Source organism: Macaca fascicularis, chromosome 10 (genome assembly GCF_037993035.2).
Source record: "Macaca fascicularis isolate 582-1 chromosome 10, T2T-MFA8v1.1".
NCBI classification, from domain to species: Eukaryota; Metazoa; Chordata; class Mammalia; order Primates; family Cercopithecidae; genus Macaca; species Macaca fascicularis.
In genome coordinates this window covers 114864953-115007633 of record NC_088384.1, presented here as the reverse complement: position 1 = coordinate 115007633, position 142681 = coordinate 114864953, and the positions used below count along the sequence as shown (strand labels likewise).

The following is a 142681-nucleotide window of genomic DNA, read 5'->3' as shown; positions in this document are numbered from 1 at the left end:
GTTCTAGACCAACCAGGCCAACATGGTGAAACCCCATTTCTACTGAAAATACAAAAATTAGCTGGGCATAGTGGCACATGCCTGTAATCCCAGCTACCTGAGAGGCTGAGGCAGGAGAATCGCTTAAACCCAGGAGGCAGAGGAGGCAGAGGGTGCAGTGAGCCGAGATTGCGCCACTGCACTCCAGCCTGGGTGACAGAGCGAGACTATGTCTCAAAAACGAACAAAACAAACAACAACAGCAAAAAAAAAACAAACAAACAAAAACCTGTTATCAGCCTGGATTGTTTGCCCAGTCCTGTGGCCACACGTGCAAGGTGATCTGATTGGTGCCTTCTTTGGTATTGCACGACTAAAGTTGCGGGTAACTTTTCTCCAAAGGCATTTATTTGGGCTGCTGGCCAGACAAAAACAATAAATGCTCACTGCAGTCCACCCTTTGACTTTCTTTTTTTCTAATTTTTAATTTTAACTTTAAAAAATTATTTATTTATTTTATGGAGACGGAGTTTCCCCATGTCGCCCAGGCTGGTCTCAAACTCCCTGACTTAGGCAAACTCCTGGACTCAAGCTATCCACCAGGCTTGGCCTTCCAAAGTGCTGGGATTGCAGGTGTGAGCCACTGTTCCTGGCCTATGCTTTGACTTTCAAGGGCTCATGCACACCTATACCTGTGCACAGACACATGTTCATAATCCCAACGTGCACAAAGTTGAAAATTTTTCCCATATGCATCTTTTAAATAACTCAAAACCTGCCTTCTTTTACAAATTAAGACCATGTTCAGTCACATTCAGTTAAAACAGCTCCAAGCCCAGCTTCTCTGTGTGAGATGTATACTCCTTTTGATCATGTTTGAACATTATTCCTCCTGTTTCAGGAGCCTATGTGCTAGATAATAAATGAACACACTTCTACCCATCCAAGGAGGCTGTGGTGCAGAACAGCCAGAAAAAGTATCCTCTGTTGGGTGTGATGGCTCAAGCCTATAATCTCAGCACTTTGGGAGGCTGGGACAAGAGGACTACTTAAGTCCAGCAGTTTGACTCCTGGGCAACATAGTGAGATCCTGTCTGTACAAAAAATTTTTTAATTAGTCAAGTGTGATGGTGTGTACCTGTAGTCCCAGCTACTCAGGAGGCTGAGGTGAGAGGATTGCTTGTGCCTGGGAGGTAGAGGCTGCAGTGACTGTGCCACTGCATTCCACCCTGGGCAACAGAGCGAGACCCTGCCTAAATATACTATATATGAAATATACATGATGAATGAAATATATATATGGAGTATTATATATAATATGTGGAATATATATGATCTATATTATATATGGAGTATAATATATTATATTTGAAATATATAGCTAATATATATAAATAAATATATACAATATTTTTATATAGTATATTTGGAATATATTATATATTATGTTATATATTCTATATATTCTGGTTGGTGCAATAGTAATTACCGTTTTGGACTGTGATTTTAAAATTCTAACTAGACTCAAGCACATCTTTATTAATCAAAATAGGAACCATTACAATCAACACATTTTTGCCAATGAGAAATAAGTTTGTTTATTCCTGTAATGTAAAAATCTGTGCTTCGGGATTTGACGAACTCTTGGAAAGCATTTTCTGCATCCTGCTGGTTGTGGACGCATTTTCTCTGGAAAAAGTTGTCAAGATGGTTGAAGAAGCAGTAGTTGATTGGCGAGAGGTCAGGTGAATATGGCAGATGAGACAAAACTTTGTAGCCCAATTTGTTCAACTTTTGAAGCGTTGGTTGAGGGACCTACGGTCGGAGTTGTCCTGGAGAAGAATTGGGTCCTTTCTGTTGACCAGTGCTAGCTGCAGGCATTGCAGTTTTTGGTGCATCTCATCGATTTGCTTACCATAATTCTCAGATGTGATAGTTTTGCCGGGATTCAGAAAGCTGTAGTGGATCAGACCGTCAGCAGGCCACCAAACAGTGACCATAACCTTTTTTTGGTGCAAGTTTGGCTTTGGGAAGCACTTTGGAACTTCTTCTCAGTCCAGCCACCAAGCTGGTCATCACTGGTTGTATAAAATCCACTTTTTGTGGCACATCACAATCCAATGGAGAAATGGTTCATTGTTGTTGTGTAGAATAAGAGAAGACGACACTTCAAAATGACAACGTTTGTGATTTTTGCTCAGCTCATGAGGCACCCACTTATCAAGCTTTTTCACCTTTCCAGTTTGCATCAAATGCCGAACGACCGTAGAATGGTGGACGTTGAGTTCTTCAGCAGCTTCTGGTATAGTTGTAAGAGGACCAGCTTCCATGATTGCTCTCAGTTGGTCGTTGTCAACTTCCGACGACTGGCCACTACGCTCCTCATCTTCAAGGCTCTCCTCTCTTTTGCAAAACTTCTTGAACTCCCACTGCACAGTATGTTCATTAGCAGTTCCTGGGCCAACTGCATTATTGATGTTGTGAGTTGTCTCCACTGCTTTACAATCCATTTTGAACTCGAATAAGAATATTGCTTGAATTTGCTTTTTGTCTAACATCATTTCCATAGTCTAAAATAAATAAAAAATAAACAGCAAGTAATAAGTCATTAGCAAAAATAAATAAAGAGAGAAATGCTTATTAAGATGATGTATGACATAATCAAATTTAAGAATGTATTCCTGTCCTGTAATGGCTGCTTCCTGGAAGGTAGTGTCACGTGGAACTTCTTCATGTCAGCATCCGGAGCTCCAGGAGGGGAAAATTTCAAGTCAGATAGAATTCTGTATATACCATTTCTTTAGAAGCTTCAGCCCTCAAGATTCCAACATCATGACCTCAGTTTCAACACAGTTGTCCTTAGTCCTCATGTCACTGCTTTTGGTGCTGCCTGTTGTCGAAGCAGTAGAAGCCGATGATGCAATCGCCCTCTTGTTAGGTGTGGTTCTCAGCATTACAGGCATTTGTGCTGCTTGGGGGTATATGCACGAAAAAGAAATGGACAGATGTGACTTTGAAAGGCCTACTGAATCAAACCTCACCCTGAAAACCTTTGTGCTATAGAGGCTAAACCTTAGCTTTGGTGTCTGAAAGTTTCCAAGAATCAGTAAATAAGGGAGTTTTACATTTTTCATTGTTTCCATGAAATGGGAACAGACACACATATATAAATTGGGAAAAAAAAGTTTTCTTTACAACAAATAATACACAGAAAAATGGAGCCTATAATTTGTATTTGCTAGTTAGAAAGGAGGTCAAAGAAGTAGGATGGCTGAAATGTACGTAAGTAATATTTCATAGTTTTAGAATTCTCAAAGAACGTGAAATAGCAAGAAGGAAGTTCTTGCTCAGAATCTTAGGAAGTCACCACTGTTTAGTTATAATCACTGCCTCCTGAATCGCTGGGGAGTTTTCTCCGTCTTTTTATTAGATTTTTGTTTTGTTGTCTCCCAAGTTAATATTGTATTTGGATATCAGAGGGTCAGTCAAAAAGGGAAACTTTTTTCTCTGGAGAAAAAACATTTAGAAAAATGTATTCAGTGTATCCAACACTGAAATGCAGAAAAAAATTAATGTTAAAAAAACTATAGACATTGACATGGAAAAGAGATTTAACATTAAGAAAAAACTTTACATTAACTAAGTAACATCCTCCTGATAAGTACTATATTAAGTATAAATCCATTATGTTGTTTAAAAAAAAGAATGTATTCCAATATCAAACAACAAATTTCAACAATGCAAAAACTACAATTACTTTTGCACCAACCATATATTATCTATCCATATAATATATATCCATATACATGAGATTATGATTATATATTCCATATACATAATTTAAAATATATATATATGTATCTTCAAGGTAGCTGTTCCTCTATTTTTCCTGTTCTATCAACATGTTGCTTTCAATGTAATAGACCAGTTAGCTGTTATGTGCAATGTTCTATTTCACTGGGAACAACTTACATTCCAAAAGGAGAGAGGACTCTGAGGAAGACCTGTAAAGGAGTAAAAGGAAACATCGTCTGGTATTTTCTCTTTCATGATGGAGAAAAATGCGTTTGCTCAATCAAAAATGCATACCAGGTTCAGGCACAGTGGCTTATGCCTGTAATCCCAGCATTTTGGGAGGCCGAGGTGGAAGGGTCACTTGAGTCCAGGAGTTCAAGACCAGACTGGCCAACATGGCAAAACCCCATCTTTACTAAAAATACAAAAATTAGCTGGGTGTGGCGGCACATGCCTGTAGTCCCAGCTACTCAGGAGGCTGAGAATCACTTGAACTCGGGAGACAGAGGTTGCAGTGAGCCAGGATCGCACAACTGCATTCCAGGCAGGGCAACAGGCTGAGACTCTTGTCTCAAAAAAAAAAAGAAGTGCATACCAGGCTAAGCGCGATGGTTCTTGCTTGTAATCCCAGCACTTTGGGAGGCCAACGCGGGCAGATCACTTGAGGTCGGGAGTTCGAGACCAGCCCGGCCAACATGGTGAAACCCTGTCTGTACTAAAAACACAAAAATTAGCCAGGCGTGGTGGTGCATGCCTGTAATTCCAGCTACTCGTGAGGCTGGGGCAGGAGAATCACTTGAACCTAGAAGGCGGAGGTTGCAGTGAGCTGGGGTCACGCAATATTACACCAGCCTGGGTGACAGAGAGAGACTCCGCCTCAAAAAAAAAAAATATATTGCACACCAGTTTCCAGGCACTGTATTGATTTTGCCCAGTGAGAAGAAAATGGGAGTTGGGTTGGGATGGACAGTTGGAGAACCACCTGATTAAGCTAAGGCTAATTCAACTGACACCCTGTGCAGCGGCTGAATTGCAGATTCAGTGGGGATGCCACGGGGGTCACCAAGCACACCCTTTCCAACTTTCCAAGTGTTTGATGTTTGGGACTATCTACAATATACTACAACCCCTGAAATGTGTACTTGAAACATTTTTTAGAGATAACAATGCTTTTGATTGCTATTTTGGAGGAAAGAGGAAGTTCCAGCGTCTCGTTTTTGGCCCTGCCCACCATGGTGGCATTTACTTCAGGGCTTAACAAGCCAGTGGAGGATGATGCCTGATTCTGAGGAGATCCATCAACGATCTACCTCTGGACAGAAAAGATCCTTGGGATGGGCTTGCTGTTGGTGGACTCGATCCCAACTCCATCTCTGGATCCACATAGACCTCACTCCAAAGGGCAGACCACGGTGATGTTGAGGCTCCTAGGATCCCAATAATTAGCATTAATTAGACTGGATCCAGTATCTAGTAGACCAAAGGTTTTGGTATGTTCTTTCTCCCAGGGCACATTCCTCTTTGGGGAAATGTGAGGAAGAAGCCCTTCAGGTTGCCTTGGTAATCATGTGGGTCTCAAGGCTACCTAGACCATATTACTTAACGGTCTCCAGTCTCTAGACGAGAGACTCTGGATCGATGAAGTGACCCAGTGTACAGAATTAGACACCAGTTCATACCAGTTCTTGACTTCCTTGTGTCTTGATTTTCATTAGACCTGGACTTATTTTATTTTATTTTTTGAGACGGAGTCTCATTCTGTTACCCAAGCTGGAGTGCAGTGTCATGATCTCAGCTCACTGCAACCTCTGCCTCCCAAGTTCAAGCAATTCTTCTGCCTCGGCCTCCTGAGTAACTGGGACTACAGGCGCCCACCACCATGCCCGGCTAATTTTTGTATTTTTAGTAAAGTTGGGGGTTTCACCATGTTGATCAGGTTGGTCTCGAACTCCTGACCTCAGGTGATCCGCCCGCCTCGGCCTCCCAAAGTGTTGGGATTACAGGCGTGAGCCACCTAGCCTGGTCTATGTTATTCTGTTTTTATTTTATGGTTTCGTACAAAAGGATGGAGCACCTGTCACTTTAATTCCTGGGAACCCACTAATTAACCATAACTAAAGATCTCTGGGCCTTACACCAACCATGTTGTGAAACTTAATAAGCACGCTTGCCTTATTGCCTATTATGATCACCCGGTCTACTTGGCTTCTGGCAGGTAACTGCGGCCACGTGGACCAAGCCAACGCCTGCTCCTCTCATCCCCGCTGAGATCAGCAAGGCAATTCCAGCCCGTACCACCAACATCCCCAGGCCAGGAGAACAGCTAGTGAAAGCCCATTTGAAAGACTGCCATCTTCCTCGCCAATCCGTTTCTCAAGACCTCGGTGAGTGGAGAGCCTTCCAGCCCTGATGGAAGCCACATGGATGCGGGAGGAGCCGGTAAGGGGGCAACCCACTGCAGTTCCAGGGCAGCATTCCTATCTCCTGAAGTCTTTGAATTCTTTCTCTGTCTTATGCCAAAGTGTCTCTGGCTTTGCCATGTCATTTTGCACAGAGCAGCATTCAGAACATTAGCCAAAGCTGCAAACTGCTAAAGCAGCTGCCCACACCCCCTGAAAGAATGCACCTAAATCAATAACTTCATTCCAGCTGAGAAACAAACTCCGCCCTCTGTGCCCAGGGACCCTAAGTCCCTTCTCATGATGACTATACGTATCTTTGTTTTTGTTTTTATTTACAGTATGACTGTACACGCTGGTGCAGCCATGCTCTGCCTTCAAGAAGTCATTCTTCATTCTCCTTCCATAATAATGCATTTCACTCCCAGGCCTTGTTGAATTTCAATTCTGGTTACCAGCCACGTAAAAACGTGTAGTAGCAGGGCATGAGAGTGTGGTTATTTTCCCTCAAAGGGCGAGGACTCTTCCTAAGGCAGGAGAGGCACAGTGGGAGTATTGCACAGTGGTAGGGCCGGGGGAGTCTCAGAATATTTCTGGATATTTTTATTCCAGTTCCATCTTGTCAGGCTTGCTTTCTTTCTCAACCATTGCCCTCACTTTTCATTAAAAGTACTATAGGCCGGGTGTGGTGGCCTATGCCTGCCTGTAATCCCAGCACTTTGGGAGGCTGAGGCGGTTGGATCATGAGGCCAGGAGTTCAAGACCAGCCTGAACAAAACGGTGAAACCCCATCTCTACTAAAAATACAAAAATTAGCTGGGCGTGGTGGCAGACGCCTGTAATCCCAACTACTCAGGAGGCTGAGACAGGAGAATCACGTGAACCCAGGCAGCAGAGGTTGCAGTGAGCCAAGATTGCGCCACTGCACTCCAGCCTGGGTGACAGAGCGAGATTCCGTCTCAAAAAAAAAAAAAACAAAAAAGTACTGTAGGCTGTGAATTCAACTGTGTTAATACACAAGCTGCAGGTTCAGCCTCGGATGGGTTCGGTTTTCAGCCTACTGGTAACCAGTTACAGAGTTTTTAAAAACTTAGTTGTAGAAATACTTGAATATTCTCTTTTTTTTTTCTTTTTCTTTTCTTTTCTTTTTTTTTTTTCTTTCTTTTTTTTTTTCTTTTTGGCTACACAGTTGCACTCTGTTGCCCAGGCTGAAGTGCAGTGCCGCAATCTCGGGCAACCTCTGCCTCCCAGGTTCAAGTGATTCTGCAGCCTCAGCCTCCCAAGTAGCTGGGATTACAGGCACCTGCCACCACACCTGGCTAAATTTTGTATTTTTAGTAGAGATGGGGTTTCACCATGTTGGCCAGGCTGGTCTCAAAGTCCTGACCTCAAGTGATCCGCCCGCATTGGCCTCCCAAAGTGCTGGGATTACAGGGATGAGCCACCTTGCCCAGCCAATATTCTCTTTTTTGAGGCAAGTATTTTTAGATTTGGGTTACTATCATTTTTAATTTGGCCAGTGCTCACAGAAACCACCACTGTATTTCATATTGCTTTTGCATGTCTCATCCCCTTTTAATTGGTCTCTAGATGATGACAAGGGAAAAAGGCAAGGCATATGTATAATATACTACTAATTTTATCGAGAAGTAATTCCCATATTATAGAATACATTTTTTAAGTACACAATTCAGTGGTTGTAGTATATTCACAAGGTTGTACAACCATCACCATTATCCAGTTCCAGAACATTCTTATCACTCCAAAAAAAAAAAAAAAAAATCCTGTTCTCGTTAGCTGTCACTTCCCATTCTTTCCTCCTCCAGCAATCTGTTTTCTGTCTCTATGAATTTGCCTCTTCTAGGCATTTCATATACATGAAATGATACAATGCATTGACTTTGGTGTCCAGCTTCTTTCGTTTAGCATGGTGCTTTCAAGGCTTAGTGTGTTGTGGCATTTATCAGTATTTCATCTTTATGGCTGAATAGTATTCTATTGTATATATTTTTAACAGAGTTTATCTGTTAACCAGTGGATAGACATTTGAATTGTTTCCATTTTGGGCTATTATGAATAACATGAACACTGGAGTACAAGTTTTTGTGTGAATTTGTGTTTTCCTTTCTCCTGGGTATACGCCTGGGGGAGAAGTGCTGGCTGATATGGTAAGTGGCTGCAGTATTTTACATTCCTTCCAGCAATCTGCAGAGGTTTCAATTTCTCCATATCCTTGCCAATATTGCTATCTTCGATTATAGCCATGTGAGTGAGTCTGAAGTAGAGTATGTTGCCTTTTATGTAAACACAAAGAGGAAAAAAATATATATCCGTGCGTAATTGCTTAGATGTTCACAGAGTGTCTCTGGAAGATTACGTGAGAAACTGGCAACACTGGATGCCTCCAGGGAGAGGAACTGGGTAGCTGGTGGCTGATGCAGAAGGGAAATTTTATGCCAACCACCCTTCTCTAAGAAATCAAGTTTAGAGCATGTGCAAGTATTACCTATACAAATAATTAAATTAATATGAACTTAAAATTAAGTTAAATTTGGCTGGGCACGGCAGTTCACACCTGTAATCCCAGCATTTTGGGAGGCTGAGGTAGGCGGATCACCTGGGGTCAGGAGTTCAAGACCAGCCTGGTCAACACGGCAAAACCCTGTCTCTACTGAAAATACAAAAACTAACTGGGCGTGGTGGCATGCACCTGTAATCCCAGCTACTCGGGAGGCTGAGGCAAGAGAATTGCTTGAACCTAGGAGGTGGAGGTTGCAGTGAGCGGAGATCGTACCACTGCACTCTGGCCTGGGCAACAGAATGAGACTCTGTCTCAAAAAAAAAAAAAAAAAAAATTAAGTTAAAGGTATTATAGCAGGGATTGGCTAACTATAGCCTGTGTACCAAATCTGGCCTGCCACCTGTTTCTGTATGGCCCATGAGTTAAGAATGGTTTTTACATTTTTAAATAGTTGAACAATCAAAAGAAGAATATTTTGTAGCACATGAAGTGATATGAAAGTCAAATTGTATTATCCATAAATAAGCTTTTATGGGGACACAGCCATGCTAATTTGTTTACTTTTTTCCATGGGTGATTTTGTGCTGCACTGGCAAAAGTGAGGAATTGTGCCAGGGGCTGGATGTAGCATTCTCATTGCCTTAAACTGCTACTTGGCACAATGAGAATTGCAGTTACACAGTTAAAAAACAACAGGATTTTGAGTGCTACATATATTGCCACACTCTAACTTTAAAAAATTATGAGTACATCTCTTTCATGTTAAAAAAACAAGGTAGAATTAGACTTTGAATGTCTGTTTTGAAGGCATAATGGGGTGAGAATTATTTTGCTATCACATCACATGACGAAACGTGTTTATTGTGCAATGACATTATAGCTCTTCTAAAAGAGGATGATATGCATCAATATTGCAGGGATCATGGCAGAATTTCTTCACAAAAATTAAAAATGACAAAGAATCCATAACTAAATTATCAAGTAGTTCATTTGTTAACCAAGAAAGAAATCTGTTTATAAACGGTAAGTTAATTACATGATGTTTGATTACAGCGGCTGAATAAATGTACCCAGAAAAAATTAACTTGTTTAAGAATATTAGCCTTGCATTGAGGATAGCTGGTTGAAGAGTTTGGGACAAATCCTTGCCTCCTAGGTTCAAGTGATTCTCCTGTCTTAGCCTCCTGAGTAGCTGCGACTACAGGTGCACACTACCACACCTGGCTAATTTTCTTGAGGTTTTTTGTTTTTTGTTTTTGAGACGGAATCTTTCTCTGTTGTCCAGGCTGGAGTGCAGTGGCACAATCTCTGCTCACTGCAACCTCCACCTCCTGGCTTCAAGCGATTCTTCTGCCTCAGCCTCTGAGTATCTGGGACTACAGGCAAGCACCACCACACCCAGCTAATTTTTGAATTTTTAGTAGAGATGGGGTTTCACTATATTGGTCAGGCTGGTCTCAAACTCCTGACCTCAGATGATCCACCCGCCTCAGCCTCCCAAAGTGCTGGGATTACAGGTGCGAGCCACCGTGCCTGGCCAACAGGCAGTTTTTTAAAAACTTGAGAAGTCAATGCCAAATTTGAAGTGGCTGCAGGAGTAGCTTTTATGCATGTAATAACTGTAGGGGAGAATATTTTTAAAGAAGTTGAAAAAACATTAATTCATTACAATCAGAAATGGAATCTATTAAGATGTGTTACAACTGATGACAGTAAAAATATGTGTGGAGCAGCAAGAGGCTTAGCTGGACAACTCTATAAAGCGTGCAGAAATGTAAGAGGTTTAAAGCCTGTGAAATTCGTTGTATTATATATCGATATTTTCAGGAAAATATTTGAATTATGTGTTATTGAATGAGTACTGTTAACACTGAACTTGACTCTTGTGGACTTAATCATCAGTTCCATGAATTTTTATCAGAAATAGATGATAAATACCTTGACTTGTTCTACCACACAGAAATTTGAAGGCTCATTGGTAGTGAAGTTTAATTGAGGTATTTTGAGCTCAGGGCCAAGATTTAAGTTTTTCTGAATAAGAATAGCCTCTGTCAACCACTATTATACTATAGTATAATAGTGCTTAGAATTTGCTGTGAATTTGAAAGTATTTCTTAATAAATTCAAGCTAATATTAAAAGGCAAAACAGTGCTTATATGCAAAACTTATATTGTGGTAAAGTCATTTTGCCTTTCTAATATTGTTTGGGTCACAGCTGATGTTGTGTCACTTTAAATACTTCCCATGCTGTCGAAAGTTGAAACAAAAAGGAAGATCTCCATTTCCATACAAATTTCCTGTGGAATTGTTTTTGAAATTCAAGCTACAGTGTAAGCAACGTTTCTTAGAATGTGGTGTATGCTGAAAGGAAACTTACATGCTTCAAAGTCTATTTAACTGTGCAATAGAAGAGTTTCCAAATAACCTTCAATTCGAAATGATTAATACATAATGAAATGACATGCTAAAAGGCAAATATCAAGGAAACAATCTAATAGAATTCTGTAAATGCCTTACATGTGATGAATATAAATTACATTTAAATCACAACTGAATTCAATTCAGTCACAATTAAATTCAATTAAAATCACATGCTTGTGGACTGATATCTTATTGGCAGTACCTATCTTTTGCGAAAGGACATTTTCAAAGATGAAATATGTAAAATCTCTTTACAGATCAGCATTGACAGATGAAAATTTGCCATTGGTTATGATAATAACCAACTTTGACCACCAAATAAGTAAAATGTTACCTCCCCCCAAAGAGCTTCAATCTTCTCATTAGTAGAGCTATAAAACAAAAAAGTACTTATTATCGTAGTTTGAATTTCATCAGTTAAAATTTTGTGAAAAACCTTTTTTCCTCTCTTGTTACATAATTGCCTCTATAACATCCTTGAGTTTGCCCACAAAGCCTAAAATATTTACTGCCAGGCATTTACTTTAAAAGTTTACTGGAGTAATGTTAGTGACAATTTCTGAGTAAGAACCTCTAAAAATTCTCTTCCCCAGAAAAACAATGAGAAAACTGACAAAATAGTCAAAGTCAACAATTTTAGAACTTTGAAAATTAACCAAAGGTTTGCAGCCATTAGGAAAGCATGTATTTAAGAAAAATGGCTGAATTTTGATAAGAATAGTGAGCTTTGTGGTATCTTAACTTCCCGTATTTCTATTTCCCTTTCTCCAGTTTTCTGGCAGCCTTGAAAACCAATAGCCTGCATTCAAAGTGAAAACCAGAGCTGGTAGTTACCAGAGAGAATGAAATGAGGTTGAAGCTCCTTCGAAGCCTCCTTCACAGGAATTATCATTATTTTACCTATCTGGTTTGTTTGCCATGACTGAAAGCTTGCCTAGTGTTAAAAGTCTTTTCCTTGGGGACATTTGTCTAAACAATTAGGAGCAATTGTTTAATTTTATGCCTGCTTGAGGCAGTAGGTGACAGCTGGGACAAACAATAGGCTAACCCAAAAGCTGAAAAGGAAAAGTTGGGGAATGAAATGTCATGAAAAGCCACAGGATCTTTGGAAAGCATAGGCCCAAGGTGATGCATGGGCTCATGATGAACCAGTGAGGTTCTTTCATCTCTGGGTCACCTTGAGGCTCTATGCAAGAAAGAAGTAAAGACGAAGGCAGATTTGTCAGCTGCCTGGTTCAGTATTGAAGGCATGCTCCAACATATGCACAAAGCTCCCTGGCAAAGACTGGGAGAGTTGTTGATGACAAGAATTTAAGAAAATGTCTTTCTAATAATTAGCTGACCACTAAGCTAACAGAGCAGAGACTTCAGTGGCCACACATGACAAGAAATGCAGATTTTACAGAATTTATTCAGAAAAGTCACAAACGATGACAACAAGTAGCAATAACAATAAATAGCAACATCAACAAATCCTGGGGAAGGGAGAGAATTTGATTTTCAGAGTTGACATAATATGTTAAGAGGCTGGTTTTTAACAAAAAATTATGAGATGTGCAAGGAAATGAAGTATTACCAATACATAGAAAAAAGGAGCAATCAGCTGGGTATGGTAGCTCACTTCTGTAATCCCAGCACTTTGGGAGGCTGAGGTTGGTGAATTACCTGAGGTCAGGGGTTCAAGACCAGTCTGGCCAATATGATGAAACCTCGTCTCTACTAAAATACAAAAACTAGCTGGGCATGATGGGCAGGTGCCTGTAATCCCAGCTACTCGAGAGGCTGAGATGGGAGAATCGCTTGAACCTGGGAGGCAGAGGTTGCAGTCTGCCGAGGTCGCACCATTGTACTCTAGCCTGGGTGACAGAGTGAGGCTCTGTCTCAAAAAAACTTCTGAGGAAGCCTATGTAATCCCTGTCAATATCAACACTATCAATATCCAGCAAACATTTTTTGTGGAAATTGACAAGCTGATACCAAAATTCATAAGGAAATGCAACAAGCCCAAATAATGAAAACAATCTTGAAAAAGAACAACAAAATTGGAGGACTCACTTTCTAGTTTCAAAACTTACTACAAAGCTACACTAATGAAGACTATGTGGATACATCACATCATGTGTAATAGAATTGGGAGCTCAAAAGTAAACTCATGCATTCATGGTCAATTGATTCCGCAACCCCTTCCCACCCCAGCTTTCCTTCACTGTAAGAGTCAATTGATTTTTGACAAGAGTGCTAAGACAATTCAGTGGTGGAAAGAATAGTCTTTAAAAACAAATGGTGGTAGAACAACTGGATATCCATACCAAAAAGAAGGAAGTTGGATCCTCTTTTGAGGAAATATCCGAAATATCATTGTCCAGATCAATGTCATGGAGCTTTTACCCTATGTTTTCTTCTAGTAGTTTTACAGTTTCACATCCTTTTTTTTTTTTTTTTTTTTTTTAAGACAGAGTCTCACTCTGTCTCCCAGGTTGGAGTGCAGTGGCATGGTCTTGGCTCACTGCAACCTCTGCCCGCTGGGTTCAAGCAATTCTCCTGCCCCAGCCTCCCAAGTAGCTGGGACTACAGGTGCATGCCATTACGCCTGGCTAATTTTTTTGTATTTTTAGTAGAGATGGGGTTTCACTATGTTGGCTAGGCTGGTCTCGAACTTCTGACCTCAGGTGATCCACCCGCCTTGGCCTCCCAAAGTGCTGGGATTACAGGTGTGAGCCACCACACCTGGCTGTGAAATGTGAAAATTGTTTCACATTTTTAATCCATTTTTTTGTTTGTTTTTTATACATGAAGTAAGGTCTAATTTCATTATTCTTCATATGGCTATCCAGTTTCCCCAACACCATTTATTGAAGAGATTGTTTTCCCCATTGTATGTTCTTGGCATCTTTGCCAGAAGTCAATTGACCATTAATGCACGGCTTTATTTCTGGGCTTTTAATTTTGCTTCATTGGCCTGTGTGTCTGTTTTTATCCCAGTACCATGCTGTTTTGGTTAACATAGTTTTGTAGTGTATTTTGAAGTCAGGTAGTATGATGCCTCCAGCTTTGTTCTTTTGGCTCAAGATTGCTGTGGCTATTTGGGGTCTTTTATGGTTCCATACAAATTTTAGGATTATTTTTTCTGTTTCTGTGAAAATTTCATTGGGATTTTTATAGTGATTGCATTGGACCTATAAAAATCTTTGGGTAGTATGAATATTTAGAAAATCAACTAAAACAACTGTTTATTTTAGAAGATCAATAACATTGATAATTCTCTACCCAGGATAACAAAGACCAAAAAAACAGAAGATACATGTTAGTAAAATCAGAAGTGATAGTGGATGCATCATCACTGAGACACTTAGAGGATATGCATTGATAATAAAGCCTTGCCAGTTGAAAAAGAACTGCTGCTGGTTGCCTTTATTAACAGATATTGAGGTGGAAACAAAACATTTACCAGGTCAATAGCTGCATATGAGGTACCAGGAGATGTGGTACCAGGAGATGGATATTTAAACAATATTAGTTCTTCTAAACTATGAACACCAGATATTTGTCCATCTATTTGTGTATTCTTCAATTTCTTTCATCAGCAATTTATAGTTTTCAGTATACAGATCTTTCACTTCCTTGATCACATTTATTCCTAAGTATTTTTGTTTTGTAACTATTGTAAATTGGTTATTTTCTTGATTCCTTTTTGAGATAGTTATTGTTAGTATGTAGAAATGCTACTACTAATTTTTGTATGTTGACTTTCTTTTCTTTCTCTCTCTTTTTTTTTGAGATTGAGTTTCGCTCTTGTTGCCCAAGCTAGAGTGCAATGGCACGATTTCAGCTCACTGCAACCTCTGCCTCCCAGGTTCAAGCGATTCCTGCCTCAGCCTCCTGAGTAGCTGGGATTACAGGCATGCGCCACTATGCCCAGCTAATTTTTTGTGGTTTTAGTAGAGACAGAGTTTCACCATGTTGGCCAGGCTGGTCTCGAACTCCTGACCTCAGGTGATCCACCCACCTCGACCTCCCAAAGTGCTGGGATTACAGGTGTGAGCCATCGCGCCTGGCCTGCATGTTGACTTTCTAACCTGCAACTTTACTAAATTCACGTATTAGTTATAACAGTTTTTTCAATGGAGTCTTTAGGATCTTCCATATATAAGATCATGTCACCTGCTAACAAAGACAATTTAACTTCTTCCTTTCCAATTTGGATGGCTTTTTTTTTCCCCCTTGCCTACTTGCTCTGGCTAGAACTCAGTATTGTGTTGAATAGAAGTGGCAAGAGCAGGCATCCTTGTCTTATTCCTGATCTTAGAGAAAAAGCTTCCAACTTTTTACCATTAAGTAGAACATTCGCTGTGGACTTGTGATATAGGGCCTTGATTATATTCAGATACATTCTTTCTATACCTAGTTTGTTGAGATTTTTATTCTGAAGCAATGTTTAATTTTGTCTAATACTTTTTCTGTACCTATTGAGATAATGATATGTTTTTTGTCTTTTATTCTGTTAATGTGTTATATCACATTTATTGATTTGCATATGTGGAATTACCCTTGCATCCCGAGGGAAAATCTCATTTCATCATGGTGAAGGATCTTTTTAATGTGCTGTTGAGTTCAGTTTGCTTAGATTTTGTTGAGAATTGTAATGCGCTGTTGAGTTCAATTTGCTTAGATTTTGTTGAGAATTTTTGCATCTGTGTTCATCAAGGATGCTGGCCCACAATTTTCTTTATTTGTGGTGTTCTTGTCTGGCTTTGGTATCAGTAAAACTGGCTTTGTAAAATGAGTTTGGAAGTATTCCCTCTCTTCAATTTTTTGGAAGAGTTTGAGATGGGTTGGTATTAGTTCCTCAAATGTTTGGTAGAATTCACCTATGAAGCCATCAGGTCCTGGGCTTTTCTTTAGTGGGAGATTCAATCTCTTTTGTTATTGGTCTGTTCAGATTTTCTCTTTCTTCATGATTCAGTCCTGGTAGGTTGTATGTTTCTAGGAATTTATCCATTTCTTTTAGGTTCCCCATTTTGCTAGTATATAACTATTTATAATAATATCTTATGATCCTTTGTATTTCTGTGCTATTGATTGTAATTCTTCCTCTTTCATTTCTGGTTTTACTTACTTTAATCTTCTCTCTTTTCTTTCTTAGCCTAGCTAAAGGTTTGTCGATTATGTTTGTCTTTTCAAGAATCCAACTCTTAGTTTCACTGATCTTTTTTATTATTTTTCTAGTCCCTATTTCATTTATTTCTGCTCTGATCTTTATTATTTTCTTCCTTCTACTAACTTTGGACTTAGTGTGTGTTTCTTTTTCTAGTACCTTGGGGTATGATGTTACATTGTTTATTTGAAATCTTTCTTCTTTTTTGATATAGGTATTTATTGCTATAAACTTCCCTCTTAGAACTGCATCCCATAAGTTTTGGTATGTTATGTTTTTATTTTCGTTAGTCTCAAAATATTTTATTTATTTTTAGAGACAGTGTGTCACTCTACTGCCCAGGCTGGAGTGCAGTGGCATGCTCATAGCTCACTCACTGTAATTTTGCACACCTGGACTCAAGTGATCTTCCCATCTCAGCCTCCCAAGCAGCTGGGACTACTGGCATGCACCACCACACCTGGCTAATTTTTCTATTTTTTATAGAGACAGGATCTCACCATGTTGCCTGGGCTCAGACAATCCTCCCACCTTGGCCTCCCAAAGCGCTAGGATTATAGGTGTCAGCCACCGTGCCCAGCCCTCAAGATAATTTTAAATTTCTTTTTAGCCTCATTTGTTGTTAAGGAGCATGTTGCTTAATTTCCACATACCTGTGAATTTTCTGAAATTCTTTCTGTTAATGATTTCTAGTTTCATACCATTGTGGAAAAGATAAGACACTTGATATGATTTCAATCTTCTTAATTATGTTAAGATTTGGTTTTTGGCCTCGCATATGACCTATCCTAGAGGACATTCTATGTGTGCTTGAGAAGAATGTGTTTTCTGTTGCTATTGGATGAAATGGTCTGTATATGTCAGTTAGGTGGAACTTCGTTTGTTTGTTTTTGAGATGAAGTTCTGCTCTCATTGCCCAGGCTGGAGTGCAGTGGCACGGTCTCGGCTTACTGCAACCTCCACCTCCTGGGTTCAAGCGATTCTCCTGCCTCAGCCTCCCAAGTATCTGGGTTTACAGGTATGTGCCAACATGCCCTGCTAATTTTTGTATTTTTAGTAGAGACCGGGTTTCACCATGTTGGGCAGGCTGGTCTCGAACTCCTGACCTCAAGTGATCCACCTGCCTCAGCCTCCCAAAGTGCTGGGATCTACAGGCATGAGCCACCATGCCAGGCTTGGACCTTTTTTTTGAGACAGGGTCTCACTTTGTCACCCAGGCTGGAGTACAGTGGTGCCATCTCAGCTCACTGCAGCCTCGACCTTTCTGGTTCAAGTAATCCTCCTGCCTCAGCCCTGCAAGTAGCTGGAACTACAGACGTGCAGGCCGACACCTGGCTCAATTTTGGAATTTTAGTAGAGATCATGTTTCACCATGTTGCTCAGACTGGTCTTGATCTCCTGAGCTCAAGTAATCTGCCCACCTTGGCCTCTCAGAGTGTTGGAATTATAGGGGTGAGGCACCAGCCAACCGAACTCTTTTTTTCCTTCTGCATTATTTATTTTTTATTTTAATTTTAAGTTCTGGGATACATGTGTGGGATGTGCAGTCTTGTTACATAGTCAACGTGAGCCGTGGTGGTTTGCTGCACCTATCAACCCATCACCTAGGTATTAAGCCCAGCATGCATTAGCTGTTTTCCCTAATGCTCTCCCTCCCTCCTCCCTGACAGGCCCCAGGGTGTGTTGTTCCCCTCCCTGTGTCCATGTGTTCTCAAAACCAGCCGGACTCTTCAAATATTAATAAGAATAAACCTGCAATAGACTGAAGCACATATCAAAAATGTTAGTATAAATAAATTATAATTAATAATGACAGTAATAATTGATCACTGTTGGAAGATGCTAGGGGATCTATACATTGTTTTGAAGATGAGTAAAGAGAGGGGGTCAAGCACTTATCTTGCCTTTCCTATACCAACTGTATATTCTTGTAACCAAATGGTGGATGCGAGGAAGTTTCTTTTTCAAGAAGCATAATACATGGAAAGAGAATGCTAACATTGGAATTTGACCATTTTTCAGCCTCTGGTGAATTACTGAATGCAGATATTGAATATCAATGGTTGTTCACAATAAAAGGAGAGAAAGCAAGATGTTATGTTTTTCCCAAAGGAAGTACACAGCACCACCTGTAAAGTCATCTTGTAACAAAATCAGACTTGAATCTGATGAAGCCTCGAGGCCCAACAGCCAATCTTTGTTATTGAATTCAGGAATCCAATAAACGAATTCCAGACCGTGGGAAATAAACCATTTTAAGGAAGAAAAAAAGGGAGATAGAGGAGGACCTACAAATTCAGAGACTTGGAAGTCATATCAAGGAACCTTATATTTTGAATTCTTATCTTTTTAATGCTAAAATAATTCATGAGACAATTTTAAATTGAAAATGGATAAGTGAGTGGTTATTTGATGATATTAAGGGAATGTTGTTGACACTTGTAGGTGTGATAATGATATTGTGGTATTCTAAAAGTACTTATCTTCTAGGATAAATAATATTTTCCAACAGAGACAGAGACTGATTTGCCAACCTTTTAGTGGTAGAGAGGTGCTGTGATTAATGCGTCCATTAGTTTTGCTACAAACAGAGAAGGAGAAATCCTTCAGATGGAAGGTGGGAAGCCCTATGAAGCTGTCAACCCTCCAATAGTCTGATATTTTTCTGCCAATTTACCTGAAGGTCCAACTTCAGTGGTACCTAATTCTCACAAGCAAGCAGACGGAGTTTAATACCAGCTTATCTACTGCATCATAATATTTCCAACCCACCTCATCTCACTTCAGCCTGTGCCACGTTTTAAGATTCTGCTGCTTTTAATATCCTACTTGGATTAGCAACTTTCATTTTAGTTGAGACCTGGGGGTGGGGAGTAGTTTCTTAGTCTCTTAGTCTCTTGGTCTGTTCAGGCTGCTATAACAACATACTATAGACAGGGTGGTTTGTGAACAACAGATATTTATTGCTCACAGTTCTGCAGGTTGAGAAGTCCAAGATTAAGGCACACGTGCAGCGTCTGGTGAGGGCTTCTTCCTTATAGATGGTGCCTTCTTACTGTATCTGTACACGATGGAAGGGGCAAGGCAGCTCCTTGGGGCCTCCTATTTTATGAAGGTGCTAATCCCATGCATGGGGGAAGCTCTCATGATCTAATTACCCCTCAAAGTCCCCACCTCCTAATACCCTTGCCTTGGGGGTTAGGGTTTGCACCTATGAATTTGAGGAGAACACATTCAAACCATAGCAGGGTGCTTTGAATTGCAAACCTCAGAAACCTTATTCAAATTAGATTGGTCAAAAGAGAGGATTACCTGTCTCATGTAACTGGGGAATCCAGAAGCTCATTTTACACGTAACCGAAATGAGACATCCAAGTTATCAGGATCAGACTAGGTCTCCTGCCTCCCCGCTCTCTCTGTGCCACCTCCTCCTGTCCCTTTGTCAATGTGCTTTCTTTGTGACAAAGAGGATGGCTTCCGGGACCCTACAATTCCCATTTTTCCCATGTCTGCATCCCAAAAGGCATTTAGGTGGCTAGATAGTGTTCTGTTTTATTTAAGCAATACTCAATTAATGAATATTTGCCTAGTTTCAAATCTTTCACTATTTTATGTGATTCTGTGATGCAGGTTGTTGCACGTAGGGCCAGTGGCACAATATGCTCTTTTTCAGATACAGTCCTAGAAGTAGAAATGCTGAATCCAAGTTTATACATTAGTCCCCCACCAACCCCCGCCACCACACACACACACACACACACACACACACACACACACACTGATTGTTCTCTATCCCCAGTTTCAGTTTCATGGTCCATCCTGTCAACCACCCTGTTGCTAACACCCTAAACCCATTGCTGTTTACCCTCTGATCACGTGTTGGCAGAACCCCAGTCTGGGCTGAATCAAGTATGTATCATGCATATACCTGAGTAGCTAAGTTCTGAGGACAAAAGCCCACAACAGGATAACCTGATTTCCCAGCAATTCCTGATCACCAGTATCAACTAAACCATCTGTTTTCAAATCCTTCTTTCCTCAAGTCAACACATTCTCTCTTTCTCTACAAAGATGTGTCAAACTTTCTGTTCTCTCCTCAAACCTCTGACTTCACCATTTCCTACCCTCACCCTTCCCACCTTCTATTGCAGAGAGAAAACAGTCCATGTGCAAGCACCCTGTCACCTGCCTAGCACTGAAAGTTCACCCCGTCAGCATCGGGCTGTCCCTCCCCGGGCCCCACCTGTGCTGAGGATCCTCTGCACTCTGCCCTCTCTGGAGTCTTCTTCTTTGGATAATTCTCCTTTCTGCATATTCAGCCTTTCCCTCCTTTACCCTCAACATTGAAACACTCAGATTGCTTCAGTCTTAAAAAGCAAGGCCAGGCATGGTGGCTCACGCCTGTAACCCCAGCACTTTGGGAGGCTGAGGTAGGCAGATCACCTGAGGTCAGGAGTTTGAGACCAGCCTGACCAATATGATGAAACCCCATCTCTACTAAAAATTCAAAAATTAGCCAGGCATGGTGGCACATGCCTGTAATCCCAGCTACTCCGGAGGCTGAGACAGGAGAATCGCTTGAACCCTGGAGGCAGATGTTGCAGTGAGCCGAAGTCACACCATTGCATTCCAGCCTGGGCAACAAGAGCGAAACTCTGTCTCAAAAAAAAAAAAGAAAGCAAAATCAAACAAAAACCACTTTTCTTGGCTTAACCTCCTCTGGTCCCCACTCCATGTTTCTCCTCCTCCACAGATGAACTCCATGTGAGAGTTCTCTCCTGTTGCAGTTCCTATGGCTTCAAAACAGATTCCCCCCACACTTAGTGGCATTGATTATTATAATAGTTTCCATGGGTCAAAACTTCAGACAGAGCACAGTAGGGACAGCTCATTTCGGCTCCACCAGGTCTGAGCTTCAGCTGTTTGCTTCAAAAGCTAGGCTGGGATCACCTGAAGGTGTGTTTGCCCACAGGTATGGTGGCTGAAGGTCACTGTCAGCTGGGGCCTCAGTTGCTCCCCACGTGCGCCCCTCCAGGTTGTCCTGGATGACTCTGGGCTTCTTCACAGCAGGACACCGGCATTGCAAGCAAAAATATACTAAAAAAGAGAACCAGAGGTGGTCAAATTCACAGAGACAGAAAATAGAAGGATGGTCGCCAGGGACTGGCTGGAGGTGGAATGGGGAGTTGCTGAATAGGGACAGAGTCAGGTTTGCAAGGTGAAGAGGGTTCTGGAGATAGATGGACAACAGTGGGAATGTGCTTAACTCTACTGCGCTGTACACTTAGAAATGGCTAAGTTGGGTCGGGCCCGGTGGCTCATGCCTGTAATCCCAGCACTTTGGGAGGCCGAGGCGGACGGATCACGAGGTCAGGAGATCAAGACCATCCTGGCTAACGTGGTGAAACCCCATCTCTACTAAAAATACAAAAAGTCAGGCATGGTGGCGGGCATCTGTAGTCCCAGCTACTCGGGAGGCTGAGGCAGGAGAATGGCATGAACCTGGGAGGCGGAGCTTGCAGTGAGCTGAGAACGCACCACTGCACTCCAGCCTGGGTGACAGAGCGAAACTCTCTTTTTTTTTTTTTTTTTGAGACGGAGTCTCGCTGTGTCTCCCAGGCTGGAGTGCAGTGGCGTGATCTCGGCTCACTGCAAGCTCCGCCTCCCGGGTTCACACCATTCTCCCGCCTCAGCCTCCCAAGTAGCTGGGACTACAGGCACCCGCCACCACGCCCTGCTAGTTTTTTGTATTTTTAGTAGAGACGGGGTTTCACCATGTTAGCCAGGATAGGCGAAACTCTATCTCAAAAAAAAAAAAAAAAAAGAAAGAAAGAAAGAAAGAAATGGCTTAGATGGTAAATTTTATGTTCTGTGTATTTTATTGCAACATAGAGCGAGAGAGAGGGAGAATAAAAATGAATATGAATCAGGAAAGCTTATGCTTTTTATGACCCAGCCCCAGGGGTCACAGCAGCAAATCACTGTAAATCACTGTTCTCTGTCGGTCAGAGAAGCCACAGGTGTGCCCAGATTCAAGGATATGGGGGTAGACTCTGCCTCTTGATGGGGAGAGGGAAGGTTCTGGAAGTGCACGTGGAACTGAACATGTTGCTAGTGGCATTCATGAGAAACACAGCCTTCCATTTTGACTTTCCTAATCTCCATTTCCTCAGTTCACACAAATCTAATTTCTTCCCAGTCTAACTTTTGCTCTTTACCTGTCTAAATTCATAAATGATGCAGGCCGGGCACGGTGGCTCACGCCTGTAATCCCAGCACTTTGGGAGGCTAAGGTGGGGGCGGATCACCTGAGGTCAGGAGTTCGAGACCAGCTTGGCCAACATGGTGAAACCCTGTCTCTACTAAAAATACAAAAGTTAGCTGGGCATGGTGGCATGTGCCTGTAATCCCAGCTACTCAGGAGGCCCAGGCAGGAGAATCACTTGAACCTGGGAGGAGGAGGTTGCAGTGAGCTGAGATTGTGCCACTGCACTCCAGCCTGGGCAACAAGAGCGAAACTCCGTTTCAAAAAAAAAAACAAAACATAAACGATGTATATGTTGATAAATCACATAGATTTGTGTTTGTTTGGTGCATGTTTTAATAAAGAAATGTTCGGCCGGGCGCGGTGGCTCAAGCCTGTAATCCCAGCACTTTGGGAGGCCGAGGCGGGTGGATCACGAGGTCAGGAGATCGAGACTATCCTGGCTAACATGGTGAAACCCCGTCTCTACTAAAAATACAAAAAAAAAAAAACTAGCCGGGCGTGGTGGCGGGCGCCTGTAGTCTCAGCTACTTGGGAGGCTGAGGCGGGAGAATGGCGTGAACCCAGGAGGCGGAGCTTGCAGTGAGCCGAGATCACGCCACTGCACTCCAGCCTGGGAGACACAGCGAGACTCTGTCTCAAAAAAAAAAAAAAAAAAAAGAAATGTTCAAGCTGGGTGCAGTGGCTCACACCTGTAATCCCAGCACTCTGGGAGGCTGAGGTGGGTGAATCACTGGGTCGGGAGTTCCAGACCAACCTGGCCAACATGGTGAAACCCCATCTGTACTAAAAATACAAAAGCCAGACGTGGTAGCAGGTGCCTGTAGTCCCAGCTACTTGGGAGGCTGAGGCAGGAGAATCATTGAACCCACGAGGGGGAGATTACAGTGAGCCAAGATTGTGCCACTGCACTCCAGCCTGGGCGATAAGAGCGAAACTCCGTCTCAAAAAAAAAAAAAAAAAATGTTCAAATGTATTCAAAAGAAGACAGACTAATATAATGACCCTCTGTTGCCCAACTTCAACAATGATCAATATTTGCAAATCTTGTTTTATCTGTCCCCCTACTCCCACTGGATAATTTTGCAGGGATTTCATCTTTTCCGGCTCCCAGAAGCACTAGACAGAGGTGACCACTCCATTCCTCTTGAAACACTGGCTTCCCTTGGCCATCTCCTAATCGCCCTTCCCTTCTCAGACCTTTTCTTTCTCGGCTGGTTTCGGTTATTGTCCTCTCGGAATCTCTAGGTGTAAGAAGACCGCATCACTTGGTGCTACTGTTTTCCTCAGCCACCTGTCTTATGCTCTGGAGAACACTCTGGCACTCTTTAGTGAAATTAAGTGTCTACTCTTCTACCCAGAAACCCGACTCCTGGATATGTGTCCCAAAGCTGTGTCCTCTGGGTCTGTAGGCGCCTCGTTCAGGCATGAGTCCACATAGCCTTGTTTGGGGTAGCAGGGAGTGGAAGGCAGACTGGGGGTCCACAGTAGTCATCAGGACTGCTCTAGATGTGCCAGCTTTCCTCTCCTATTGCCACATGCTAGAACGGAACTTCTCTGCCATATGGGGTTAGGTAGAGCCAGGTGACTTACCTGGGCATAGAAATGTGTGCAGAAGTGATGTGTATCACTACCACATGAGTCAGGGAGTGCTTTGCTGTGCCTTTTTGTCTGGCATAGCAAGCGACAGTAATAGAGAGGGCACCTAGGTCCCTGGGTGATAACAAGAACAGAACCCTCCTGTCGGTCTCCAGTGGTCATACAGTCTGAATGAGAAATGAGCATTTGTGCCTAAACCATTACCGTCTCAGGAATGTATGTTACAGCAGCATAACCTACTCTATCCTGACTGATACAGTGACACATGTAGACCTGGAAGCAATGATGGCACATACACAGCAATGTGTACAGATCTGAGAAACAGGGCCGGGTGAGGAAAACACAGAATGAGATCTATAAGCATATTATTTATGCCAATTAAAAACAATGTGCCCCTTGGCTGGGAATGGTGGCTTATGCCTATAATCCCAGCACTTTGGGAGGTCAGGGCAGGCAGATCGCTTGAGTCAAGGAGTTCAAGACCAGTCTTGGTGACACGGCGAAACCTCGCCTCTACAAAAAATACAAAAATTAGCTCGGCATGGTGGTGGGTGCCTGTAGTCCTAATGGGGAGGATTGCTTGAGCCTGGGAGGTCCAGGCTGCAGTGAGCTGAGATCACGCCATTGCACTCCAGCCTAGGTGTGACAGAGTGAGACCCCGTCTCAAAAATAAATAATAAAAACACTGTGCCCCAAACAATGTACATGTTTTTCAATAACACAAAGAGAAAGAATACATCAGACATACTGGAATTGCTGCCTACAGAGAAAGAGAAGTGCAGCTAAGGGGAATAAGTAAATAAATAAAACAAGCACGTTGCACACACCAGTGAACATCTGGCCACAAAATGAGGAAGATAACGATTCCCATCTCCGGAGGTCCTATGAGGGGGAAAAGATCGGTGCTGTGTATCTCCTCCCTGGAGGCATCCAGTAATACCAGTTAGGCCTTTTAAGCATATTCACACAAAGATACATTCTCCCCCCAACACCACATGCACACTAACAGCCTTTTTATAGAAATGGAAGCATGCCAGTGAATACACTACTCAGCCCGTTGCCTGCTTCTCAGCCTATGATGGTGAGGTTGGAAGCTCTGAAGCTTGGGACGGGCTTTGTCACAGACTGAAAAAGAGATCTGGTCTGGGGGAATGAGGCCAAATGCAGATGTACACCCTTGCTCTTTACAGAGTATTAGGAACCTTTGAATTAATTTTGCCTTTTGTTTAAGGTATTTTATATTGCGTTTCTGTTACATATAACAAATCCCAACTAATACATCTGAATGCCCCTTTAATCATATATTCAATTTCCATAAACTTGGGCCTGTTTCTCAGCTTCTGTTTTGTTCCCAGGCTCTGCCTATTCCTGTGCTAGAACTGCACTAGAATGTATTATATGTGTGATATCTGGTAGGGCAACTCCATGGCCATGGCCAACAACCTTCACTGTTGGAATTCCATTTGCTATTCTCGTAGATAATTTATTCTTCCAGATGAACTATAAGATGAGTTTGCCACATTAAAAAGATCAGGGTACTCTGGGGTTGCATTAAATTTAGAGTTAACTTGGCCGGGCACGGTGGCCCACGCCTGTAATCCCAGCACTTTGGGAGGCCAAGGTGGGTGGATCACGAGGTCAGGAGATAGAGACCATCCTGGCTAACACAATGAAACCCCATCTCTACTAAAAATACAAAAAATTAGCTGGGCGTGGTGGTGGGTGCCTGTAGTCCCAGCTACTCAGGAGGCTGAGGAGGAGAATGGCATGAACCCGGGAGGCGGAGCTTGCAGTGAGCTGAGATTGCGCCACTGCACTCCAGCCTGGGCGACAGAGTGAAAAAAAAAAAAAATTAGAGTTAACTTAGAGCAGAGGTGTCCAATCTGTTGGCTTCCCTGGACCACACTGGAAGAAGAATTATCTTGGGCCACACATAAAATATACTAGCAATAGCTGGTGCATTAAAAAAAAATCTAATGTTGTAAGACAGTTTATGGATTTGTGTTGGGTCACATTCCAAGCTGTCCTGGGCTGCATGTACATGGCTAATTTTTGCATTTTTTGTAGAGACAGGGTTTTACCATGTTGGCCAGGCTGGTCTCAAACTCCTGGCCTCAAGCGATCCTTCGGCCTTGGCCTCCAAAAGTGCTGGGATTACAGGCGTGAGTCATCATGCCTCGTTTAGGATTTAAAAATGACTGCCTTACACACACGCATGCACACACACACACACTTGCACACACCCTACACACACTGTTATACACACCCACACTCACACACATTAATACAATGGTGGCCCTTGGCAGAGCCTGTCAAGGTAGAGAATGAGCAGGCAAGTGAAGCTCCCTTTCACCAGGGAAGGTCTTGGATGGTTCCCGAAGGTTAAAAGCTGGGCTTCTGGAACCAAAGCAGGGCTGGAACCCCAGCTCTGCCCCTGAGCTGCTCCCTGACTTCTGGCAAGGGACACCTCTCGGTGCCTCAGGTTCTGCCTTTATAAACAGTGAGATTTTAAAATGTAATGTAGTCTAATATAATATAAATTGTATATAGTTTAATATGTAATATGTAATTCACCTTATACAGGTGTAATTATATGATATGAAATATACTGTGTAAATATAAATATGTAGTAAGGTGAAAATATAGTGTTATATAATAAAATGTAATGTAGCACAGTATAATATAAATTATATAATTTAATGTATAATATATGAAGGTATGCATATATAATTATAAAATGATATAAAAGTTATACATTTAAATTGAAGTTATGTAGCCTTAGTCTGTATAATAAAATATAATATATTGTCATATATTATGATATAAAGTTTATATAACTTAATATATAATATCACTTTGTACATGTATAATTGTAATACATGAATATATAAATATACATATGTAGTAATATAAAAATATAACAATATTAATAATCTATAAAATATAAACTATATAATTTAATATAAATTATATGCAATTTAATATGTAATATGTTACGTAAGTATAATTACACTATAAAGTATAGAAATACATGTGTAGTAATATAGTACGTTAATTTATATTATGTAACAGAAATAGGATTTAAAGCCTCTTAATTGTTATGAGTATTAAAGTATTTCAACAGGATCTGGCACATAATAAACAGTACATATGAAAATCTTACTGTTATGGTTGTATGGTATAAGAATAGCAAGCACTTAAGTAGTACACGTGTGCATGGTAAGTACTCCATCAATGCTAGCTTTTATTATTATAGTTAGACAGTATACAAGTATTAAGAGACTTAGAATGGGGCCTTGGCACTCAGTGTTAAGCTTTTATTATGGCACACCAAGTGAATTTTCTGTGGGGGTTTTCTAAGCTGTACAATCATATAATCCACACGTAATCACAATATTACCTTCTCCTTTCTCATATTTGTGACTTCAGTATTTTTGGTCTAATTGTACTAACCATCACTTCCAGAACAAAATTAATAGTGGTGAGAATAGGTACTGTTTTGTTGTTCCTGGCTTCAAGAATATTAAGAATATTGCTGGCTGTTGGATTCATACACGCACAGGCACACACATGAAATGACATCAAAGAAGCATTCTTTTATTACCAAGAATGGTTTTGCCAAGGGCTTTTGTTTAAAAAACAAAACAAAACAGAAAGGGACTCAATGCTCTTAGATATCTTTCAACCCTATCAAGCTGCCAAAGGCATCTTCTCTTTTGACCCATTAACATGGATGGTATGTTGGCAAATTTCGTGATACTCATCCTTTGCATTCTTTGGTAAGCCCTTTCACTCTAGTCTGAATTTTGTTTGCTATGATTTAGAGCTTACTTTGTAAAAAGTGTGTCAAGCATAGGAGAAGGAGACCCAAAGCATCAATATCATTGTAGGAAAATTCAAATGAACAAGAAGCAAAGCTCAATATGGCAGCATTCTTCTGAATGTTATCGTTGTTGAACTAGCGCTAACAAATGCAATGCTGCAGTGACATGCAAAAGAAAATTCACTGGCATTATTTCAAGAGCAGTGACAGAATTAATCCTTAAGACTCCAGTGAATTTAAACTCTCACAGTGAAGATTTGGGTTTCAGAAGACGTACTGAGTTATCCATGACAAAGCCCTCACTGTGGTCAGATGTGTAGACGAGTTAATTGTATGTCTTTTTATAATTGAAACAAAATGACTTTTTTTTTTTTTTTTTTGAGATAGTCTCACTCTGTCACCCAGACTGGAGTGCAATGGTGCCATCTTGGCTCACTGCAACCTCTGCCTCCTGTGTTCAAGTGATTCTCCTGCCTCAGCCTTCCGAGTAGCTGGGACTATGGAACTACAGGCATGCACCACCAAGTCTGGCTAATTTTTGTATTTTTAGTGAAGACAGGGTTTCACCGTGTTGACCAGGCTGGTGTCAAACTCCTGACCTCAAGTGATCCACCTGCTTCGGCCTCCCAAATGAAAAAAAGTGAAAACTTAAAAGTTTATTTGAGGTATGCAGGTGAAAAACAATTCTTTTTTTTTTTTTTTCTGTTTTCGTTTTCATTTATTTATTTATTTGCTTATTTATTTATTTACTTTTGAGACAGAGTTTTGTGGTGTGGCCCAGGCTGGAAGGCAGTGGCACAATCTGAGCTCGTTGTAACCTCTGCCTCCCAGATTCAAGCGATTCTCCTGCCTCAGCCTTCCGAGTAACTGGGACTGTGGAACTACAGGCACGTACCACCATGCCTGGCTAATTTTTGTATTTTTAGTAGAGGCAGGGTTTCGCCATGTTGGCCAGGCTGGTGTCAAACTCCTGGCCTCAAGTGATCTGCCCACCTCAGCCTTCCAAATGAAAATTTAAATGTTTATTTGAGGTATGCAGGTGAAAAACCTTTTTTCTTTTTTCTTTTAGACAGACAGACAGAAAAAACTCAGCTTTTATTTTCAACCTACGTACTGCCTTTGTGGAATCAAGTTTCACTGAGACTTGAACATGACTTGAGTTAACTTATATTGTCACAGCTCTCAAAAGAATTCTTGGCCCACACCAAGGCTTTCAATGGTTTCTCCACTACTGTTATTCTTCGTAAAAGTAAAAACCTTAAGGCAAATGATAAGCTACTATTACAATTTCAATTTATTGCTGAAACCACTATAAGAATATTTTAACTTCTATGGGAAGGTAATAGAAATACTTATAGTTGTGGATGAAGGCAATTATATAATTCCATATGGGGTGATTTCTCAGTTGTACAATGAGCTATAATTTTATGGGTAAAGGTTTAACACTTTGTTGTCATGTACTGTTGCTGTAAATTGAACCAGGTAAAGCATGTTTAATTCACAGCAACAGTGCATGCAGGTAGTCGATGTTTGCATTTCCAGTTACTAATTAAGAAAAGTCGTCTTCTCTTTTGTGAAATTTAGCCATTTCTGCATTCAATTCTTGTTCCTAGAAACAAATAAGAATTATTCTAGCTATTCTAGTGATAATTCTCTTTTTTGAGAAGATGAATCAACTTTAATATTTCCTTAAAATTTTGCATATCAGCAGTCTGGTTTTTCCCTCACCTTTTACCATTTCTCATTAGCAACCTCTGTTTTTTTGATTGATAGCTTGTTAAGGCCAATCTAAGTGTGATCTGGTACAAAAAGTTTTTTGGTTTGGAATTAAGGATAACATTTTAGCACCAAATTAGCTGAATGAAACTAGATTAAAGGCTCCCCTATACTTTAGGAGGCCAAGACATTTCAATCTCAAGAGCCATCAGAAAAAAAAAAAAAATGTCATTCTGAACCCTGCTACTGAAGGCTATAATTGAGACAGAAAGATGAAACTGAGAGGGGGAAATATTGAATAACTACAGATTTACCCAATGCAATGTGATTTTTAGTGATCCTTCAGTTTCAAATTATAAAACCCTAAAGAACACAGTTCAGAATGCCCTCCCTGGCCAGTTCCTACAATTTCTAAGAATCCTGTTTGCTAATGAGCTATAAAATACTAAAGCAAGTACCAATCAGGGGATAAATGATGAGAAAACCCAAAAGCATTCTTAACCTTTGCTCCAGGAACTGTTTGGTAATCCCAACCCTGCACTCAGTTTTCCATTTCTCAACGTCTTTCTCCCCTCAAACTCAATTCAATGGGGACATTCTGTTTCCTTTGAGACAACCTGACCTTGGGGAACAGGGTCACAATATTTTTTCTTTATTTCTCTCCTTTTGGAAAAAGAGAAGAACCAATTCTTATCTCTGGTTCCTGGATCCTTATTTCTATTGACTGATGTCAATTTTTCTCAAACTTGACCTTCATCTCTGAAGCAGTGAAGTGTGTATGCGAGGAGGACTGCAGGTGGACGGGGTTCCTAGACTTCCCTTCCTATTATTGCAAAAGCCACCTTGACAAGGCCTTCAATTTTCCAGAGAAAAGTGATGGAAATGCCCTCCTATTTCCCCAGTTGGTTCATTTCACATCTCTTCAAGGACTGTTAGCTTTGGGCCAGGCACTGCTTTGGGCTCCACAGATATGGCAGCGCCTTTTATCCCAGATTCTGACATCTGAGCCCTACCCTCCTTCACTCTCCTCTGCATGCAACCCCAAATCCCACCTCCTTCCAGGAAACTGTGTGTCACCAATTTTGGAACCCGAAGATCCTTAGAGATGTAAGCCTCTCTAAGCAGCAAGACATGAAAGTCATTAATTACAAAAACACAGTTGTGTCTCTAAATGTGTGCTGGAAATATGTGGTGTGCCCCAGGGCTTTCCTTGCGGGGGCATCCGCCACCTCAAGCTCCTTTCTATAGCCTTCGCCGTCTTCCCACCCTTTGAGTCTCAGTTCGAAGATTACCCCCTCAGAGACTTCTTCCCTAGCCACACCTTTTAAAATGATACCCCCAAAACCACCACATCACATGAGCTTGCTGTAGATAAACTTTGTGACTGTCTGAATTATCTTAATTATTTGGTTACCTTTGTATTGTCTCACTTCTCCCTCTAGCATGAGAATGGTTTTCTACCCCATTGGCTGCTGTCACCTGCCCACCTAGTACAGGGCTTGGTGGATTGTTGAGTCTCTAATAAATACTGGTTGAAAAGTCTGTGCTATGACAAAGGATGAAAACGTTTGTTCTTAAAATACGAAAAAATTACTCCTAGTAAATTTATGCCAAGAAATTACCAGACCATCATGGTGATGAAAGACTAACCCAGAAATTGATATCAATAATCCCCCTCTCCTCTGCCTCACCAAGCCCCATATAGGTGAAACCCCAATTTGGAAATGTGATTTGCCTCACAGTACAGGGAGGGCCCCCATGTGAACAGAACCAGCCTGTCCCGGGCACAATCACTTTGTTCAGCGTTAGCCCTCAGGAGGCATTCAACAAAGTTGTAGTTGGGAAAAAGGTCTCCTAAACAGCGTATTGTCTATCATTCAGCAACACCACTGCATTTCTTTCCAATCTTACAATCTTGAGTGGTTTTTTTTTTTTTGAATCAGCATTTTGGGTTGGGGGTTTTCTCTTTGTCCTAATCCCTCCTCCTCCTCCTGTCTCTGTACGGGGCAGCTGTTTTCTTGTTCCTTCTTTCTTGCCTATTAAACTTTACGCTCCTTTTTTTTTTTTTTTTTTTTTTTGAGAGGGAGTCTCGCTCTGTCGCCCAGGCTGGAGTGCAGTGGCGCGATCTCGGCTCACTGCAAGCTCCGCCTCCCGGGTTCACGCCATTCTCCTGCCTCAGCCTCCCGAGTAGCTGGGACTACAGGCGCCCACAACCGCGCCCGGCTAATTTTTTGTATTTTTAGTAGAGACGGGGTTTCACCGTGGTCTCGATCTCCTGACCTTGTGATCCGCCCGCCTCGGCCTCCCAAAGTGCTGGGATCACAGGCGTGAGCCACCGCGCCCGGCCATCTTTACGCTCCTTAAAACAAAAAAAAAAAAAAAAAAAGGGGGGGCAGGGGGTTCTTGAGTTGGAATTTAAAGTTGCAGGAGCCTGGCTACCTGGGTTTTAATCTGGACTCTACTACTTATTAGCTATGTGATCTTGAACCAAGGAGGTTGTTCAACTTTCTTTTTTTCTTTTTCTTTTTTTTTTTTTTTTTTTTGAGACAGAGTCTCACTCTGTCACCCAGGCTGGAGTGCAGTGGCGTGATCTTGGCTCACTGCAACCTCTGCCTCCAGGTTGGAGCAATTCTTCTGCCTCAGCCTCCCTAGTAGCTGGGATTACAGGTGTGTGCCACCATGCCCGGCTAATTTTTGCATTTTTAGTAGAGACAGGGTTTCGCCATGTTGGCCAGGCTGGTCTTGTGCTGGGATTACAGGCATGAGTCACCACGCCTGGCCGGTTGTTCAACTTTCTACTCCTTGGTTTCCTCATCTGTAAAGCAAGGATAAAAACATCTTGAGTTATTCCCTGTAAAGTGCTTAAATTAGGGACGGTAGGTAGTAGGCTCTCAACAACATAGTTGCTCTTACTATTATCATCATTTTTTTTTTTTTAGACAGGGTCTCACTCTGTTGCCCAGGCTGGAGTACACTGGCTCCATCTTGGCTCACTGCAACCTCCACTTCCTGAATTCAGGTGATCCTCCTGCCTCAGCCTCCTAGGTATCTGGGACTACAGATGCATGCCACCATGCCAGATTTTTTATTTTTATTTTTTGTAGAAAGATGGGGTTTTGCCATGTTACCCAGGCTGATGTCGAACTCCTGGCCTCAAGTGATCCACCCGCCTTGGCCTCCCAAAATGCTGGGATTACAGGCATGAGCCACTGTGCCTGGCCTACTATCATCATTAACATTGGAAGTTTTAAAAACTTTCATCTGGAAATGTAAGATTTTTCCTTCTCTTTTTCTTTATTTTGCTTTGTTTTATTTTATTTTTGACATAGGGTCTTGCTCTGTTGCCCAGGCTGGAGTACAGTGGTGCAATGGTAGCTCATTGCAGCCTTGAACTCCTGGCTTCAAGGGATCCTACCACCTTTGCCTTCTAAGTAATGGGATTACAGGTATAAGCCACTGCGCCTGGCCCCTTGTTTGTAAGTTTTTGCTTAAAATAGCCAACACATAGAAAATGAGAATAGTGCAATGGACCCCCACGTACTGATCAGCCTGTTTTAACAAGCATCACCTGGTGGCCAATCTTGTTTCACCTCCACCCTCCTATCAGTGATGTGCTGGAGTCAACTGGCACTGTCTGCTCAGAGCTGACTGTGCACATCTCTTCCCAACTCCATATCCAATGGCATACTGCTGGGAGTTTGAAATCAATCATAGTGGGGGATTTACACCATGGAAATTGGCAAACACTAACATCAAGTCTCCCCACGGTCCCCCATTTGCCACAAGAGAGCCTCTGGCAAAACAATTTCCAGCACGTCTCCAACTCCTGCCTTCACTCCACTGCATGACTTTGGAACATCATATTATTTTGTTTCAGTGGGTATGTCTGAAAGATAAGAACTCTTGAAAATCATGATACTCCTATCACACGTGAAGAAGTTAACACTAGTTTTCTTAGTATTGTCAAATATCCAGCCATTGTTTAAATTTATCTGATGATTTCCTACTTTTAAAAAAATAGTTGGTTTGTTCAAATCGGAAGGTTTATAATATGGGGATGCAATCAGCAAAATCTGGAATATGGAAAACTCTAGAGGACAAACAATTCAGTTTCTACAACAATGGAATCGTATAAGGGGCAAGAAAAAGAGAAGAGAAGAGGTAACCCACAGATTACACGGGATTTAGGAGATGAATCAACCAAATGTAACATGGGGACCCTACGCAAGTGGTAGTCTCTTGTATTTTCTTCTTCTTCTTCTTCTTCTTCTCCTTTTTTTTTTTTTTTTTTTTTTTTTTTTTTTTTTGGTGAGATGGAGTCTCGCTCTGTCACCCAGGCTGGATGGAGTACAGTGGCACGATCTTGGCTCACTGCAACCTCTGCCTCTTGGGTTCAAGGGATTCTCCTACCTCAGGCTCCTGAGTAGCTGGGATTATAGGCACATGCCACCACAGCCGGCTAATTTTTGTATTTTTAGTAGAGACGGGCTTTTACCATGTTGGTCAGACTGGTCTCGAACTCCTGACTCATGATCCGCCCACCTCAGCCTCCCAAAGTGCTGGGATTACAGGCGTGAGTCACTGCACCCAGCCTGTATTTTCTCCTTAAAGCTTTATTGTTTTACCTTTCACATGCTATTGATTAAAAAAAATTTTCTTTTTAAGAGACAGGGTCTTGCCATGTTGCCCAGGCTGGTCTCTAACTCCTTGACTCAGGCAGTCCTCCCACCTTAGCCTCCCAAAGTGCTGGGATTATAGTCATAAGCCCCTGTGGCCAGCCTGCTATTGATTTTTTAAAATATTATTATTATTTTAGGGATGGGGTCTTGTTGTTGTTGCATAGGCTGGAGTACAGTGGCACAATCATACCTCACTGCAGCCTCAAACTTCTAGGCTCCAGTGATCCTCCTGCCTCAGCCTCCCAAGAAGCTAGGACTGCAGGCATGTACACCATGCCTAGGCTGGTATTGATTTTTACAAGTTAATCTTATAAATCTGTACTTTGTACTTTACTAAATCCTCTCACTTTTTAGTAATTATTTCTCTGTGGATTTTTGGAGGGGAGTGTTATAATGCTTAATAATCACCTGTAAATTTTTTTTTTTCAGCAGGGTCTTACTCGGTCATGAGGCTGGAGTGCAGTGGCATGAACATGGCTCACTGCAGCCTCGGCTTCCCGGGCTCAAGTCATCTGCCCACCTCAGCCTCCCAAGTAGCTGGAACTACAGGCATGTGCCACCACACTTGGCTAATTTTTAAAATTTTTATTAGAGACAAGGTCTTGCTTTGTTCCCCAGGCTGGTCTTGAACTCCTGGCCTCAAGCAATCCTCCTGCGTCTGCCTCCCAACGTGTTGGGATTACAGGTATGAGCCACTGCACCTGGCAAAAAGATAGTTTTGCCTCTCCCCTTCCAATTCTAGGTCTCTCATTGCTTTCTTTTGTCTAATTGAATTGGCTTATTCATCTAACACAATGATAAAGAGCGTGATGATGTGAGGCATCCTTGTCTTTCTTGTTTCTTATTCCTGACATTAGTGGAAAAGCTTTTAGAAGTTCCTCATTAAGGCTGGGCACGGTGGCTCAAGCCTGTAATCCCAGCACTTTGGGAGGCCGAGACGGGTGGATCACGAGGTCAGGAGATCGAGACCATCCTGGCTAACATGGTGAAACCCCGTCTCTACTAAAAAATACAAAAAAACTAGCCGGGCGAGGTGGCGGGCACCTGTAGTCCCAGTTACTTGGGAGGCTGAGGCAGTAGAATGGTGTGAACCTGGGAGGCGGAGCTTGCAGTGAGCTGAGATCTGGCCACTGCACTCCAGCCTGGGCGACAGAGCAAGACTCGTCTCAAAAAAAAAAAAAAAAAAAAAGTTCCTCATTAATTAAAATGTTGACTTTTGGAGATTTTATTTATATACATGATATATACTATACTAAGTATATTACATATAGATATGTGGGATATATAGAGAGAGTCTTTATATCAGAAAAGCATCCATTACTATTTTATTGGATCTCTAAAATATGAATCAGTATTAAATTTTGGCAAATATTACTGTATTTGTTCATATTGAACAAACCTTGAATTCCTAGAATAAATCTTACCAGGCATGATGTATTTTTTTAAATGTAATATGGAATTATGTTTGCTTATATTTTAAAATATTTACATTGATATAAGTGAAATTAATCTGTAATTTTATTTTTGGGTGCAGTCTTTGGCATGTTTTGGAATCAGTGGTACACTTTATAAAAACAATTTTGAGATTTTCATTTTATTATGTTATGGTCTGGCATAATGTAAGTAGCACTGGGATTATTTGACTTTTAGAGGTTTAATAGAATTCCCCTGTGAAACCATCTGGGCCTGGTGCCTTTTTCCTTTTCCTCATTTAAAAAAAAAAAAAAGAAAATGTAATACATGTACTAAAAAGTTCCACATACTAAGTGTACAGCCCAGTGAATTTTCTCAAATGGAATACATTTGTTCAACCAGCATTTAGATCAAGAATAGAAACTTGCTAGCACCCCAGAAGTTTCCCTCATGTTTCCTTCTTGTCATTAGCTTCCCATCCCAGCGAGAGTCTGGAGCCTTTCCATCGTGGAGGCCTCTCACTGTGCTTTGTGTTTTTCTATGGTAACTGGTCGGCTTAGATTTATGATGTCTCTGCTGGGGTCAATTTTGGTGAAAAGTACTTTTTTCGATGATTATCTATTTCATCTAGGCTTTCTAATTTATTTACATAGAATTATGCAAATTGTTCTCTTATGATTTGAAAAGGTTTATTCCCCCCAATATCTTCCCTAAGCCTTAAAACTACAGGCATTGGATATGTTTTTCTCAGATGTTCCATCAAATTGCATACTACAGGAAATTATAAATCCCTCTCGGTCGGGCACAGTGGCTCACGCCTGTAATCCCAGCACTTTGGGAGGCCAAGGTGGGTGGATCACCTGAGGTCAGGAGTTTGAGATCAGACTGACCAATATAGTGAAACCTCATCTCTACTAAAAATACAGAATTAGCTGGGCGTGGTGGCGCATGCCTGTAATTCCAGCTCCGTAGGAGGCTGAGGCAGAAGAATCGCTTGAATTCAGGAGGTGGAGGTTGCAGTGAGTGAAGATGGTGCCATTGCACTCCAGCCTGGGCAACAAGAGCAAAACTCCATCTCAAAAATAAAAATATAAAATAAAATAAATCCCTCCTATGTGTGTGTGCGTAATAGTGTTATTGAAAAGATACCGCCAGGTGCAATGGCTCACGCCTGGAATCCCAGTCTTTGGGAGGCTGAGGTGGGTGGATCACTTGAGGTCAGGAATTTGAGACCGTCCTGGCCAACGTGGTAAAACCCCATCTCTACCAAAAATACAGAAAAGTAGCTGGGCGTGGTGGTGGTGGGCTTCTGTCATCTCAGCTACCCTGGAGGCTGAGGCAGAAGAATTGCTTGAACGAGGGAGGCGGAGGTTGCAATGTGCTAAGATCACGCCACTGCATTCCAGCCTGGCTGACAGAGTGAGACTCTGTCTAAAAAAAAGAGAAAAGGAAGGAAGGAAGGAAGGGAGGGAGGGAGGCAGACAGGGAAAGGAGGGAAGGAGGGAGGGATACTTTTCTGTTACTTTTACTTTCTAAGTACACATACATAGCTGGGTATCTATGTGTATTTCACATGGTGAAAAGTGAATAAAGAGGCCTCTATGAAAGACTGACAAAAAGAGGACAAAAGAGATTTGGTTGGGTTGTCTCTTCCCTCTCTCTTCTGCCTTCAGCTGTGCTGTGATACCATCTTGCAACCATGAGAAAGAAGCCAAGAAAATTGGGACACATTAGTCCTGCCATTGATGAACTGCTGAGATAACAGGAATCACCTACCTCTAGAATTCTTGGTAAGTGGATATAAACTTCTGTTTGTCTGTGCCACTGTGGGTCAGGATTCTGTTACTTGAAGCTGAATGCATTCTTAACTGATACAATAAATAAAATAGGCAAAATGAGAAGACTTGTTGTTCATAGCATATGTGTTTTTTAATGTGGGAAAATTATCCTAGAGATGCAAAGTCCTCCAGCTTTGAAATAAGAACCTGTATAGCAGTTACTTAAATTAAGTGCTTATTGCAATGGCCTTTTTAGTATAACCTTTATTAAAAGCATAATTTGCTTAAATTCTTCACAACGCTTTAGATATCATTTACCTTTTTCACGTGTGAGCTAACTACAGCACAATGGGATAGGACCTGTTATACAAATGATGGGATGCATTTTAATAGGGCTTTGAAAAGATTAAATGAGATCATCCATATGCAGAGTCTAGAACAGTACCTGGCACATAAAGTCCTCCATAAATGTTTGTTACTGTTATTATTATTACCTTTGGGACAGAATCTCACTCTGTAACCAGGCTGGAGTGCAGTGGCATGATCTCAGCTCACTGCAACCTCTGCCTCCTGGAGGCAGATTCTCCTTTCCTCCCGATTCTTCTTGCCTCCCGATTCTTCTTGCCTCAGCCTCCTGAGTAGCTGGGACTACAGGTACTTGCCACCACACCTGACAAATTTTTAATATTTTTAGTAAAGACGAGGTTTCACCATGTTGGCCAGGATGGTCTCGAACTCCTGACCTCAGGTGATCTGCCCGCCTCAGACTCCCAAAGTGCTGGGATTACAGGTGTGAGCCACTGCACCTGGCCGTTAATTATATTTTAATAACAATTTTAAATAATGATGTTAGCTATTAATACTTGATGGCTGGTTTCTTCTCATCTTTCACGTTCTCAGAAGAAAATGTACTACATCAGAGAGGCCCTCCCCAGCTATTCTATCTAAAGTGAAATCCCTCCTCAAATATCTCCGATTCCCCACTGCCCGCATCCTGCTTATTGCTTCAGAGATTTTGTCACCATCTGTAATTCTTTTAATCATTTATTTAGTAAGTGTGTGTCTCCCTCGCTAGAACATGAATCCCACGAGAGCAGAATTCCCACTGGCTGGCATGGATCCCATAGTCTCTATGTATTTATTGAGTGAAAAGATGACCAAAGCCATCCAAGAAAGCATGATAATAAGAGGATAATAAGCATGATAATAAGAGGTCTAGGTAGAAGGGGTATGCAGATGTGGCCATTTTGGGGGCATAATTTTGTGCACATTTAAGTAAAAGTGGAGGTAAATAAAAATTCTGTCCCTTTCTAGACCCTTCTCACACTGTGAAGGGCCCTGATGGTTTTTTATTATCATGTTCAATCTAAAAGGTCAATGAATAGTCATTTATAATATTTGGCTTACACATCTCTACAAACTGTGGTGAAATTGTTACCTTTAGAAAAATAGTTTGCTTTGCACTTTAATAGCGATTTGAACATCGGATTAAATTTTTTTCTTTTTTCTTTTTTTTTTTTTTTTTTTGAGACGGACTTGCTCCGTCGCCCAGGCTGGAGTGCAGTGGCACAATCTCGGCTCACCACAAGCTCCGCCTCCTGGGTTCACGCCATTCTCCTGCCTCAGCCTCCTGAGTAGCTTGGACTACAGGTGCCCGCCACCACACCTGGCCAATTTTTTGTATTTTTAGTAGAGACGGAGTTTCACCGTGTTAGCCAGGATGGTCTCGATCTCCTGACCTCGTGATCTGCCCGCCTTGGCCTCCCAAAGTGCTGGGATTGCAGGCATTCCGATTAAAAAAACTTTTTTTTTTAAAATGGCTTCTTGTAATCAAAGATTTAGATGAAATTCTTTATTATGTTTTGTTTTTGAAGATCCTAAAATGTAGATTTTAAAATAGCTGTAGAAGTTCTGCTTGGTCCCAGGGGCAAAGGGAAAAGGAAAACAAAACTGTTTTAAATAGCAGTGATGAGCCCTAACACAGGGAAGCAAGTCTCAAACACATCAGGGTGACTGGTGAGGGCAGAGCCCTGACCTGGTAGGGAGGCAGGAGTATGGCCAGTGCCACGGTCTGTGGGAAGAGGCCCCACCCAACTACCTGGGTGTGGAATCCCATGGTGACCTGCAGGATTTTCGACGGGGGTCACAGGTCATGGACTCCTGATAACTGACATCATGGGAAGAACACCAGGAGACCTTTTTCTCTTTTCTCCTGCATCTTCCAGGACAACAGTATCTTGTAGGGACCAAGCAGTGGGCTTTGGCTACTTGAGTTTGAAGCCCATCTTCCCTTCTCACTAGAGACCTCTCTCGGGGCCTCTCTGGGCCTCGTTTACTCACTGTCAAAATAGCAGCTGAACCTATCCCATTGGGTAATGGCTAGCACTAGTAGATACCTGATAACTGTGACTTTTGTGGCCTTTCTTCTAGAAGATACCATGAAGTCTCTGTCAGTTATGACCAACAAGGTGGGGCTCTGTGGTATCATTTTCCTGGGCATCTCTATGGCCTGGGAATTTTGTGTTTTCTAATTTTGATGGATATGTGGCTAGAGCTGTGACAATCTCATGTGGATTATGCTTAGACGGTTCCAGAATTTCTGTGCAAAAGGGGCATACAGGTGGCCATCTTGGAAGAGGAGCTAGGGGCTGGTCTTGTGGTTGCACTTGATAGCCACTGTCCAGGTTTTAGGTGTTTATTTGGGGTGCTTTGGAGGATTATGGGAACTTGTAGGCTAGTCTTTTGGTTATATTTGCATAGCAAGCCCCAATTTTTACTTGGATTGTATATTTATTTGGGGGGTTTTGAGGGCTTTGTACTAAAAACTGCATAGCAAGCACACGTGGACTGAATGTTGTGTGAAAAATTGGATGGAAATGCAGGTATTTGCTACTTTTCTACCCCCCTTGGGGCTCATCGCTCGCCTCTGGTGAGCTATATTGTATGATTAATTTGGGTGAGAGTAATTTGATCTGGAAACTAGAATAGGAAGTGGATTTGGGGCCTGGATTACAGAATGAACTTGAAGTCCCATTTGCCCAGCTTCAGAGGGCACCATCGTTGATGCTGGTCACTTCCTCCCACCCTTCCTGGGAGCCACCCAGGAAGTGACCACGTAAGTGACAACACCTTGGGGGATAAGCCTAGGGGTGAAAGTCTAGGGAACCCACAGGACCTCAGAAATAAGCCACACTCCAACCCATTGAGTATGGACTCCCATCCTCACTCCCAATTATAGTGAATATTGTGAGTGATGGTCCACATATCCTGAGGTTTATTAGCTATTTGTATTTAAGTTGCATGCTTATATACTGTGCCCATTTTTCTGATGATATTGCTTATTAATTCATAAAAACTCTGCTTATTAAGTAAACCCTTTGTTAAATTTTTACCCAACCCAGGCCCTTCCCCCATTCAAATTTGAAGTGTGATTTTCATTTTTGTAGTCATCCCCAACCCCCTTAAGGCCTTTAGGTCTCAGGTTATGCTGCAGAGAGGCCCTTTATAAACCCAAGAGTTTAACTGTAAAATAGCCACTTTAAAAAGTACGTCTTTTATTTAGATGTATGTGATCAACTTGTCAAATTCATTTTGGTGTGTGCAATGAGGTAGGGATCCAGTCTAAATTTTCCCCAAATGGCTACACCATTTCTTGAATAACCCCATTGATTTGAAACACGGCGCTCCTATATTTCTCCACATCATTTAGTCCCTATCTTATAGCAAAAAATACACTACTTTTCTTAGGAAGCCTGGGTCAGCAGGCAAACTGTGTGATGATGTAATGGCATAAGTTGGCAGAATCTTTGGATAGGATGGCAGTGATCAAAATGTAGAGGTGACCGGGGCATAGTGGTCCACTATGGGGTAAAAGTTTGGGAGATCAACAGGAGTGGACTTTTCCTATTGTCTGAAAATTATTTCAAGACACCTACATTTTACAGTCACCAGAAAACATACAGTGGTGAGATTTTATACCCACTTCACCTTGGGGCCTCCCAACTTTTGATGTAAGGGCCAAGTCAAACCATGAATGACAGGAATCTGCGCAGAACCACAAATAACTCACGGGAGTCCCATCATTCTTTGCTCACATTTAATTTTTATTTTGATTTTTTTTAATGCTGCACAACACAATATTTATTTCATTTGTTTCTTTTATTTCATTTTGTTTGTTTGCTGCTGTTGTTTTATTTATTTTTATTGAAAGTCAGAGGGAACTTCTGTGGCCTTTTCTCCTTTTTCTGTAGGCCGCCTTAAGCTTTCTAAATTTGGAACATCTAAGCAAGCTGAAGGGAAAAGGGGGTTTCGCAAAATCACTTGGGGGAAGGGAAAGGTTGCTTTGTTAATCATGCCCTATGGTGGGTGATTAACTGCTTGTACAATTACGTTTCACTTTTAATTAATTGTGCTTAAGGCTTTAATTAAATTTGGGGGTTCCCTTCTTAGAGCAGCTCGTACTGACGAAGGTGCATGCGCTGAATGATGTCACGGCAGTCGTTGAACACACGGCGGATGTTCTCAGTGTCCACAGCGCAGGTGAAGTGAGGGTAGCAGTAGTGACGCCCATCTCCACTGGCAGTGCTGATCCTCTGCGGGTACAAACGCAGGGACTCGTCAGTGACACCCTCGCCAGGAACCACCCTATCACTGATGGGGACACCTACCAGGGACGGCTGTTGGCCAGTCTCTGATGTCATATGAAAACGAAAGCAAAAGGAGGGGTGCAAAGAACTCAAATCCACACTGGATGTGCGTGAACTAAAACCATGGACCTGGGTAGCTGAACCCCTGAAGTAAATTTACATCCATGAGAAAAAGAGGAGGAGCAAGAGAGGAAACTAAAGACAGGCTCAACTCACCAGAAACTCATCTCGAATGAAGTACTTGGCCCGGGTCACGCGTGGGTCCTCTCCGGGCTCGGGAGTAGCTATAAAAAAAAGGGAATATATATTAATGTAATTAAAAAGTCAAGCAGAGCTGGGGTGCTAGCATCATTGTAGCTCCTGAAGTCTTCAAAACCCTGATTTTTCCATATGAGAATTAATGCAAGTGTGTTTTTCTTGCTTCTCTTACAGATCCTTTATGGTTTGGTGGTGGGAGGGGGATGGCGGCTTTCAGCCCGACTGTTTGAAAAAGAACCACTGCAATGAACAGCCAGCAAAAGAGTGGAAGCCATACACACCATCCTCAGGAGTAGTGTAGCGAGCAAATTCTGGAAAGTAGTCCTCAATCTTCGATTTCCCAGCAAGGACTTTCTCAGCGAGCAGATCTTGCTTGTTGAGGAACAGAATCACAGAGATGGTGCGCAGCCATCTACAAGAAGGGAGGCCGTGTGAATGCCCGGGAGAAGCGCGCTTTTGGCCAGGGGTCTGGAATGCTTGCACAGGGTTCTTTTCTACAAACAGTGCAGACCAGGGCCTCCTGGGCAAGCGCAGGGGGTGGGCGGTCACTCCACAAACCTGTTGTTCCAGATGCTCTTGAAGAGGTTCAGAGCCTCCTGCAGGCGGTTGGTCTGGTTGTCCTCCCGGATGACCATGTTGTAGCTGCTGCTGGCCACCACGAAGATGATGGCAGTCACATCTTAACCAAAGAAAGCAAAGCCAAGAGCGTGAGCAGCGACACTGATCCCTAACAACACAGAAGCAAAGCGTTCTTCACGAACAGCCAAGCCCACAGCGTCCTACCATTGAAGCACTGGATCCACTTGCGGCGTTCATCGCGCTGGCCACCCACGTCAAACATGCTGGTGGAGAGGAAGACAGCTGGTTATTCCAGAGGGGCTGGGGTAAATGTCAAGAAACCATGATCTCTGTTATATAAAAAGGTAACAGTGGGCTTACTGGAAGTTGACTTTGTCCACCTGGAACTTGGTCTCGAAGATTCCAGAAGTCAGGACGCGGCAGCGAAGCAGGTCCTAGAACAAAATTGAGGTCAATGGATCTCAGCAAAGCCAATCGAAATAGTAATAATTTCCAATCTAAAGCAAAAGTCTGGGGTAGTTTGGGAAGAGGGCTCAGGGTCCTCTGGTGGTGAAGGGTTTTGCACACCTGGTCGCTCGGCACATAGTCAGCCTGCTTGATCACATCGATCTTGTCCAGGAAGCTGGGAGAAAAAGAAAGGCACATGGGGTGTTCACAGCGTTCACATTAATTTGCCAACTATTTGTGTCTCTCTACAAGGTCAGGCTCAACGGAAGTGACCGTCCCACAGTTATGCAGCACTAAGTCAATGGCATATTTGCTTGTGTGTTGGTTACATTTATAACTCAAAGCTGATGCCTTAAGAAAGTTAGGCCAAATGGGATTTAAGATAAATAATTTTAGGAATCAGGGAACTCTAGATGCGTCTAGCAGCTAGCCTGTGGCCTCGGTGCAGTGGGGCCACACAAACAGCACAGGACAGTGGTGGGGCTTTGTTCTTCATGTTTATTTTTTTCTATTTTTCTTTTTTCTTCTTTACTTAGCTTGTTTATTCCTGTTGCTCTCTGGTAATATTCTTGATTTTTAAAAGGTTTTATGCATATCAACCAGTAGAGAAAGGACCCCAAAACCAGGCTGACCTATCACAATCTGTGCCATTTGGTAATGCTTGACAAAAACATTTCAATTTTCAAATTTCCTGCCTAAAATGGCAGTTTGAAAATTGTATACCTCTGTATCATTCAGTTAAAAAAATAAATAAATAAAGTGACATTCTTAAAAACATCAAGGACTTTCTCCTCAAGGGCACATGAGATTGTTTTAGTTACTGAGAATCTATAGCCCTTCCTTTTCACTTTTTAAGAATCTCATTGATTAAAGGGAACAAAAGAGGTTGGCACAAAGGGGCCTTCTCGCCCTAGCCATCCTGAACAGGAAACAAACACAAAGTTCTCTTCCGTTCTGTTTGGTCCATGAAATAGAACGCTCCAGATATTAAACTTTTCATTTAAAAAGCATCTTGTTTGTGTTGCTTGACTAGACACACAGGAAAATTTACTTTTGAAAGATTGGGGTAATTTAATTAATACAGAAAATGCTAAAACCAGTTTATTTTTTGGAGGGAGAGGCATGTAGAGATTGGAATTGTTTTAAAGTGGGCTAATGAGAAAAGAAAATCATAAAGAGAGAAAAGTCTGTTTCAAGAAACTGCCTAAGTTTTGTGTTCCCCTCTTCCTTTTTACTAGTTCAGGGTTAGTCTGGCTTAGAGGATATACTAACTTGCCCAATCAATCTTACATTACAGCACCAGTCCAGAAATAGCTCCCCAGCCGCCCTGGCCTCCAGCATGTTACCATGGCAACAGAACCACAGTTCTATAAATAGATCATCAGCACCAAATCTTGTGAGAGAGACATCTGGAGTGGAGCCAGCCAAACCCCAGCTCAACAAATAAAAATAGGCAGCTTAAGAAATGGGCACGGTACCAGTATCCCAACTTTAACATAAAGGCAGTTCAACAGAAACGTGCCGGCCACGGCAGATGCAGGGCTGTTTGAGCCAGCGGTGAGGGAGGACATTTTAAAGGTTTTAAGCTGCGTTGTTCTCTTTTTCTCTGAGTTTCCTTACAACTTTTCATGATCTATACAAATGGTGCAGTTTTCAGACAAAGTTTCAGGAGTAATTGAGTGTTGCATTAAAAAACCCCAAAAACTTCTAAATGATTTGAGAGAGAAAATGAAACCCAACAAACTTCAACCACCTGGCTAAGCTACTGTTAATTAATGCAGCTGTGACTCCCTGCCCCCCAGCATTCAAAACTGGGATGGTTAAACTCTCCTAATCTTGTACCTGTACTTCACTTCTGACTTGGATCCAAAATACAAAATGCAAACAATTCCAGGATTTCCATTTGTTTTGCGTTACTATAATTAGCGCTTCCAGCTTTTAGTTCGAACTTTTGAGAAAATCAGGGACTTTGTTGAAGAAGGAGTGGGGGCTGGGGGCCACAGGGACCAGCCAAGATGGACTGTTTTTCTGTTCCTTGAAAAAATATACAAATTTGCTTGTATATTAAACCGTGGAATATCTGTGTATGTGGCAACTGAAAATAATCAAAGGAATTTCCTATGGGAAGGCAGGGCTGGGGTTGATAGATTGCACAGACCCTAACATAGGCTTATATGATTTATAGATAAACAGTATTACCTCTTCCTCCCTCCTGTTTATTCAGGTGGTTTTCACAATCAGTTCCTTGGGCTTGAGGCTACTAAGTAAAGCAATCTTAGCCCTTGGTGAGTCAGCCTGGCACCTTGGTTCTGATTAGTTAATACTTCCTATAGCAAAATCAGTTCCGAGTTTCAGCTACTTGTAATAAGGACAGCTAAAACATCAAACCTCTACTAGACTCCCCTGTCCCGAGTCACAAGACACTCCTACTTCATAATATTAACTGAGACTGCTTTGTGCATTTGTGCAGCATCAACAAACAAAAGATATCTTTACATTTTTGGCTGGGCGCGGTGGCTCACGCCTCTAATTCCAGCACTTTGGGGGGCCAAGGCAGGCAGATCACAAGGTCAGGAGTTCGAGACCAGCCTGGCCAATATGGTGAAACCCCATCTCTACTAAAAATACAAAAATGAGCTGGGTGTGGTGGCGGGCACCTGTAGTCCCAGCTACTCAGGAGGCTGAGGCAGGAGAATCACTTGAACCCAGGAGGCAGAGGTTGCAGTGAGCCAAGACTGCACCACTGCACTCCAGCCTGGGCAACAGAGTGAGACTCCATCTAAATAATAATAATAATAATTATCTTTACATATTTTTTAAATAACCCTGACCACCATATGCTTGCTATATCATGTGCAAGATGAGGGAGGCCATAAACTATTTAAAAGGCAACTTTCTAGCTATGGGGTGTGATGTCCTCTGGGAGAGACCATGGTGGGTGACAGGGACAGAAGGCAATCCCTGAGGGAACGGTAAGTCAGGTGTTAGGCAACAAGAGTAGCAGCGTGGGCATCAGGTGGAGTTGTGCAATAAAATCTGTTTCGTAAGTTTCCCCCTTCTTCATTTACCAACACACTAAGCAGGCGAGCCCACCTTTATGAGTGACTTTGGAGAAAGAGGACTTTCCCATTGCTACTGCAGGCCTTAACCCATCCTCCTTGCAGGTAGTAATTTATTTGAAAATGACCCCACCACGGTACTGTACTGCTTAGGTGTACAGTTTAGGATTTAAAATACACTGACTACTTACCATCCTTGAAATCAAGAGCCGGGGGGAAGGAATAAATAAGGACATGAAATAGAGTTCAAAAGTCAAGACAACACAAAAGCAAACTCTACCTAGAGTCACTCAGATCTAGTAACACTAGGCAGCTACTGGAGTCTCTTACCTGAGAGCAGAAATAGAGCAATCAACAACTACCAGTGAGAGAGGAGGCGTAGCTGTCTTCACTGTTCCTCTTTGTTATGTTTTAAAATTACAGCAATAAAATGTAGTATTTTTACATTATTCAAAATGTGAGAACTGCCCTATTTCTGTAAATGCTTTGAGTCAATTCAATTAATTACTTCCCAGTAATTAGGAATACTATGAAACTCATCATCATCTTGCTCTAACAGACATTCAATGTTTATATAAAATAATGTCCCTGCACTAAAAAAAAAAAAAAAAAATGCAATTAAGGACTTTATAAAACAATTCAATCAGATTCGAACTTTCTGCCAGTGGGGTAACTGGTTGGCTTCTACGAAAGGAATCATCGACAAGTAGCTTTCCAAGCAGGATCACAGGTTTGCATGTTTTCTTGTGTCTGCCTGTTTTATGTGCCGGTGGGTCGGGTGGGGTTACTTACTACTGGGCACAGTCAATCAGCTGGTACTCGTTGGAGCGTTCATAGCAGGCACGTACTCCTTCGTCCTCCCACAGAGCCTTGGCATGCTCGTAGAATTCCTGAAAGTGAACACAAGAAAGTTGAGAGAAAGACAAGAACTTGAACTAATCAAGGACACTGTCATTCGAACCCCGAGACCAGAGTTCCCTATGTGACCGACACTTGGTGTGATTCTGAATTTTGAGCCCAATTAATGAATTAATGCTCACAAAGAACTTTAATTCAACACGTTAAACATATTCAAAAGTTCATGCAATTAGCTGCTGGTCTTATTGTGAATTACTGGTTTTGGGTAGTTTCTTTTTGTGTGTGGGGGGGGAATGGGGGGAGCTACTGAGTAATTTAGTTTCTTTACAGAATTGTTTAGGAAGAATATACACTAATCTGTGTTAGGCGAATATGCCAATAAATGGTTCAATGTTGTGAAAATAAGAAACTTCATTTGTAGGATGTGCCGGGACTAAATCTTCCTTCTGGGAAAATGTGAATCTTAACAAAAAAAAGTATGATAGGGGACTTGTAGGTGGGAACATAAAAGTTCAGATGTTAGTAGGACTAATAAAAGGTTACTGTTCGGATACATTTTTAATAGGCTGCTGTTTTTCCTATTAAATATGGAATCATAAGAAAGTCAGTGGGTTATATTATACATACTGTGTTTACTGCTTTAATTTTTTCAAAATGATGCTATTTAAAAAAATTTAGCTATCCATACTAACTAAATACTACTAATTTCTCTGCTAATGTAAGTTTGCAGCCAAGTCGATCTAAAATATACAAACACAAATTCCCACGAAAGCCTGACAAAAGGCAACAATAACTCATTGTTTTAGCTGTAGACAAGTCTCTTCCTTGTGGGCCTTACAAACGCATACATCTTTCTATCTCATTTCCCATTCCCCGCTTATAAGCCATTCTCCCCACGAAGGGGCCTAACCATATATGCTTGGGCTTGAATGGTTTTTTGTTCCCTAAAAGTAGTTCTTTAGGGAGCCAACAGTGTCGTGCATCCAGAGGAAAGTCTTTTCCATATGTTCTATTTCATGATTATTTTTGAGTTATAATTTAGATATATTTCATTTTTTTAAATAATGAGAAAAGATTTCATTTGCCCCGAGACAAGGACTGACTTTAGAAAAACTCTTAATCAATGTTAAAAGGTCACCTGTTTAAAATGAGAATGTCTTCCATTTGGCACTTCACTGAGGCATCCCAAGGTACACCTTAGGGCACTTCCAGTGGAGTAAATGGACAATTAGTATTTGTGTGCCATATTTAAAATAGTTTTGTTCGTCCTAAGAAGTGAATGAGGGAATAATTAAGCCTGCCGTAGCTCAGAACTTTTTTCTTGCCCACATGCAGGGCTGTCACTGACGTTCCTATAGGAACACTGTGCTCAGGTGGGCGGGGCTAAGGCCACACAAGTTGGGGTGTAGCTTACGGGAGGGAAGTCAAAGTCAGGCACGTTCATCACACTCAGAATGTAGTCCACTCTGAACTGGTTCTCGGGGTTGGCCAGCTCCACGGGGGGCACCAGGTTGCTCATGGCGGCCACAATGGTCTGAAAATGATTTAGCAGAGCGGTCAGGGAACAGCACTGGATGGGAGGGGCTACAAGACAGAAAGCACAAGGAGCCAGAACGTACTTCGATTGCCTCTTTCAGGTTGTTTTTGATGTCCTGCACTTTGGTTGCCTTCTCACTGCAGTGGAATTGAAAAGAAAAGAAAATCATATTGCACCACGTCAGTTAAGAGTACTGCTTTCATAAAGATATCCCGACTAAAAAGCATAGTATTCTGTTCTTCAAGGAGTTGTGGGCTCAGATCGGTACAAAGATTGGAGGTAGCTGAATAAACGTGGTTGCAAATTATAACCTCCCAAATGTGTCCTGAGGACATGCCCAATCGGGCAGATTAGCAAATTGCCTGAACAATCTTGACTGTACCAGAAGTTGCACGCAGCTCATTTAATCTTTCATGGGTTGGAAACCCCCACACTACATACTAACACTTCCTAAAGGCTTCTCCTGGTCTTATCAGCATCTGGGTAGGGGTGAGGCTGGAGTGATAGGTCACTCTGAGGTTGGGGTGGAGCAAAACAGTCCCGTGGTTTGCCTTGGAATTCACTCAGTTGCTAGATGAGCATAGTGAGAGAACCAGTGAGCACAGGTGGTGGTGGTTCTAACAGTTCATTACAGGAGTCTGGGCGCGATGGCTCATGCCTGTAATCCCAGCACTTTGGGAGCCTGAGGTGGGCAGACTGCCTGAGGTCAGGAGTTCGAGACCAGTCTGGCCAACATGGTGAAACCTCATCTCTACTAAAAACATAAAAAAATTAGCTGGGCGTGGTGGCATGTGTCTGTAATCCCAGCTACTCGGGAGGCAGAGGTTGCAGTGAGCCAGGATGGGGCCACTGAACTCCAGCCAGCGTGAGACTCTATCAAAAAAAAAAAAAAAAAAAAAAAGTCATATGTGCGATGCTCCAGGCACCCAGGCTAGCAGCAGTGAAATTTCTAGTTCATGATGTTAGTACATGTTGGTCCATGTGCAATAGGAATCAAGTAAGATTCCACCCCCTAGAAGGCCTTTTAATCTAAGGGGAAGGGGGTCAGATCCCGCTGGCAAGTAGAGGTTGAAGGTTTTGTAGCTTTTCATTGACTTTAACTCAGCCACATGGGACGGCCTGTGTGGTCTTTACGGAATTATCTATATTCAGGGTTACTTGTCCCACAGGTAAAGGCCACACCCTTTGGCTTCTGGGGACCACAAGAGAATGTTAATTTTTGTACCAGATTACACTGATCCAAATGCTGTATGTTTTTCAGAAACTAGCCTTCATTAGAAGCACAGCCAGGGAAGGTTCTCGAGTTTATGTCTTCAGGGGGCAAGAAAAGGCTTCTTGTGTGGAGTATGTGTCTCATCAGGTCTATAGCCCCAAAATGGAACAAGCACACACAGCACACCTGCTGTACCTGTTAGGCCCTGGGAGGTGAGGGCATCGTCATGCAGAAAAAAGGTGCTATGGTCCTGCTCCTCTGATGGGGAAACTGAGGCTGAGAGGGGGAAGTCTTGAGTCACGGAGGCAGAAACCAATGGGGGTGGGATATGGAGGGGACAGAGTATCTTTTTCATGGTGTGTGTGTGTGTGTGTCTGTGTATATACACACACATACATATACATATATATATTGATCTTTTGAGATTCCCAGTTTTTGAAGCATTCACTTGGCTGATTCACCAATTCATAGAATGGAGGTAGAAATTAAACATATAATCCCTCCAGACTAGAACATGACAAAGTTAAGGCAGAGGAAAGGTGAAGGGAGGTTAATTAGCAAGAGCAGACTGGGTGGTCAGTGGAGCAGCAGGGGCGGGCCCGGGGTGGGGGGACTGGAATGGACGGTGGGGCCAAGTGCACGCCTGTCGACAGGCCTTCCACAAATCATTTGGTCTTTCCTTTCTCAAAGAATTATACTTGCAAATTTATTCTTTCTGAATAAACGTCTGTGTACTTCTGGGCCTTCACCTGCTGAAGGATCCCATCTCGCCCCTTTCCTACGTGAAGCCTCTTTCACAGGTCTCTGCACCACTGCTCTTCTACATTGAAGAGCTGATGAAGTTCAGAGGGGTCATGCTCATTAGTGGTGGGGGGTGTCTGGGGTTGGGGTGGAGGACAGATGTTGCCAGGAATCCCCTCAGGGCCATTTGAGTAAAAGTGCTGCAGGTCCAGAGAACCTCAGAAACACAGATGACAGGGAGGTGAGCTTCAGGTCTTGTGCACAAATCTGACATCTGATTCTGGCCCCCAGACTCCTAAAGCAACCACCTTCAAGTGAAAGGGAGTGAGTCCTGACCATTCTGTGGGACTGTCTGCTTTGTGTGTGCACCATCAAAGCTCATGTCTGAAATTAAGAATTTCCAGCCTTGGTATTAGTCTAACATCAATTATTTAGATGTTGGAAATTAAAAGGACTTGTGTTTGATGGTCCCCAATGTTCACTTCTGAATTCAGAATTTACCTAAAACCCCCTAGGAGAAATCTATTCCCATTCATTAAAAGCAGGCTCCATTTCATAGGTAATGAAAGCTATGAACCTTTGGTTTTGAGGTTCCACGATAGTAAAATTAGATACATTCGGGTACTAAATATCCAAATCTGCATACAGCAAGAGAAAAGTATTTCCAGAAACAAGTTTCTTTCATTCAGTTTGATATTTTGGTCTAAGCAGTAGTATGATAATTGGAAAACTTCCCGTCTTAAAATACGGATATTTTGAGAACGTGTTCAGTATTCATCTACGTATGTGAATAGGTGTGGGAGTATATCAAGTATAAAACAGCTAAAATAGAAATCTAAAATCTAATTCGGGTGTGTAATACTAAAACATAAAATTCTTCCATTGAAGCAATTACTATGTAGATGGAGATATTATACTGGGGGTTGGCAGGTTTATCATCACTTTTACTATTGCTTAATGAATTTAACGTTGATTGTGAAATTCAGAGAAAATTCCTTAGATGTCTTTAAACTACTCAACAAAGGCAAAACATATGCCATTAGCTAGAATTCTGATTCGCTACAAAATTGGGACTAAGGCTGGAAGTACTTTTAGGGTCTTGGTGCCTCCTCCTCCCCCTTCTATGTATAAAGCAGATGGGCTGCGTTCAGTTTTTAAGAGCTCCTCCCCTCCCCCGCTTCAGCTAACTAAGTGGTGGGGGAGGCTATTCAGGTCTCCACCTTATCCTTGTGCTTTGGTAGGAAAAGACAGACAAAGGAAGACAGAAGACAGACGCGAGATACAGGGATTGCTGAAACATGCAGAGAATTTTTATTTCTCACGAATGTTAATACTTATATTGACGTGCAGAACAGAGTCAGAGAGATGTGCAGGCCAAGGTATTAGTAGGGTTCAAGGGTTTAGCACGACATCTAGTACACAGTAGGTTGTTCACTAAGGACTTGTCATATTTTGCTCAAATGCCAACTTTTGGTACAGTAGATTGTCAATTAGTCATTTCTTATAGAGATGCCTTTTTGGATAGTTGTCACACTACATTTCTGCCAATTAAGGATTTCAGTCCATTTTTCGTTTTTTCAATCATCGTTTAAGGTAAGGTAGTAGGGGCCCCATCCCCCCTCCCCCCTCAGACAACAGAATAGTATTCTTATTAGAAGTTCCTAAGACCGAGCAATTCCAGCATGCAAATTGTGATAGGACATAGCCGGGAAGATGAGAAACTGTAGCCATCATCTAGGGATAATATATTCTAAAAGAAACAGATGAACAAACATGTGTCAGTTACTTTGTCCCCAGACCCCAAGATTTTTGCCCCTCCCCTCCCCGGCCACAGAAGCTGTTTCTTTGAGATGCCCTAAACTAAGTCAATGGTTCTGGATGTTCTCATGAAAAAGAGCCACTCCACCGCTGCATGCGAAACACGCAGCAGAGCTAGAGCGGTTACCTGGCATGCGTGTGTGTGCGCGCGGCGCGTGTGGCTGTGTGTGCGTGTGCGTGTGTGTGCGTGTCTGTGTATGCATGTGCATGTGTGTGCGTGTGTGTATGTGTGATGGGTGTGGGGATGCAGGAAGCAAAGAAAAAATAATTTGATGATGAATGGAAAAATAAAAGATGCCATCATGAATTTCCTTATGTACTAGCTAACGTAAAGTGCCTTAGATTCAAATAAATTTGATCATTTTTAAAAGGCCAGAGGCTTTTCAAGATGATTCTTAACGACCTGCTGCAAGGTACCAAGGCATTTTTCAAAATTAAAGACGGTGCAGCATTGCATATTTTAATAAAGGAAAAAAATTTTGTTTCAAAGAGGTCTGAAATTTTAAAATCAGACCAACCAGTGGGTAGATGGAATTTAGTAGATAGTTTTAAAAACAAGTAGCTGGTTCAAATGGAGAGCTGGGGGAAAATAGAAACCATATGGAAAAACATCAATTCTCAAAATCCTAAATTGATCGTCTAAAGCTGAAATCTATAACTTTCCCCCAGCTGGATCTCATTCTACTTTAAGCATGGCCAAAAAAACTATGTTACGCACTTTACTTGCTCCAAAATGTCAGGAAATTGTGTGTTATTTGCAAATGCATGCCAATATGGCTGATGGTCCTTTAAATGACTTTTACTTTCTTCCCGGGTCTCTGGCCTCAGTTTCCCAGTATGATCTTCATGTTTGTTTTGTTTGTTAAAAAATTTTTCTGTTTTTGAATGTGCCTACCCATCGCTGTTGCTCCTTGCAGCCTGCGGGTCCTCTTCGCCGCCCCTTTTAAAGAGAGATTGAAAGCTCACCTAATCTGCAAGGCACCGCAATTTCACACAAACCCCACACAGTCTCTCTACATTCCTAAACAATCAGCCAAGAGCAAAAGCAACAATTCGCGCGCCATCCATCCTCCCGTTAATTCTTAGGTCGCCTTTCTGGCTAAATTGGAACGTCCACTGAGACTGCAGGCCATGGGGGAAGAATCCCACACGTTTGCTGCAGTATTAACAGAGCTCTCTGGAGACTCTGGTCGGACACAGGAGGGATGGATAATTATTTTCTTGTGCTTTCACTAAACGTACATGCATTAGGGAGCTAAAGCAGTGATTTATCTCACAATTCTTCTGAGAATGTGGCAGCGCATAAGGCTCCTAATTCTCCCAGGTCAGAACCTTCCCAATGTTGTAACTTAAGGCACAAAGGCACAGACGGGGGAGATTTCTGCCCAGGATTTCCTGCAAAACTAATGACCTCACTTCTTGCAGTGGAAGGAAACTACCTATAAAATGGTTTTATTTATAAATAATTGTTCCCCATAAATTGTCATTAAACTATGTCTGGACTGTGATACAGCAAAAAAATAAAAATAAAGCCCACCCACTACCACCATAGAAAAAAGAAAAAGGAGAAAAAAAAAAACCCCAAACCCAATCTTCATAAACAGTAGGAATTCCTCCTTGAAGGCCGAAGGGCAGCCTTCTACAGTTTGGTAATTGATCAGTTTACTTCAACCAATGTTAATGGTGTTTATATTTTGGTTTTGTTTTGTTCCTGGCACTAAATGTAAGAAAAAGAGTTAGCTTTGAGTTAGAAAATCCACATCCAAACTCCGTATTTCTGAAGGTCAAATCAATATTATCTTAAAAATGTGATCGGTATGGCAGCCCGCAGAGAGTTAAGGCAAATTTAATAGCTCAGCAGAGTCCTAACAAAACGCAAGATCAGGGAGGAAAAACCCTGTACCACACAGACCACCCTTTAGGGACAGATCTCACTGTGTCACAGGGAATTCCTAGTTAAGAAGGAAATAGCTTTTGTTGCAATACCGCAGTGAGGAAAAAGAAAAAAGGAGGCAGTTGGATGAGATAAAAATAAGGTATCTAGGCTCCCATGAGGAATACCCCTGCAAACCCTTTCACAGGCTAAATTTAACATATCTATGCCCTTGTCTGCAGAGAAGGCAAACTGGGAATGTTGCTTCCTCTTTCCAAAAAGAAAACAGAAAAGAGAAGTTCTGGTTTAAAACCCTTGCCTGGTGTTACAGGCTGGCTCACTTAGGGAGGAGAATCCTTTCTATAAAAATTTTTAAATTTTAGGGCAATCTGTAGGGTAATGAAGCTGTTAGTAATTTATTTCAAAGGTGACTTAGCTTCTACTCGACTCAAAATAAGGTAAATAGTGGCTGCTGCATCTTTGAAAAATGCTAGCCATGTCCAGTTTTAATGAAAATATTTATCTAGAGGATACGTGGTCAAATTATTTTTGCTTAACTACTCTCATGAAGTACTCCTGCAAGCTGCAGGAGGGAAATTTATGCAAGATTTTTCTTCAAATGACAAAATTCATGGTTGGAAGTCTGTCTCCGGGTTTTTATTTATTGTCAGGATGGCAGTCTCCGTTGGCAGGGCTTTATCGAGGGGTGTGTCAAGAATTAAGAATTTCAGAATTGCTTGGTGACAAGTGATGCTAACTTACTCAATAGCACATATGTGCATGTTGATAAGCCACTGAGAGTCATAATCAGTTGAGTAAAGAAGCCCATCCTTCTGCATCCCAACCAATCCTTCTGAATTCAGGGTTAAAGTAGAAAAAGCATCCTAAACTAACATGACTATTTGTATGGGTGATGTCATCCTTCTCTAAACAATTATTTGATCTAACAAATTCTAGAATTCACCATAAGGAGCTGCCTGCCTTGCTCTGAAAGGTGAAAAAGTTCACGTTCGTTTCCCGGATGCTTAGTGACTAGTAAAGGTGTTTTTTTGTTTGTTTGTTTTGTTTTTTTGGGGGGGGAGGGTGGGGGTGGGCAGGCATTGGTATAATTAAATGCTACCGCCTTGTCTCCATCTCCCCTTTTGAAATGGAAGCCAAAGCAACTCAAGGTTAAATTTTCAATTGAATCCAGGTTTAAGAAAGGGAACAGGACTGGGCTAACCAGCTAGTAATTACAAACTAGTGCCTTCAGGTGCTTGAAATCTAGTGAGCTTAACGCTCTCACACCAGTGAAAATAGACTGGTCAACTTAGTTTTTTTCTGTTTTTTACACACTTTGTCACATGAGAACGATGGGTAGGCCCCAATCTGGGGTCTTGGGGAGAAAAGCAAGTTCCCCGATTTATTGAATGCTCCCTGTTTGCATTCCTCATGCCAGGCAGGGCTTCCTAACTTGTCTCACAGGTCTAATATAAAGTCTCTCCCGTTTAATCTTCATTCCCGCTACCGGACTGCCACACTGCACTATACCAGGATACCTGGGAGGACTTTTCAAAGGCAAAAATGCCCCTCAGTGAGGCTGGGAGTGCCTAACTCCCAGTCTTTCCATCCTTTACATAAAAGTTCCCTTTTCTTTTCCTTAGGCAGGGGTACTGATTTGCTTTTTGTTTTAAAGAGAAACAATGATTTGCTCATAATGGTAATTTAAAGGGGGACAAAAAAAATTACAAACTATAAACACGGGCTGCCACTTCCAAATCTGTTTCTGGTGAGAATATTATGGAAACGATGTTTCCTAAAACATCCTGTGTTGGTTCATTACATTGAAATCTGTGTGGGGTGGGGTGGGGTGGGGTGAATCTGCAGTGACCAGCATGGGCAGGACAAGGGGGCGGCCAAAGCCACATTGAAGACACTGCAGTGATGTCTGGAGGCTGTGGCAGGGACCTGGCCCAGAGAGGGGCTGTCACGGGGCCAAGTGCTGTCAAGCATCCCCCGCAACCAGGCATGATTTTCTTGGGATAGGGAGATGTTTGTCACAAACACTGGTGCTTTCATCAGTAGTATTTGCTGCACCAAAGACCCAAGGGGGGGGGACCCTAAAGAGCCCTTCCCAGGATTTTCTAATATGTAAATCCAGAAAAATTAAGTGAAAACTGGCTGCCCAGCCCCTAAAGCCTACCTATACTTCCTAAAGGTTAGTATAAAGTCTGTTCCTCTTACTTGGTGCCCCTGCACAGATTTGACACTTACTCTCCATTAAACCCATTAACATGCAGGATCCTCATCTGCTTCACAATGGTGCTTTTACCAGATTCTCCAGCACCTAGAAAACGAAAGTAAGTCTCAGGTTATGAAGGAGGCATTTTAACACTTTGGGCAGGGAGGACTGCTGTTGTTGTTTTGTTTTTCCATAGAAGCAACACACAAAAAACCAAACACAAAATCATAGACTTGCAACTTTTCTTGACATTTCGACGCAGAGAAAAGGAAATCAATGTCCAACTCAGTGTCTACCTGCAGTATTTCACCACCAAAATAACAAACAAGAATTCAGGGTTTGCTGGTTTTAGTTTTTTTCTTTTGATTGTTTAAAAAATTGTGGGGTGGTGATGGAAAGGGGCAAAGAGAAGGAATGACGCAATTTTGTCATTTGCGGGGTAAACAAGAAAATTGAAGTTAAAACTGTGAAACTGAATCCCTGATACATGAACATTCACATATAAACGTATCTAGACACACAATTCGTTGTCAGATGTTTCATGGTTAAAATACCCGGGATTCCCAACAATGCCCAGACGCTGCAGTCTCTTCCACATCACGTAGCGATGCAGCACTTTCCTTCTAAACATTTTCACAACGCAGCTTCTTTCTGTGCAGGTTTCCTACCCCTTGGGCTACTTAAAAATCCACCCCTAAAACTGCATTACATTTTATCCACTTAGCCATACTCCTCTTTCCTCACAAACTATATCTTTCTAAAGATAAATTCCCTCTGGGTACAACTACGTTGCTGAGGAAAAGGGGAGACCATCAATTATCTGTCATCTTCTGGAAAAACCACACTTTAATATGAAATACAGTTCTTGAGACCCTATTAGCATTAGGTAAACTGTAACAGTAAAAAGTAATACAAGAACAAAACTTTAATCAAAAGGAAAACTATCCCTGGGAACTACTGAATTTGAAGGATTCCAAGCCCTTCCCAACTCAAAGAGTAGAAACACATGCCTCCATTTTAAATCATCTTTCATTTGTAAAAATACATATATGTTTCATGGAAAAAACACATTTCCATCAAGCTAGAGGGAGGATGGCTATTTTGCATCTTCTTTTTTGCGATGCACATTCTCCAACAGATCATCTATGTGTGAATATTTTGCCCTCCTTCCACACAAATCTGTTTGTTTTCACCCCTTTTTCTTTTTAACTTTTAATTGTATTGTTTTGTTTTAATGCCCAGATAGCAGAGCATTCCTCCTTCACTTGCCTTCTCACAAGCCCATAATCAATATCTGTAAAAGTTAAAATTAGTTTCTACGGAAACATTGATTTCAAAGCAAACACTATCTTAATGAGCCTAACTTTGGTAAATTAAAAATATAAATGGCACTATTAAGAGAGGCCATGAAGAGAATACGTAATATTTAGCAGGATCGCTAATATTCTAATTTCAGAAGTGCTAAACTGTGTTAACAGTTACAGGACGTATCTTTTACAGGCAAAAACAGATCCGTGCCTCAGTTTCCACATTCATGAAATGTGGCCGAAAAATTATTTTAAGATCATTGTAAGTTCTCTAATTCACTTAATTTTTATGTCATTAAGATAGAGTAAAAAGAGGATTTGGGGCATTATTAGGTTTCCTCTTTTGGGGGGAGGCATTATTTGGTGAGAATCACCATTGAAAAATGCAAAATGTTGTGTCACTGGCTTAAGCTGCAGATTCCTAGGCCAGAGGCAATCAATACTTCATGATGTAATGTAGTCATATAGACTAGGACATTTAGATTAGCCCCTGTGACGCAAGGTGTGTTCTGAGTAACAGTCTCAAATTAAGTGGAGACTTTGTGATCACAGCACAAAAGGTGTTGGAAATTTAAGATACCATTAGCATCACACTTGACTTAAATTAGTATTCAGATAGCATTCGCAGAAAAGATTCTAGACTTTTCCAGATTTATACTTTGAAATCAAGTTATACACATAATATCCCAACAGCATAATTCTGCCTTTAAAAGTTTTAGACAAGACAGCAACACATGTACCATTTAATTACTGAAATTGCAAATGCATAAACATCAAAGACACTTATTTTCACTTAATTAGTAATTTTCTTCTTTTATAAATCTGGACCCAGGAGAACAAAGTCATGACCTATCCAAAAAGAGCAAAGCAAAAGCCACCAAAGGAAAAAACAACAACAAAAAACGGCCTTTTATATTTTCTTCTTTCTACTCAAGCTGTTTTGCTGAAATGTGACCACGAACTAGGTCTTAACCTAGCAAATTCACAAATTTATTCAGATAGCCAAATTATCAAGGAAGTGGAAAACTTCCATTTTTAATTAATGCTGTGTAATTCTTTTGGCCATTTAAAATTTTTCCCCCCAAAACAGCACCTTAAGGGAAAAAAAAAGGAGGAAAGGCCATCTCCTTATAACCTTTTTAAATTTAATTTTATTTTTTTGCCAGAGGAAAAATCGCAAAAAAAAAAAAAGAAAAACCCAAAACCAAACAAATAAATGTCACTTGATAAACAACTAATTAATGTCTTTTTATCTCTTCCCACCTGGAGGAAATCTTCTCCTTACAGCACTCTCAATCCCCCCTCCCACCTTGAAAAGGACAAACCCACCCCCCCCAAAAAAACCACGCCATTTCCAGACCAAGAAGCCATTTACAGACAAATGTCATTCTCCAGTTTTATCTGATTTGTGAATGTCTTTGTTTTTTCTTTTCACAAAGCACTCTCAATGTGGCCAGCCAGCAGAAAAATGTGTTTTTTTAATGGTTTATTAAAATAGTGTTGGGGGGGCGCTGGTGGTGGGGGGGGCAGCTGCTACAATTAATTCTCCGCTCTGCTTTTGAAAAAGCCTGCAAGTCTGGAAGGGGAAAAAAAGGTCATACTGTAAAATGACGTGTCATTTGGCTTCACTGGGCACTTCTCGTACTAACTCTATCCATTTTTTGGTGGTGGGGGGTGGTCTTATTTTATTTGACTCTCCTTCTCCTCCTTCCACCGCCCGGCCTGGCCCGGGACACGTCTGCTCCGCGCACACACAGTCGGTCCTGCCCGAAACGCACCAAGTCGCGCCCAGCGGCAACCGCCCTCCCTCCTCCCCTCGCCGCCCCCCCACCGACTCCGGCGCCACGACTCCCTTGCGCCCCCTCCCCCCCACTGCACCACCTTTACCGCTCCGATCCTTTCCGAGGGGCTGATGTCACCAGCCCCCCCACTCTCCTCGGCCACTTCTCCCCGCCAAAGCCTCCCTTTGGCGAGGCCCCCTCCGCCACCACGGCGCCCCCCAGCGTCACCCCCTCCTCTCCTCGCCCCTTTCTTCCCCCTTTCCCTCTCCCAACAAATCTCACACCCCACGGAGGCGGGTCCCCCTCCCTCTACCCGCCACCCGATTTCCTGTCCCCGAAACCCTCTTTTTGTCGCAGTCTCTGGAGCCCCATGGGCCTCCCCCTCCCCCTCCTCAACACGCACCCAAACCCCTGGCGTCGTGTAGGCCTCGCGGAAAAAGAGAGAGAGAAAGAGAGAGAGAGGGAGAGAGCGAGAGCGAGAGCAAGAGACACACAGAACGGGCGGCCCGGGGGAGGGGGACCCGCGCCCGCGTCGCCACGGCCCCCGCCCCGTTTTTGAGCCCCCGCCCGGCCGAATCCGCGCCCCGGGGTCCCCCTTCCGGCCTCGCCCCCCACAGACAGAGCCCGTGAACGGGCAGGGGGCCCGGGAGCGCGCGCCCGGGGCGGGGGGCGGGCTCGGCGCGCGCGGCCTGCGGGGCGCCCCTCTGGGGCCCCCGGGCCGGGGCCGGCGCCCCCCGCCCGCCCTTACCCAGCAGCAGCAGGCGGTGCGTGGCCCGGTAGACCTGCTTGTCCTTCTGCAGCTGCTTCTCGATCTTTTTGTTGGCCTCACGCTGCGCCTTCTCCTCGTTGCGCTGGTCCTCGGTCTTACTGTTCCCGAGGCAGCCCATGGCGGCGGCGGCGGCGGCGGCGGCGGGGCGCGGCCGGGCTGCGGCGGCGGCGGGCGCGGGCGGCCTCACGCGGGCCGGGAGGGCCGGGGCAGCGCCGGGCGGGCGGGCCGGGCGCGGGCTCGGCTCCTCGGCAAGGAGCGCGCGGGGCGGACTGCGGGCCGCGGGCCGCGGGGCGCGCGGACGGGCGCGAAGGGGAGGGTGGTGTCGGTCGGACCGAGGGGCGCGCGCAGCTCCCCGCCCCTCGAGCCGAGGCCGAGGGGGCTGATGGCCGCCGCCGGGCCGAGGCGGACCAGAGCAGGAGCTGCGGGAGCTGCTGCCGCCGCTGCCGCCGCCGCCGCTCTTATTGCCTCGGCCGGGCCCCCGCCGCCGCCCCGAGCCAAAAGCGCCGCGGCGGGCGGGGGGAGGCGGGGGGAGGAGGAGGCGGCGGCGGCGAGGGGGGTGGAAGGAGGAGGAGGAGGAGGAGGGCCGAGGAGCGGCCGCGGCCGCCGCGGCGGCGGCTGGGAGGGCGGGAGCCGGCGGAGGGAGGCGGCCCCCCGGGAGCCCGGGGAGGGGGTCCCTCCGCCCGCGCCCGGCCGGGGACGGGACGGGCCAGGGAGACGCCCCCCACCCCCCAGGCTCGGGCCGCAGCCGGGCCGGGCCGAGGGGGGAGAGGGGGCGTCTCCGCGCCAGTGACGACCCCTCGCACGACGCCAACGCTCCACCCCCCGGACCGCGTCGCCCGGCGCCCCCGAGGCCTCCTCCCCCTCCCGCGGGCGCCGCCGAGGGGCCGGGGTGGGCGGAAGGGGAGGGAGTGCGCGCCCGGACTTAGGAAAATTTTCGAAAGAGAGAGAGACACAGAGAGCCAGAGAGCAGGAGTGTGGAAAAAGCGAGGCGAGCACGAACCAAAGGACAGAGCAACCGAAAAGGAAAATGTGTCCACACACACACACGAACACGAATAAAAACCCACACTACACAGCGATGGTGGTGTCTGGTGGCGGTGGCGGTGGCGGGGTGGGGGGTCTGACTAGATGAGCCGCTCCTCGCGCCCCCGGCGCCGGGCGCCATGGCCCGAGCCGAAGGCGCCGCTGGCCCCGGAGCGTCCGCGGCCTCTGCGCTTGGCGCGGCCGCCCAAGTAGGAGAAGAAGGCGCAGCCCAGGAACATTCGGAAGCAGCAGGTCGCCCCGAACACGAAGCCGCAGCCGCGGCCCTCCTCCGTGCGCTTCTGCAGGAGGAAGTTGAGCACCCACGAGGGGCTGCGCACCGAAAAGAACAGGAACACCACGAGGGGCAGGTGGGCGCTCAGCGCGCCTGCCTTGATCGGCCCAGGCCGCCACACGATGCCCCCGACACGCGGCGCCGCGTAGTAGGCGTCGTCCTCGTCGCCCGAGTCCGTGTCCCACTCGGCCCAGGCCCTACTCGTGCCCCCGGCGGCGGCGCCCTCCTCGACGCCCCCGACGGCGCCCTCCTCGGCGCCCTCGGCGGCGGCGGCGGCGGCCGCGGCGGCGGCGGCCTCGGGGTATCTGGCCTCCTCCTGGGCTTCTGGCACCTTCTTCTTCTTCTTCAGCATCTTCTCCACCTTCTTCCTCTCCTTCTCCTTCTTCTTCTCCTCCTTTCGCCTCTGCTCCAGCAGCTTCTTCTCGAGCTTCTTGCGCTCCTTGTCTGTTAGGAACTTCTCGGGGGGTGCCTCCCGCGCCGGGTTCTTGGGGTTCTTCGCGGACTTCTCGGGGTCCCCGCTCTTCCGCGGCGCGAGCGGCTCTCTCGAATCGGCCAACGCCGCAGCCGCCGCCGCAGCTTCGGCAGCCACCTCGGCAGCCGCCGCGGCCGTCTTCTTCTGGCTCTCCGCCGCCCGGGCTTTGAGCTTCATGGCCATCTTCAGCATGGTGGCCCGGCCACCTCGGGGAGCTCGGCTCGCGCCTGGCCCGGGCGCCCTGCTTGCCCCCGGCCTCGGGCTGCCCGGCCCCCGTGCGCCCCGTGTCGGGGGGCTCGGCTGCGGTCCCCGCCGCGCTGCCCCGGGGCCGCGGAGCGCGGCTGCCCGGGCTTCGGGCTGCTGGGCTGGCTGCCTAAGAGTTAGCGCCAAAAAGGATGAGCAAACGAAAAAGGGACAAGAACAAACCAAAAAGCACCCAACAACAGCGAGAAACCAAAAAGCACCAAGAAATGTCAACTCAAAAAGAAAAGTGCAAAGGCGCGGATGGCACGAGTCTGCTGTTACCCTCAGGCGCTCCTTGGTTTGGCTCTTGGGCACGCCAATGGAGAAAAGAAAAGAGAGAGAATTGGGGGGTGCTCGGAGGCGCGGGGCAGGGCAGCGGCGCCCGGGCGCCCCTGCCTTGTCCCGGACCCGGCGGCTCTTGCCCGCGCCGGGCGACTCGCACTTCCGCGGGAGGCCCCGGCGCTCCCCGACTTACATGTGAGTGAGGTGCACTCACACGCAAGGCAGTGCCTGCCGGCCGCCCGCCGCCGCCCCGCGCCGGGACAGGGGCTCGCTCCAGCCGCGGCGCCGCAGCCCGGAGCCAGAGAGCAGGGGAGCGCCGCGCCGGCCAGCCACCTGACGCAGCCCGCTCCGCGGTGCCGACGCGACTGAGTGTCCCTGCCGGGGAGCAGCGCTTCTAACCGGCCCCGATGACGCCCCAGCCTCTTCAGAGGACCGACCCATAGCAGCGGCCCCTATAAACCGAAGGGGAAGCGCGAAAAATCGGCCCACCGGGGACGCACCCAAATGGGCCGCCGCGCACCCTGGGGGTGCGGGCCGGTGCGGGGACCGCGCGGGTGTGGGCTAGGGGCTCGCGGGCCGCGATGGCGGGGGGCGCGGGTGCGCCCAAGACGGTGGGCGCTCAACCCCGCCTCCCAGACCTGCCTCCCAATTTTCGGTGAGTGGTGTAGCCCTGGGCGGCGTGCAAAGTGTGCGACGGCGGCGCTTACCCCTGCTGTGCGCCTCCTTACCTCCAGCCACCCACCCCGCCCTCCCAGCGGCGCGCGCCCGCCGAGGTAGGTGTCAGAGAGCCGAATTCGAATTATTTGCGACGCCCGACGGAGTTTCTTATCTTCGGACGAGAAAAGTGCGATGGGAGTGCAAAGGTAGCTCTGCTCGAAGCAGCAGGCGCGCCGGTGTCACGGGAGCCGAGGAGAGGTGGCCGTGGCTGTGGAGTCGGTGCTCGAGGCGTCCTCCCAGGTGGGAGAGGTGGCGGCCTGGCCTGGGCGCCCTGGGGGCTCTGGAACAGAGGGAAAAGTAGTTTACGGAACGTGAACTTGTTTGAGGGTTCTTTCAAAACTTTCAAGTGTCCCGCCCCACACTAGGATCTAGCAGTGCACGGGATTAGGAGCAGGGATAGCAAATTTTCAACCAGTTGACCCCAGCCCGCCTTTCCTGGGACCTTGGTTGGGTCATCTGCTGCCACCGTGGTGTCTGCTGGGATACAGTTTATTCATTCAATAAATGTTTGGTGCCTGCGGGTTCCGCGGCCCACCATGTGCCCAGGTGAGCCGAGGCGGCCAGGTAATCAAGCTAAGACATGAGCAGTGTCTTTGATGGGACACAGGCCTACATCCCGGAAAACCCAGATATGGAAAGTCCACAAACTGTCTTCCAACTTTTTCTTTGACTTCTTAACAGAGTCCATGAAACTTAAGATGTTTGGATGGAGAAGGAGAAAGAAAGAAAAGTCTACTTATAAATGGAAACACATTTAACAGTCCCCAGGGGTATGGGGCGGCTGATACCACCAGAGGCCTGGAGCAAACTGTTGTATCATTTTAAGTTAGCTTTGAAAATAAAAAGACACTGTTAGCCATTCAACAGGATGACTGAAATTCCCCCCTTTCCCCCAGTTTGCTCCACTTCGAGTAAGAAAAGGTGTGACAGATGAAGATGCCACATATTATTTTTCTTGGCCCCTTCAGGTACACCACTGCCCCCATTGTACAAGGCCTCTTTTTTATGAACCTGAAAGGACAACAGAGGGCGATTCAAAGTCACCAAACAACACTTGGAATTAAGAACAGGAAGCGCAGCCTAGATGCCGTCCTGCCCTAGGTTGCTGCAGACCCCTGACTTTCTCGAACTCGGCTGAAAAGTTGCTGCCAGGTTTTTGTCACACTCCTGATCATGGCCTCTCTTCCACACAAAAATACACCTTCTTTTGAAAATGCTCAAAGGAACTGTCCTAGGTTGATGCTTTTCACCTAACCAAAGATGCATAAAAATATTGTGCAGATACACCTGAATGTGCTCCCGGGAAAGCTCAGCAGTAAGGCCTCAGGACCGATGATTCTTAGGCTGCCTGTAACAGTGAAAGTAAGGCTTACTGTCATCCACCACCTAAATTGGAAAGAATCGCTTGATGACATGGCACAGGTTCTATATCTTTAGATAGTAAATTAAAAATTCCTGGCTGAATTTGATTGTCACTTTTAAAAATTGTTAAAGACTTGTAAGAGGGAAGAATAGGCCAGAAATTTTTGTTATGCTCCATTTGTTCAAAAGCATCTTCCTTCCTGCTTCTAATGTGGCAAAGCACAGATACATTGTCTTTAAGAGGTAAGGTAAATAGTAACAAATACAACCTAGATACTTATGCCAGGAGCTACAAAGTTATACAATGAATATAATGAAGAGCCTCCTTATTTGGAAATCTCTGAGCTCCATTACCACCTTCCCCTTTTAGATAAGTATCACACCTGAACTTTAAAAGGAGTGAAACTGCCCCATGTCATATACTAACATGCGTTCTAGGCAAGGCACAATTGGGACTATTGTCCTAGAAATGTGTAACGCAAGATCAGGCTTTACTCCTTTCAGCTCTCAATCTATGAGGCCATTCTTGAAAACAAAAATGTTTTAAGTGTAGGTTTCACCTATATTTTATTATGACTACTGATGAATAAATAAAGCATTTACTTTGTAAATAAATGACAGCAGGTGGAATCATGGGTTTACAGGTAAGCAAATGACACCCAGAGCGCTGAAACACAAGCTGGTTTGCGGCCAGCTAGGCTCTCTGTTTTCACTCCACACAAAGTGAAAGAAGAGATTTTATTGAGCTTTTGGCCTCAAATTTGACCTCTCAAGGCCCTAAAAGTTGTGATTTTTTTTTTTTTTTTAAGTCTTTCAGATTTGGAGGCTACCATGTGTGACCTTTTCATATGGGTTAGTCATTTATTTTAATTGATCATTACTGTTTTAAGTACCTAGTTTATGCTTTGAAAGTGGGGCAATCTATTAGCATAATTCTTGGAACAGTCCAGATGAAAGAGCTTTCCAATGGAAGGGGCCCCTCATCTGGCTCAGGAAGAGAAGGGAGTTATGGAGATTTCAGGGAGAGTCAAAGGGCAGAATATCTTGGGTATAAAATGCCCGAAGAGAGCACAGATCTGTGGCTCAGGAGACTTGCTTCGTGCCCAAGCCAGCCAGTTGAGATCATAACACATCCCTAACCTAAAACACTAGGTCACCTAACGAAAAAAATTGGTTAAACAGATCGTGTCACACACTACACGGAGATACGGCCTCAAAACATTTCTTTCCAACATTCCATATTGACAACAAGGAACAACGTCCCACATCAGGGTTTGAATTCTGTGGTCTTGTCAGCTTCGTGGTGATAAAGGCAGTTTGTGTTCTTGGCCCCTGGGTATCCTCCTTTCTGAGTAAGAATGCCTTGTCTGCCTTTCGAAGCAGCGGACTTGCTACAGCTTAGAATCTTGAAAATAGTGTTCTGCTTAATGATGTCACTCAGTTTTTGGACAAGAATGTTATCCTTGGCCCTTCATTAGTTGGGGTCATTTTAAGTTGTTTTCCAAGAGCTCAGAGCAAATATAATTATAATATTATTTTAATAGCCTAGGAAACAATAAATAGGTTTCCACTGAAACAGAAACTTTAGCTGGAAGATTTTAATAATAGTATTTAGCACTTTCACAGTGTTTCCTGTCTTCAAAGCACATTCTGCACTTTAATTAGCTAGAATGACTGAAACTGCTATTGCAAATGAATGTCAAAGTCTATGTCATGTAGATGATGAAAGAAGGAATTGTAAAAAGCATTTCCTAGTCCCAGTTAATCCTTGTAAGAAGGCTCTATTACTTTAGACCATAAAAGTTCTTAGAAATCGAATGTAGTGATTATCTAGGACATTTTTTTCTTGTCATATTCACTAGTCAGTAACTCCAACCACAAAGTAACCCTAAACTTATATTCAAAACTAAACATGATGTAAAACTTCATTTCAGAAGACTTGAAGTCAATTACTGAAGAGTTAACTACATGGCCATATGACATTTTCCTATTTATTATCCATCAACTAATTTTAAAATGATCTGTTTTTAATTCAGAACATACTCTAATTCAAACAGAATGTGGATGTACATTGGCCAGTGTGTTTGGACCGAATTCCTTGAGTCAGTGGATTTGAGATGTTGTTCCAACATCTACTTAAAAGCATGGCACACAATATAAGGGCAATATAAGGGCAACGAGGATGTTTTGCAGCCCTTCTTGATCTTTCCTGACTCTCTGATGGGGAGGCACCATCTGTGGGAGAGGCTTCCTGGTCTCTGTGGACAATTCCCCAGGCCATCAATGCCTTTCTCACCACATCCCCATGAGCCCCAGAGTGGGCAGGAATGGACTTCTAACAAAGCCACCATCTACCTTAAGAAGCGGGAAGCTAACAAAAAGAGATGACATGTATTACTTATGTTCCTTTTAGAAGCCTAAATGATATGATGCACATGTTACCCTTCATTGAAGATTCTAGGTGGACAAACAACTTGGATATCAACAGAGAGCAGAAAACCCACTAGCAGGACCAAAAGGCAGACCCATCAGCAAAACACAGGCGGCAGCTTCAACAATTCCAAAACTGAAAGTCAAATCCAGGAGAAGACAGGAAGCTCCATTTTCTTTGAGGTACATCAACATCAATAACAGATCAATGGACCCACTTAATGGAGTTCTTAATTGGGTACAAAAAAATATTTAAGAGTTTTAACCACTCTACAGCAGGAAAGTTAATTTTCCTAAACTGAAATATCCTTCACTTCCCTTGGGGAAAAGTTTTCATGAGGACTAAGGTAATGGGAAAACCTGTTGCTTAGAACTTTTAACTTGGCCTTGAAGATGGAAACTCATCCAGGATGGAGAATAATGTAGGGAGACTAGTTAAAAATAGACACGGACCAGTTCACTTTCACACTTATTTACAAGGTGCCTTATTTAAATGACACTTTGATCCAACATCTTACAAAACTAATGACAACAGGAAAAAATAAGAGGCAGTTGGTGCACCTGGAGATGGGATGTTGAGACCAGTCAGGAGTTCTGAGGGACTAATTTCCTTAGATAAAAGAAACCCATTAATTCTTCTTATTTTAAAGATTTTAGGAGTTTTTTCATAGTATTCACTTCTTCAAATTTAGCTCCATAGAATTGGAGTTTAGACAGTTAAAAACACTGGATTAATCAGGCAATTCATTTCATTTAGTTAAATGCTGCTTTGTGGACATACACAAATGAAACAACTGCTAAATAGAAGTTTTACATCTTCGGATTTTATCTACCTGCCAACCAAATGTAGGTGATCATTTTCAAACAGCCTTGCCATTAGGAACTAGCCTCAGTTTGGGAGAACTGAGATTCAGACTGGGCCTCAGGTGTCATTCGCCTTCAGAGCTAAAACCCCCTCTCCAGTCCCACTTCCATCTGCTGTTGGTAAACCAGGAATTAAGCAATTAACGTGACATAATTAGTCACACATTTAATTCACCTAGAAATGCAGATACCTTTTCATCGTTTTGTGTTTGTCCACACGTTTTAGTTGAAATTGAAAAATGTGTAATTATCGCTTAGCTCCACCTATTTTCCTGGCTTTTATTTTGAGGAGGGAACTAACCATTGGGGCACAGGCTGCACAGCTCCCAAAGTGGAGGGCTGCCCCCTCTTTTCACATGGGCTCCAACTGTCCTCCCCACGGCCACCGCAGCCTTCCTCTGCTTGATTTCCATTTAGCCTCCAGTTGGTCGAAATTAGGCGTTTGCTGGGGAGCTCAGGGCTGCGCCCTCTGCTCTCCCACTCAGCAGTTTATTGAGGGCTTGGCAGTGTGCACAGAACTCTCACTGGCCTGTTAGGAGCCCACTCAGCAGCAGAGCCCAGATGGCACTGTGTCTTTCTAAGGTCCTTGCCGACCACTGGAAGTTATGAGAAGGGGAAAATTATTCAGCCCAAGCTGCAAGCATTTGCAACCAGTCTGGGGATCAGATGAAAAGGAGATTTTTTGTGAGCTACAGACCTCAGCTCTACCCGCAGCCACGTCCCAGGGTCTCTGCACGCTGCCCAATACTGGGAAGGCTGCCTCTGCCCGCTTTCTTGAACATTCCTGTTTTTCGGTTGCCTTAGTCTCTACTACCTTCTCAGATTACGGCTCCTTTTGTGCTAATTACACCGAAAAAATTGAAAGAATGTCGCTGACTTTACAAAGAACACAAAGCAGACTTGCTTTAAAAACTAAATATAGCCAGTTTCTTTCAGAAGGCAGACAGACTCGGCCTTCCAATGATTTGTACTATGCAGATTAATTGCAGATGGCCAATTCATTTATTAGGACCCAAATGACAGAAGGGCTTAGCTATCGGCAGGACAGATTAAAAATGTGTGTTGCTTTTGGGGGCCATTTACATAAAATGAGGTCTGATTAATGACGAACTTTTTTTCCCCAGCACTTAATTGTAAATTAAGATTTGCTGATGATGACGGGCTAATTTAAGCTACCATGGAAAGAGGAAAGAAATGGAAGCTGCCGACTGTAGGAAGCAGTACCTGTGCTGCGCAGGTAAAAATATAAATGAAACGAAAGAAGAAAATCTAACTTCTCATTCTGGAAGGCAGTGGCTGACACAGATCAAGAGGATATTGTTTTTGCAGCCCCTGTTCTCCATTATGTAAGAAATGGCCTTTTAAAAGACAGACTTGGGAAGGGGGTATTATCTCTGCTAGCCAAGCAAATTATAGATTACTCCCCACTTCCACCCCCACCACCATGAAATCCCGAAAGAGTTAACAGGTGAACAGTAGCAGCTTGGAATGATTTATTTTTTTCTAAGGAACATTAAATACTGAATTGCTCATGCTGAAATAACGCTACAGCTGTGATCCGTGGGGCTGAGTTTTGGACACTGGCTCGAGTGACAGGTGTACTCGTTGTTTGCCCAGCTCGGCTGAAATTGTGATGCCTAACTCAAATGTTTTCCCAATTAACTGGTGAGGATTCTGGAGCCAGCCAGGAAAGGGCCTTTTGCCACAAGGACGGAAGACATGTGTGCTCAGCCTTCAACAAAAATGTCAGCCTTAGGGGAGAATGGAGCCGTTGCTCCCTGATCATAAAAACAAGAAAATGGAGATGGACCTGCAATGTCCAGAAAGGCAGGGAAAAGAGACAATCTAATTGGGACCGAACCCTTCTAGCTTCTAAAGCAAACAGGTCTGTCCTACAGTTCAGCTCTTGGAGGATTTTAGGGATTGAAGCAAGTCCAGGATTCTAGGAAATGTGTCACCAAGATTGGTATTATTAGAGAAAGTGGCACAAAGCTACAAGTGCAGAGTCTGATCTGTAACATGCTAATTACATCTATTTTTATCCCAGGGTTGCAGTGACCTAACATCAAGAAATAAAAACTCTGGAAAACTAGCCTTTCACATATAGAAAGTATGATTACCCTTAGGTATGGGAGCCCCTGGGAAAACTTTCACTGGGTCTATGGATTTAACCTGAGGTAAGAAAGCAGCAGTCACCCAGGAAGGTGGCTGACTTTCAAGAGCACTTGGCAGCAGTGAGGGAAGGCACATGGGGAGTTGTGGAATAATGTCAGCATGTAGTAAGAGGGGAACTCTGAAATGTCCAAGGCCAGCCCAAGCAAACGGCGCTATCTCCACGTGGTGCCCTGGTCTGGAAAGGGAAGGAAGAAGGCTAGGCTATGTTTTGCCAAGCCAAGACTTATAAATGAGGAAGCTTTCCTCAATCCATTCCACTGATAGCAAAGGCCCTGGATCCCTATCTTCTACCAAGATGGTGCCAAATAGCCGAACCATACAAAGGAAATTGGTATAAAACTTAATTGGGACCCAGAGACATCTAATCTCCAAGTTAAAGGACTACTCCTTTTACTCATAACCGTTGGAGGCATACCAAAGCCCAGAAAAGCCTAAATGACCCTAAATTCATATTCTAGTGTTATTTAACCCATGCCTCTGAGAGGCGCTCAAGAACAGGATAATTTAATGTCATTCTCAGCCTGAAAAGTTCCTTAGTTTTCTTTTAATCAGTAATTATTTTAAATGCATCATTTCAACAAGATATCATGAGTTAGTTGAATGAATGCATATAAAACCAAAATGTTGACTAGTAAATCCCCAAATCGAATTAATATTTTAATCTTAGGTATAACATACTTTTATATTTCATTTACCTTGCACATTTTTAAATGTGTTAAATGTGTTTTCCACAACTTGGCATAACTACACATCCACTAGGTTTATTGGGTGGGGAGGCAGAGAGGCAGAGAAGAGAACTTTGTTTTTTTTAAAAAAAAAGAAAAAGAAAAAAAAAGCTATGATTAAAGGATAGAACTCTACAGCAAACATTTAGTTTCTACAATTGATGCCAAAGGTAGAAGAGATTTTGAGAGAAAAAAAAAGATGGATAATTTCTAAAATATGTAAAGTAAACAACAAATATGCAAATGCAAGAAAAAAAAAACACTACTAGCAGCATGAAAACCCCAGGGAAACAAACAAGAACATCATTGTAATTGAAAGTAATTACTTTGAACTTAACCTTCCTCCCAATACCTGATAATTCTGTGAAATCAGCCAGCTGTCACTCTTGTCCTTTTAGAAACATGACATTGATTTGTCTAGCAAAGACCCATCATTAGAATTCTGAGGTCTGCCTAATGGGACTACTAATAAATCTAAGTCATCAATTCTTGACCTTTTGTTTCCTGAAATTCTCGGTATGTGGTAAACTGCTGAAAACACATTTTCAAGGTCTGTGACTGTAACATGAAAAATAAAGGATCAAGGCTGCGCTTTGAAGGTCTGATCATATCTGGGTTCTGCCCTGCCTGCGCCCCAGAGGGAAAATAAGCAAGACGGATTAGGAACAGCATCTGGGGGTCATATCAATACCCTCTTTTGGGCTGAGCTATTTGCAAATAGAAATGGACTGTGTAAGACTGAACTGCAAAGGGAGATGTGCCAAGGAGCCATTGCTCCTTCCCCTGCCTCTCCTTGTCCTCTTCCTCCCTCATCTGCCTGACTTTTTACTGCACTGAGAGATCAGGAAAAAGTCCAGCCAAGAGAGTCTAAATTGACTATGCACATGAGAAAGAGAGAGAGAGGGAGAGAGATGATCTAGTCTCAGTTTTGGTGACTTTGAAATAAAAGGTTTGGGTTGGGGAGGGTCAGCTTTTTTTTCAAGGAACAGAATCATGGAAATTTTTTCTTTTTCTGTAAAAGCAAAACACTTCTCACCCTTATTTTTTGCTGGCTGGATTGAGCTGGTTGTAACCTAAGACAAAATGCAGGCAGGTGCCTTCGGCTTCCTCTAAATTCTAAGATGGCTGCAGGCACCAGACTCTGACAGTGATGTTGCTGAGAGTCTAGCCATAAAGATTTCTTTCCACACGGTTCTCCCTCCACATCTGCCTAGAAGGACTAGTCTGCTGCTTCATTTTCCCCCTCCTCTGCAGCCAATTTCAGATGGCTGCAGCAGAGAAAGTGAGACCCCCCACACCTTGTTTGTGTGTACCCTTCCTTCCGTGCCCCTCTGAGTGCATTTGGGTTGTGTTGGGGTGACATTGGGACAGGTGGTTGGCTGAGCTGATCCTCTCAAATATTCAGGCAAACTGGTTGTTTGTAGACAAAACATCCAGATGCTTTTTCACGATTGAACTTTTGATCAAATTGATTGGATGCTTTGTTGTCAAGAAGACAAAAATCCAAGTCAAAAAGGTCACCAGAATAGGAAATTTGCAGGCAATGAATAGTAGGAAGAATTACATATTTCTAGCAATGAAAAATGTGAGTTTTTAGATTGTGCTAAATGACTCGATACTGGCCAGAGCAAAGATACAAGTGAAAGAATGGATCTTTTTAAGGTTATATTGTTCCCATTTATTTGGCTTTGTGCTGCCAGAAAGTGGCTTGGAGGCTTGCTTTTTAGTGCTCTGTAAAATGTAAATGGTCTAAGTTAAGAAGCTATTTAATCTCAAACAATATTAATTGTGACATGAAAAATGAGACCAATTCTTCCGACATTACAATCACCACCACCTCACGTTAACTGATCACCTCAATATGTTTCTCAAAAGAGCCTGGATATTTTCCTTTTCCAAACTGCGTATTTTTAAGAGGAGACAAAAATCCTCAAATACTTTACTTATTCTGATGCTGAAAATGTGGTCTCCTAAAGTGGGCTTCCTTTGGCCTCCAGGCTCTGCAAACCTCTACATCTGATTTGTCTTGTTCTCTCACCCCCCGTGCCGCCCCCCCCCCACCGCCTCTGAATTAAAACTCTTTCTAAAATAAAACCACTAAGCAGCCAAACGGTCATAAGCCAGGATGCTGCTCCTGCATCTCCCTGCTTCCAGACAGAACTGCTGGACCCTAATGCTGCTTTCCAGGAGAAATAGGGGGAAAATGCATTTTCACATATTTTTTAAGTGTTTTTCCCTAAATGGGTCCATTAAAATCAGCAAGATCACTGTTCCTCCATCTCTGTAGCAGGCAGAATCACCACGCATGGAGATAGGAGCAAATTTGTATTTCCAGTCGGCTCTGATGGGGAGATTGCAGTTGTTCTACGGAAAGGCGATATCTCCATCCCTGCAGTTCTGCCTCACGATTTCAAGACCACTGCCTCCTCCCGTAAGATTCTGCAGATGTTACACTTTGCTTGTTAAACCTCTTGCTAAATGTAAGAAATAACGTTGTTTTACTTGTAAATGTCCGTAATTCACCTACTGCAAAGCCCTAAGTCCTTGCTGTTTCATTACCAGCTGCCTGTTAATAACCATCAAATTAGAAGTGTCTCTAGCAGCATGACAATTTAGTGAGGGGAATAAGAACAGAAAATCACAAATTGTTCAGAGAAGTTGCCGCATAGCAGGCCTCCTGGGGCCGGGGCCTGATGCCCCTTGGTGTTTAGTTCAAGGCCACGGGGCTCTCTTGGGTGACATCACTTCTAACATAGATACTGTGTAATTCAGTTACACAAACGCAGCCCAGACAAGCAGGCTCACATCATCTCTTGTGCTCTGCGTAAGTCTGCACCAGAGGCTCTCAACACAGCCTGCACTTCCTGTTGCATGCCACGAAAGAGCCCTAAAACCAAGGAGGGAGGTGAAAGGAAGTACAAAATAATGCACCTTCTATGTTTTTTGTTGTTTTGTTTTTTGTTTTGTGTGTTTTTTTTTTTTCCTCCCTTTCTGCTCCCTTCATCTCTAAGGAATCCACAGCTAACCTGGACGCATTTTGTTACTTCCCATTCCCAGGGAGAAAGGCTTTTTCCAGCTGTGAGAGTCTAGGATTCACTTTTATCTCTTTCTAAACACTACCAGCCCAGAATCCTCAGACCACTTGTGGGCATTATAGCAACACAATAGGTACCTCCTGTGGACCCCATGCCTCGGATCAGAGCAGGGATTACGGGCAAGGCCGAGAGGTGGGAAGTCAGTGACAGCGCCATTCTCTCGTTCTTGCTTGAGCTGACTGTAGCTTCTTAACATCTGGTGCACCAACTCTTTCCCCATTCCTAAACCATAGCCGGCCTCTGCCCATCAGAACGTCAGTCCTGGGCTTCCTGGGCTCTGTCCCTTTATCCAGCTCTGAAGCCATTGAGTGTTCATTTCAACCTCATACCTGACTTAGCACCTGACTTTAAAGAAAAACATCCTTTTCACCAATAAGGTATGTGACCACTTGAAACCCCTCCAAGGCTTTCAAAGCCGGTGGAGCAGAGCATAACAGCAGAGGAGAACCACCCCCGGGGTTAAAATCTCACAGAAGGAAAGGGGAAAGCTGGCAGTAGCAGGTGGCTCCTTTGGGCTATCCTATTCACCATTTGCCCCTGGCTGACTAGTCCTGGGCCCCCACAGAATGGGCCACTGGTGCACAGGCTCAGGGAAGGGCTTCTCTCACCCTCTCCAAGTGCATCTGTCATTTGGCAGTGACAGCCACTTTGCACTCTGTACCTTGGCAGCTCACATCTCTTTCAGAGGCTCCCTCCTTTCCCCCCACCATAAGCCTCCTCTGTAAAAACCAAAAAAAAAAAAAAAAAAAAATCTTGTTCTTTCATCATAATTAAAGTGCTGTCAGGGAAAATGGCTGAGTTTTGCTGCTGTTGAAATGACCCTCCTTCTCCTTCTCCACTCCTCTTTGCTTCTCTCATTTGCTAAAGTGGTTCTTTCTCTGCCTGAAATCAGGCTCTTTGGTGATGGAAATTTTAGCTTAAAGCAGAGAGTTCTAAGCAGAATCCTAACCTTGCGAGGATGGGGAGAAAATCAATGTTTTGAGCTGGCCTCTGTTTGCAGCAAGGTGCTGGTGAGGCCATTTTCATCAGGAGGAACGGTGGCGGTGGCTATCTCTGGGCTTTAGATACATGCAAGGTCTCCTAAATACAAGTCACTGTCATGGTACACAATTTAGCAAAACTTGGTGGCTGATTTCTCCCCGTTGACTTAGCTGAGGGTCAGGAGGAAGCTATTTAGAAGTAAGTACAGAGGTTCTGCATCTGTGAAGATAAAATCCAAACGCCTCTCATGCTCAGAGGGAAAGTGTGCCTGCGTGTTTACTATCACTGCTGGCCTACGTGCTTGTGTGTTTGAAATAAAACTGTAACTTATATAATTCGATGTTCTCCTCCTCACTCTTACTGAGTCATACTTAGTGTGTGTGTGGGGGGGGTACTTCTTGTGTGCTGTGGACACGCATCGTGTAGGGGTCTTTTTAACACCTCATATCATTTTGTGACAATGTCATTCTAATCCTGTTAGCCATCACAGAACTTTCTGAAAATATTTCAGGTGGCTGACATTAAAAAACAAAAACCCTCCCTCTGAGTGACTTTGAACTCTGCCATTAGAATCCATGACATCTATTCACATACACATTACGGGAGGGACTATGATATTCATCCCAGCTGTCACCTACTTACATTATAAGGAAACTCGAGTGTCAGGAGCTTTCAAAATTAGCTTAATTTCCTTTTCCTAAAGATCACACATCTCAGAAAGGCCCCTTTTAACTTACACTGGGGAACTTAATTGGCAGGCTTTTGGGTTTCTGTAAGGGTATTGCTAATATCTGGCAAGTCAAGATGGCAATCTGGGCGGCCCTCAATGGAATCATTAGCTGTTAATACACCTCTGACTAACTCTAAGCTAAGGTGTGAAATCAACCCAAGCTCCACTAAGCCCCAGTTTTTCCTAAGGATATAACCGCAGTACAGTTGGGGGGGAGGGTGGGGGAGTGGGGGGAGCTGTTTATGTAACAAACAACAAGGTTTTTTTGCTGCTGGCTTATTTGCTGGCCTGGCCTCCTGCCTCCTTGCTCCTTCCCCCTATGCCCTTCACATTATATTTCTTTTTTAAAGAAAGCAAAGCAACCGTATAGTACTCAAGCCTCTTTTATTTCCTGACTGTTTTATGTGTCATAGCCATGGACGCTGGAGAAAAACATGGGGCTTGTCATTATCGACCGGAGCTGGAATGAGTCAGGCACCCTGAAGGCTGCGATCTGAACCTTACTGCCACTGAGTGGGGTGGGGGGGGGGGGGGTACCGCGCTGCCAGGCAGAATAGCACTAAGCAGTATGCTGCTACTTGGAGATGTGGTGTGAGAGGTCTGCGTGTCCTGGGATCACAGTGGAAGAAAGTCAACTCATTGCTTTGAGGGCTGCTAGGCAGCCATAGACTTGGGCTGGGAATAACAGGGTATGGGGCTGGAACTAGAAGTGTGTGGGGGGGTGACTGCCCAAATGCCCTCCCCTGTTCCCCCCAATGCCTCTTGTTAGAATGCTACTCTTAAGAATCCCACTATTAAAAATGTGACTGTCTGGGCTTTTGGGCCTCTAAAGCTCTTTATGAAAATGCAAATGTCCCTTAAAAGTAGCCCCATAAGCCTTTGCCAGCTAATGGGATTAACTGAAGAGAACACAGCCACCTGCAGGGAGGTAAGGAGGCCTGGGGCCAAATCAACTTTTCAGATTTGCCATGTGCTCATCCATGATCACCTAGAACACAAAATTCAGGCATTCCTGTTGCAGTGGCAATTTTTAAGAAGCCACAACTTAATAATTCTATAAATCTCAATCGTATTCACTACAGAGTAAAGTTTACCTGAGAGTTCTTTCAGTTCAGTCATCCACACAAAATACCTTCCCTTATCTTATTTTTGACATAAAAAATAGCTGGCAATCTGTATTACACACTCATATTTTCAAAAAAACCATACAGGTCACTATCATGTGCTGTGATAGTTAGAGACCTATCAATAAGACATATTATTTCAAGGGTAATAAATAGATAATTTAAAAGTATTTGTGAAAGGAAAGTTGGAAATAAAATTCTGGAAATTAAAATGTGTTTTTCTTTCCACAATGACTGGGCATTAATTATAGTATTTGAATATAGACTATCTCTATCTGCATTAGGGAACAAAAGAGACCCAAAGCTCAGGATCTAAAATGGAGGACTGAAACTAAGATAGAGGGCAGACCAGGAACTAAGATGGAAGGCAGGCCAGGAGCAAAGATGGAGGGCAGGCCAGGAGCTAAGATGGAGGGTAGGCCAGGAGCTAAGATGGAGGGCAGACCAGGAGCTAAGATGGAGGGTAGGCCAGGAACTAAGATAGAAAGCAGGGGAGGAGCTAAGATGTAAGACTAGAGCTAAGACAGGGGCCAGCCCAAGAGCTAAGATGGAGGGTTGGCGCTAACATGGAGGATGAAAGCACTAAGGTGAAAGCACTTTGTAGTACATCAGGACCTGACTGCAAACTACACTTTCCCATCTAACTCTCAAAACACTAATCCTAGACATAGATTTCTAAGGTTAGGTGGGAAATATTGGGCCCATCCTCCTAAGAGAATTTTAGTCTTGAAAGATCCTGGAAGGCATAGTTTGGCTCCAGAGAGTGCACAATGAAAGAAAGAAGTTGGCAAAAGGCAGTTCTCAGCACCACTCTTGGGCCAGGCCTCTGCAGCCCCTCCTGGAAGCAAGACTGCCTCCTCAGCATGACCAGTAACCCTCTGGGCTATGCCTCCTGGAGAAAGGCCTCATTCAGTCCCATGACTGACAAGTTATCAACAGGGAGGTCTACCCTATCAACAGGGAGGTCTACCCTGTGACTAGAAAAGGTTCAGTTGCTGCTGTTTGTGCAGAAAATTTCAGCCTCAGAGTGGCATGAAAATCTGAATGGCTGTGCCTGTCAAATGTTGTTTGTTTTGACCCCAGCAGATCCTTCTAGGTTTTCTGCAGTTTAATTATCAGCACTCATGACACCTTTAGGTAATCTCTGATTTGGTGTGCTCAACTGGGCTGGAAGACTCTTAGCAGGCTGTTGAAGTCTTTTGGTTGACAATCTTTCCACCTTTCCTTATTTATTCCCTGTGTAATCACTTATAACAGAGACTGCCCACTCTTCTTAACTTCCTGGGTTTGTTTTGATTCCATCAAGGGAGTCGCAATGTCTCATACCTTTGTCTTCCCCACAGGGAAGGGCACATATTTGGCACTCAATACATGTATATCGAATGAATGAATTAACAAATGAAAATGCCCGAATTGAGGCAAACTCACCGACCCGGCAAGGACTCATCCTTCTAAGGGACGTGGCAGACACGTGAGCAGCTACTGCAAGCTTAGAGATGCTACTAGACAGACAAAAAGGAGTAAGGCTATTTCGACCTACAAGTTAACCAAAAAATTAGGAAATAACTTATCAGTGAGAAAAAATGGGTACATGTGCCAGTCCCTGTGTACCAAGGACTGGGCAGGATTCCATGCTTTTGCCAAGTTGTACATAATCTACATATGAGTAAACCTCAGACCTGCCAATAGTCAAACATTTGAAAAATTAATTTGTGACAACTGTTTTCACTTGGAACCATGATGGATTTAACTATTTTCTTAAATGAGGCATGTCATTTTATGCTAAATTTCCATTAAACATTTCCCAACATTTCTTTCTTCCTGAAGAACCACCATGACCCCTAACTCCCTGACAACTCCAAAATGTCACAGAAGGCCCATTTTATAAACATATTTGTGAATGAGTTCCTTTTCTTAGCTATTAGATCAGCAATTATTTTGCCCAACACTGGCCCCTAATCAGCCATTTTGCTAAGTCTCAAAGCAACACAAATTTAGCTCAAATCAATTAGCAACACATTTCTAACTCTTGGCACTTGGGGAGAGTCTGAACTCCTCCTGATGGGATGAAGCTAACGCCTTGAGAATGAACTGAGAGGCAGGTCAGCCCAGGAAGCCTTTGTGGTTGTGCTTTACAAGAAGGCCAAAACGTGGGAGAACGGGGCCCAACCACAACAAATTAGGATGAAATTTTGATTTTATTTTTTTCTCTTGAGCTGATGAATGAAGCCCAGGACATAGAAAGGCCGCTGACGGAATATTTTCCCCACCAATGCCAGGAAGCTGAAGGTCTGCTCTTGTGATTTGCATCTGGCTGTGATGTTCTCTCTCTGCCCCCCACCCTCACCCTAGCACAGAGCAATCAACCTTGTCCCTGTTCTCCTCCTGCTGAATTCCCCCCTTTTCTCTTCCCCTCACCTTTCCTTGCTGAACAGATTGTCTTCCCTCTCTAATGAACATACCCCAAGAGAATAAAACTTGTTTTTCAAAGTGGGGAGGGGGGGAATGAGAGGAAGAAAGGAAGGAAGGGAGGAAGGAAGGAAAAAGAAAAAAGAAAACAATGCCTATAATGGGTCTGGCTGGAACCCAATTCTCAAGGACATCGATTTGTAAATTCAAAGGTTTCCCCAACATCAAAGATGCATACTTAACATATAGGATGCTCACTTTTAACCTGAGGGTTTGCTTTGTTTTGTTCTGGATAATTATCAAATTTAAAAATTTATGGTTTTTTTTTTTTTTTTTTTTTTTTTTAAGAACTGGAAGGTTCTCTGAGTGCCAGACTTCCTAAAACAAAACAAAACCACTTAGTGGGATAAGGCATGTGAAAACACTTGGAAAATGAAGTTGTGCTACATGCAGTGTGTTCCTAAGTTTAAAATAAAACAAAACTTGGACCATCATTTTAGAATCAGGAGATAAACATTTGAGAAAGCAATAAGAGGTGAGAGGGCAGCGGTCAGAGCTCAGAGGGTGGTGGTGGCCCCCATCTTGGCACACAGGAGAGGCCTCTGTCCCAGCTCTTCTGGTTGGCACTTGAACCAACAAAGGACCTCATGGGGCAGTGAGATGGGGAGGAGAGGATGCCCCAGCCTGGATTGTGAGCCTGCCTCTCCTCCCTGTACTCCTGTCCCGTCCAACCAGCCTTACCCCTCAGCTGTGCCAGCCACACCCTCCTTGGCAGCGCTCCACCCCCTGCCTGGTAGAAGGATAATCACTTGCAACCTGATCCTCTCCTCTGTTCTGGACTAGGAGTTCCTAGAGGGCAAGGACCCCATTTGGTGCTTAGAGCTAAACTTGGCAAAGGTACTCATTTTCTTTTCTTTTTTTTTCCTCCTCTCTCTCCCTTTCAATTTTTCTTTCTTTTTTCTTTCTTTTTTTTTCAGACAGAGTGTCATTCTTTTTGCCCAGGCCGGAGTGCAATGGCACAATCTCAGCTCACCAGCTCAACCCCTGCCTCCCAGGTTCAAGCAATTCTCCTGTCTCAGCCTCCCAAGTAGCTGGGATTCCAGGCATGTGCCACCATGCCTGGCTAATTTTGTATTTTTAGTAGAGACGAGGTTTCTCCATGTTGGTCAGGCTGGTCTTGAACTCCTGACCTCAGGTGATCTGCCCACCTTGGCCTCCCAAAGTGCTGGGACTACAGGCGTGAACCACCGTTCCCTTTCAAATTTTTAAATTTAATCTCTATTTACTTCCTTCCTTCTGTCTGTACCTTCTCTTTGTCTCTCTCTTTCAACAATAAACAACTGGCCAAAGGGAATTGGTTTTAATTTCTGAGTCGTTCACAAGGACCCCGGGATTTCAAAAGATCAGAGAAGGAAAAACAAAGGGAGAGAACCTCAATTCTTTCTCTGCTCTTCCCCACTAGCGAAAGGACTAAACAAGTGAAAGAACCGTGGAAGGACGATGGCAAACAGGGAAGAGCTCTAAGGAAACTGCCCTGTAGTGTGTGTTTGTGGAGCAGGGGGATTAATATGAAACTGCACACCACGATTCATGCCGTCTCAAAACTATCCATACACCTGAGTAAAGAACAGGGGGAGATCATGATCAAGAAAACCATAGCAGGGTGAGGGCAGGCTGGGGGGATTTCCTGTAATATTATGATGTCATTTTAACAATAAATACAACTAGAAGAAAAGGCGCCAGACCAAGTGTGGGATGTGGGTTCCATGTCCTGTGGGAAGCAAAAGTGGGCAGCTGGGCCCCAGTAGGGAGAGTTCTAAGAGGGTGTGGTTCCCTCTAAGGGAGGGATTTGTGCGTCTGGCGCGGGAAGAAGACTGACCAAGAAAGCCACCAAATAAACAGACCAAACCCCCAACCATCCCTCCCCTGAGAAAAGCACAGAATGGCTGTATTGGTGTTAAAAGTAAGGTCCCAGGGACCCAAGACAGGATGAGAGTCCCAACCAAAACACCCTGTAAACACGGGGCTTTTTTTCCATTTGGGCATCCTACATTGCATCTAGAGAATTCCAAGATCCCACTTTCTGAGAGCAGACCCAGCCATTCTGAGCTCTCTGCTGACCTCTGGTGGGGAGGAGCTCCAGTGGCCCAGGAAAGGTTGGAAAGAGGCAGTCACCTGCCTGGGCCTCCCCTGCTCCCCATGGTCTACAGGGTCACCTGCCCTCAGCCACCACTCAGGGCTAGAAGTCAGGAACTGTGAGGAGAAGAAAGTGCAAGAAAAGCTTTAAAGAATCCTCAGAAGAATATGGGCATAAGAGAATAATGTTGTAGGAAAGTTATCAACTAAAAGAAAAATGTTTAAATAGGTGGGTGGGACGGACATTTACCTTCAATCAACTGTTTGTATTCAGTTTCCTTAACTTTACAATTTTAAGAGTAAGGGGAGAGAGAATGTGTATATGAATGGGATATGGAGGGTAAATTTGATCGGAAAGAAATAAATTCCCATTGGAGGACTTTGTAGGCCCTTGTGTGGGAGGCCTGTGTGGTCCTTCTCAAATAGATGACCTCATCATTTTCCAGCTGCTGGATGGGGTGGTGGGGGGCAGAAATCGCAGGGAATGGCAATGGCACCTGTTCTTGGAACCAAGGAATTTGGCCAGACACCATCAGACCCAGCTTGCCCTTCAGTGGAAACGAGGCCTAAAGAAGCCAGAAGTGGCCTGCCCCAAGGCAGTGCTGAGCCTGAGATGGACAGTAGGGGTCCCATCCTTAGAGAGGACGCCTTCGCTAGTGAGAATGCCCTGCTGTACCGTGAAGCACTGAGAAGTGGAGAGGGGTTGAGGAGGGGAAGAACTTAAAACTAGCCCTGAGGTCTCAGAGATCCTGAAAAACTCAATGATGCTTGCATGAATGGAAAAGCAACGATTTATCCCTAGCAAGTCCCTTCTCTGTGAACAATCATTGACCATGCACCTCAAATTCTACTCCATCTCCCCATATTGTCTTAAATGCTAACTTCTCCAGGTAGGCCCCTTGGATTTCCCTGGTGGAAACGAGCTCTGCTCATCTATGAACCTCTTGTCTAGCTCTTGATTGAGGTGTGAAAGAGTTTACCACCAAACTCTGCTCCTGCAAAGATTCTCCCGGCGATGGGGACCCAGAAACTATTAATTATTTACCAAAGGACAACAGAGGGCCCTACCATTTGATTTCCTATACAATCTTCCATTTTGGAACAGACATTTAAAAAAGTGTGTGTTGGATAGGGTGTTGGCATACCTCGTCTATTTAAACTATATCAGATAATTAAATAAGTTTTAAAGTGAGAAAAACCTCCCTCCTGTTTTTTCAGTTAAGAAAAACTCGAACCAGGGATTTGTCCAGGATCTCAGGACCAGTTCCCAGGAGAACCGGGGCACCAGGGCTATGAATCTAGAGGTTACCTGATCCTGTTCTTTCCTGTCCTGGCTAAGATCTTCAGATCCACTAGTTAAAAGTGGCCGGGATTTGTCCTTAGATGTCAATTGCTCAACTGTAAACTTTTAAAAACATTCCTCAGCCTTAGGGGCAGGGGCTGTGTCCCTGAGAAGGAGGATTTAGGGAGGGGGATGCGGGTTCTGCCTTAGGCGCAGGCACAAGAGTGAATTTTTGAAAGCCAGGCTGTCAATAGTAAAAGCCGAGCGCCCTCTGCCAGCCGGTTCTGAGCGGCCTTGCTTTCTTCCATTGTTTCCACTTCCCAGCCCTGAATAATTCGTGTTCTCATTTATTTCCCTCCAAAAAAAGGTGGTTCCTGCTCAGAAAGCCCCCCCACAATAAGAACCCTATTTAAAAATAAATCTCAGAAGAAAGTGAGTGAGGAAAAAAAAGGAAAAGTGAGAAAGAAATTCGAGAATTCCTTAGGAGGCTGCTTTCCGCTCTCCCCTTTCTGGGTTGTGAAACTTCTGAGAAGATGAGAGATGAGCCCCCTTTCTCCAACTAAGGCAGCCCTAATGATCTTCCTTCTTCTTTCTGACCACCCACCTTCTTCTGGCAGAGCAGATGCCCCATTCTGAGCCTGCCTTAACATCTGATCAGGCCCTAACTCTGGGGAATCAAGATTGTAGAGCCAGAAGAAAAAAAAACAACAACAAAGGCCAGCCACGGTGGTTCATGCCTGTAATCCCAGAACTTTGGGAGGCCAAGGCAGGCGGATCACCTGAAGTTAGGAGTTCTAGACCAGCCTGGCCAACATGGTGAAACCCCATCTCTACTAAAAAGAAAAATATTAGACCGGGCACAGTGGCTCACGCCTGTAATCCCAGCACTTTGGGAGGAGGCCAAGGCAGGTGGATCACCTGAGATCAGGAGTTCGAGACCAGCCTGACCAACATGGAGAACCCCATCTCTACTAAAAATACAAAATTAGCTATATGTGGTAGCATGTGCCTGTAGTCCCAGCTACTCAGGAAGTTGAGGCAGGAGAATTGCTTGAACCTGGGAGGTGGAGTTTGCAATGAGTCAGGATCATGGCACTTCACTCCAGCGTGGGTGACAGAGCAAGATTCCATCTCAAAAAAAGAAAAGAAAAGAAACAGAGAGGCATCCACTGTGTGCTATCTGTTAGCTTAAGTCTGAGGCTGAGATGCCTGGAGGCATTTTGGATTCATCCCTGGCACCTGAGTCCAAGTCTCAATCTCAAGCCTCCTTTCTCAAGCTGTCCCTGTCCTGCTCCCATCTTGGGTCTTGACTTCCTCATACATAAAGCTGAACACGGAGATATCCTCTGCTTCTTCCCTGACAACCCATCAAATTTAAGGTGCTCTCCTGACCATGGCAGGACCCCAGGAATACTTGGCAGAATCATTCCCAAATGGGGCCTTGTCAATACTTTCAAGAATCAAACGTTAGCCTTTTCCCGATGTCAACTTAGCAAATTCATGGAATCCTAGAATAAAGTTCTAGAATCATCCAAGGTCCCAGGAATGAGAGCTCCCAACTTCTAACCCAGTGCTGTTTGTACTATTCTAGGATCCTCCCAAAGAGCTGGAGCTCCTCTGCCCACAGCCTCCCCCATCAGATCAGATCTACAGTAGAAGACACCAAGGAGTAAACACTGTATGCTCACAAACACCAAACTGCCCTAGGATGAACGATTTTGTAAGAGCGCTCCAGAATGACTGGATCCCATCAGGAACATTTCCAAGGACTCCCACTCAGAAAGGAGAACCCTCCTAAACCCCACCCTGGCCATTTGTTTTGCAAAACAAAATGATCTAATGTGCTTTCCCTTTAGCGGCTAAAACTGCTTAATTATAAATAGCTAGAAGTTTTCTGGCAATCCAACTTTACAAAATTTTCCCCTAACGTCTGGCATTTGTTTTTGGGTTCTGCCCTGAGTCTTCTAAGCATTTGCTTGGAAAGCTGTTGCACTTTCCCAGGCAAAATGTCAAAATCAACATTCAAAAAGCTTGCCTTAAGTAATTTCTAGGATTCTGCACGAAGGAGGTTTGATAGTTAGGGGGCACTTTGCTTAGCTGAACTTGTGACAAAAAGCTAGTCTTCAGACAAGTTTTGATTTCAAATGATATTTTAAATTTTACACGTTTGATATATAATTTATCAAACTACCAATATATTTCTACACCTTCCCCTAAAGAAATCCTAATGGTAAAAGCTAAAGTGTTAAAATACACGTACATGTCTGGAAGGGAGAGTGGTCATTGTCTATCTATTTATTTACTTTTCTGGCCTTTGCAATGAACTCAGAGGTCACAAATTCGAAACTCCCTAAGGGGGGGGGGGGGAGGAGAAAAAAATCTCCTTTGTTGGAAAAAATTAGATCCCTAATGATTCTGTTTCAGTTATTACAATCAGATGTTTCAATTAAAAAACTTGATGAGATGAATTCAGATGTTACAATCTGAAAACTCTATAGAAAGACCAAATGGGGGCAAAAATGTAAATGTGTTATGTCACAATATAACAAAGAAGTTATAAAGTCCCTTTCCATAATGGTTACTTGAGAGAGGCTGGTCAGATGCAAGTTAGGGACTTAGACCACTGTTTAAAATTAAGATCACAATTTAGTCCTGTTATGATTATTTCAAGAAATAATGGTTACAGAGTCTGCCCTAGGATGGAGAAGGGGGTGTCCACTTTATCAAAGACCAAGCACAAGACTCTTGACCAGGAAATGTCCTTGGATTGTTACTTTTATTGGCATAGCTATGTTTCATTCCTGAGAGATCTTATGCTCTTTCTCAGTCCAGTCATTCAGAGCCGTTCCTTCCACTGCCCCTCTCTCCTGCAATCGAACTTTGTGCCTTGAAAGACCAGTTGCTAAAGGTCATAGGTTACCTCCATGCAGTAGGCTAGTTCCCTATGGGCCTGGGACTAGGGAGACCCAGCAACTGGGGCCCACACACTGCTTGCTGGTGGGTACACATTATCAGTTAAAGACTCTGCTGCTGTTTTGGGGAACACATATAAAGTGAGGCTCCTGCCACCCTAGAGCTGATACATTGTCAGCAGCCATCTGACAGATGGGTCCTTCATGTCTTGGCATCCTTCTCTACAATGCAGAGTGAATTAATTGAGTGTGCACCAGTCAGAGAGAGAGTTCCTAGCCTGCTACAGGAAAAGGCATCCTGAAGAACCCCTGAGTGGAAGATGAGATCATTTCAGGGTAAAGGCTATTTAAGCACTGATTTAGCCTAGCTATGGGACTGACTTGGTTAATCAAAGTCCACTCACTGTTTACTTCCCTGAAATAATTTCCTTTTCTATTCTAGTTAGGGTCATCTGGGTCACTTTCTTCTCTGAGATTTCTAGAAATTACTTCTGCAGGGTTGGATGAGGTGGCTCATGCCTGTAATCCCAGCTACTAGGGAGGCTGAGGCAGGAGAGTTGCTTGAACTCAGGAGGCAGAGATTGCAGTCATCGGAGATCATGCCATTGCACTTCTGCCTGGGCAACAAGAGTGAAACTCCATCTCAAAAAAAAAAAAAGTACTGCAGTGGACAAACTTTTCTCTGGGAAAAAAAAAAATATGTATTTTATATTATATATAATATATATGATATATATGACATATCACATGTATGATATATAATATGTAATCATATATAATCATGTATATATAATGATATATACATATATGATATATATGATGTAATATGTAATCATATAATATATGAATCAACCTCCTCCTTCAACCTCCAAGCTTGTTTGAGCTTGAGCTTTCTTCTTGACATCTGTAGATGCCATATGTATGTATACTCTAGACCATGACTTCACTGCATTTATTTTTTTTAAAGACATGGTATTACTCTGTCATCTAGGCTGGAGTGGCAAGATTATAGCTCACTGCAGCCTCGACGTCCTGTGCTCAAGCAATCCTTCCACCTCAGCATCCAGAGTAGTTGGGACTATAGGCATGTACTACCATGCCCGGCTAATTTTTTAGTGAAGAATCCTAGAAATTACCCAAGGCAATTATATATATTATATATCATATATATAATCATATAATGTATAATCATATATGTGATATATTATATATATTTTTATATATATATATATTTTGAGATGGAGTTTTGTTCTTGTTGCCCAAACTGGAGTACAATGGTGCCATCTTGGCTCACTGCAACCTCTGCCTCCCAAGTTCAAGCAATTCTCCTGCCTCAGCCTCCCGAGTAGCTGGTATTATAGGCGCCTGCCACCACGCCCAGCTAATTTTTTGTATTCTTAGTAGAGATGAGGTTTCACCATATTGGCCAGGCTGGTCTCGACCTCTTAACCTCAGGTGATCTGCCCACGTTGGCCTCCCAAAGTGCTAGGATTACAGGCATGAATCACCGCACCTGGCCCCGATATATATATTTTTAAGATACACAAGTTACAGTATGTATGATCTTGAACTTTCCCCAGAATTTGAAACTGATGATGTTAGGGCAGTAGTTATCAACGAGGGGTGACGTTTTGCAATGACTAGAAACAGTTTTGGTTGTCAGAGAGAGAGAGAGAGAGAGAGAGAGAGAGAGAGAGAGAGTGTGTGTGTGTGTGTGTCTGGTATGTAGCAGTCAGGGATGCTGCTACACATCCCACAGTGCAGAGGACAGCCCCCCCATGACAAAATGTCAACGAAGCCACTTGGAGGACCCCTCTGTTAGACTGAGCCCCCCAAAATGCTTCTAAAATCCTAGCATATTGCTAACTAGGAGAATTCACAGCATAAAAGTAAAACGCTGGTCTGGCTAAAGCTTTGGGGCCTATTTGAGTCTAAGCTCTGTCGTGAGGTAGGGGGTGGCAGTAAAAGTCAAGGAGACTCTTCTTCGCCTTTGCTGGCCCTGGCCATCCCTCTCACTTTCACATAGACATGCCACCTGTTTTCTGCCTTATACTGTCTCACCATCTAGTGGTCACCTGAAATATCAATTCATCTTCACCATCTTTGGGCCCTTCTAGAGCCAGTCATTTAAAAATTCCCATGTTGGGGGCCAGTGGGCAAAAGGAACCCCCTGAATGACGTCAACGATTTAATTAATAAGTTAGTTCAGCATTTGAAGGCCTAGCAGAGCCACAGAAAGAGCAGCTATAAGGAAATAGGATGGACACTTCCTAAGATTTCAAAAGCCCATGAAGGCCAAAGAAAAATCAAGGGACTGATTATAAATAAGTCCTGTCTTTTGAAAAGAGAAACCCACAGGGCTTTCTGCTTAAGTCCCCCAGACACAGATGTTACATAACCATAGATTTTAAAAAAGGTATCTATTTAAAAGGATGTGTTCAAGTGGTCTCAGTAATGTAAGTGCCTATATACTTCCTAAATAACACTATCTATTATTGACAGGTTTCCTGTTTTCATTTTTTTTTTCAGTTGGACCACCAGCTACTACAACTCTAGAAAAGTGGAGGCACAGATATGTGGGTCCCAGAGCCCTGGGGGAGCTGGAATGGATACTTGCTAAAACACGGGACATGAGATTCTCTTTCCTTTGGAAGGGTCCTGTCATGGCCCTTCTTGGGTTCTGGACTATCTTACAGTGTCTGACTTTGGTTTCTGTGGATCATGATAAGCATTACTCTTTTTTTCCCCCTCAAATATCCCACAGCTTCAAACTTACCTGAATGCAGGTTCCCTGTAAAAATACCATCATGTAATTTTCACGTTAGCAATCAGTTTGATGAACAGCAAAATTGTTCAAATGGGAAAGAGGAGAGAGATAATGTGGTCTTTTGATGGAAGGGGAGAGGCAAGAGCCAGCTAAATCAGAAGAGAGAGGCTCTTGCAGCCCAAGCCTTAATTTCCTTGTAAGAATCGATGCTCACTCAGTGGTGACACTGAGCATGTGAAAGCTCAACTGTGACACTCCTTAGAAAGTAGTACAGGGATTTTTTTCCTTCCCATTATCAACTCATTAAAGGAAGTTAAAAGTACTTTCTCTGTCCCACACACAGTGTGTGTGTGACAATGTCGGAAACATTGACTGACTCATAATAAATTTGAGATTGGATAACAATTTATACTACCTTTATACCTCTCTCCTCGCCCCAAATTGAATCATTAAAAAACATTTAGTAAGATCGAATGTGCAGTTCTGTGGGCAGAACTCCACAAGTCAAAATATTCCTGAATTTAAATACTCCTGAGGTTTAACAAATTACTCTGCAATGCAATTTGGGATTTTTCTCTAAGGAAGTACAACAGAGGCACACTCCCTTAATTTCCATTGCTCCGTCACAGATCAGTTGCCTAACATTCTTCCCTTAGCGTAGCTCCCAGTTGTTGCATGTAGAAAAGCACTCCACTGATTCTAACTTGAAAGGTGTGTGCCTCATGTGTGCTCAGAGAGCATGTGACGATCGACATAATGAAAAATCAAACATTGTTTTGTTGTGTTGCTCCCTACCTCTTTCTTGGAGGTCTCTTCATCTTCAGTTCCCATGGGCTGGCCTGGTTCACCATCTGGCTGTTGGAAAGGAAACTAAACACATTTTCTTTTCTTCTTTTCTTTTCTTTTTTTGATGTGTAATAACTGTAGAACAATCCAAGCTTAGGTCCTTGAGCTCAGCCTCGGTATTGAGTTGATTTGTAGTTAGGAGCTAATCAAAACAGAAGGGGCAGCTGGATAGGCAGGGGTAACAGGTGACACTTTTACAGGATAAGTCAAAAAGTACGTTATCTCCTCATCTCTCTCTGACACATCATTCACCTGAGAGTGACTTCACACAATTATAAATGTGGCAAGGTGGCATTCGTCTACTGCTTGGATTGATCTTTGTTTACAGAATGTAAACAAAGAATGTACTCTGACAGGTGGAGACAGACAGACGGAATGAGGTGGCCGGCACTTTTAGAACTTACACGTTAATAGTCTAATGGGAAATGCAAAAAACAGAAAAACAAACAAACAAAAACCCAGCAACAACACAGGGCTTTCTGCTTAAATCCCCCGGACACGGATGTTACACAGCCATAGATTTTTAAAAAGGTATCTATTTAAAAGAAAGCAAACCAAACCCCAAACCTCACTTGGAGCAGGAGAAAAAAAAAATCTAGGAGGAAAAGTAAATTTCTAAAATGAAAAGTTGAGGCTTGGTATGGTGGCTCACACCTGTAATCTCAGCACTTTGGGAGGCCAAGGCGGGTAGATCACCTGAGGTCAGGAGTTCAAGACCAGCCTGGCCAACATGGTGAAATCCCATCTCTACTAAAAAATACAAAAGTTAGCTGGGCATGGTGGCAGGCACCTGTAATCCCAGCTACTGGGGAGGCTGAGACAGGAGAATCACTTGAACCCAGGAGGCGGAGGTTGCAGTGCACCGAGATCATGCCACTGTACTCCAACTTGGGTGACAGAGTGGGACCCTGTCTCAAAAAACAAAAAACAACAACAAAAAAACCCCAAGAAACCCAAAACATTTTTGGGGTACTGATATGTGCCAAGCACTGGGTTGAGCATGTTACCCTTTAAAAAAGACTCTAGATTTCTCAAATGTAACTTTGCTCTTAGTAGCTGGCCCTCTTTTGGGGGGAATTAAGAAAAAAAGTCCAGGCGCGGTGGCTCACACCTGTAATCCCAGCACTTTGGAAAGCCGAGGCTGGCAGATCATCTACAGTCAGGAGTTCGAGACCAGCCTGACAAACACAGTGAAACCCTGTCTCTACTAAAAATACAAAATTAGTGGGGTGTGGTGGCACATGCCTGTAATCCCAGCTACTCGGGAGGCTGAGGCAGGAGAATTGCTTGAACCCAGGAGGCGGAGGTTGCAGTGAGCCAACATGGCGCCATTGCACCCCAGCCTGGGCAACAAGAGCAAAACTCCATCTCAAAAAAAAAAAAAAAAGAGGATATAGCCTCTTTTTGAAATACCTCTCCTCTCCTTTGTTCAGGGGCTTCTTTCCCCCTGAGACCCCCATGGCCAATTTGTATTCGTGCCTTCCTTCCGGTCTCTAAATTGCGTAAAGGCCACTTAGGACTTGCAGACTCTTCAGCAGAACTCCCAAAGAGAGGCTCAGGTCCATTCTCTTCTTCCTTCCTAAAGAGAACATGATCTTATGCTTAGGGTGACCACAGGCCAGAACAGGAATCTGATGGGAAAAAAAGCTCCATTCAGTCTAATTTAATGAAATCTGTGAAGGTGTGTGTTAGGGCCAGAGTCTCCTAGTCCCTATTCTAAGGGGTCAGAGATGGTCGATCAGGCTGACCAATACTCTTAGTTCCCTCCAATGATTTGTTTTAATTGATGGTGGGGACCTTGTGACATCAACTGGCCCTGTTCCTTCTCTCTTGAAAATTGCTACTCGTCCTGAGAAATTTGATTTTTAAATGGGCAAATGGCATGAGTGGGTTTGAGAGGAACCTCACATTTGCTACTATAGGTAAAAGAAACCAAGAAGTGTAGAAACGAATTGTTGTTCACTACTGATGTGTCTCCTGAGAGTTACTTTATTTAGAGGCATTTGAAGAGCCACACTTTTGCTGGGGGTTGGGAGTAAGTTTTATTTGGAGGAAAAGCTAACTCTAAAAAGAAGAAGGAGCATGGCTGGCATTGGGAATTTCAAATCTAGGTTACCTTCTCTAAAAATAAATTTATTTTTTGCTTAATACTAACCTTCCTGGCCGGGTGCAGTGGCTCATGCCTGTAATCCCAGCCCTTTGGGAGGCAAAGGTGGGCCAATCACCTGAGGTCAGGATTTCCAGACCAGCCTGGCCAACACGGTGAAACCCCGTCTATACTAAAAATACAAAAAATTATCCAGGTGTGGTGGTGCATGTCTGTAATCCCAGCTATTTGAGAGGCTGAGGCAGGAGAATCGCTTGAACCTGGGAGGCAGAGGTTGCAGTGAGCCAAGATAGTGCCACTGCACTCCAGCCTGGGTGACAGAGTGAGACTCCATCTTAAAAACAACAACAACAACAACAACAACTAACTTTCCTGCATAAAAGTCCAAGATGATTTCTAAGACCATACACTGACTCTTGCTAAATAGAAATTAGCCTGGACTAGAAGTAAGACGTACTTAAAAAAAAAAAAAATCACTAGGAAGACTATGGAGCAGAGTTATTTTAATAAGATCATGAGATCCAGACCAGGATTCTAAACATTCTAACACTATACTTACAATAGAGCTATGCAGAAAAGTAACTGCATTTTATTATTATAATGATTAATTATTACTTAGTGGAAACCTAAATAAGAAGAAAAGCTTTAGACCCTGCTAAAAAACAAACAAAAAACAAAACAAAACAAAATTTCAAGAAAACCTGCATAAAAAATAAACAAACAAAAAAAAACTTTAAAGAAAACCTGCATTAAAAAAAAAAAAGGAAACAGTGGCCCAACAAACTAAGGCTGCAATGTTGCAGTGCTGGCAGATGAGTTAAAGCAAATGGGGAAATGAAATATCACCATAGCAATGACAACCATCTCAGAAATGGGGGAGCTCACATTTCATGTACACTTAATGGACATTTATAAGCAGGGATCTGTGAGTTTGGCTATAATTCAGAAAGTAGCAGACTACTCGACACGTGTCATTTGGCAAGGGATTTTAAGAGCACATAGTATACTTAGAATAATCATGCTTTACATTTAAATAATGCTTTATAGCTTACCATCACATTTCTGGTAAGCATTATCTTATCTGAATTTGAAATTTGAGATCCTTTACCTACTTAGCAGTCTTTGACTAAAAGTGCCTGAAGGCTGGGCGCGATGCCTTGCGCCTGTAATCCCAGAACTCTGGGAGGCTGAGGCGGGTGGATCACAAGGTCAGGAGTTTGAGACCAGCCTGACCAACATGGTGAAACCCCGTCTCTACAAAAAAATACAAAAATTAGCCAGGTGTGGTGGCGGGCGCCTGTAATCCCAGCTACTCAGGAGGCTGAGGCAGGAGAATCGTTTGAACCCAGGAGGCAGAGGTTGTAGTGAGCCAAAATCATGACATTGCACTCCAGCCTGGACAACAGAGCGAGACTCCTTCTCAAAAAAAAAAAAAAATGCCTGATATTTAATTTCTGAGCTTTTGGTTTATTTGCCTATGAAATGGGGCCCTATCAAGTTTTTATTGCCCAGGACCGTTTCAAGAGACAAATATAACTAGATGAAAGGCTTTAAAAAATGTAAAACGTGGCCAGGCATGGTGGCTCAGCCCCGTAATCCCAGCACTTTGGGAGACTGGGTGGATCACTTGAGGTCAGGAGTTCGAGACTAGCTTGACCAACATGGTAAAACCCCATCTCTACTAAAAATACAATTTGCCAGGCATGGTGGCACACGTTTGTAATCCCAGCTACTCTGGAGACTGAGGCAGGTGAATCGCTTGAACCTGGGAGGCAGAGGTTGCAGTGAGCAGAAATCCTGCCATTGCACTCCAGCCTGGGCAACAGAGCGAGACTTCGTTTCAAACCAAACAAAAATGTAATCAGAATGTGTTATTATATTATTATTACTGGTTACTAATAATACTGAGAGCAGTGAGATTTTCCTTTTCAAGTTAGGAGGATACATACAGAAAGGGGATGACCCTCAATTCTTTTTGCTTACAACCAGTTTTCCATGGTAAATAATGTGCGTAAATTTTAAACATTAATCTACCTATATGGGAAATTTTTTTTGAGAAAAATCTATAAGAATTAAAACCAAGATAGAATTTCAGACTTTGAGAAGCATGAATCTTACTAGGAGACTGAGAAGAGAAAATAATAAATCTATCTGGACTCCAAAATTTTGTGGCCTGATAGGCTATATCCTTCCCACCATACCAAAAGCTCAGTGGAGGCATTTAGAATACAGAAAAATGGCTGTATGTTAAAAAAAAAAAAAAGAGAGAGAAAGAGAAAATAAAAATAAAAAGGCGCTTCTGCAAGATGGGATATAATGCATCACTGTTGCACTTGGTGGCATAAATAAATAATCATACAATTAATTGTGATTCGCTGTATAAATAAAGCATCATAGCAGAATAACCTTTCTTATATATAGCATTTGCCTACACAATTTTAATAAATGTGGCAGATACTAAGAAACTCTGATCTATTAGCCCCCTTCAGTTCTTAAACAAGGAGGAAATCACACCTAAATGAAGTTTTAAAAAATGTTTAAGCCACCAAAATTATTTTAAAACGTAACAGAAACATGGAAACAGTCTATTGGTGGATAGTGTTAAGCAAGAAGAAAAAGGCTTCTTTAAAAAGAACTCTTTAAATGTTTTAGAATTTTAATCGTATTATTGATTTGTATCTATCTTTCTCTCTCTCTCTCTCTCTCTCTCTTTTATTTCTTAAGATTCCCTGTAATGAGATTAAATAGTCCAGGCAATACAAACAGAAAGGATAAGCACATAAACAAACATTTTTCAAGCAACAGATGAATCTGCATGTCACAAATTAGCAGCCATATCAAAAGACAGCCATTTGATCTACATTTTCAGTGGTAGGGATGTATGGATGGATGTCTTGTTTTATATGTTGGGACTAGAAAGTTAGTAAAAAGTCTTGTCCTACCTGTGAGTAAGTCCTCATCCTTCCTCCTCTCCCTGTCCCTAATCAATAATTCAGGTCCAGAGGAGGTACGTCACCTCTGCAAAAGGAAGCCTGGTCAAAAACTGTAGCCTGCTTTGACAAACTGCAGTGGTACAGTTTCAGCTAGCAGCTAACACTGGCTATTGTATTTCAGGCTTATGCTAGACATGGCTCATGGTTTACCAGCCCATCTTCTGGACTATGTGCATCCAAAGGTGTTTGGCCACCAGCACCCAAGAACAAAGCCAGGACAAGGTGCAAGGTGACCCTACCAAATATTCCTTTTGTTAAAGTTAATTTTTACTCCTGGTGACAAAATAAGGGGAGACAAAGGAAACTTCTAATGTTCTTAAGACTGGTCCCAAACATGGACAGTTTGCTGCAGGATTGATGGCTGCACAATCTATGGTATAAGTCTCCAGTCCTGATGTAAGTGGACTGTGTCTCCTCCACCCCCACCCCCAGGAAGAATAGAAGACTCAAATCATGGCAAAGCATTCCTTAGTGGAGATCTGCTAGGAAAGCTTCATTTCACAAAGGAGGCAACTGAAGCCCTGCATGTAAGGCACATTACCAATTTGACAATTAGGGGTCAGGTGCACACTGTCACTTGGGTCTCCTGTCTGTACCTATTTGTGTCCTCCCACCCCAAATTTATAGGTTTGCTTCCCAGGATATATACAGAAAGGGGATGACCTCCAATTCTTTTTGCTTACAACCAGTTTTCCATGGTAAATAATGTGGGTAAATTTTAAACACTAATCTGAGCTGTGCTTGGAATATTGAAATGGGTCTGTTATGGCAAAATCAGATGTCTGCAGGGAAACCAGTGCATTGTCATTTAATGTGTGGTAGCTTTAGTGTAGCTGAGACATTTGAAATTTAAAACAACTACCATATTATATGTTTTTGGGTAAATGATAATGTTATGATCTACCTGGATGGGCATACACAAAATGATCCTCACATCTAAAATTGTGATTTGTGAGAGCCACATCACAGTAGCATAGTTACATGCCAATAATGCCATTAATAAAAAACCGTCACAAGTTCTAACACATTTAACAAATGTAGCACAGTCTTAAAAACTGTGATCTTGAAATCCCTTGAAAGGTCTTAGAGAATAAAATGTAAAAATTAAGCTTGTGAAGTTCGTTTGAAAGTTTTCATTTAAACCACATATTCAGACCATTGCTAATTGCTGATTTGATTAAATGTGGCAAAAATAGTTAATGCCCCAGATTTGAAGTTAAGAAGTCTTGGGGGGCTGGGGGAGTGGGGAACTGGAAATGGCCACGGAAAGACTGGGAAATACAGGAGAGGGTCTTGCTGTGGGTTGCGGAGGGGGATCCTGGAGAGGGGAGGGCACCAAGAGGTGGGGAAATGTGAGCAGAGGAGGGGGAAGGTAGAAGGCCACCAGAATACCCTCCTGATGAGAATATCATGATTTTTAACTTCTGTAATCAAAAGACCTTTATATATTTTTTGTATCCAGAGCCAATTTGCAGAAGACCTTACCTTTGACAAGCCTCTTTGCCCCCAGCTAAAGCTGCTTGGAAAAATTCACATGCAAACATTTACGTGTTTCACAAGTCATATTCACGGTTTTGCCATACTTTGTCCACACACTTCAAATACACTCAGCGCATTTTTGGAAAATTTTTATTTTAGTTGCATTTCAAACACAAAGGTGACATTCCACTCCCAACACATACCCCCATCTTTTTAAACCAAGCCCCTCCTACTGTACTCTTTGTAAAAATAATTGGCTTACCTCAGGCTCTTCGCTAGGAAAAAAAATTATTTCATATTTTTTAAACACAGCCACGCCCACCCCCTTGGAACCAGCCCCCACGTGGTTTGGGATTCAGACTTGCCTACAGCAGGTTGTTTCCCCTCTCCCCCATCCCCCGACCAGGCGAGCTGAGTGTGTGCAGAATACTGAACACTGATGTGTGCAGCCCCGGGCGCCCCAGATACCTGTGTGTCTGGTTTTTCAACTGTAAAGGCGGGAGGGTTTGGCGAACGAATGAGAAGTGAGGAAACGCTTAGCGCAAAAGGAAAAAGAGAGAAAGACATACAGGAACAAGGTTACGGAGGCCGGCAAAAAGCGATCCCCCGCTCCCCCAGGACAGGGGCCCCGCTTATTTCCCGGGAGGCCCCGCCACCTTCCCCGCGCGTACTCCGCACGGCTCACCGCAGAGCGCCCAGGCGCAGGTACCACCAGAGTGTGCGAACACTGAAAGTTTTTTGCCCGCGCCATGACGCAAACCACAAGACAGCCCGTTCCCAAGTACAAGTACACAGTCGCCGGGTAATTTGGGGGTGCCGGGATAGGAACGGGAGACACTTTAGCGTATCATGCACAGGCGAACACAGAATATGGACACCAACACACACCAACGACAAGCTGTCTGAGTCCAAGCAGCCGTGCCAGGCGAGGCGGGGGCGCGCCTTTCCCAAAGACCCTAGCCCACCATGGACCCCACCAGCCTAGCCAGGGGAGCCCCGGGGCCCTCCCCGGCAGTTCCTGGCTCACCTGAAAGCCCCTGCCTGTCCAGCTTACGGTTGCTGGCGCTGGCCTGTCCAGCCGGAAACGACCCTCAGTGTCGCTCGGCATCACTTTTCTCCCTGGAGGGCATATACTTCGGCCACCCGAATCCACCCAAGATCCCCTCCCGCTCCCAGGGCATAGTTAGGGTCCCTCCCTGGAACTTTCTAGCAAGCTCTTCCCGCCTTTGGCTGGATCCCCTCCTCCCACTGTCGAGCCCCGAGCCCCAGCAGGCAGCCCTGCCACCCCCTACCCAGTTCCCCGGCGGCCCTGCTGCCCGCAGGCAGAGTCCGCCGCATTACCTAGAAGCAGCAGGCGGTGCGTACACATGTAGCCCATCTTTTCGTCCTGGAGTTGTTTGTCGATGAGCTTGCTGCGTTTCTTCTCTGCGCGCTTCTGGGCCCGCTTCTCCAGGGCTTCTTTGCGCATCTGTCTGCGCTTCTCCACCAGGGGTACCTTCTTGACCTTGGAGGAGTGCGAGGCTTTGGGCTGGGGACTCTCAGATCGACCGAAGCAGCCCCCGAAGGCTTGCATGAGGAAGTTGCGGAGTAAGTTGCGCTGGGGCTTTCGGCGGCGGCGATTTCGCCGATGCTGAAACCAGCGGATGCATCCGAAGGTCCCATCGTCGGACTCGTCTCCGCTGGAGTCATCGTCGCTGCTGGCCGCCCCTTCATCGTAGTACACGCGGCGGCCGCAGCTGCGCTCGGACTTGCCCCGCCAGGCAGACGCGCGAGCAGGCCGCGGAGTAGGCGGATCGGCAGCCTGGATCTCGGGGCTGGGGGGTCTAAGGTGATGGAGCTTGCGTCTGGCCCCGGAGGCAGGGGCTGCCGAGGCCGCCCGGGCGGCTTGGGCTGCCCGGGTGGCAGAAGCGGCTGGGGCAGTGGGAGCCCCGGCGTCAGGCGCAGCTGGGGCGACATGGGCTGCCCGGGTCTCAGCAGCCGCAGGGGCCGCGGGAACCTCAGGGGCTGCCCCGGCATCTGGATCGGCTGGGGCGTCAGGGGCTGCCCCGGCATCTGGAACCGCTGGGGCGTCAGGGGCCGCCCCGGAGTCGGGATCGGCCGGGGCGTCAGGGGCCGCCCCGGAGTCGGGATCGGCCGGGGCGTCAGGGGCCGCCCCGGAGTCGGGATCGGCCGGGGCGTCAGGGGCCGCCCCGGAGTCGGGATCGGCCGGGGCGGCAGGGGCTGCCCCGGAGTCGGGATCTTCTGGGGCTGCCCCGGAGTCGGGATCCGCTGGGGCTGCACGGGCTGCCCCGGTGGCGGTATCCGTTGAAGCTGCCCCGGCGGCAGGGGATCCGTACCCCGGAGAGGGGACTTTTCCTCCCTCCGCGGCATCAGCGGCTGTGCTTCCTTCCATCTCTGCTGCTTCCTCCTCAACTGGGGGTCTCTCTGCTCGCTCTCTCTTATCTGGGGCTCCGGAGACCTCGATGGGCGGGCCGTCAAGCGCGATTGGGGGGCTGTCCATGTTGACGGGAGCGTCGTCGACCCCAGCGGGGGCGCTGCCAATCTCGAGCGGGGGTCCGGAGATCTCCAACGGGGGGCCGCTGCCCGTGAAGTTAGGAGGAGGTCTGACAGCCTCTCGGGATGGGCTGCCGATGGCGCCTGGGACCCAGAGGGGAGGCGCGTTCGCGGCGGGAGTGAGGCGGACCGCACTCGAGGCCGCGACTGCCGCGAACTGGCCACCGCGGTCAACTTGTGCGATAACTCGGGAAAGCCCCGGGGGTGGGCTGTCGTCCCCAGATCCTTCTCCATCAAGCTCAAATGGCATAGTCTCCTCAGGGGGAGGGCTGTAGCCTCCTCTGGAGCCAGTCTTTGGAGGCCTGAGGGCTTGGGGCTCCTCGGGAGGAGCTCCGGGGACCCCTGCAGCACCTGGGCCTCCTGGAGCAAGGTCTGGGACCTGTAAGAGAGGTTGACTGCAGCCTGTCTTGGCAGGCTGGTCAAACTCAAAGGGCATAGCTTCTTCTGGTGGAGGGCTGTATCCTCCCAGGCCTGGTCTGGCACCACTGAAGGCTCCAGGTTCCACGAATGCTGGGCCGAAGGCCTCAAGGCCTGCATGGGCCCCACTGGGGGATCCAGGCTGCTCCAGTGTAGGCCAGAAGCCTCCCAAGCTGGGCTGTTCGACCTCGAAGGGCATTGCTTCCTCAGGAGGTGGGCTGTAGCTTCCATGGGCTCCAGCTTCCCTGAATGCCGGGTTGAGGACCTGAAAGTTGGGCCTGGAGACCTCTGGGGGTCCACAGGCCTCGCTGTCATTCTTGATGGGGATGGGCTCGTTGTGAGGCGGTTCGGTCTCCATCTCTTCGGCTGGGCTAGGCCCAGCACCGGGGGCAGCTGCCCCTGGGGCCTCCAAAGATGGTTGATCGGGCTGTTCCCCGATTTCAGGGGGGATATCGCGTTGTCCTGACATATTATTGCCGTGGAGGCAGTTGCGCACGCCCATAACAGGGTGGCGGCCTCTCAAAATAAGTTTGGGGCTCCGTAAGACGGAGCACCCAACCGAACTAGGGTGAAAAAATTATTATTGTTATTTTTAAATCAAAGTACCAGCTGGAAAGTTCACCAGCCTCACTTTCCAACCCTTGTGAGGTTGGGGGGCTTCAAGGCCTGGAACCCTAGACTGAGGCTGAAGCAACTCAATTGTTGCTGGTGGAGTCTTGGCTCCTTTCTGGCCACTTTTTATCCCCTCAGTATGCCCCCCAGCCCCTCTTCCTTGGTCTGTCCTTATGCCCTCCTCTCTCTTTCTTTCTCCTCCAGGCCAGTCCCGCCTGCTTGGATCTGACGAGCGTGCCGATTCGGTCCGAAAATCGCCAGTAGCGCTCTCTCGCTGCCACCAGAGGACGCCGGTTCCAGTGCCGAGCTGGCTCCAGCTCCAGAATCCTGCTCCTCGCGCCGCGGCCCGGGACTTTGGGTAAGGGGGCTGACGAGCGCAGGCCTCGCAGGGACGTTTTGGCTCCTTCCACTCCTCTCCCTGACTGATTTGGAATCTTTCTCCTCGCTTCTCCCCTGGCCAGAGAAAGCTCTCCTGCGTTGCGGGACACGTGACGCAAGACGTGGGCCTCGGGACGCTGGAGTACAGGAGCTGAAATCCTCCCTCCCCAACCCAACCGACTCCTCGGGGGAGGGGGGACTGAAGAAGGGTTTCATCACCCCAGGATACCCCTGAAACACTGAGTCATAGCCCCCAGCCTCCAGGCAGCTCCGGATCTCAAGCCCCTAGTCCAGAGCGCAAGGCTTTTGGTGCCTGAGAAGGGGCACAGGCATGCGTGGGGATGCGACAGGTGGTCGTGAGCCCACCAGAGAAGCAGAGAGAGACGAGGGAGAGGGGATGCCGAGTATGCGAGCACACAATTTGTTTTTTAAATGCCTTGGGTGTACTTTTTACTGCTTTTGTTTGTTGCTTGCTGAGGTTGGCTCCGGTAAAGCACTTTAACAGCCCCCACCCTCATCACACTCTAGGGGTCTCCGCAGTGGCCCACGCAGCGCAAGCAGGGTGCTCCCTTGTTTATGTGGATGGTGACGCAGGGGAATAAGAAGGTCTCGGGTGCGTACCACCAAGAGCAAAGCCCCCTAGGCAGTAGCTGCGGTGGCACCGATGGAGGGGTGGGGGGCGTGCTGCGCAGAGGGGGACCCCACAAAGCGGCCGCAGAGTTTCGCAGGTCCTGCGGTTCTAGGGAAGGGTTAAAGGGGATTTTGGTTGGCGTTTATGGCCGGTTTAGGGTGATTTCGAGAGTGGACAACGCTGTGGGCACTGAACCCACAGATAAACACCATGCCGCGCGGCAACCGCAGCTGAGGTGCGCTGCTCGCTGCTTCGGGTGCCGGCCGCAGCACCGGTCAGTCTGCTCCTTTAGCCCCACTACAGCCTGTCTCCAGCACCCTTCCAGCCCCTCTCCTCTCGCTATGGGTATCTTAGGGTAGTCGCTTTAGTTTTCCACTGCTAGAGCCTACTGAGGCGGCACTGAGCCCGCCAACCGGCCACAAACCCGGCGGTTGCCCGCGCAGCTGCGCTCCCGCTACCATGCTGCGGTGGGCTCAGAGCTAGCCAAAGGTAAATACCCAAACCACCTGGTGACCTTGGTGTGTGCACATGCTATGCTCTGGTCTGGGGTCTGCAGAGGGATTTGAGCCCGGGAGAAAAGCTGCTGTTAGGGGGTCACGTAAAACCCGGCAGGTGCGCATCAGGTCGGTCTCACCAGTAAGACAGATTGGTGAACCACGTCTAGGCACAGAGCAGCTGGGCAGGAGGCAGGGGGTCACCTGACCTGCAGAGTCCTGCGGGAGGAGAGGCTGGATGAGCGTTACACAGGGCGGGCTGCAGCAAGCAGGGCGCACAGCACGGGCTGCTGTATGGGAGCTGCAGGCGGGCGAACCACTGCACGGTGCGATACCGTCTAGTCTAACGCATCCCTCTTAGAGCCAGGGTACCACAGGCACCGCGCATCCCCCCCCCCCACCCTGCATCCACCATCCACGTGGCCACGCAGCATGGAAAGAGGCGAACACAGTAGGACCCCGGTAAACGTTTGGGATCCCCCAAAGATATGTCGCTTTAGCTCTATGGGTCTACACACTTCCAGCTGTCAACACTGAACTTTGATTCCAACTTTGGCCAACTAACTCCACACAAAACGGCTTAGCCACTGAGGCATCCACTGAACCGCCGCCCAACTGGGTCCCAGCACCAACTCACTCCCCTACGACCCCAGTGCCGGGTCAGCCATTGGGCTGGGGTCATGCCAATCACGGCTGCCTGGCGAATGAGCAGGGGGCGTCAGACCGGAAACCGGATATGGGTGGGAGGTCCAATAGGGGGCGCCGCGTTGGAACGCCCGAAGAGGTTGTGCTGCTGGGGTGGTTGGAAGTCGTTGGGGGGCGGGTGTATGGCGGCTAGGCCTGGAAGACCACGAGGACCGCTAGCGCCGTGGGGTCACCCTTCCTCATGCCACAGGTTGCCGAGCCTCGGGGGAGAGGTGGGGTCCCAGGGGCCAACCCTTGGGTGCGTTGATGGCGGCAGGCTAACCTAGCCAACGGGGTGCCGCTGCCGGGAGAGGCATGGAGCAAGAAGATTTCCAGGGCTGGGAGGTAGAGGGCCAGGACTACAAGGAGAGGGCTTACTGCGAGCAGCAGCCCAGGATGGCTAAGGAGTTGAGGCCCCAGGGATGCTGAGCCTGCACAAGTGGAAGGTCAGTAGACATTGGGGTTGAAGCCCCAGGGAGAATGCGATGGGTGCTCCGAAGGGGTGGTTTGCTCTCGTCAGGCCTCGCGCTCACCCCCAAAGCACCATTTGTCGAGGAACGGGTTCAGGGTCTCTGTTCGACACCCTCATGGGTCTGTGGGACCCCTTTGTTCATTCTTTCTGGTATCATGATTCTTTGCCAGGGGAGCACATGCATCGAGGTGATTAAAAAAAAAAGGTTAGGCAAATACCAATTCCTCATCCTAGGGAGTAGAGCAGCATAAAAATGAAAGAAAAGACTTCCACTTGGGGGGACCTTGAAAGTCTTGGTGGAGAAAATGGCTTTTTATATGGGCCTCCAAGGAAGGATAGACGCCTTGGCTATGAATAGAAGGTAGTAGTGGGGGATGGGAGACGGTTTGCCCACCACGAACAAAGGAAATAATGGTAAGAAACATGGGGCGTGGCTGGGTAAACACAACTGGCCACCTTGGCTGGCTCTTCAGGAGCAGGGGGAGAAAAGTCAGGAGAAATTAGATAGAATCTCTCTGAGGATGGCATGGAGTATGAGAGCAAGCACTTTAAGGCTATTTTGGCAGGAAACAGAAAGGATATTGAAAGTTTTTTGTTCTGCAAGTGAGGATTTGAGCCTACTTTTAGGAAAGGCAGAAGCAGCATGGAGGATGATCCTGATGGAGAGAGAACAAAGGAAAGGGGTTATGCACAAAGGAGATGTTTAAAGGAGAGACCTAGCACGGTGAAGGAAGCAGGAATGCTGAAGGATAACACTCAAGAGGGGTCCCAAAGGATCCTCCTGGAGCACCTCTTATTGCTAGAAAGACACAAAAAATGGAGGAGCCAAAGTGTGTCACCCAGATGGATGAAACACTGGGAGTTGGACAGGGAAGTCAGTGGGAGGGACTGGCAAGGTGGCAGTGCTGATTTGGTTTTAGACATGGCAGAGTTAAAGGAACTTTGAGCAGTTGGGATAGAGATTTTTGCAGGGAAATCTGAAATTTAGGGAGGGAAGGTCTGAAATTTAGAAAAAGATAAAGATCACACATTCAAATTGGCAATCGTCCTTACAAAGATGAATTCATGGAGTCAGAAAATTCTTTAGGGGAGAAATACATTTGGTAACAGAATCTTGAACAATTGGTGCAGTGGACAGGAAAAAGGGATACAGTCCAGGAGTGAGCAGGGAGGACTCAGAAGGGAGAGATGGGAGCACACCAGAGGAAGGGGTTTCAGAACCACTCAGCACATTTTATCTAGACTTGGTGTTTTAGCCTCTGCACTAGTGGTATTCGGGGCCAGGCAATTCTTTGTTGTGGTGACTGCCCTGTTCATTGTAGGATGTTGAGCAGCATCCCTAGCCTCTACCCACTAGATGCCAGTAGCATCCCCTTAGTTTTAACAACCAAAAATGTCTCCAGACTTTGCCAAATGTCCTCTGGGGGGCAAAATCGCCCCCAGTTGAAAATCACCACTATAAGCTGAGAAAGGACCCTTAGATTTGAATAGGAATTGCCTTAATCTAAAGGTAAATTAAGACTAGGAAGGATAAATCCCAGTATTTAACCCTGATATTCCCCCATTTTCCCACTCTTGTTATTTCTCTGTAGTGACTGGCTACCAGTCTCTGAAAAACCTAAGTCCTTTAGGTGAGTGGAGCTAGGAGTTGAAACATCAGTAGTGGGGTCAGGGACCCCAGAAATGTGGCCAGATATTCGAGGAGTTGACCCACCTGTGGCACCTGAAAGGCCACAGGGACCTGAGGAATCTGGTATAGTAAGAGCTGGGGGTGATCAGCTAGTGGGTTTACTGGGTCCACCTTGATTGGCCTGATTGGTTGGCTTGTCTGGTGATCCTCCTGAGGGCTGATAATTTTGCTAACTCAAGAGAGAAACAAGACCTTGATCTGGATGGAGATGGCCAGTGCTGGATGTTAGTGGGCAGCGTCATCTGGGGCCTAACCTTGCCAGGGACGTTTTTAGGATCTGCCATTATAATTGTATAATAGCAAAGTACCTTAAACATAGCTTTCCAATGCTGGATGGATTGCCATCGTGGGAAAAGATGAATATGTGATAGGACTGAGGAAGGAAAGTCTATTAATGTGTTCATGCAGCTAAGGAAGAGGAAGTCAGGAGAGGCTGGTGCCTGAAAAAAAGGCCGAGTTGGGATGGATAGAAGCTGTGTGCCAGGGTCCTGACCCCTGTCCTGAGGGGCTGTGTGCTGGAGTGCAGGGTTGCAGTGAGATGATGTGTCAAGTAAGGGACGACAGTATTGGCTGTCAAAACCCAGGGATGGGTTACTTGAAAATTGTGTATACTTGGCTACTTAAAAATAATAGCCTCTGCACTTGATGTACTAAGAAAGGGATGGGAAAAATTTCTCATGCTTCCATTAAACTCTGCATTTCTGAGGAAAGCCAAATGGCCCAGGTGCCACAGGTGGCAAATAGTGGCTTTTGGAAAATATGGAACCCCAATGGAAAGAATGTATGTATTTCTTTACCGTTGACTCTCTGAACAGCACCATTACAGCCCCATTCCTTGGTAGCCCCACATGATGCCCTGGGCTTCCCAAACTTAGTCTCTCACCTCTCTCTCTCATCTCTCACTATTGACGCTTTCATGGCACATGTATTCAACAAGTGATTGTGCTTCTACTTACATTCTGGGATTCTTACTCATTACCAAAAGCACAAGGCATATCTCAAGTTTTGGTAGCTACCTGTCAGCTTTCTGGGTTTATCCCTGTAGGCAACAAAGATAAAGCAAAGCAGAGAGAGGGAGGGGAGGTGAGCGAAAGGGAAGGGAACAGAAACCATGAACAACAGTATTTTTTTTTTGGTAGTCATTTTCCTTTTGGTCTGTGGCTTTGCAGGGAGGTGGGTGGTGAAGTTTGCAGAAGTGCCTTCTCTATAGCCCATTCATGTCATTAGTTGTGAGTGGGTTTCTTTCAATTGAGAAAAAAGTAAAAGCAGAAAGAGAAGGTAGAAAAGAATTTAGGCAACTATGACATTTCTCAGCCTCCCAGTGACAAATGTTTTCTGAGTGCTGACTGAGTAGTAATAGACTTTGAAGCTGTACAATTAATTACTTTTCAATCAAGACTTGCTGCTGCCATCCTTTTCCCTTCAGCCTCTTCTCTGCCCGCCTTGGCCGGTGGAGGCAGCAGCATACAGCTGTCTGCAGAGGGGTCTATGTGGCCAGGCTGTTTGAAGCAAATGCCAGCTAAAGGAAAAAGGCCTCAAATGGATGAGGCAAGATACCAGGTTAGAGGCAGATGCAAGGCTGATATTAGAGGTGGTAGAAATAGTCTTTATGAAAATACTTGATATGCTCAGATTAAAAAGCCTGCATCGTGAATTCAGACCCCTTCACTCAGCTAATTAGCTGTAGCTCAGCAACCTTCTCAAAAGGTGCACCAAATTCTGTTTCAGCCAAGGTATGCCACTGTCCTCTGACCACCTGTGCTTGAACAGTGGGTCCGGACATTTTCTCTGTAGTTGCCTGAGCTGGGCTGTGGATTCCTTCTCCAGACTAGCTGATGATGCAGCAAAGAATTTCAGGGGAGAAGAGGCCATTCCAAAAAAGATGAACAGCACCATAGGAAAGAAACTAAGAGAGAGGCAAAAGTAGGGGTTGGAGGGGGAAGAGGGAATCCCGGAAGATAAATTTGGCTTTAGTGGAAGCTCTGCTTAAAATTTCTGCAATTCATGGTGGAAGTTCCAGCCACCCTGGGGGCTTCTGGGCATCATTGTTTAAGGGGAATGGTATATTTCACCTTCTCAAACAACCTCAATTACCCAGAGCAAATTTTCCTAATGAAATCTAGTTGAGACAGTGACATAAGCCAGGACACTCAGAAACCAGCTCTCACATGGGGTTGGGGGGAGAAGAAACGTGGTCTTCTGCTGGCTGCCAGTCTTTGGCCTGTGCCCCTTGGACCCCTCAAGTTTGAGAGTGGGGACCTTGAAGACCAACCTTGCTGTGAACCAAAACCCAAGGCTCTAGACGGCTAGATTTCTAGGTGTTAAATCTTTCTCTTTGAGCGTAGCAATTGAAGTACTTGTGTGAAAACTCCACACCTGTGAAATTGGAATTTTTGGACCAGGTCTGTAAGAAATTCTCAGGGGGAGGCCGGGCCTGGTGGCTCACGCCTGTAATCCTAGCACTTTGGGAGGCGGAGACGGGCGGATCACGAGGTCAGGAGATCGAGACCATCCTGGCTAACACGGTGAAACCCATCTCTACTAAAAATACAAAAAACTAGCCCAGCGTGGTGGCGGGCGCCTGTAGCTCCAGCTACTTGGGAGGCTGAGGCAGGAGAATGGCGTGAACCCAGGAGGCAGAGCTTGCCGTGAGCCGAGATCGCGCCACTGCACTCCAGCCTGGGCGACAGAGAGTCTCAAAAAAAAAAAACAAAGAAAAAGAAACTCTCAGGGGGCCAGTGGTGTTAACGGTGTCGAATCTGTGAGCCTCATTAGTAGCCCTCCAATGCCATATTTGGCTTTTAAAAATGCCCTTCCTAATGCTGAGCTAAAGTCCGTCCCTTGGTACACCTTGTTCTAACCCCCTCAGCCACCAGATACTTGAAGCTGTCCTCAACCTTTCTCTCTTCAAGACTCTCTTTATTCCTTCAAGCAACTTTATAACCCCCAAATTTCCTGGCTTTGTGACCCACTTCCCCGTTTCTAAATCTTCTTTTCTGCTCCTTCCCAGCGGTTCTCTTGTCTGCCCACATCTTCCTTTTTTCTGTGATCCCTCAAATTCTTTTCCTTTTGTCTTCCTTAAATCTCTCCCCACTTTACTGCCACCACCTACCCTCTGTCCATGCAGCCTGGGTTTACGTTGGCCTTTCTCACAGTCATGTGCCCTGCTAATTTGTAACATACCTACCCTAAAATAAATCCACAAAATAAACACCCAGGCTATGCCCAGTGGGAGCTGGGAAGGCAGCCTCCCCATTTCTACCGGGGAATAGTTGCAGGCAGAGTCCTGCCTCTGCTGGCTGAGCATGGTCAACAGGTGATGGTGGCCCCGCATTGCAGGCTCTTGGCCTTGGAAGAACTAAGCCACTAGGCTGCTTATTCTGGCTTCTCTGCCCTGTGAATTAATGGCCACTAGTGCTTGGACCAGAGTAGCTATTGGAGGCCTTTGGAAAAACTCATGAGATTTTTAAACAAGGGAAAAAAAACAAATACCATTAAAAAATTTACTTCCCCCCCATGTACGGCCTTTTGATATGTAAGAAAGAAATTATAAAACAAAAATGGGTGCTAAATCACTTAATTTGACAGAATCAGATTTTTGTTGTTGTTGTTGTTTGTTTTTGAAATATTTGCTTTGTTTATCTCGTGCATCTGTGATGGAGGCAAAATTGGTTTTGGGGTATGCAGTGTGCAAAAAGTCTTAGTTGTGACAGGGTCCTGCAGTACATAAACAGATAATGGGGTATAGCTATATGTCCGTGGTATAAAAATATCATGGGGAGGGGCAAATAAGAACTACATGTCTGAAGAAGCTAAGAGGGGAGTGATCATGAAAAAAACAAAGGTTGAGAAAACCGTAGCTTCTATGCCATTTTTTTTTTTCAGGTCTAGCTTAACCAGAACACTTAAAACTGTTACCAAAAATCTTTCAACAACACTTGTGGTCACTTAACCAATGTTCCCATCAGTCTACCGTGTCCCACAGTGGTTAGCCTCTCCAAGCCGCAGTACTAGGTCAGTACTTGCAGCCATGCTGCCTGCTCCTGCTCTGAAAAGCTTGTTCTTAGGCACCAAGGTCAGGGAGAGAAGGTGGGGAACACACACACACATAAAACACACACTAAATATGACCCTCAGGATGGCTAAATTTTTCCAGTTTAGGGAAAGGACACAGTGGAATTCTGCATTCTCTAAACTGCTTTTTTAGACCATTTTGTAACCAACTGTAAGGCAGATTTGTGACAAAATTTACATGAAACCAACACAAAACAGATTTCTTCATAGCTGGTGCTTTTTTTGCTTTTTGGGTTTTTGTTTTTGTTTTGTTTTGTTTTGTTTTTGAGACAGAGTCTCACACTGTAGACCGGGCTGGAGTGCAATGGCGTGATCTCTAGCTGGTGCTTTTTATTTGATCAACTTTTGAAGTTTTTTTGGAGTTCCATTAGGGTTAAAATCACTAGTATAGAGTCAAATTGGACAACCCCAGCCTTCTTAAACTAATCAATCTAGACATTTGGAGCAGAAAGGGATAAATAGGATCATCTCATTCAGCGACCTCATTTTAGAAGAAACTGAGGCAGAGAGGTGTAGGGTCTGACCTAAGGCCACTTGACAAGACCATGGCTAGAAGCAACCTGGGCTGTTAGCCCCAGGCATTTTGTCTTAGATCCCACTGCTCCAGTTTGGGACATCAAGTTACAGGAAATAGAGTCATTAGTGTCAAAACCCCCCAACAGAACAAGAAATTCCATCTCTCATTCTTGAACATGGGGATTAAAGATGTCATTTGAGCATCTCATCCCTCTGCTGGGCGATTTTTTAGAGAAGAGCAGCGCTTGAGCCAGCACATGACGTCACTGGCCTGGAAGCTTAATTTTATTTCAGTGATTTGGTTTTTGTGAATAGATCACCTTCCAGTTAAGAGACACGCTTTACTCACACTATGGGTTCTGCTCAGTTTCCTCTCAACAGCTTCCCTCTTCTTGAAGAGCAGTATAATAATAACTGATAATTGAGGTAAATCCATGTCGATTATTTAAAAAGCAAAAAACCTCATTCTTACCAACACTGAAGTTTCAGCTTTCTTCCTCCTTCACCTACACAGCAGAAAACGAAGGCTGGAGAGTCAAAGGCTGTAAGCAGCTCCGGAGTGAGAAAGGCTTGCAGTGCGTTAAAGAAACATCTCAAAACAATCCCAAACTGCAACATTTCTAATTCTTGAATTCTGATGAACATAAAGAGTTCTGTTTGCAAAACTTTAAACCTACATCAGGTTGACCCCACACAGTGTTGGAACATTGCAGCATAATTTCCCAGCTCAAATAAGTTCAGTTACAAGAGCAGCTTTGGGTCGTCCTCCCCTCCTCCCAAAAAGCAAATTTCCATTAAGCAAATGATTAATGTAGTAAAGGAAATAACTTCAATATTGAGGGCATATCATCATGTTTAACTAGCTTTATTCTCCTGCTCCTTCTCCTCCCCCATTTGAAATATTAAAACTGGCTGGTAATTCACCTATGTGGTTAATGGTAAGATCTGCTTTTTCTTGAGAGCAGACCTCAGACCTCACCTATGTAAAAGGGGCAAGTGAGCCTATTCAAATGCTAACCCCGGTTGAGCTGGGTAGACAAAGGGCCAGCTGGGAGACTAGTGAGTTGGGAATGCTTGGGGAACTTGCTAGAAATGGCTCTGGAAAAGGAAGGCAGGTGAATACCAGTTTCTCGGGCAGAAAGAAGGTTTGCTAAGTCTATGTAGCAAAATCCTGTCTTCTCAGGGAGGGTCATGAGTGCTCTCCTGGGGGGTTGGTATATCTCTCCGTTGCTTTGTATGGTCTGCAGTGGCTTTTCCACCCTTGAATCAGGGTGTAGAGAGGGAAGCTGGGGGAGGGGAATTGAGCCGGGGAGAGTGTGTGCCGGTAGGTAACAGGTTTTCACAATTGGGCTGTGATGCAGATAACGAGGCAGTTTGTAGAAGACTGTCTGAAAGACGGTCTGTGTTCCTAGATTGCCCCTCCTGGCTACATGTGAACGTGGTACATTGCTTACAGTTCAGGAAACCTCCCTGTGTTGGGCTTCCGTTTAAAAAACAGCAAGATGGGTGTGAGGTATGGGCTCGACACGGAGGGCTTTTAAAAAACTTGTTTATTCATCCTGCAACAAGGCAACACGCTCATTTCTCTAATGAATAAACCTAGCTTTGTGGGAAAACGGGTCTCCCAGACTACCCAGTCTGAAGATAGCGCCCACACTTGAAAGGCACGCCAAAAAATTCAACACAACCCCTGGTTTCTCTTGCTTGTCCCTAGAGACCTTTTGCTTCGTGAACTCAGGCTGAGACATTACCAGAGGAAAAACTGAACGCTTAATGTCACAGAAAGCAACACACCATCATTGTTTACATTAAGTAGGAATTTCGATTTATGGGCAAGCCAAAAGCAGGGCACGCCTAGCCCTTCCGCAGCCTCCAAACTTCCGAGACTAACATTGCTGCCGCAGAAAACCACTTGCAAATAAACTGGCTTATCCGTATTTATTACGGAAGACCACAAAGGCATCTAACCACAGTTTGCCTTGCAGACCAGCAGAACTAAGTCTTGGGCGCCGCGACGCCTTTCCTACGGAATAGGTCCTGGAAGGAAGACCATTTAAGGTATTTTCCTTCTATCATCATCCTTTTCTTATGAGTTAAAAACCTGACCATCATTCATTTCAAGCCCTCAAAACGCTTTACTTTTCCTCTAAATCATTGTCATCCGAATAATTCAAGCCGGCGCAAAATGAGACACGCACACCAGAAAAAAAAAATTTCCAAGTCGGACGAGATTTTTTAAAGACATTTCACTTATCAGTCTTTCCCCCCAGGACTGGCGAGGAGAGCACGCCTTCGCTTCCGAAGGTGCGTTACCAGATTGCGGCCGTTTTTGTGCTGGGTCACCAGAGCAGATTCCCCTCCAGGTTACAGATTCTAAACTTAACTCCACCCGAGCTGAAAATGGCCGGAGCACGCCGCCTGCCCTCCCCAAGGCTGCCGAAGCCGCCGGCCCCTGCCTCCTTTTCGACTGATCGTCCAAGGACTGGCGCCGGATCGAACACCTTTCCCCAGCTCTGCGGGTGCCGCGCTCTTTGGAAACGAATTGTAAGTTATCCTGATGTTAGACGCGACCCCCCTCTCCAGCCTGTCCCTTGTTCCGCTTTACCTTTCCGCTTGCGACCATCTTGAGGGCCTCCAGAGGTCCTGCGCAAACAGCCCAGGACGTCTCCTGCTAAGCTGCATGCAGCCTGGCCACCTGACCAGCTGCGCCAAAAGCCTGGCAATACCCCGACGTGACCATGCCTGTGCGTCCAACCCTGGTAGCCCGTAGGGCCACCCCCAGGGGTCCCCTTACGTCCCCTACCTTTCCCCCAAGTACTTCCCCCCAACTGCCCGCCGCCGGGAGAGGTCAGCTCCGGCGCGCGCGGGCAGGTGCGCACGCTGTTTGAGGCGGTCTCTGTCCCGGCAAGCGCCGGGAGGCGGGCTGTGGCGGCCAAGACTGGCGCGCGGCAGCGGGGGGCACTGGCGCGGAGGTCCCGCGGCTTCACTGGCAGCTCTGGGACCTGGGCTCCCGGCTCTGAGCTGCTTAGGCGCCGCGCGCGCGTGACTTCCCTCCCGGTGGTCAGTCTCCAGAGTTCTTGCCCAATCCCATTCTGATTACTTTCCACACATCGCAGCAGTGTCTCTACAGCGCGGCTGCTCTCACAACGTGAAAGTTGGCGCGCACCTCCGAACCACATTTTGGGCACCTGAGAAGGCCAACTTGTTTGAAACTAGTTTTTCTAGGAGGAAGAAAGGCGCGCAAAACAAGTGACTTACCGATGCCGTTTGGGTGTGCAGCTCCAAATCGGGGGTGCGTTCGGGATTCAGTCGCGCAGCCGGGGCACCAGCTCCGAGAGACCTCAGGTTGTCTCCAGCGGGACGCACGGTGTGCGCCCCGCCGTCCAACAAACCTTTGGCCACCATGGCGCCCCTGGCATCCTGGAAAGTTTGGGGGAGCCCTCGCCGCCTCACCCTGATCCCCGGTCCTGGGCTGGCCAACTGAGCCTCATTTCTTCCGACTCACCCCTGACCTGCCTTTCCTTCTCACCTCCTTTCCGCCCGCCGCTCCCACACCGCCCTCAGGCACCCCAGTTTAGCGGTGGGCAACTAACCTGAATCCATGAAAACAAGGAGAATCTGGACGGCGTCCTCCATTAGTGACGCCGGATGGGGATGGGTCCCTTTTTGGAAGGGGACTCCGGGGACGCGTCACGGCGGGTGGGCTTCTTAGGCTTGCAGCGGCGCCGCTGCTTCTCCTTCTTGGGCTCCTCAGACTCTTCGGGGGCCCTTGGATCTTTGTCCTCGGGCTTGAGCTCCTCCCCCTCGCTGGGGCTCTGGGGCTCCTGAGTGCTGGGCGGCGCGCGACTTGGGGAGGCGTCGGGGCTTCGCAACTTGAGAGCGTGCAGGCGCTGGGTGAGGGACTGGCCGAAGGTGGAGTGCTTGGGCACCACCGGGCCGCGCTCGTCTTCCGGCTCGGTCTCGGGCTCAGTGGTGGGGGCGGTCTCAGGCTCGGTCTCGAAGTCGGTCTCGGACTCGATTTCGGACTCGGTCTCGCTCTCGGTCTCGTAGTCGAACTCTTCCTCGTACTCTAGGCACTCGGGAAGGGACAGATCAAGGTCTGCCTCCTCGTGCTCGTAGTCAGATTCCGATTCGGGGGACTCAGGGAATACCTGGGCGCCGGAGCGGTGGTGGGCGTTAAGGAAGCTCCGGCGCTGCTGGGCAGCCGCGCGCTGCTGGGCACGGGCGTTGGAGGTGGCAAGGGCGCGGAGGAGCGCGATGGAGCAGGAGAGCCAGAGGAGCGCGGTGGCTGCCCGGCGGCCTATGGGTGGGCACAGGTCGTTGTAATTATGGCGAGCTCGGCGCCACTGATGAGCCCGGGACCTCCGATCCATCCTCTTAGGCGCACACCAAGAAGCCGACCTGCCCTCTGGCTCTGCAGAGAGCGGCTCCAAAGCGCATTGGCTGCTGGAGCCGGGAGAGGTACACCCTATGAGGTGAGAAGCTGGCCCGGAGGTGCCAGCCTCACCTCCTTGTGAGGAGAAAAAGCGAAGCACCTACCTTCCTGACCACTTAAGAACTTTCTACAGCTCCGCGCCTTGCTTGCCTCTCTGAGCAAGAAGAAGGGATGGGAAAAGAGGGGAAAGGTCTGTCTCCTCCTGGGCTCCTCTCGCTGAGTCTTAGGTTCCGCAGCCTAAGACTCGAGAGAGGTGCTTCCGCCGGTCCTCTTCCCTGGGAGAGGACAGAGGAGACTGAGGCGAGGAGGGACGGGCAGTGAGGTTCTGCGAAGTTGCGCGCCCGGACTTCTGCCGGGCATGTGCAGTAAGGAGGTGGGGGCCAGCCTCCCCGCGAGCTGCGCGGTGGCGCCGAGCCTGTGGCGCAGACCCTAGTGGGCCGGCAGGTGGCAGGAGGGAACCTTGTTTGAAAGGATTTGGGCGAAGCAATGGGCGGGGGGCCTGGCGGGTGGCAAGGAGCAAGCGGCAAGCTAGCCCAGGTCCAGTACTTGGGCAGGTGGGCGCAGGCTTCTGTGGGGTCGTGCCCCTCCCTGTTTCCCCAGTTATTGGTGAAATAAACACAGCCTGGGTGCAGCTAAAAACCCAGAACCCCAAATAGCAAATATTCAGGAGAAAGAGGGTCTGTACACGAGTATTAAGCCCCCAGTATTTTCCAATGGCTTAATAGTTTGAGGATGGTAACTTCAGGTAGTCATTAATCATGAAACTACCTTTAGCAGATCTGTTATAGTGACTGTAATTAGAGAAGTTTCCAAAAAATACGTGCTCAAACAGTCTGAATTGGCTGATTACCTCATCTTCTTCAACAAGGGCCCCCATGGTTGAGGTAGTAGTTTGCAAGTCTGCAAGCCCATCTGAGGACTGCCCTGAGCTCGACTGAGCTGAGAAGGTGGTGCTGGAACTCAGACTGGAGCTGAGAGCATGAGCAAAGGGAAGCGTTTCCTGCGTTCTCAGTACACACAACCGCTTCTCTCCAGCGGGGCAGTTCAGGGTGACACGGAATCCTCACTGGAGGCCCCTTACGGCTTTTAACAAAGGTAACTCTTTGAGCAGTACTCATTGGGTGCCTTGCATGTGCCAAGCTGTGTTTTAGGTGCTGAAGGTAGAGTAGTGAACAACAACAACAAAAGTACTGTATTAAGGAAAGGATATTTTGGATTAATTTGCTGTTAATCAGGAGATTGAATCAGTCCGAATCCCTCTGTACCCACCAACATTGTTTAATCCAGTTTGAATTCCACGTGAGAAAATGATTGGCTCAGGGCTAGGGGGCGGCCAGACACCACTAGATCGTGTTGTTGAACTCTGCAAGGCTGTAGACTTGGAGTCAATAGTGCTGCTGTTTCTTGGCCCTAGAAAATCAAATGACAGCCTACAGGAGGAGATCCCTGCAGTGGGAGCTAACCTGGCTGCTGCTTTTGGGGTGTGCGTGTCCTCAGTCTGGCCCTCCATGATGATTATGGAGTGCCCTTTTGGCCATAGTGACAAGTCCAAAGGCGAAACAACTCAGAGCAAAGCCATCGTCCTGGAATCCATGGGAGTATCAGGAAGGTTGTTTCACTTAGGACACATGTCACAGGTTGTAGTCCTTTCCTCCTTCTTGAGTCAGTATGGGGAATCTTCAAAAAAGAGGCTCCACCACTGGGTGGCCCACCAGGCCCTCCTGGTACTGGTACTTCTGCCTGGTGTGTGAAGAGTCAGTCAGGTACCCACAGCCATTCTCACCATGATGGAACTTAACCTCACACCTTCAACACCACACCCGCATTAAAGCCACCAAGTGCAGAGTTCATACCCCAGTGAGAGACCAGCAACTGCTTTGGATGTGTTGAGGTTTTCCTTTCTGCATGTTGGCTGTGTCTATAGCTTGTATCTTGCACTCTGTGTTAGTTTGTAGCCTTAAAATAGTGATTGGGCTGGGCCTGGTGCCTCTCACCTATAATCCCAGCACTTTGGGAGCCTGAGGCAGTTGGATCACTTGAGGCCAGGAATTCGAGAGCAGCCTGACCAACATGGTGAAACCCTGTCTCTACTAAAAATGCGAAAATTAGCCAGGCGTGTTGGCGCACGCCTGTAGTTCCAGCTACTTGGGTGGCTGAGCCACAAGAATTGCTTGAACCTGGGAGGCTGGTCTAATAAAGTGGGATTGATTTGTCAAACCCCACAAAAGGACAAATGTCTATGTTCCAGTTGTGCCTTGCTCTACCACTTTTCCTGAGGAACTGCAAGGGTTTTATTATCACAGGTGCCTGCATGGCTGTGTGGATATTATCATGGGACACTCTACAGGGGCATTTAGAGCGGTATATGTCAAATCCTAATCTCTGCCTCTCGGTCCTGACTAATGGGGCACGTTTCTAGAGGGTCTGCCTACACTGACCCACCCACTTTATTTCTTCTAATTAGCACAGCTCCACTGACAGCATATGAAACAAAGATATTATTCAAGCTGATTTCAGGGCACATTGGGGGAAACATCAGGAATATATGGGTGCTAGTAAATGTCCTTTGAATGGAAACTAATGTCAGCTGTCAGCAACAAGGTAGATTATGATTCTTCAGTGTACATAAGAAAGTACTTCATTCTTCAGATGGAGTGCTTTATGCCTATAAAGGAGATGGCAGCCCAGAGCTGATTCACTAATATAGATACACCGAGATTGCCTGCATTATTAAAAAATGTGCATTACATAATACATACTTTTGGACTAGATTCTGCATTAGCAATGCGCTTTCTTTGCAAGATGCATTTTAATCAGCAAACAAACATTTAACAAAACACTGCATTTTTGAGCCCCAGTCCTGTTTAGTCACAAATACATCTCAGTGTACATTCACTACAGGCTCTGGGAGGAAGGAGCGGGGGACTGCACTGAAATGCCATTCCATCTCACACTTAGGGCCGAGGTTGAGCAAATGGAGCCGTACAGAAGATGCTCTTTAAAATGCATTACGTGCGTGACTTTAAAAAGTGCTTGCTGCAGAGTGAATTTCAAAAAGGAGCAAGTGGGTGATGAACGACCTCTGTTGTTACCGGGCTAAGGAACAAGGGGCTCTCTCTGTCTGCTGGTAAAGTGTCGGTATATATCACTTCCGGGACTCTGCTGGAGGGAGGCTCCTAAACCAGTTGGACAGGAAAGCCCTGTTCCCAGCTCACTACAGTATCATACAGTAAGCTTCTAATTTGGATAAATTGTGAAGAATATTGTCTTTAGCTCCCTAAAGGATTTTGATGTGGAAGAGGCCTTAAGATTTATTGTATGTGGCTGTGGAGGGCAAAATTAGAACCCATTGGTGGTAGTTGTAGCAGAAAGCCTTCAGCGTAACCCAAAGAAGAATCTGACGGGGAGTGGGCTGTCAGGAAGCTGGCGCTTTGTCAGAAGCAATGTGAAGTCAAAGGACAGGTGACCACACACTGGAGATGGTTTTCCATGGTGTGCGTGAGGGAGCGGGGTTGGAACTTGGTGCCCACCACAGTCTTATCAGGTTAGCCTCTGATTCCATTGAAGGCCTCTGTAGGTTGTGGGAGAAGGGTTTGGGGGCTCTACCGATGGACACAATCCTTCCCCCCTGCTTTTTACTATTTTGGAAGCATTGAAAGTGCAAGTGGCTCAGTGACAGGAAGGAATGTTGGGGTGGCAGTTTTAGGACAGGGCAAACAGATGTGTGTGATGGACCCAGCGGCCTGTGGAGGAGCTTTCCTCACCAAGGCAGGGCGTGGAGGCTCTTTGCTCCACAACTCACCACTTGTTGAAGCAAAGAAATTAGTCAAGTCCATCAGTTGATTACATTGGTCCTCTTTGCCTCCTCTCCTGGGGCTGTCTCGGAAATTACAAATGAAATTGGCTATTTAGCAATCATGAATTGAGCCACTTCTATGATCAAGACACTATTCCAGGCATTGTGCGGAGATCGAAGTAATTGAGGATGAGCAATTCCTGCCATCCAACAACACACACATTGGTGTGAAGTGCCTCCAAATATTAAAACCAGATTGCTGATGGGTATAGAGTAATACATTCCAGCTCAGATAGACAGGGAGGGAAGTTGAGTAACTGGTTAGAATCAGAGGTACAGTTCATCTGGTGGTTTTCAGAAAGAGATGAGTCTTTACCTAGTCTGACTTTGAGATTTTCTTTTGATTTTTAAAAGCCCATGAGAATTGCTTTCAATCCACCTGTTTGTAACCATGTATCTATCGTGTGCAAAGCCATGTGCTAGTGGCCCTGGGGGAGACAGATGAATCATGGGTTCTCAGAAGGCTTGCAGGCTATTGTCAGGGGTCCCATAGACATCAACGCATTTTCCAAGACGAAACTCAAGATAATGGATCAGTTCTGCTCTGCCTGGTGAGCGGGTATAATCACTCTTGAAGATATTTTTTGGACAATCATTGCAAAGGACTATTTTTGGAGATGAAGAGCTTTTCACACTTTCCTTTGGATAGAAATGAATTCAGGGAGTTTGAAGTGCTCCCCACCCCTCACTGTGGCAATCAGCCAGTAAGGCTCAAACCCACTGAGAATTTGGTATTGGCCCCTCCCGCCTGTTCCCCATAGGGGACTAAGGTACAATGCCAAAGCATTTGTCTCCGTTCTCTAGGGTGCTATTTTGCTGTTATTCAGGCTGCACTGATATCAATTGGCTCTCACCAGTAGAAATGGTGAAAACCTCAAGCTCCTGATTTTGAGATTTGGGGTTAATGCCATCTAGAGCTAAAAGCAAACAATAGAGGGAAATAATCACCTTTTTGACATGGCTGGTTTCTGTCCAGGCCATTGTTGGGATTACAATACTGTATTTGTGCTATTCATTTTGAAAGGGAATAGGATCAGAAAGGAGCCTTCGTTTTCTGCATAGAGATTGCTTGGAGCTGTCTTCCCAGGAGCTCCCTTCCTTTCTCTTCACTTCGTGCTCTGTTGAGCTTCTCCTACTGATACAGTGCCTATCTCCCTCTCTCTCCCTCTGCCACAGGGGGAGCAATTTCTAGACTCCTGATCCAACGGGAAACATCTAGAAGCCCCCTTGCTCAGGCAAAGCATCAGTACCCAAGAGGGGTACAGGCCTTCTTGGACGTGGCGTCTCATTTCTCTGCCACGGCCCTGGAGCTTGGCATTCTCGTGTTCCCCGGTTCAGCCCCTGGACTCTGACACCCTGCCTTGCTTCGTCCTGAGCTCTGACTGTCTGCCCAGCCGGACTTACACTGAGCTTGTCTGGTTCTTTCCTGCAGCCAGCTGAGACATCATTGTCCCAGGATACCCCCAGTCCACGTGGTTCTGGCCCCAGATGTCCACCTCTGCCCTGCCCACCAGCAGCCATGCAGCCAGTGAGCTGTGGATGAAAACACTGCTGATTGCAAAGGCCCACTCAACGGTCAGGAAAGCTCTCGGCTCATGGCTTTGTCTTTTGTCCAGCTCTCTTGGACATCCTATCTTTCCCCCAGCCCCTAGCTCTGACAGACAGCCTCAAAGCTGTTTTCATCTCATCTGCTGAGGATCTGACTCACCCCATCAGACTTTTGGGAGGGAGGGAGCCAGCGCTCCTCAAGCCCAGAGGGGAGAAACTCTTAGTGGTGTCACGGTTTAGGTACACGCTCATAGAAATCCTTGCAGCTCAAGCTCTTCAGAATATGATTAGACCAATTTTACATGTCTAGTCACTGAGGCTTCAGTAGATTGGGACTATTTCTATATGTGCAAAGTGAAGTGGAGAATTGAGGCAATTATCTTCAGGCAAATGAATCTGAGCACTGTAATCAGTCCGTCCTGATAACTGGGGAGAAATTGGCGTCATTCACTGTAGCACTGCTTTGTGTTAAAGAGAATTCTAAGATATTTGTTTGTTATATTCACTTGGCTTCATTTTTCCAAAAGACAGTCCAGTGAAGATCAGGTCCTGCCTCGTGCTGGTGTTAGGATGTGTGGCCCCCTTAGGTCTCAGTCTGGTGTGTGTATGGTTGATCTGGATGGGTTGATAATCAGATCAGTGCCCTAGCAGGGTGCATCCTTGGCTTCCTTGTGGTGGGTGCTTGGTTTCCACGTCAGGGTTTTCTTTTCACTTCTTCCTTCCTTGTGTATGAGAACCCGGAGGTGTTGGATGGGTTGGTCTACAAGGTCACCTCCACTGCTAGGATGATAGGATTGCTAATAGGGCCCGTCACTGACATACATTGTGCATGATAAAATGTGGGGAGCCAGGAGACTGAAAGAAGGGCCTCTCGACGTCAGAAATGAGAACGCATTGGAGGCTGGTGATTACTTCTGGACCCCCTCTTCCCCATCCATTGTTTTGGCTAAAAGTTACCATAAATTGGGAGTCCTTCCCTTTACTGGTCTAGAAGTTCCCTCAGGAAGCAGCCATCACTTCTCTCCCAGCTCTTCACAGATGGGGGAGGGAAGAGGAGCAAGATAAGACTTTTTGGTTTTCGAAATGGCAGATTTGGTTTCTGGCATGTAAGGAGCCACATATAAAAAGAAAAGGCATGGTGGTATGTGAGATTTGACTTAAGTGGAGGAGATCCTCGCCCTTAAGCAATAATCTGTGTATTTAGGAAGACAATGGCCCAGCAAGAAGTCCAGCAGTGCCTCCTGAGTGCCTGGGCACCTGGTGGAGATGGTGCAGGGACCCTGGGAAAAGAGCCTCTGGGACAGGAGTTGTAGCCACCAGCCTGTCTCACACACTCACACTCGCAGTTAGAGCACAACGGGAATTTAATTAACTGCCAAAGTGTGCTTTTGACCATAAGCATTCTAGGAATGAGGTGCTGTGCGGGGTTTGAGATGAACCTTGGAAAATACTTAGGAGAGGCTGTCAGGAAATCTTCATCTTGTCACTTTGTAAATTTCTGACCTTGCTCAGTTAGTTAGAAAAACAAAAACAAAAGCTTCCTGTCCGCAACTGAGATAAGAGAGTTTTGCAAGACATCTGTCTGTCCTCGGAGTGTTGTGGCCTTCTGTGGGTTCTGTAGTTTTAATTGCTAGCGGTTTCATTCCTGCTCAGTTAGTGAAATTGTGGCATCTTCCCAGTGTCTTAGCGTGACTGCTCTATAGCCTTAACAATCATTGTTTTAAGGGGCAAGTGCCTTCTTACTGCATAGTATCTCAGCATTCTCTGATGTTTTGTCCATTTATTTTTCTATATGAATTTAAGAACCATTTTTATCAAGTTTTATAAATGACCTTGGTGATATTTTGACTGGAATTGCATTCAATTTATAAATTAAGTTGGGAAATACTGTCATCTTTTCTGCATTTAGTCTTAAGCTGGAAGTATGGCCTCTCAATCTGTTCAGGTCACTATTTCTCTCATTAAGGATTTGTGTTTTCTTCATGTGATTTTAATATGTCCTATGTGAGTTTAATATGTTAATATATATCATATATTTCCCGAGTATTTGATGTGTTTGTTGCATTGTGAGTGGGCTCTCTTTTTTTCATTCTATTTTCAGGCTGCTTATTGTATATTTATAGAAATGGTATTGATTTTTGTATGTTTTTCTCATCTTCTGCCACTTTCAGAATTGGTTGGTTTATGAGGCAACCAGCAGCCTACTCAAGCAAACACTCAGAGAAGGTTCCCGAAGGATTTGGTAGAAGAGACTCCCTCATCAGGGAAAGAGTTGAACTAAGTCAGCGGTTCCCAAATGCCAGTCCACAGTGAGATGAGAAAATGAAAGATGTTGTAGTGGAGCTTCCATCAAGCCAAATTTATCCTGGGGAGGGACTTTTGATTTTGATTCTTGATTTTGAGGCTATATAAGCTCCTGCCTTTTAGAATTTTGATGTCATTTCTTTCTAGAAGGATTATAGATGGTAATTAGGGTTTTTGTTTTGCTTTAAGATTTTAGAATCTTTGAAAATAAATAAATCAGAAATGCTTATAGTAAATGAATGAATGAATAAATAAAACTGCTTGAATTGTACCCTCCCCAAAAGATTTTAGTTTTTTTTTTTTTTTTTTTTGAGAGTCTCACTCTATCGCCCAGGCTGGAGTGCGGTGGCACAGTCTCGGCTCACTACAAGCTCCGCCTCCCAGGTTCTAGCCATTCTCCTGCCTCAGCCTCCAGAGTAACTGGGACTATGGTCGCCCACCACTGCACCCGGCTAATTTTGTTTTTGTATTTTTAGTAGAGACGGGGTTTCACTGTGTTAGCCAGGATGGTTTCCATTTCCTGATCTCATGATCTGCCCTCCTCGGCCTCCCAAAGTGCTGGGATTACAGGCGTGAGCCACCATGCCCGCTGATGTTGTTTTTTAGATTTTGCTTTCATTTATTTTATTTTATTTTATTTTTTATTTTTATTATTTTTTTTTTTTTGAGACGGAGTCTCGCTGTGTCGCCCAGGCTGGTGAGCAGTGGCTCGATCTCGGCTCACTGCAAGCTCCGCCTCCCGGGTTCCCGCCATTCTCCTGCCTCAGCCTCCTGAGTAGCTGGGACTACAGGCGCCCGCCACCGCGCCCAGCTAATTTTTTGTATTTTTAATAGAGACGGGGTTTCACCATGGTCTCGATCTCCTGACCTTGTAATCCGCCCGCCTCGGCCTCCCAAAGTGCTGGGATTACAGGCGTGAGCCACCGCGCCCGGCTTTCATTTAGTTTTCAGTGACTTTGTCTAGCAGATTAAAAAAAAAAGCAAAACAGCTGGCAACCTGATGTGAGTGCCACACATTTCTGTTGAAATATTAGCGTGGTCTGGCCGGGCACAGTGGCGGAGATGTTGGTCTAAAATCTCAGAATCCAGGAACCTCCAATGCGGTGTCATTTGGGTTTTACAGTTGTGATATTTAGTAAATCTGGACTTCTTTTTATATTTTAAAATCATTTTTAGTTTATTATTTTGGGTTCTTCTAGTTAGTAGTGCCAGTTAGATGGATGTTTTTATTACTTATTTCGGCTTTCTCTGACTTCTTCATCCTTCGTCTATGCCTTGCGGTGTCCTTTGAAAGTGTATAGGAGAGAGAAGGGTGAAATGGGGGCACCCTCATTTTATATCTGTTTTTAAAGGGATTTTTCGCTAATGTCTTTTCTCTGACAGTATTTAGGTGGGCTTCAAAGGGAAAATAGATGGTATCTTATGAGAGGGCTCAACAGAAAGTTTGGAGGTGAGAAACCAGAAGCCAAATTTGGGACCACACAGGCCTGGATATAAATCTTGCCTCCTTCTGCTTCCTAGCTGACCAGGGGCTATGGCTGATGGTGGTGATGGTGCTGGTTATGGTGGTGGTGATGGTAGTGGTGATGGTGGTGGTGGTGATGATGGTGGTGGTGATGGTGGTATAGTGGTGGTGGTGATGGTGGTGGTGATGGTGGTGGTGGTGGTGGTTATGATGGTGGTGTAGTGGTGGTGGTGGTGATGATGTGGCTGTGGTGATGGTGGTGGTGGTGGTGGTGATGATGGTGGTGGTGATGGTGGTATAGTGGTGGTGGTGATGGTGGTGGTGATGGTGGTGGTGGTGGTGGTTATGATGGTGGTGTAGTGGTGGTGGTGGTGATGATGTGGCTGTGGTGATAGTGGTGGTGGTGGTGGTGGTGGTGATGCTAGTGGTGATGGTGGTTATGATGGTAGTATAGCAGTGGTGGTGGTGGTATAGTGGTGGTAATGGCCAAGAGGTGAGAGAATGAGGGGGCAGGATTTTGAGGAGCCCAGCCATGCAGAAAGAGCCTAAAATAAAGCTGGAGTTGGCAGTCAAGTTGGATTTTTTTAAATTTCACTTTCCAGTTCTCTTTTAGTGGCTTGTTAATGGAAAGCCTTAGAAGCCGTAGAGTTTGGTCTGCACAACTGCACTGAGTGCCCACTCTAGGTCCTGTACTCTGCAAGGCACCGGGAATACGATGGTGAATGCATGCAGTGAGGGGGATCTGGAAATAATGAGTCATCATGCTAAGGAGGGTCTCATTACAATCTGAGCTAAGGACACTGGAAAAGAAACATGTTCCTTCCCCCCCCCCACCCCAAGTATACAGCAGAAGAAGCCGCCCTGGATTTGGGCAAAGCAGGGAATACTTTACTGAAAAAGTGATACGTGCACATTTGAGCTGAGAACTGAAGGGTGAGCATGTGGCAGCAGGGGAGTGGTGCGGTTCCAAGTTGAGGAGTAGCCAGAGGGTGGTACAGTTCCAAGCTGAGGAATAGTGTATTTGCCAGCCCTCTGGCGGAAAGAAGCTAAGCCTGTTAGGGAAACTCACAGGTCAGCAGAGCTGGAGGACAGAGATGAATCTGGAGCGGGGGGCAGGGGTCTCTGGGCCCAGCAGGTCAAACTGTAGTCTTTCTGTTGTCTTAAACAGCCGTAAACAATGGGAAGCCTTTGTCCTGATGGCCATGAGGGACTGAAATCAAGTTGTCTATTTTAAAGATCTCTCTGGCCACAGAGTAGTGGGATGGAATTTGAGAGGAAGCTAGAGTTGATAGTAGCTGGGTCAAGGGAGGTGGCTGCTTTTAGAAATACATAAAGCTGAGGATATTGAGAGTGGCTTTTAGAGTTATTTAGGAGAGTGACTTACAAGGCTTGGTGATAACATGGATGTGGGGAAATTGGCTGTGTCAGGATGACACCCAGGTGGAACTAGATGGAAGCTAGTACTTTTCACCAAGCTAGAGAAGCAGGGAAAGAGGCCCAGGTGTGAGGTAGCAGGAGGTCATGAGTTCTGCCATGTTGAGTGGGGTGGTGGGGCCAGGAGTTACTCTATGTTGAGTGGGGTAGTAGGGCCAGGAGTTCCGCCACGTTGAGTGGGGTGGTGGGGCCAGGAGTTCTGCCTTTGGTCTGTTGAGAGCAAGTTGCCTTTGGGCTGCACGTGACAAGGTATCAGACAGGTAGAAAGATGTTCTAGGTCTCGGGCACAGTGGAGAGGCTGTCATAGCAGAAAAAGTCTAGTGCTAAGTGGGAGACAAGAGAGGAACACTCCAAATTGAGTTTCCAACCAAAGCCATTTTCAATAGGAGTCATCCTGGAGCTGGAAGGCACTGGAGAGCCGAGTCTCAGCCCTTTTATTTCACAAGTAAGGAAACTGAAGCTTAGAGAGGGAGGTGGGACCTGCTCGTTAGTGGTAAAGCCACTCTTAGACTGAATTTTTCTAGTCCTAGTTCTGTCTCAATTGTTTACTACACCAAGCAGAGAATCTTCCTGTGGAGGTGGAACATGAGCCAAGGGCTCAGATGTCAGCCCCCTTGATATCAGATCTATTTTTTGTCAACAACCAAATGAACAGCTTCACATTCTTTTCTTGATCACTTTAGAACTGACATTCCTCCAGCTCCTTATTAAAGAAAGAGTAAAGCAAGAGCTGGCTAGAAGTAGTTTGGAAGGTAGAAATAGACTATACCATGTCTTTAGTGATCAGCCTGGCACAGTCACATGGCAGCCAGGAAGAGTTTGGCCAAGGCTAAAGCCAGTATGACTTGGTGGCACTCTCTTTTTCTGTTGGTCCAAAGGCACCAGTTATTACTTAAAACTGGCCCCTAAAATAGGAGCATTAAGGTACAAGAAAGGCAAGTTCATTTTTCTCAAGATCCTTTTTCAAGATGTCTACACTGTGAAACTGATAACCCAGCAGCAGCCTCTCCCAGCCATGACTTCTCAACTTTAATGTTTAACTGCACATGCAATTATATGAATTACATGTATTATCTAATCATTTTAAAATAGTAGATAAAGCTAAGGCTAATGTCTGCTTTGATGACCCTGTACCAGTCACAGTTTTCATACACCACCTCTCAAATCCCCCAGAGGTTACCAACTTCACAAATGATGGGTTTCCATACAGGATGTCATAGTTAAAAACACAAACATAACTGTGTTTTCAAACACAGCTTTTCATGTGTTTCATTGGGCTTCACATTGCAGCCTTTTCATGTATCTGTATATCTTGGAGACCCTTTCCTATTGGTTCCTGTAGGATCTGCCTTGTTCTGTTTCACCATCACCTCATTGTCTGGGCTGAATAAAGACAGTCAGCAGTCACATCCCTGTCGACGTGCATTCAGCTCTTGCCACTTTGTCCCTATTAGAAATTGCACTGCCGACCATGTCGTGGTACACACCTCCATGTAAATGTCACAGGTGTTTCTCTGGAGATGGTATCAAGCAGTGGAGTTGCTGCTCACAGGCCAACACAGAGCCTTGGCTACATGGCACTTCTCTACGAGGCCACCGGTGTGTCCCCACCAGCAGTGCCTGAGTATTTGTCTCCCATGCCCTGCTAGCACCACCCTCTTCTTTCTGGTAGAGGAAACAGTAAGACCTGTAGCATCCCCAGGCCCTCTATGAGTTAGGAGAGAGGTCTTGGAGCTGTTTTCCTGCTCTGCTTGTGGGACTGGGTTTCTGAGGCCCATGACCTTGGCTTCATCAATATTTTCTCTAGACTGTCAAGAAAAGAAGTTGAACTTCAGAGAAATATATCTCAGAAATTTGCCACAAGGACAGGACTAGGGAAAACCTAACTAAAAGATGTTAGAAAAGAGAGGCCAAGTGTATCCGAAGTTATGTGTCCAGTTTTGTTTAGTCTTTCAGGAAGGTGACTGAGCTGTTTTAGAAATAACATAGTCCAGTCAGGTGCGGTGGCTCACGCCTGTAATCCCAGCACTTTGGGAGGCCGAGGTGGGCAGATCACTTGAGGTCAGGAGTTCAAGACCAGCCTGGCAACATGATGAAACCCCATCTGTACTACAAATACAAAAAAAAAAGCCAGGCATGGTGGCGCGCACCTGTAATCCCAGCTACTCAGGAGGCTGAGGCAGGAGAATTGCTTGAATCCAGGAGCCAGGATCATGCCACTACACTCCAGCCTGGGCGGCAGAGTGAGACTCTGTCTAAAAAAAGAAAGAAAAGAAAGAAGTAACAGTTCAAACTGCCATTGGAGAACTCTTCATGGTGCCCCGATTATAAACTATGCATCTCTCCCTGATTGATTATAAACCACGCATCTCTCCTTGATTGATTATAAACCATGCATCTCTCCCTCACCATCTGATCATTTTAAACCCAGATCCCTTCTGCTAATCCAGGATCTAAACAGTTTAAGCCGGGAATGGCCACAATTTAAAGAATGCTCTCCAGCCTTTGAAATTCAGGTCCCTGTTCCCCTACCCCTGAACCCTCCCCCTGCCCACTCATTGTAGGCATAGACGAGTTAGTCATGGTGTATAACTAGGGTTACCATAAAATTTGTCATCCAGCTGGGACATTTTTAAGCATGAAAGGCAGCGCTAACCAAGGGGATGCTGGGATGACAGGGGCAGAGCAGGCTGACTGGGCCCCCCAGCACTCCCGTCATGCCAGCATCAATGTTGTTAATAGTAGTATGACAACATTGCAAAAAAATGTACATGCTCATTCACATAACTATAAAAATAATTAGTATTAATGTTATCATTATTAGCACTTTTAAAAGAGAAGTAACTTCCCTTCTCCCACTATTTTTCAATAGACTTCAGTGTGCTGAAAGTTCTCCCATTGAGAGCACTTGCAGCTGGGTGAACTATCTACATGAAAGTGACATTTGCTCATCTGTCTTTCTTGCTGAAGTTATCGTCTAAAGGTAAGCAAAGGAACAAGCTCAGGAGAAAGCAAATGGAGCACTCTCAGAGACCTTTCCTGGGGCTCCGGATTGGGAGGAACAAGGCCTGTGGCCACCAGTTGTCGTGGCTTTATGCAGCAGCAGCAGTGGCAGGGACTCTGGGCTTCCACACTCCCCTCTCGCCCATGCCGGGAGCAATGCAGGCTCTTCTAGCAGGGCTAGGATGCCCCACAGCTCTGGGCCTTGAACAGGGTAGGGGTCCATTCAGACTGGGGTTGCTGGCCTAGGGTTATGAGTGGCTTTTGTTGGCGGAGACTACAGTTAAACCCATCTAAGTGCCAAAGTGCCTTAGAAATTAGAACAAAAAGTACAGTCCCTTAGGAATATCGAGGTCATTTTTGCTCAGACTTCAATTATTTTCACACCACCTTCAGTTTTTGCCATATTCCTATACTGAAACTGCACTTCACCGTTCTCTCTAAGTCAGCTATTTCTTTATGTAAATACATTTGTTTTTAAAGGAAAGTTATGCAACTGCTATTGAAAGATTACCAGTATCACTGGCTTCTGGTTAAGTATTTTAAAAACACTCATGAAGACAAGTGCGTGCTCTGAAAATGGCAACATGGCTGATGCCCCTCCAGGCACAGCCCTGAGCACCTCCTTGATCCTGTCCCCCATCCACCCAGTCTCTTCATTGACCTGAGAAACACTCGTCTGGGCTCTAGGAGAGATGGTGAGAGATGGTCTTGTATGACACAAAGATTTCCCACTAAAGGGGACAAATGATTTTTTGCCCCCCGTATCTGGTCAGGTGCCTCTTAGCTGAGAAGTGGTAGGAAGAGTTCTTATTCCTTCCAGCGGAAGCCTGTTGAGTTTCAACAGGGCTCAATTACTTGGGGCACATTTTCTTCCCGTGACATTTGTCGTCTAATAATAAGTCAACAGATGGAGTTGTCTTGATCTGCCTTTACCATGACATTTGCTCCCACTTCACATGTTTATGTTTGCAGATGCAGCCAAGAAACAGTCGGTAGAACTGTCCCAAAGCCCAGCGAGATGAGCCCGGGCGCTTCTCACTTCCTGCTGGCATGCTCTGAAGCAGTGTTCCAGCCAGCAGGCCTCTCACAGAACCCATCCACTCACCTCTGTTCTCACTCCCGGCTTTTCTGGGGATTGGGTGTGGGGAGCTGGGTCTGTTCTCCCATTGTGCTCTCTGTTCTTGATAGGATGCCAGAAAGTACAATGCTCTCTTCATCAAGTTCAAAAACAGGCAAAACCAAGTAATGCATACGTGATAGAATGTTTACAGCGAGCAGACGATAAACTCAGCTTCTGCATTTGGTTTCCTCTGGCAGGGGCGACCACAAGGAGTGGGAGAAGGACATTCTGCTGGATGAAGTTCCTGGCTGTGTTCTTTCTTGGGTTCGGCTGCATAGGGTCACAGGGGTTGAATGACAATATTTTTAAACACTAACTTTTAAAAGTACATGTTCGGACTGCCTCCATGGGTCAGTGGCATGGACAGCTGAAACCAACCCAGGGCATTTGGGGAATGGTGGGCCTGCTGTGCTATGGTAAAAGGAGGCCATAGTTTTGAGGCTGAGCTGTTGCTGACCAGCGTGGTGGGACTTTGCTCACCTTTCTTCTTTCTATACAAATTAGGAATCCTCAGAAGAGTTCTTAGCACATATTAGGCCCTCAGTAAATATTTGTTGAACAATTTTTCACTTGTGTATTTTTAACCTTGTTGTTACGGAAATTTTCAAGCACACCAAAGCAGAGAGGAGGCCAGTGCAGCTGCGCTGCCCGTCAGCTCTGGTTTCCTCTGTCACCACACCTTTTCTTCTGGAGCCCTTCACAGCAAATCCCAGAAATCATAGTGTTTCACCCCTGGCAGTTTTGGGCAGTAGAGTGGGTTCTTCTGTTCTGGATTTGTGGCTCTGATCCACCTAACAGTTTGTTCTTCCGGGGTCTTTTAGGATATGTTGAAGCCGACCTCTTCTTCCCCAAAGACAGCGTGTCAGGAAAATGAGGCCTTTCTCTGTATCTCCCCGCGGGGGATTTCCTCACTGCATAGGTGTGTACTTGGCTGCACATTTGTCCTGGGCATTTTGCTGGACCCGTGTATCAATGATGAGAGAAGAAGCCGTGGCCTAGGGCCTCCATGCAAATGCAGGCTGATGGCATGGTTAGGGGAGCGGAGCCTAGTTCCTGTGGGCGCTAGGAGTGTTGTAAAGTGACCACCCATCTTTTTTTTTTTTTTTTTTTTTTTTTTTTTTTTTGAGACGGAGTCTCACGCTGTTGCCCAGGCTGGAGTGCAGTGGCGCGATCTCGGCTCACTGCAAGCTCCGCCTCCCGGGTTCCCGCCATTCTCCTGCCTCAGCCTCCTGAGTAGCTGGGACTACAGGCGCCCGCCACCGCGCCCGGCTAATTTTTTGTATTTTTAGTAGAGACGGGGTTTCACTGTGGTCTCGATCTCCTGACCTTGTGATCCGCCCGCCTCGGCCTCCCAAAGTGCTGGGATTACAGGCTTGAGCCACCGCGCCCGGCCGTGACCACCCATCTTTTGGGCCCCCTTTCACGACTCCCAAGTTGATCATTGGTGCTTTCCCCCATTGCCAAGTCAGAGTGGACATTTTCCACAGACAGTACCCCAGTGGACTGCAGCTCTGCCCCTTCTGACAGAAGGCACATTGGGAACATGCAGAGCCCACATCCAGGGTGATGGCAGTTGTCACCATCCATGTGGAAAGACCTGGCCCCGGCCAGCTGCTGGGCCTCTTTGCACTGTATTAATAGCAAGGCCATGGGGCCCACTGGGGTCGGGAGACAGAGAGGGAAGGAGGACAGCTGTGGCAGACATCACCCCATGCTCCAGACATGTGCACCCGTCACAGGCATACAGATGGCCACACCTTGACCTGCTGCTCCAAAGCCTCCCAAGCCCCTGCCAACCTTCTCCTTGTAGGGGCAGGAATTGGCTCGCACTGACGACCCATTTGACAGAGGAGCCAAATTAAGAATGGCATGATTGGAATAGAGGGTTCCAGTGGCCCCACGTTCAGGGTCAGTTTACGCTTTTATTAGACACACACGGGCATGGGGGCCGAAAATGAGGCAGTGGTATTTAAACAGCTGGGGGTATTGGGTTCTATATGCCAAGGCTGGACAGATATTTTTAAATGTCACAGGCCAAATGGAAGCTCAGTTGGCAGCAGGATGGAGGGGCAGGGGGATTTGGAGGCCACTGCATTGCCGTGGCTAGATATGGCCAGGAGAGCTGAGTAGGATTAGGGCCTGGGAAGAAGCCAGCCTGGGAAGAGCCCGTGAAGAGGGAGCAGGAAGGATCATATGAGAAAGCGGTAGGCGCCGGGGTGGCAGGCAGGCAAGAGTGCAGGTGCTGGAGCCAGGGGCAGACAGAACTGTGTGAAAGCACCAAGGACAGGGCCAGAGGAGCCAGGTCAGAGCCCAGCCCTAGCTCAGGGGAATGTGTAGAGAGCAGAGCTGGTGTGTCAGGGCCCTGTTCTGGCATCAGAGAGATGTGAGCGCTAACCTTAGCACCCCACTTTCCCCCCTGGGGCCTTGGGACTACTTATTTATCTGCCAAGGCAGTTTCCTGACTTCAGGGAAGGGGCCAGGAGAGGATTAAGAACAAGCAGCACCTGACACTCAGAAAAGTGTCCCTAAATGATCGCCACCATTATTAATAGTACAAATTAATGGGTGGCCAGCCTCCATTGTGTGATGGAGCCAGAAGCTGCTCTCCAAGCCTGCTCTCACCCAGAGACACGGTGCGTTTCAGCCACATAGGAGTTCCTTTAAGGATAAATGATGATGACCACCAACGGTTAGGTGTCAGCAGATTTTACAGAAGCCTTTGGCCATTTGACCTCTCCTGGCCTCTAGTTTTCTGGGGCCTGCCTCTTCCTGTCCATGGACAACCGTAGCTGGGGGGCGACCGCCCCCTGTCGGCCAGCAGCACACACACCCCCGTGCCTGCCACCACCTGTGCCTGTCACTCATCTCTGAGTGGGGCCTGGCCTCCGTAGGCATTTGCACTTGCTCTCCCTGCAGTAAAGTGGAGCTATTATTATCTTATAAGAAACAAGGGTCATCATCAGAATTGGGCAGGGACCCAGCAACTGAGTTCTGGCCGGGGCCTCCTTGCCTTTGCTGTGACATTGGTCTGGGCGACCTGGGCTGATGGATGAGCACTGAGTGGCCAGGCCTGGGGAGCCATCATGGCTGCCTGCTTTCCTCTTGGTGGGCCCCGTAATGAGCTGAGCAGAAACACAACATGGCTAGGGCAGTTACCGTGGCCACCTAACATCTGTGCGTCCCTCAGCCTCCCTCATTCTTGTCAGCATAGGGATGACTTAGGAAAGCTGGAGGAGGCCCAGGCTGCTCTGAAACCTGGGCCTTGCTTTTCAGCACCAGGGATTCAAGAGAGGAGGAGGTGAGGGAGGAGGGGAATTTCTGTTGGGGCTTTTGTGGGCCTCATGTGGCCCCTGAGTTAATCTCTATTCGTATTCAGAATTCCCTCCTTTTCCTTGGTGGGTCAGAGTTCTCTCTTGCTCATCCAGGCCTCAGAGAAGAATCCATGGCAGTTGTGACCACAGCTAGGCCTTGCCTCCTTCAGGGCCCTGTACATGAAGGCTCAGAAGATCCCCTCATCTTCTGAAGAAGTGAGAGTCTCCTCCTGTGGGCTTCCAAGGGACACCGTGGTTAGCCGTGCTCGCACAGCCTGCCCCATACTCAGGCTTCTTGGCACAGAGAAGCCCTTCCTGATTTATGGTGCCTACCACGTTCTAGGCATTAGAGAAATGCATTAATTTACTCTTCCTTGCAAGCTTGTGGGGAAACTGAGGCATACACAGGTCAAATAGCTTGCCCAAGGCCACACAGCAGGAAAGTCGTGGAGTCTGGATTTGAACTCCAGTGGTTAGTCAGGCTCCAGAGGTTGCCTTTCAAACCACTGTCCTCAAATGCTGCCTGGAAAATGACGGAGCTGATGGAGGGGTCCGAGGTGATGCTCTGGTGAGTCGGGAGCCTGCCAAGTCACAGGAGCTGGGGAAAGAGCCCACTGGACAGAGGGGACAGCCAGTGGAAAGCCCCTGAGGTGGGAAAGAGCTGGCCATGAACTACAGGGAAGCAGGAAACCAGTCTGGCTGCAGGAAGTGAGCAGGGGCAGGGGAAGGAGCTGGGGTAGCTGAGGAGGCAGCACCATAAGGGCAGCCTGTGGCCGTGGCACTGGGGTCTGATTCCAAGTGCAGTGGGAGGCCCTGAGGCTTCTGACCAGGGCCCTGCTGGCCTGAAGGTCTCCCCCACTAGGAGATGGGATTCTCGTGGCAAGAGGAAAGCCGGGAGAGCAGGAGCTGAGCTGCCCCACATTGGGTAGCTGGGGTCTGTTCACTGAAGGGGATCTGATATGGTTTGGCTCTGTGTCCCCACCCAAATTTCATCTTGAATTGTAACTCCCACAATTCCCACGTGTTGTAGGAGGAACAGGGTGGGAGGTGATTGAAGTATGGGGGTGGGTCTTTCCTATGCTGTTCTCGTGATAGCGAGTCTCATGAGATCTGATGGTTTTAAAAAACGGGAGTTTGCCTGCACAAGCTCGCTCTCTCTTTTGCCTGCTGCCATCCATGTAAGATGTGACTTGCTCCTCCTTGCCTTCTGCCGTGATTGTGGGGCTTCCCCAGCCACATGGAACTGTAAGTCCAATTAAACCGCTTTCTTTTGTAAATTGCCCAGTCTCAGGTATGTTTTTATCAGCAGTGTGAAAACGGATTAATACAGGGTCTATCTGGGAGAGGCTGCCTTTCTCTGAGGCCTCTTGCTTGGCAGTGTAGAGGAGGTTCACTAGTGCTTCTGGAATGTTCCTTGGCCCTTTGGGACTCAGCCTATAGTCAGAGCTGGTTCCTTAGGCTTTAGGTGGGGCACCCTTGGAGAGCTCCCTGGGGTAGGTGTCCAGGTGTCATGTACGGCTCTGGTGCCTCCCTCCCTTCGTCCACCTAGTGCTTCTGGAGGGCTTGGCTCAGCGTCATCTTGGCAGCTGGGCCAGGAGGCAGGGCTTTGTGGGTTTTCCCATTTATATTTCTTTATAGGTGAGAAATGAGCCTCACCTGTGTGGCTCAGTGGTGAGCGCCTAAGGTCACATCTCCAGTTCCATGACAAAAACACCAGGTCAGGTGCGTGGGTGGCTGGCACTCACCGTGGCAACACTGTGAAGACATCTCTTTGCCATTCCTGGTGCCCCCATTGGAGCAGGCATCTGAACGCTGGTGATTGAGAACCTGGGGGCTCTGATGGGGCACAGATGCCGAAGCGCTCCCCACTAGATGACACAGCTGCAGTGACAGGTACGGACAAGCCTTCAGCACCCCTTTTCCAGGAGGGTCACCTGGGGTGGGGGTGCGAGGACCCCTTTGCCCTGGGCACCTGTTGGACCTGAGTCTGGGTCCCAGCTGTTCTACCTCACACTGAGGTTGTGGTCACCTGTGTGGGTCCCGGTTTTTTGTTCTGGACAAAGGTTGGGACCAGAGGTAGATGGGTTCACCTGTTCTATTGTTTCATGAGGGAAACAATCCTGGTTGGTTGCCTGGTTTCTGCTTGGGTTTCCATTCCTTGCCCTGGCCCTACAGGATTAGTGGAGCACCATAGCCCTGCCTCCTTTCTCTGGCCAGCCAGCGGGCTTCAGAAAAGGCTTATCTAAGCACTCTGTTCTTGAGGGCCCTGAAGAAGTTGACTCTGGCAGATGTCTTGTCTCAGATCACAAAGGCCTTGGAGATTGGGACTCCACACCCATTTCATTGAAACCTGCTCTTCCCCATCAGAAAAACGGCCATGTTTTCAAAACCATAACTGCTTCTCTCTTGAATCAACAATAAACAACAGCCTAAAGATTGCCCATAAAAGTAAGTTCCACTGATGGCTGTTCTGGCTGTTGGAAGCAAGATATCAAGTTGGAGTGTGGCCATGGGAGATCACGCCGCAGGTGAGTGTGTGTGCACCTGGTTTCATTTCTATTATTAATCCTTTGCCCTGTTTTTCTCTTTCTTTTTATCCCAAACCTGTCTGCTCCCAACGGTGCCTGGAACCTTCTGCGTTTGTGCCCCTCCAGAACTCCGCCTCATCAGTGCCACGTTCCTGGGTTGAAAACCGTGGTACTTCAGCCTCTTCTAGATGGGAGTTAACCCTTACCCTCTGCAGGAAAAAGGTTTGATAAGCAAAGAGTTTGGTGAACAAGATCCTTGTGGAGGTAAGAGCTGATCTCTGACGTCCACTGGGACCTGGCTGCTCTGCAGGTTTCTGTATCACATTTTCCGCACATTAGAATTGGAGTTGGGGCGTATCTAGTTTTGAACAAAGGCCCAGCAGGCCCTCTCAGATGCACCCTGTCAGACAGAGCATACTGTGGATTCACCACTGGGCTTCTTTAAAAATGGCTTAATTCCTTCTTGGTGGCCACCCCACCACCCAACAGGCACCTAAAATGAAAGGATTTTTGGTAGCTGGTTACTACCAAACCACCTCAGGCAATACATGGGAGACTCCAAACCAGCTGCTGTTTAAAAAAAAAAAAAAAAAAAAGGGGCAGCAGAGCAGTCATAGAACAGACCCTTCTTACCGCTGCATACAAGATGATCCCATGGACTGCAGGCAGCCACAGCTTTATCCACATGTGCTCTGTGCATCTGGGGCTGCTAGGCTGGTTAGATTTGTGGTCTTCTTCCTCCTGAGGAGGCCCCTAGGGAGAGCCAGCCTGAGCCCTCACCAGGGTTCCTTCTCCGGCAGCACTCACAGAATGATCCTCAAAGGCTATCCTTCCAGCCCTAGCTGGGTTCCTAATTTTCCAGCTATTTCATATCTTCTTTATGTCTCGGTGAATGTTCCCAGGCAGAGTGGCCAGACAGACTCATACTGACAGTTCTCATCAGCCAGTTCCATCCTCCTAGAGATCTCCAGAATCGGCCATATGGACCTGATGCTAGAGGCCCGTCAGCATTGGGGGACCCGGAGAAGCAGCTCAGGTCTTCAGCAGAAGCCGGGTGGTTCTCCCAGTGGTTTTCCTTGACTGTGAGGAACTAGCCTGCTGTTTTGCTCAGGAATGAGCTGCCGGCTCCCCTTTGATGTGCGGCGTCTGTTCAGAACCAGGCAGGGGTGCCTCACCGCAGCAGCACTTGAGTTAGGCAGTGGTTCATGGACTCTTCTCCCGGGGCCCCACACAAAACATTGTTAGCACAGACCTGCCACTCAGATCAAGGTGGCCGGCAGAGCCGTCAGAGAGTAGCCTTCAGAAGATGAATGGCAAGGCTAGCCGGCAGCAGTGAGGCCAGGGCAGAGACGTGGCGCCCCGAGCCTCCTGCCAAGGCCGCCTTGAAGCTGAGATGGAGGCGGGGTGGCTGAGAGGCGAGTTTGATGTGCATGTTTGGGAAGAGGGCTCCATGGAAAGTGCTGTAGGGACCTTGGCTGGGGACCACGTGAGCCCTTATGCAGAGAGAGCCTGTGTCTGTGGGTCTGGGGTCCACCGCAGGCCATTGAGATGGGGCAGGGCTGGGAGGGTTGAGGAGGGGAGATCCCGAGTAAAATGGTGAAATTGGGCCCAGCCGCATGTGGGAGGTGAGGAGAAAGGACCCTTCCGGAGGGCCCCCCCTCAATCCTGTTGTGCCTAATTCAGAGGGTTGGGTGGAGGCTCTCCTGAAGGGCTCTGAAGAGTGCTGCAGCCACAGCTGTGTACCAGGAGTGGAGACAGGACAGCCGATACAAGAGGGGCCCCTGTCATGTCACCTGCTGGGTCCCCTGGAGCAGCCGGGCACTGGGGAATGGTAACCTCACCGTGCCGCGCCTCTGCCACAGTCTCCCATGGGTCCCCACTGCCGGAATTTTCACCTACCTCCCAGCCTCAGCCACAAGCACCTGCAGGATGCGGTGCCACCCACTCCAGTGCCCGCTCCCCTTCCGGAGGCTCTCTCCACCCTCACTGCCGCCTCCTCCTCGGGAAGGCCACCCCTTCCCCGACCTCACAGCCTGCTGGGTCTGGGGCTTCTGCTGGGGGACTTATCTGTTTTCCATCCCTGCTAGACTGGGAGCTCCAGGGCAAGGCCGTAGCTGCCTTGCGGATTGTTATGTTGTCCAGCTTGTCTCCACACGTGATACCCAGCAGGTGCCTAATAAACTTGTGTAGAAAGAGTGGTGGATGTTTCTCTTTCATTTATTTCCACGGAGCCCAGCTCTGCTTGCTGGAGTCCTCGAAGCAAGTGCGCAGTGTCTCAGTGTCTGACGGGCCTGGGTTGCTTCTGACTCATGGTGGCTGCTTGGGGGTCATGCTGGAAACGTGGCACCCCAACTCCTGCGTGGAACCAGTTGTCCCCGCTGTGATTCCTCTGGCTGCAGCTGGCCCTGCCTTCCTGGCTCTACCGCAGCGGGGAGTTGCAGGCTCAGTGTCTTAGGGCCTGTCTCCCTCACCAGACTAAACCCCAAAGGGCAGAACTCTCACACACTTAGGACAGAGCGGGTCTCAGGTTCTTGCTGGATGCACCAATGGATGAGTGGATGGACAGAGCGAAAAGATGAAAAGACGGGAAGGCAACTGGGGTGTGACAGGCGGGGTGGCCTGACCTTCCCTGTGTGGACAAGGCTTGATGGGAGGTGCTGGGCATGGCTGGGAGGACTTGGGGTGCAAGGTGTCCCCACGGCTGTCCTGAGGGCAGAAGCAAGGGTGAGCCTTGTTCCTGCCAGAGCCGGGGGAGTCTCCAAAATAGAGCCTGGACCCGCAGGAGCAGTGGCCCTTCCCAGTGCAAGAATGCCACTCCGAGTTGAAAGTTCTGGGGGCTCAGGGACCCCTGAAGTCCGTTCTTGAGCCCTTCCAGTGGCTGTGGCCTCCCCTCAGGCAGGGGAAAGGGGGCCAGAGGGGAGCTTCCCCAGGGGCCTCTGCAGGAGGCCGCCGGGCACACGGTGGCTCCACGCTGGGCGCTGTCAGCAGAGGTGCCCGGATCCAGGCCCTGGTGGAGACCGCAGGCCAGGAAACCAGAGGCCCCTCCGCCCCCCACTGGGGCCCCATGAGTTATACCAGCCAGGCCCCACAGCTGAGGTACCGGGCAGAAAAGGCCTTGGGTGAATGGGGCAAGAGGCCAGGGGCGCTGGGGAAGGCCAGGAAGAGAGCAGAGAGGCCTTCCCTCACACGCAAGCGCACGCCCCAGGGGCACAGGCCTTGAGACACACCTTGGGGCGGGGGGTGGGGGGGCTCCCTGCTTGTTCCCACCAAAGCTGGCACCCCAGCCCTCTCTTCTGGGTATCCCCCATGCCTGGGCTGTGCCGTAGAACAGTTCATGGGTGCCCAGGAGGGGAAGGTGAAGGCCCGCCCTCAGGCCCTGCAGCCCTCGCTGCCCCCATCCCTGCTGCAGGGCTGGCCTCCCTTCTGTCACCGCACCTGCCACTCGCCCCTCTATCTCAGGAAAAGCCACTGTGATTCCCTTCGAAGGCTGACCTTCCTTCTGGTGGCTTCTGCCCCATTCCAGCTCCCCTTTCCCCATGGGATCATTAGATACCGAGCCCAGCCGAGGGCCCAGCCATGTGGGGGTGGAACACAGCAGTCGCAGAAGAGGGGAGAGCCCTTTCTGCATGGAGCTTGCTTCTGCAGGGGAGAGAAATATCACCAACAGGAAGTGGGTGGGCTGTGTCGTGTGTGGAAAAGTGGCATGCCGGGAAATGAAGTGGGACAGGGGAGCGGCAGGGGCTCTCCCAGGCTCCCCTCCTGCGGCATCTGTGTACCCCTGGCCTTCACCCCAGCACTGCTGACCTTCGGGGCTGGTTCCAGCCCTGGTGGGGGCTGTCCTGGGCATTGTAGGCTGTTCAGCAGTTTCCCTGAGCTAGATGCTAGGAGCCACCACCACCAATGCCAAAAAAAGATAGATGCATTTGCCACCTGGCTGGTAGCTCTGTGTAAACGTGATCTAAACTGCTGGCCCAGGATGGTTGACACAGAGCAAGTCTGACTTTCTGAGGGTCCTGGTGATGTGAGGATGTGCAGCTTAATACAGAGTCTGGTGGAGAGTGGGAGAAAGACTGCTCTCCATAGGCGTGCAGAGAGAGTTAGCATATGCACGTTTATTTCCTGGCTCTTTCCAGGGGCTCCAAGAGGACCTTGAAGCAGTGACGCCACCCAGGCCTTAGTTGGTGGCGCCATTCTCCCATAAAGGGAACCAGGCTTTTGGTGAAAATAGCTTATTCTGGCTGAGTGTGGTGGCTCACGCCTGTAATCCCAGCACGTAGGGAGGCTGAGACGGGCAGATCACTTGAAGCCAGGAGTTCAAGACCAGCCTGGCCAACATGGTGAAACCCCCATCTCTACTAAAAATTCAAATGTTAGCTGGGTGTGGTAGTGCACGCCTGTGGTCCCAGCTACTCGGGAGACTGAGGCATAAGAATTGCTTGAACCCAGGAGGTGGAGGTTGCAGTGAGCTGGGATCGCACCACTGCACTCCAGCCTGGGGTGACAGAGACCCTGTGTCAAAAAAAAAAAAAAGGCTTATTCTTTGGCTGGCGCGAGGACTGCGAGGTGAGCCCGAAGCATCATGTGGTGTCAGGAAGGAGGTGCCCCAGCAATGGCGGCAGGTTCCAGGGACACAGGAGCTGACAGAAGGAGCTCCCAAGGGTCACAGCTGGGACAGGGGACTAGCAAAGCTGTGCTGGACTATGACCCAATTCTTAGAATATCCACGGGTCCAGACTGATAGAAATCATTCAATAAGTAGATGGGAGAGACAAATCTCTTGCACAGAATAATTCCAAAGAATTCCGGTAGATACTTCCCCCTCAAGGAGATAGAACATAGCTCCCACCCCTGAAGTACGCACAGTGCTTAGTGACTTGCTTCCAAAGAGTACGTATCGAAGGTGGGAAACGGGCTTCACTGTGGAGAAACCTGGGCAGCTGTGCCTTAGCCAGCGGGAGGCCTGTGTCATCAGGGATCATCCTGTACCTAATACATACCCTGGACACCACGGGATGAAGGGGTACTTCACGTGGTCTTCCTTCCCCAACCCCATCACTCCAGTGTACCCATGAACCAAACATCAGATCACCCAAATTGTGGGACAATCTACAAAATACCCGACTAGCACTCCTCAAAATGGTCAAGGTTATCAAAATCAAGGAAAAGCTGAGAGACTCGGCTGAGGAGCCTGGAGGAGCCTCAGGAGATGTGATGATGAAATGTCACGTGGGCTTCTGGATGGAGTCCTGGAGCACAGAGAGGGCATTAGGGAGAAGCCAGTGACGTCTGCACACCGCACGGGGTTCAGGCAATACTATTCGTTCGTGGTGACAAATCACATGGCAATATAAGCGATAGAACCTGGGTGTTGGGACACAGAAGCTCCACACTAGCTTTTCAACTTGTCTGTAAATCTCAAAGTTTAAAATAAAAAGTTTATTTAAAGTGTGTGTGTGTGTGTGAGAGAGAGAGAGAGAGATAAACAGCTGTGACCCAGCACATGAGCTAGGAGTGGTGCAGGCAGACTATAAACAGAGAAATGGAGGTATCACACCTTCTGGGAGAGATCGGTGCTACAGAAAAAACAGGGCTGTGAAATTGCAACCTGCCCCCAACACCTGCACACCTGATGCCCTGATCTCCCACGTGTGAGCCAGGGGAAGAGGAGAGCAGCAGGCAAGGTCAGAGAGGGCAGGTCCCCTGTGGGCCATGGGAAGTACATAGAGATAATGCCCCTCCACGCACATGGTGGGGACATTCTGGGATGAAGGCGTGTGGGGGGACATAGCTGCATGTGGAGTGTGTGCACACGTATGCAGCATCTGTGTGCACGTGTATTTGTGCGAGTGCACATAACATAGTGTGTGTGTACACTTGTAGCATCTGAACTCGTGCTCTGTGTGTGTGTGTGTGCATGTGGGAGTGACATGACCACGCCTGTGATGGGTGAGCAGAAACTCCTTTTCCCGGCAGCTGTGGCAGCTCAGGTGAGAGAGAATTATGGGGGCGGGCGGGGGGGGCCAACATGAGGAAGGTGGGGAAGGTGGGTGGGCAGTGCAGGCGTGAGGGAAGGGTCAGTGTCCAGGAGCACCTGTGGCTTTGGCTGGAGCCACAGATGTGCAGTGGGTGAGATGGAGGGGGTAGGTGCTGGGTTTGAGTGGGGGTACAGGCAGAGCATGGTGGGGTGCCCTGGAAGCCACTGCGTGCTCCTGTTTACATGTTGGACACGCTGCTAGGGAAGACCCAAGCCTCCTCCAAAATGAAGGCCACAGTCAAGAGACTCACTGGCCAGCTGGGGCCACCTAGCAGAGATGTCCTGGGGCCTGAGGCTCTGTCAGCCCCGCCTTCCTGGCTGTTGGCAGTGGTTTCCACAAGTCTAAGTAACCCAGAGCGCACTCCTGGCAGAATGAGAGCCGGCGAGGCCTGCCTGCCCGCAAACATCTTCCCACGCTCCCCTGAAATTCTTCACTTTCTCAAAAGGCAAGATGTTCTCGTAATTAGAGGTGAATCTGGGCTGATGCCACCCTCTCAAAAAGAAAATGTGCCCATGCACCAGGCATTTGCACCTCCCTTTGAATGCAGCCATCTGTGACCTGCTGTTTCACACCAAATTGGGACGCCCAAGTCCAGGCCAGGTGGAAGGACACATGTGGCCCTGCTGCAGTGTCTAGTCCAAGGCAGGGATGGGGGCGGGAATGAAGGTGCCCCCTCCTCAGCTTTCCCAAGGAATAGCTTCCTTCTGGACAGTCCTAGAAAGACCAGGGGAAGAGGAAGAAAAGAGGGGTCCCTAGCACCATCACCAGCTCCCTGTGGCAAGTCATCACCTATGCCTCCAAGCAGAGAGTCCACAAGATGAATACACACCTACCGTATGCCAGACCCTTATGTGGGCCCAAGGACACAGAGGAGGGCAAGATGGACATGAGCCTGTCCTCGTGGAGCTTAAAGCCCATGCCTGAGACAGACCCTGGCCAAGTGAACAGCAGGAGCTTAGCAGGGAGGTACAGGGAGGGCTTCCTGGAGGAAGTGGCATGTAAGTGGAGTAGAAGGAGGCAGCCAGACAGCCAAGCAAAAGGGAAAGGTGCCCATGTGGGGATGACCAGCTCATGGGAAGGCCTTGACCTCTTCTTGCCCTCCAGCTTGGATTTTCCCTGGGGGTGCGAGCCATTGTTTCACATAGACAGTGACACACCCCACTTTGCATTTTGTAAAGTTCCTTCTAGAATGCCATTGGAGGCCAGAGTGGAAGTCAGGAGACATGGAGAGTGGGTGCTACTGGAGTCTTCCTGGGACAAGGTCACAGTACCTGAACCAGGGAGGAGGTGACCAAGGGCACACAGAAGAGGGACAGGGTCGAAGCAGTCTGGAAGGTGGCTGCCTGCAGCTGTGAGGAGCAGGGAGAGTGGTGGAGGATGTGGGCTGGGCTGCCATGCGAACAAGAATGGGGGGGCTGGGGGCAGAGGCTTGCTGATGAGTTTGGTGTCTCCACACTGGTCTTCTAGTGCCCACTTGTAAAATGAGGGAGGTGGATGGACTATTTGCCAAGTCCCCTCCTAGCTCAGCACCCCTCCAAGGTGGCATAGGTGTATCCTGCAGCCATGGGGAGGGCTCCAAATTTCACAACCTGTGGCGCAGTCTTGGCTTGCTTTGATTAAACATTCAGCTGTCCTCAGCGGCAGCCCACGTCCATAGCCTATGCCCTTTCTGCATGGATGACTCACCAGAATTAATGTTCATTTGATTTTTACTATAAATTACGCCTCACATAATTTCTCTATTATGGACAGAGGACAGCTCCTTGGGAAAGGCTGGAACGGCTATTTGGTCACTCATGCTGGGGAAGCGCTGAGTCACCGCTTCTCCCACACACCGGCTGGCGGCAGAGGCGGCCACCCGGGCCATGGGCAGGTGGCCTAATGGATGCATCTCCCGAGTCCGCTAATGGGAGTGGCTCACCTTGGCCCCCAGAAGAGGAAGTGGGGAGCAGGCAGTGAGAGCTCCTGTTTTCCTGAACCACCTGAATACGGAAGATTGTGATGTGGAAGACAAAAAACAACAAAATCACGCTTTTAAAAATGGAAGAATCTCCTTTCTTCCCTACCTCTTTCCTTCAAATATCATGTCCTATCCTCAGAATCCACACAGTCCTGGGCAAAATGAGTCAGGTCCTAACCCCAGGGTGCTCTCGGGCTTGGGATGAGACAGGTTGATCAGGTCATCTCTGAAGCCGGCACACAGCAAGGTGTGTGGAAAGAGCTGGGCCTTTCCCAGAGGAAGTGGCGCCTGCTGTGGCCGCAAGGCTGAGGGGCGGGCAGTGTGCGCCAGTGGGGAACAGCGTGTGTAAAGGCCATGGGGAGAGGACCTGGGGACGCCAGGTGCCCAAGGGAGACGGGTAAGCACGGAGCATGGGTGGGGCCAGCTCCCGCCCCAGAACTGTGCTCCTTTGTTGGAAAAACGAGGGAAACACGAGGAGGCTCTGATGTCATCCTTAAGGAGGAACAGGGCACCATCATCATTCTGCAGATGTCCCTTCCACATGAGGACCTGGCCCACAGTGGGCCTGGGGGCCTGACTCAGCCACCTCGGGGTGTGAGGGAGGGCATGTCGCAGAAATGGAGGCAGGGCTTGGGAGAGGGGACAGCAGCAAGAGAGGATGCCATCTTCTTTCTTTTCACCAGTTTTGAAACCACAGGCTACTTTGTAAAACTCCGACAAAACCAGGATTGTGAGTCATCAACCCCGACTCCCCACCACCCCAGTGGAATAAACCAATTTACTTAAGCCTCCCACTGATCTTGTACATTTGTCTTTTTTTTTTTTTTAATATCTGAAACTCAAAAGAAACTAAAGTTTACATGAAAAAAAAACACCCCAAAAACCTAGCGTACTAGATTGAAGCAGACTCGTGCTTATCTGCTTTCCAAAATAATTCAATTAAAAAACAAAGCCCACAAACAGAACGACACGACTTTTGCCTGCGCCAGCCCCACCACCGCTGCTCAGCCAGGGTGCCTGGAATTGCTCAGCCTGGGGCGCCCTCCCCCGGAAGCCAGGGGCAC

General features: G+C 46.2%; 2 protein-coding genes, 2 long non-coding RNA genes and 1 pseudogene across 48 annotated transcripts; 3 read left to right on the top strand and 2 right to left on the bottom strand.

The window, feature by feature from the left end:
- Positions 1-2663: 2663 nt before the first annotated feature.
- Positions 2664-2990, top strand: LOC135965379 (small integral membrane protein 30-like; annotated as a pseudogene).
- Positions 2991-41626: 38636 nt separating this feature from the next.
- On the bottom strand, positions 41627-113350 carry GNAS (GNAS complex locus). 29 transcript variants are annotated; one of them, XM_045363216.1, is made up of 14 exons: positions 63157-63330; positions 62964-62987; positions 56827-56899; positions 53596-53640; positions 49011-49065; positions 48806-48925; positions 47326-47423; positions 43595-43649; positions 43388-43461; positions 43232-43290; positions 43007-43127; positions 42730-42860; positions 42407-42474; positions 41627-42136 (listed from the first exon to the last, which is right to left on the bottom strand). In XM_045363216.1, exons 3-14 carry the CDS (start codon positions 56859-56861, stop codon positions 41990-41992), a joined length of 1008 nt encoding a protein of 335 aa, XP_045219151.1. In that variant the 5' UTR covers positions 56862-56899; positions 62964-62987; positions 63157-63330; the 3' UTR covers positions 41627-41989. The 29 variants fall into 29 exon arrangements, with proteins under 29 accessions (XP_045219151.1, XP_065379427.1, XP_015285489.1 ...); XM_065523355.1 differs by having other exon boundaries at positions 49011-49069; positions 53597-53640; XM_015430003.2 differs by lacking the exons at positions 62964-62987; positions 63157-63330 and adding an exon at positions 112212-113350.
- LOC107126444 (neuroendocrine secretory protein 55) lies at positions 49030-113350 on the bottom strand. Of its 4 annotated transcripts, none has more exons than XM_074005620.1 (4): positions 112212-113350; positions 56827-56899; positions 53596-53640; positions 49030-49065 (listed from the first exon to the last, which is right to left on the bottom strand). In XM_074005620.1, exon 1 carries the CDS (start codon positions 112989-112991, stop codon positions 112254-112256), a length of 738 nt encoding a protein of 245 aa, XP_073861721.1. In that variant the 5' UTR covers positions 112992-113350; the 3' UTR covers positions 49030-49065; positions 53596-53640; positions 56827-56899; positions 112212-112253. The 4 variants fall into 4 exon arrangements, with proteins under 4 accessions (XP_073861721.1, XP_015285503.1, XP_015285504.1 ...); XM_045363225.3 differs by lacking the exon at positions 49030-49065 and adding an exon at positions 52528-52632 and having other exon boundaries at positions 112212-113146; XM_015430017.3 differs by lacking the exon at positions 53596-53640 and having other exon boundaries at positions 49030-49068.
- Positions 63675-75848, top strand: LOC123567160 (uncharacterized). Of its 2 annotated transcripts, XR_010578759.2 has the most exons (3): positions 63675-63920; positions 67497-67655; positions 69461-75848. It is a non-coding gene; the product is annotated as an uncharacterized lncRNA (long non-coding RNA). The 2 variants fall into 2 exon arrangements; XR_006689952.3 differs by having other exon boundaries at positions 63675-67655.
- Positions 101937-135817, top strand: LOC102117579 (uncharacterized). 13 transcript variants are annotated; one of them, XR_010578757.1, is made up of 5 exons: positions 101937-102312; positions 110876-111162; positions 118342-118484; positions 126533-126643; positions 127636-135817. It is a non-coding gene; the product is annotated as an uncharacterized lncRNA (long non-coding RNA). The 13 variants fall into 13 exon arrangements; XR_012419584.1 differs by lacking the exon at positions 118342-118484 and having other exon boundaries at positions 110982-111162; XR_010578754.1 differs by having other exon boundaries at positions 126533-135817.
- Positions 135818-142681: the final 6864 nt, after the last annotated feature.

What these genes read in the sequence shown, in the direction of transcription:
- LOC107126444 (XM_074005620.1), bottom strand. Translation starts at nt 112,991, where the DNA reads ATGGATCGGAGGTCCCGGGCTCATCAGTGGCGCCGAGCTCGCCATAAT.
- GNAS (XM_065523345.1), bottom strand. Translation starts at nt 99,569, where the DNA reads ATGGGCGTGCGCAACTGCCTCCACGGCAATAATATGTCAGGACAACGC. An exon ending in ACCTGAAAGAGGCAATCGAA is followed by an intron (nt 48,926 to 49,010) that starts GTACGTTCTGGC and finishes AATCATTTTCAG; the next exon opens with ACCATTGTGGCCGCCATGAG. An exon ending in ACTATGTGCCGAGCGACCAG is followed by an intron (nt 43,462 to 43,594) that starts GTGTGCAAAACC and finishes ATTTTGTTCTAG; the next exon opens with GACCTGCTTCGCTGCCGCGT.